We start from the raw sequence: 144,179 nt of genomic DNA, 5'->3' as shown, positions 1-144,179 counted from the left end.
TCAATTATTGCTTGCATGGAAAGTTCAGTGGTACCAAATTATTGTACGTAGACAATTGTGTGTCCTGTTACATGACAAGGAACAAGAACTGCTTCAGAAAACTGTCAGAGCAGGACATGTGGTTCCATATTGAGACAGGAGATGATGGGAAGCACTGAGTCGAGGGAACTGGTACAATCAATTTGAGAGGGAGTTGAGATACCCTCTATTTCTCAAACATGTCCTTTAAATTGCAAGGCTCAATAGGAACCTCATTTCAGTTTCAAAATTGGAGGATAAGGGGTATGAGGGGACCTTCAAATAAAAGGTGGCCAACTAGATTGGGGCCAGACATAAAATCATGTACATATTGCAGTTTGAGACAACCACAACATTAACCAATAGAGGGATTGTTTACTCAGGAAAGGAGGTTGGGAATTTATGGCATAGGCACATGGGGCATCTACACCATGGCGCACTAAAAATTCTCAAGGAAATAGTGACAACACTGCCATAGTGCAGCGTGGACCAGCCTAAGGTGTATGAGTGCTACACACTTGGAAAGTATGCCAAAACCTCTTTTCCTATCAGAGACAACAGGGCCATAACACATATGTCATTAAAATTGGAAAAATTGTATTACAAGAACATTACTAGAATTGATTTTTATGGGCACTTTAGCCCGCGAGGCTTTGGATTGACGGTGAATGGATGCATTGTTAAGGAACTCCTTGTGATAGGTCATCAGTTCAAATCCCCCGTGGGTCTAGCCTACAAAAAAAGAGTTTTATAGGTGCTTTGAAATTATAGATCCACTATTTACTTCCAAATTTAATGAAATATGTATTCCATGGATATTTTGGACCTTGGTCATTCATATTTTTATGGTTCCTTCTCTTCAATATCCCTCACGGGATACAAATATTATGATCACTCAAAAAAGACTTAGATATTATTCATGAAGAAGAAGGACAAATTATTCTTGCATTTTCATGAGTTTAATGCCTTGGTTGAGAACCAGTGTGACAAGAAAATCAAGGCACTAAGGTTAGATAAGGGTGGGGAGTATACCACAAATGCATGCAAGGATTTTTGTGCCAAGGAGGGAATTAGGAGGGAGTTGAACAAACCATATAACCCTCAGAAAAATAGGGTGGAAGAGCGAAAAAATAGGGCCACAACTGGAGTGGCCAAAGCCATTTTGCATAACTAAGGGCTACCTAAGTTTCTTTAAGTTGAGGCATGCAATACAACAATTTTCTTTCAGAATCAAAACCCATAGAGAGTGTTGGGTAGAGTTACACTAGAGGGTTGATTTACAAGCAAGAGACCAGATGTTTCACATTTCTGTATATTTGGAAACCTAGTGTATGGCCATGTACCAACAAGGAAAAGGTTGAAGTTGGATCCCACAGTGGAGAAGGTCATCTTTGTGGGTTGCAACAAGAAAACCAAGGTGTAAAAGTTATATATACCAACACTTGGGAAGCCAATCATTAGGAGAGATGTGAATCTTGAGGAAGAAAATGCTTTAAGGAATTCCTTAGAGCATGAGCAAGCTATAGTGTAGGAGGAGGAGTTGTAGGCTCCCAAATAGGAGGCTTAGCCAATGCCTCAGACTACAACTATACACATTGATGGGAAAGTTGAGCAACATGAGGAAAAGGAGAACATGCAGGTGGAAGAGAGTGTGGAGCCCACTTAGGTCGTGACTCCATAATAGGGAGAAGGAGAGCAAGATGGGAAGAGCTGTTGATCTGGGAGGCACGAGATTGATTTGGTCCTCCTATTATATTATTTTGACAAAGAAAAGAACCACAGAGGTGCACATGGTATATGGAACTCATGACAGAGTTATTAGATGTTGAGCCTTCCAACTATGAGGAGGAAACCACTCAGTAGGTGTGGAGAGATGTTATGGTGGAGGAGTATGCCTCAAGCATGAAAAATGTTGTTTGGGAGGTGGTACTGAGGCCTGAGGGAATATTTTTGGTGGGATCTCATTGGGTCTACAACATCAAGCATGGGGTTGGTTGGGAGCATCAAAAAATACAAGGAAAGATTTGTGGCCAAGGGTTTATTCCAAATATATGGCATTGACTATGACGAGACATTTACCCTGTGGCCATGTATTCATTTTTCAGGACCATTATAGCCATTGTAGCTCAGATGGGGTGGAAGATCCACCATATGGGCATTAAGGCAATGTTCCTCAATGGGGTTATTGAGGAGGAGATTTATATTGAGCAGATGGAGGGGTTTGAGACATGTGATAGGGATACTCACGTATGCAAACCCAAGAGAGCCTTGTATGGGCTCAAACAAGCTCCATGGGCATGGTATGTTCGTATTAATAGTTACCTTCATGGACTAAGATTCACAAAGAGTGAAGAAGTCCCCAAACTCTACTACATTATTACTCGAGGTGAGCCACTCATTCTGGTGTTTTACATGGACAATACGATTTTGACCAGAGAAAATATCATCTAGGAGTGCAAGAAAGATCTTGCAAGAGAATTTGAGACGAAGGATATGGGGTTTATGCATTATTTCCTTGATTTGGAGGTTTGGTAGGGAGATGAGGAGATATTCTTGGGACAAGTATTCCCTAAATATTCTAAGGAGATTCCACATGTAGGATTATAATCCCATGACCACACCTATAGTCACAAACTGGAAGAAGGTAGACACATCCATAACAGAGTGAGGAGACCTGCACTTTACCAGCAGTTGATTGGGTCACTAATGTATTTGATGAACACACGACCAAACGTATGTTTTGCAGTTAACTCTTTGAGCCAGTTCATGGTTGAACCCACCAAGGTACATTGAGTTGTTTCCAAGCATGTATTGAGGTATCTCAGGGGGACAATAGAGTATGGATTGTGGTATAGACAAGTCCATGGGGTGAATATTGAGGGCTTCATTAATGTAGATTGGGCAGGAGGATCCACAGACATGAAAAGCACATCAGGTTGCACTTTCATTGTTGGATCAACAATTTTTTCCTGGTTCAGTTGGAAGCAGAGATCAATTGCATTGAGCTCACTAGAGTCTGAGTACATGGCTACCATCCTAGCAACGTGCGAGGAAATCTGGTTGAGGAAGTTTCTTGTGACCTTGTTTGGATGGGAGCAAGAGCCCATTGTGATCTACTGTGACAATTAGAGTAGCATCAATCTCTTTGAGAATGCAGTGTTTCATGATTGCTCAAAGCACATTGGGGTACACTATCACCACATTAGGGACATTTTTCAGAGAGGTATAGTTACACTCCAATACATACCAATAGAGGAGTAGACAATACACATCCTAACCAAGACTTTTCCAAGGGGTATATTTTTTTACCTTAGAGACGGGTTGGGTTTTATGCAAAACATGTTCCTCTCTTAGAGGGAGTATTGATTTGATTAGAGAATAAAGGGTTTTTCTTACCTAGGTGCCAAGGCTAGCAGAGGAACCCATAAGACAACCACTTAAAAATTATTAATTTACTTAACTATTTCCTAATGTTAGACTTAGGAAAAATTAAAAAGGCCAAATTCAACATACAATTAAATCTATGCCCTTCATCGAGATTTAATCTCAACCATTAAGAGTGATGGAGGGGCCCATGTCAAATTATAAGAGGGAATAGGGTGTAGAAGTGGTCAGTTCAATTGGCATAGTATGTGTGTTAGCTCAACAAGGAGGAGATTAGGGTTTCAATAGTTAGTAGGAAGATCAATGACCAAGAGGGAGAAAGAGAGAGGGACAAACAACTCAAAATGAACCCACCTTTAGCATGGTTGTACAGTCCACAAAGAAAGGGAATATTGCATGTGTGTACAATTCATACAAGTGCGCACATAGGCCATGCTACATGGACGTGTTGTTACGACTTTTCTTGGTTCAACTATTTAGAGGGTTTTTTTGTAGAAGGGAAGTGTTCCCTTCTTGTTTTAATTTTTGATATTATTATTTTGCTGAGCTAATAGAAAAACACACACAATTTGTAGTTTTTTCTAAGTTGGTGTTTCCTGGGTATATTTGGTGTCATATGTGTTGAATGTGCTTGTCTTCATATTTATTTATTTCCACTATGCATGTTATAGTTAGAAAACTCAGTGTATTTGTAATTTAAGTTTCAAAACAACAGTTTAAAATATATTTTTGATCTCTTGCTTAGAGAATTACAAATTAGTTACTGGGTTTTAATGGAAACTAACATGATTTAACTTCATAGTGTAAATATCACCTTGATATGGCTTGATGTCAACCTTCACTTCCATCTTGAGTAGGGATTGTGAATGGTTCATGGCACTTGAACTAGGTTATTCTTTTTTAGGTTCTTTCTTAGACTCCCTCTTTGGTTCTTCCTGATCTCCCGATTTCCCCCTTGATCTAACCTCTACATCAAAACTTCCATATTCTTTTAATATCCCAAGCTTATTGGTCAGAGCCGCCATGAGGAGGCTCACATTATGGTTTATGTATGTGAATTTTGCTTCCAGATGCACAAACCTCTCATCTTTGGGATCTTGAGGGTTATTAACATATTTTTCGGTCATGGCTAGGGTTTTATGACTTTCAGCTTAACTAATATGGATCCCTTGCAACTCCCCACAACATACCCAAAGAAACCTTCTATAATACCAATACGATCCATACAATACTGTGGATGTTCCATTGGATACTTCATCACAACAAATCTACTAAAGTATATTTGAAATTTTGAAAGTTACACTATGAGGGTTAATTTCTCCTGAGATTTCTAGATGTGTTAATAATTGCTTATTGTGTATGCATCCAAATTACAATTATGTAGAAAATGAAAAAAAAAATAGAAAAACCACTCACAAACCACAATAACACAAGATATGACTTAAGAAAACCCTTTTGGGAGCTGGAAGTTGAGTTGTCTCTTCTCTCTCTTTCTTTGAATGGAAATGGATGCAATTATAAAGGAGTGAGACTTATGGCCCATGTGTTGCTACAATATACAAATCCTATTTATTTGATTTCACTCTATTTACTCTCAAATAGTATGCTCATCTATGGAACAAAATGCACTCGAATAGAATGGAGCCCATTTTTCGTCCTAGTGGCCCATTTATAACATAGCCCCATAGCCTACTAGTGGTTAATTTTTACTCCTTTAATTCTTAACTAGAGTTAAAATATCAAGTCTTCTAGAAAATTCTTCACCATGATCATGTGGCTAACCCCTTTTCCATGAATAATGGATGTTAACATGGCATTCTCTTGAATCATGTTGGGCAAAACAACAAGGTCAACTTCTAGGTGGCATAACTTTTACATAAAAACTCCAATTGAGGAAATTCTTGCACCATTGAAAATTTATATGTGTATAATACCACTAGGGGATGACACACTTAATTATCAAATTATCCCCCCCCCCCACAAAAAAACTTTTGTTTTCCAAATACTACTTCCAAAAGGTTTTAGACCACAATTCGCCAAACTAGGATCCACCAATAAAAATGATCATGTGAGCTAATTCCTCCCAATTTTTCCACTTTTAAAGCATCAATATGGATGAAAAATAATAAGAAGACCCAATTTTGATCAAATTCTTTAAAGTGATAAATCTAAGAGCATGAAAAAATTACTCAAAACGAGATACCATGTTGTAATTATGTAATTGTGCTCACCAAATGCTCAAACAACTATATCCTTTTCTCTAGTGGATCTCCAAAATGTTATCCACAATCATTCCAAGGTATTTAGATAAATTCCTAATTGTCTTCTACCTACTCGAAATCATGACCATGATATTCATTTGCAACCAAGAAGTGTACCACCTATCATTAAGCCTTATAGGTATCCACATGCATAAAAAAAGTGAAATTGGGCTTATGATTCAAGAAATGTTAGAGGAAAAAATCGTTCAACCTAGCCAAAGTGATTTCTCTTTGCTAATGGTGATGGTCACGAAAACGAATGATTAATGGCATATTGGTCTAGATTATAGACAAGTCAACAAAATGATCATCAAAGATAAGTTTCCTATTCTTGTCATTAATAAATTATTATATGAATTGCATGGATAAGTTATCTTTACTTAGTTGGATCTCCATTTGGGATATAATCAAATTAAAATGAAGCAAGAATACATTCCCAAAATAACCTTAAGAACACATGAAGGTCAATATGATTTTTTGGTTATGTCATTTGGACTTATGAATGCACCTTAAACATTTCAAAGCTTAATGAATTCTATTTTCAAACCTTTCGTTAGAGAATTGGTGTTAGTATTTTTTTATCACATACTAATGTATATAAAATCTTGGGAATAAAATGTACAACGTGATGACGGACTCTTAAAACTATTCGAAGAGAACAAATATGTGCAAATTTTTCCAAATGTGCCTTTTGGGTTGAAGAAGTGGAATCCTTGGGTCATATTGTATGACACAAAGGTGTGAAAGTGGACCCTAACAAAGTTAACATTATGATGGAATTGCCAAACCAAAAATCCATGAAGAAACATAGAGGATTATTAAGATTGACATGTTATTACTACAATTTTGTTAACAATTATGGTCAAATAACAACGCCTCTAATAATATTGTTAGGGAATAAATCATTTTATTGGACTCGTCAAGGCCAACCAAATTCTTTGAAAAACTTAAGGAGGCAATGTGTTTAACTCTTGTCCTAACAACATTTGACTTCACAAAAACCTTTGTTTTGGAGTGTGATGCTTCATTTCATGGCATTGGTGTAGTTTCAATGCAAGAAGGAAGGCCCCTTTCCTTTGAAAACAACCAACTTAAAACTTGCTCAAATCCATTTATGAAAAAAATATTGGCCAAATGACACTCTTACCTAATGCATAAACACTTCAAAATAAAAATATATCATGATAGTTAGAAGTATTTCTTAGAGAATTGATTATCTTCATAAGAGAAACAAAAATGGGTTACAAATATGCTAGGTTATTACTTTGAAATTATCTACTAAAAAATGAAAACATAATATGGTGGAAAATGCACTTTCAAGAAAATAAGAAGAAACGAAGGGTTTACAATGTGCTATTTCTACTCCACAATCTAATTGGGTGGAAGAAGAAAGGAAAGAATTGATCAAAGAATATAAGGTATGTAAGGTCATTCAAAAACTACATGAGGAACAAATTGAATCATATATATTTGTGTGGAAGAATGATCTATTATGGTATAAATATTGCCTATATTTATAATAATTCCCATCTCATACAAAATTTCCTTTTGGAATTGCACACGTCTCCTATAGGAGGATATTTAGGGTCCTTGAAAACTTACCGCAAGATCAAGAAGGTATTTTTTTTGGGAAGGTCATAAAACATATGTTCAAAAGTTTATGGTTGAATGTTTGGTTTGCCAACAAAATAAGGGAGAGACAATCAAGATCCCAGGTCTCCTATAACCATTAGCTATACTAGTTGAATGTTTGGAAGAGGTTTCAATGTATTTTATTACAAATTTTACCCAAATATAAAGGACATAATGCCATTATGGTAGTATTATATCAATTGAAAAACTATTCCCATATTATTTCTCTTTCTCATTATTTTAAAGCGAGTATAGTCGCGACAAAATTCATGGAAGCAATTCAAGAGCTACATGGAAACCCAAAGATTGTTGTAAGTGATAGAGATGCAATTTTGAAATAAATTATTTTCTTGGTTGGGTACTTAATTGGCTCACAACTCATTTTACCATCTTCAGTCTGAAGGGATAACTAATATTTTGAATAAATGTTTAGAATAATATCTTCATTTCTTTGCATATAATAAATAGACATAATGAGTTAAATATTTGCCCTTGCTAGAATGATCATACAAAACATCCTTCCATACTTCACCAACAATGTCCCATTTAGTGGAACATTATGTATATCATGATCCATCCATCACATTACTTATGAATGGTACTAAAAAGTGTCAAGCAGTGGAGGATGACATAGGGTACCAACAAGAGGTTTTGAAACTATTTAAGGACAACTTAGTTATAGCATAAAATAGAATGAAACAACAAGCATATCAACGTCATAGCGAAAGGGAATTTGAAGTAGGGTATTTGCAATTTTTTAGGATAGAACCATATAAATAGATGTCCCTTGAGCAATAAAATAAGGATAATAAATCAACACCTAGGTAATTATGGCCCTCAGAAGGTGTTGTATAGGATTAGAAGTATGACTTACAAATTGTTTTTGCCTCCATCTTCGTGTGTACATCCAATATTCCATGTTTCTTACTTAAATAAGGTAATCAATGACAAGACTTTGGTCCAAACTATTTTGTCAATTATTAATGAAGAATGGAAGATCATACGAGAGCCAAAAATAATCCTTAAAACAAAGACTACACAATCATGGAATTGAGCATTGAGTACCTCATTGTTAAGCACATAAAATCCCTTATTAAGCCCTAGATATTGAATTATTACATATCTATTGTTATATTATTATGTAGGCTAGAAAATTTCATTGTACCCTTTCATTATAAATGTACTCTTTGTCTCCTATATATAAATCAAGGACACCTAGTCATAGGATCATCTCATCTTGTATTTTGTATTGGATTCATTGTAAAAGGAGGCTTCCCCCCTTGACATGGATTATATTCATTAACTTCTTATTATTTTTAAGGTGCTTCCATTTGTTGGAACCTTTGGGTCCTTGTACCCTATTCTTGTCGGAAATTTAATTTAATTGTTTCCACATAAGGTTTATTAGATCCATTTTTTATGGACAATTACAACAAATGGTCCTATGGTTGTTTTATTTGTTTCATGTCCAAATTTATTTATAGATGGTCCCTTGAATTTTTCTATCACCATCAAATCATGAAGATCATTTGTTCTTCAATGTAATAGTGTCTTTGTGACACCACCACTATTTTTGGACCATTGTTTTCCTTTGCAATAAGTTACATGTCCCAACATGGTATCGAAGTGCATGGAATTATGATCTAAGGTTCACAAGAGAACATGAATAATATTGAGATAGTGGTGAAGTCACTCATGATCTAGTTTTTCCAAAGGATGTGACAATGATTTTATATGGGATTGACTTCATGAAGTTTTTGCCTGTCATGGATTACTATGTCGCCAAAACCCTTTTTCCTTTTTTTTCTGTAGTCTAGGTGTCATTTAGAAAATTATTGTCTAGGTCATTTGATTTTTTTCCCTAATCTTTTAACATTAATATCACATTGATCCATTGAACATTGCTTGCCCAAGCTTGATTTGACTAAAAATTGATTTTGTTGACCAAGCCATCTTCGACTAGATGCCAAATGTTTCTATTAGATTGGACATTGACTTAAACACTATAATTGACTTAAAACTCAACCATATATTGCAACTCACTCGTCAACCTTTGATTCAACCATCAACTAGGCTCACTTTTTGACCCTCAACCAAACTCACTTATTAACCCTCGACTGGATGTCGAGCATGATTACTTATGAGTTTTACCTCTCAAATTAACGACATTTGATCGAATTAATTCATAGCCTGCATGGTAGACCAAACATGGATAAAACTCAACTAATAGGGAATATTTAATGTCTAGAAATAACATTAGACTTTTTCAAGATTCAACCATATGCCTCTATACTGTGTAAAGTGCACGCATGCACTTTCTATCATGCATCAACTGTTTTGAACACTATCAATAGTTGATGTAAGATGTTTGATGAAGTTTTTCGTAGTTGGAGTTATTCCATAAAAAGGCTTCAATGTAAGTATGAGGCTTAAAACAAATATTGAATATTGCATTGCTCTCGACTTGAAACCTTATGTATCTCAGTTGAGATAGAACAACATAACCCAGTTGATTATATTGAACCTATGGGTTGGTCCTAGATATTTTTCCTTGTGTGTATTTCTAACTAGTTGCACAATGAACAATTCATTCATATGGGTAGGTGATTACAAGACCTTCCATAATGAATTCATCCCTTTAAAATATGTCATCTCCTTGTTGTAGATAGTGAACGTAAACTTGAAAAATTAGCTAGAAAATGAAGACTTTGTTCTAGACTGCCATGATTAAGAAAATAAAGAAGATTTTTGTTTTAGAGAACACCATGGAAACTTTTTTCCATAACCTTGTTGATGAATTTGAAGATCAAAACGACCTAATTTGATATCTAAAAGAGGAAGCTAAAACTATTTCACATACTAGAATTGATGACTTTAAGACCACCATCATCAACTAGGAGTGACCAATTTGGAAAGAAATGATGAGATTGCCCATTTTCAAGCCACCATTGATGAGCTTCATGAATAATTTGCTCCATGTAGAAAATATAACAACCTCCTATTTGATGCATATTAAGCCTTGAAGGAAGTTCACAATTCCTTGTTGTTGGATCTCATAGAGAAGGATGACACCATGCATCAACTATTGTGTGCTATGAAGAAGGATGTTGATGAGATGTCAAACTCACATATTTTGGCTTCTAATTATAGTACAATTTTTTTTTGAGACACCTAATATCTTACTAGTCAATAATGATGTTTCTCCTAGTTTTTTATAAATACACAACATGTATTGGATCCTGACTTTGGAATATAATGGGATAAACTGGTGACATACTTGGAAAGAATGGATAGGGAATTTATTCTCCCATTACTCTTGAGATACAAACATCTAGAGTAGGACTTGGTTATAATATTGTTGCTCCCCCATTTTTTACATTTTTCCTTTTGAAGCGATCAAGGAGGTTTCAAAACTATAGTAATCTACATTTTCTTAGATCTCCAACCAAATTTTTGACACTTACTTCTTCATCCAAGGGTCCACTCTATGGACTCATTTATCCTACCAAATGTCAATTTGAGCCCTTCTCGTTACAAAAAATAATAAATATGGATAGAACAAATTTCAACCATACTTTTATTATGAGGTTAAACATCTTGGACCCTATGTTAATGAAATGATTTATATACAAAAAAATAGAAAAAGTTTAAAATACTTTCTTCTAGTCACTTTATAATAAAGTTAGTGAATGAAATCAAAGAAGTGTCATATAGTATTTGCTCCCTTAATTTTTGTGAGGTAAATAGGATCTCTAATGTCCATCACCCCGTTTGCACTTACGCACATATCATTTTCGAATTCATCAGAGTAAAATTTTGAGCTTGCCTCCCATGGCAAGCACATAGATAATCTAAGAATAATTTCACTAGGGTCTTACAAATCATTTAGGTGTAGATGAAGACACATAGTCATTTAACATAAATATCAACTTGAGGTGAATTGTGACTTCAAAACAAGAAATCTAAACTGAAAACCCCATATTTTGAATAAATAAAATAAAATTAATCCCCAAAGCATATTGTGGGGCTTATAACAACAACTTTTTCAAGGTTAAAATTACAACCTTTTTTAAATGACCTTAAAAATCTATAATTTTACGAAAAAATCAAACCTTCGATTGAGAAGTAGTGCTACAAGTAATGCCATTTTGGGAGAAAGGGGGTTAAAATTACAACATTTTGCAACCATAGCTTTAAATACCTATATCTTGTGAAAAATAAACAAATAAATAAACTCTTAAAATCAACTTTTAAATTGAAAAATGGCGCTATTAAACCATTTTTTTCTTGATCTAAAAATGAAACATTTTTCCGAAATGGCATTAAAAACCTATAACTTTGCAATAAATAAATAAAATACTAAAATCAACTCTTGAATTAAAAATTTGCACTATTAGAAACACCCATTTTTCACTTTTTCTTGGCATTAAAATTACTTCTTTTTTAAATCATGTCTTTAAAACCAACATTGCTTCATAAAAAACCTTAAAATCAACATTCAATTGAAAAAGGATTACTATTTTTTTGAAATCAAAGCCTTTGAGAACAACCAATGTTGCAAATGAAACTTTGACATCAAACCCTAAATCAAAAGGTGGTATTACTAGTAACACCACCTTTGAAAGGTGGAGTTAAAACTATTAGATTTTTGTAAAAATGGCCTGAAAAATCAATTGCTAGATCTATTGCCAAAAACAAAAATTGTGTTATGAGTAGTACAACTTTTTTACAAAATTGAAATTTAACTATTTTTAAAACTATTTTGATAAAGCTTCATGCACATCAATTGACCTATAATAATCATGTATAGTGGGTAATTAAAGAAATATAGAAGACAAATAATACAAGTAAAGAGAATAAACAAAATGAATATGAGCAACAAGATTTATGAATAATGAATATTTCGAGGAATATAATTTTCAACCAAGCATGTTGGGGAACTTTGAACCTACACTTTCATGTAGGGGCAAACAGAGGAGCCAATGGAAGAACCTGAGTATCCTAACTTCTCTATGGAGCATGATAGGTCTCCTCTTAGAACAGTCCAACAGGTTAAAAAGAGCAAAGGTGCATTTATAGGATCTAAACCCTTTCACATTTATAGTCCAAGCTATCAAGCATTAAAAAGACAAAATAAAATACTGTTGTTACAAAATAGAAACTTAGGGATAAGCCAAAAATGAGTAATTTAGACACTATTCAATGCTATAGACAAATATGAGGGCCCTCACCTTAGTGCTTATAACTATTCAGAGGAATGTGTTAAAGAGACCCAACAAATTATCAAGGACATCTTGGATGACATAATTATCAACACCTATACCTTTATCGAGCTTAAGCCTGACTTACTTTACCTGGATGAGCTCTTTGACCACAAAATTTTCAATAAAGAAAGTCAAAGAAAAATCATAGAAAATATGGGACAAATTTGGTTTAGTTTACCATGTACCTTACCTAGAAGGACAAGTGGAAAACAAAAATTAAAGAATGCAAGGAAGGAATGTTTGGCACAAGCACATGAGCAAAAACGAGTTGCTTGTGAAATGGGTTTAGATGAAATATCATGCAAAACACCCTCTAGGGTGTATCTTATTTTACTACATGAAGAGTGGACCATTGTAGGTTGAAGCAGTGTCATCAAGGCAACCTCGCAATATAAAACCATCACAAGACTCCATAAATGTTTTCTTTTCAGCTAACTCACCAGATCATAACTTATTGTGTGAATTTCACTTATCTAATTTTCTTCTTCCAGATAATTCTCGTTGGAGCCCTAATACTTATGTTGGGGACATCCATCTTAGATATTTTACATCTTACGCTCTCAATTTAATATAATGGAAAAAGAAAGAAGAATTTTACACCAGATCAAAATAGAGGCTAGACTCATGGTAAGCGATGAATATATAATCCCAAGGATCATCATGGATGACTATCAAAGGCTCAGATAGGACCCTAGAGATTTAGCAAACTATTTGACATCATCAAAGGTATGCAGTTACAGAATATCAAGATTTCGTCAGAACTCATTCTTTGGAGGCTTTCTTGGTTGCTTATGACCTTTAGGGAATGTAACCAAACTACCTTGAGAAAAGAAACCCTATGGATTATCCTTATTTCAGTTTGGCACTCAATAGGGCAGCCTACTATGCAAACTCATTTTCCTATCATTTGGTACCCTACACAGTTTTCTAAGGCACGCATAGTGTGGGAGGTACAAGAGGAAAGGACTCAACGGGTCCAACTTGATAGGACTTTGGGGTATTATAATCCCAGAGTATATGGATGCCTAGCCTTTGACTAGGGAGAACTACATATAGTTGTCCCTAAGCTAAAGTAGTTGGGATTTGCATGAGGAAATGTGATGGGACCAAGTAGGGGGAGATGTTGAGTCCCTTTCTTTCCATCTTTTCATCATACAGAATACCCTATCCTACTTTGATATGGACATAATACTCACTCTTCATATAAAATACCTACCCGTTATAGCTCTTATTATGGTTTTGGCTTGATGTTATTCCCTTCGCTGTATTTTATGGTTAAAAGCTAAGAATGTATTGAACAAAGTTCCATGCTATTTAATATTGGGTTAATCTTATTTAATGCTATGTTTTAATCCTAATAACTCTAATGCTCGAAGATGACTATCCTAGGCTTGCATGACTCTAGATTAGACAATAAATACTACAATGGGCATCATACAATTATGAAAGTGTTGACTCAGAAAAACAAATATGTCAACATAGTGCCAGAACAAAGTCTCCGCAACAACCCTTCCACTTGTTTAATTACCTAATATTCTAGCAACAATTTAGGCATGAGGAAGTCCTCTAAATTGGTATCAATGTTTAGAGGGTATAAATTCCACCAAATCGACTACTCGCACAGCCAATGAGTCATACCCATCTCCTTGCAAATTAATGACCAACAACAGGCTAAGTTTCCTTGAGATTGTATGTAGAATGCATGTTACAAATGAAGAGAGATCCCCAACTACATGAGATGCCTTACAAATGATTGAGAAATGCAAGCCACGAATAGATTTCGGTTCGACCAAACACATTACAGGACCATCAAACCATCTGTTCGACCCAAATCTCGACCAAGTGTCATATGTTTGTTCGAGCATTCATCTTCTGAGATGTTTATTGTTATGTAAATAGTTAAATTGCAATTTTGTTGTCTTGTAATTGTTTCTACATTTGTATGAATTACTCCAAGGACTGCAGGATCCTATTGTTTCCTCAATGATGTCGATAGGCCAAGCCTCCCCTATCACTTATATATATATATATATATATATATATATATATATATATATATATATATATCCTCACAAACGGTGAATAGAAAAGTGTTTGAGTACTAGTTTGAAGTATCATTCACTTATTTTAATACAAACTTTGTTATCGACGTTCCTGATTTAATTAATGAGTGGTATGTAATAATTGCTTTCGTGTTTGTGATCTCACAAGTGTTTTGCACAGACCAAGCAAGGTATTGTGTTACTAATTATTTTTTGTTGTAGCGGCTACAAGCACCCTCCGAAAATTTTCCTTAGCTTCGTTTTGGAGCCTCCCTACCAACCTTTCATAGCAGTGTGTCTTGTCTTGTCAAGTACACAAGATTCAGTAATTTTCTTGCAGAATGACAGCCTGTCCATCAAATCTTGTTGCATCCCCCTCACAGGTTGTTTTACTAGACTTTGTCCAGTTGCAGGCTGAGAAGTTCCCTCAAGAAATTGCACAATTCTCGAGGGAAACCAGCCTTCCCTCCAGAAATTGCACAATTCTATCTGGTAGCCTGTTGGGCTCTAGAATTGCGCAAATCTGCCTATCACTGTTCACTGGAAAAACTACGCAATTCCTCCCAGTAGGGTTTTTCAGCCCAGAAATTGTGCAATTTAGGGCAGTAGTCAGTTTCTTTGCCCAGAAATTGTGCAAACCCTCTGGGCAGCCAGCCCAGCTCCCTCCCACAAATGCGCATTGTTTCCTCTCAGCTGAGCAGACTGTTGCATGTGTAGTTGAGTTGACCGATTCCCTCCGGGACCGACCAAAATTGTTCTGCATGCATGGGCTACTCCTCCCAAGGTAGCATATAAAGGCAACCCTTGTTCCAGACATCTATTTTTAGCAGTTGGAGGTTACATGCAAAGAGAGATCCCCAACTACATGAGATACCCTACAAATGATCAAGAAATGCAAGCCACTAATAGATTTTGGTTCGACCAAACACATTATAGGACCATCAAACCTTCTGGTCGACTCAAATCTCGACCAAGTGTCATATGTTTGTTCGAGCATTCAACTTGTGAAATGTTTATTGTTATGTAAATAGTTAATTGCAATTTTGTTGTCCTGTAATTGTTTCTATATTTGTATGAATTACTCCAAGGACTGCAGGATCCTATTTTTTCCTCAATGATGTTGATAGGCCAAGCCTCCCCTATCACTTATATATATATATATATATATATATATATATATATATATATATATATATATATATATATATATATATATATATATATATATATATATTCGTAAAGGGTGAATAGAAAAGTGTTTGAGTACTAGTTTGAAGCATCACTGACTTATTTTGATATAAACTTTGTTATCAACATTCCTGATTTAATTAATGGGTGATCTGTAATAATTTCTTTCGTGTTGTTGATCTCAGAAGTGTTTGGCATATACCAAGCAAGGTATTGTGTTACTAATTCTGTGTTGTTTTAGCGGCTACAAGCACCCCCCAAAATTTTGCCTTAGCTTCATTTTGGAGCCTCCCTACCAACCTTTCACAACAACATGTCTTGTCTTGTCAAGTACACAAGATTCAGTGATTTTCTTGCAGAATGACAGCCTGTCCATCAAATCTTGTTGCATCCCCCTCACAGGTTGTTTCACCAGACTTGGTCCAGCTGCAGGCTAAGTAGTTCCCTCAAGAAATTGCGCAATTATCAAGGGAAACCAGCCTTCCCTCCAGAAATTGTGCAATTCTGTTTGGAAGCCTATCGGGCTCCAGAATTGTGCAAATCTTCCTATCGTTGTTCACTAGAAAAATTGAGCAATTCCTCCCAGCACGGCTGCTCAGCCCAGAAATTGTGCAATTCTGGGAAAAGTCAGTTGCTTTGCCCATAAATTGTGCAATCCCTCTAGGAAACCAGCCTAAGCCCCTCCCAGAAATGCCCATTTTTTCCTCCCAGCTGAGCAAACTGTTGCATGTGTAGTTGAGTTGACCGGTTCCCTCTGGGACCGACCAAAATTGTTCGCATGCATGGGTTTCTTCTCCCAAGGTAGCATATAAGGCATCCCTTGTTTCAGGGATCTATTTTTAGCAGCTGAAGGTTACATGCAAAGATCATTTCAGAAACCTCCCACCAAGTGTCGCTTTCCCTAGATTTGTGGCATGCGTGTTGCAACCTCGATTTTATCAAAACTCATCAACCGGGCACTGCAGAGCTCATTCCTCACATCGATTTTGCAGCTCTGACATCCCACATTGCATCTAGGAGTCTTCAGCACATTCAGCTTAGTTGTTTTTGGGTAAGCCCGCTTTTCATGACTTGCACCGCGTTTCTGTCGCTTTTTGTGTTTCACTCTGTGTGAGTGTTGTCTGCCTGATTTCAGTGAGCGCTTGCTGTCGTTTTCATGTATACTAGCTTGTACTAGCACCATTTCAGTTTTTGTTTGCATCTCATCATTGTCGCATGCATGACACTGTTTTGCACGAACGGTCACCGTTGCGACGACTCACTTCACACACATGCATGCTTTCCCGTTTTCTGAGCCCCGCACTTTTTGTTTGCATGAATGATCATTCAATCTCATTCGCACTCATATCACCATGCATTCATACTTCTCATGTTTTCAGTCGCCCTTCGGCCGGGCTGGGCTGCCTTCGCCCAGACCGTGCGTTTCCCGGATAGCACTACGCATTTCTGGAAAAGAAGGCTCTGCCTTCTCTCCAAAAATTGAAAAATTCTATCCAGGCACTAAACTCTAGGATTCCGTTATGTAATTCTTGGAGGCAGTGTCCCGCTGCCCCAGAAATTGCGCAAAGAAGTTTGTTGGTTGCATGTCACTGCTGACTGAAATTGCACATTGCGCAATTTCAATCCTCAGCAGCCCAAGATGGACTGTTCATTTGCAGTTCCAGCTGTTAGTCAGCCTCCTGACTGCTCGGACTGTGCCTTGCGCATTTTTGGCAGTTAGTCTCCCGACCTCCCAACGGAAATTATGCAACCTTCATGATCAGTCACACAGGTATGTTGCAATTCAGTTCTCAAGTTCGTTTTCATTTTCAACTGAGAGATTTATTGCCATGAGTGTTTCCATGTCTCCAGGTATCGCAGGTGTTCATCTACCTCTCAGCAACACAAGTACAATGACCTTCAGGAGAGCAGAGTCAAAGGACGTCGTTGAGAGCACAACGTGGGTTGCAGCCAAGCAAGTGTTTATGAGCTTACCTACCTGTGAAGAAATCAACTTGTTCATAGACAAGGACATCAAGATAAGATGGGAGCAACATCACAGCGATTAGCATCAAAATGAGTAGCACCATCAGTAGCAGCACACCCACATGCGATGAATGCAAGAGTAAGGTTGTTGACAACACAAAGGCGAAAAAAGGTTACAAACTTGAGAAGATCCACTTGTGATGAAAGCAACTTTGGAGATTGAGGCAATGAGGTCACGGCACGACAAGACGATTGCGCGAGAGAAGATAAAGGAACAGAGAAGGAGTTGCAAGTGATGAAGCAGCAACTTAAGGAAGAATAGGAGCTTCACAGAAGATAGAATGAGTTGCAGTAGGAACAGTTACAGCAGGGGGTGCAACATGCATAGACGGATGAAATTTCGCCCGTACAAGTGATAGATCCATCCCGGCAGTGGGCACGAAGCAAACATGGTGAGTGGCATTGTTGACCACATGCAAGGGAATTCAACAACATGCATGTCATTGTGTGCATGCATGAGATCTAACCCTTTTGGCACACTTGTCAAGGCAAAGAGAAGAAGCAAGTCCGATTGGAGCAGAACATGCAGTTGATAGTTGATGCGCATGACCACCAGCACACACTGGAAGATCAGCATAGACACTATGCATCAGTGTGTTGTCGGTTCGGAAACACCCAAGAATACCATGACAGACGAGTTGGATGGAGAAGCCATATTAATGCACCCGGATGCAATGGAGGCAAGAGTTTGCTTCAGCAAGATGTCACCATGGAGCGCATGCACACCATCATGGATGACCAATATTGGCATCAGCTCACCACCTTCACCATCACAAGCATGTCAAAGAGTTGGTCTCACTTATTCTATGTTATCTGGTTTACTCTAAATGATATATGTATTTGTTTGCTTACGCATGCATGTATGGACTTTTTTGTGTATGTATGTATGAATGTTCCTGAAACGTGTTGTTGATTTAACCATCACTTTGGATTTTTATCTAACTTGCCTACCATGTTGTATTGTATTCTATGTTATCTAGTTTACTCTAAATGATATATGTATATCTCTTTGGAGTAGTAGACGGTTGTGACTGTAACGTTCTGTTATCGAAACTAGTGGTTAGACATGGATGTATTGTATGATTGGAACTTACACTTATTAATATAACAGAGCCAGCACGTTTCATGCATATGTTGGGCATGGAATCCCCCCACAGCATGTTTTGGGGCTCAAAGCCCACATTTTGAGTACTATTGTTGTAAAGACTTCGCAAATTGTGGGCGTGGAGTGCAAATTGTATGTTAGAGTCATAGGGCTATCCGCCCTAAGTTTTGGATCTAGTGTCAGCCTACCCATGGTCCACGAACCATGGAATTTTATAAATAGAGCAAGGCTCTAAGTTGTAAAGTAGTAAGAATGAAGTAAAAAGAAAAACCGAATGGAGTCTAGAAGACAGTGAGCATGGAGTAAAGGTCTAAGTGCTTTAGGTCATAGTAGTAGGAAGTGGCTCTGCATTTGTGTGCGCAGAGGCCTAGTAGAGTCTGCAGCTGAGTGCGCAGACCCCTACAGCTGAGTGCGCGGAGCGGAATCGAGTCTGTAACTTAGGAATAAGAATAATAAAGAGAATTTTTATTTGAATTTTGTGTATCCGTTCTTATGTTATTACATGTTTGATATCAAGTGCAATTATATTGTTTATTCACTGCGCACTTTTGTATGAATGATCAATATTGTTAAGTATAAATGACAGCATACAGATAAGCTATGTAATCAACTAATATCGGGTTTCTAGTAAGGGTTTGGATAATAACATTGTTTGGGCCCCGAGTAGGGCTACACGAAGGCAGCATTACCAACTGCGAGGTACCGCTAAGTGCGCATAGCGACATGTGCGTAGGGCCAAACCGCGGACCTCTAGAACCCATCAAACATCCCTAGGGTGGGGAAACCTAGTTCTAACACCCTCCCATACTACATCGGGTGAGACCTCAGTCCGCGCTACGAGGATTGTTATCAAAAGGGCCAGTAGTACTTGGATTTGTTTGGCTAAATCATCTCCGAACCTGGGTCAGGCCCCAACAAGCCAACAAATGGTTCTGTTGTCGGGACCGGGATCTGCATAAGGGATGTCTGATGTCGTGTCACTAGAATCCAACAAAGAAAGAAATTGAAGGGTGGTTGGACAAGAAGATTCACGAGTTCGCAGCGCAGGAAAATAGGAATCCGCAAGTATCTAAGGAACAGTGGTTGGAGCACTACTTATATACGGAAATCCATGAAATTTTCTTTGCATCCTTTCCTTCTGAGCTATATGAGTGGATTGTGAAGCTACCAGACAGTCAGGGAAGGTGTAGGTTCGACAAACCAATCATGTGGACTCCGGAATTAGTACGCAGACTAGAATGGACCATTGGCTTGAATGAATTATAGGAGGATTTATAACTGAGTTCACGGTAGATACGACCGTTACCTACAGTGAGGCGGAACGACGCTTCCTCAAAGGACCGCAAGGTAAGTATATTAAATCTTTAAACACTTGGATTAAGATGCTATTGTGTGAAAAGCAGGTTATGTGAATAAATTAATGTTTGGGACTATGCGAAGTGGGAAGATATAAATAAACGGAAGTAGTGAAGAATTAGAAACTATTCCCTTAATTTCACCATCGCGAGAAAGCGAGGAAGAGCTCACGAAAGTTTCTCCAAGAAGCGCGGTCAGTCTGATAAGGTAGCAAATTCCGCGCTTACCACCTCCACCTACACTGCCACCACTATCACCATCTTCACCTCCATCTCCACCCACCCCACCTCAGCCACCACCAAATTTCAGTATGGCGAGTATGATCAAACTACCAGTATTTAGAGGAGTAGGGAACGAAGATCCGGACCAATTTTGGTTCATTGTAAGGGCAGTATGGGAAGCACAAGAAGTCGTGGATGACAAAATAAAAAAGGCTACGCTGGTAAGCGCATTGCAGGATCGCACGTTGACATGGTACATTAAGCATTCTAATGACCATCCAAACGCAGGAATCGCAGAAATCCATGTCGTGCTTAACAGGGAATTTAGTAGGCCAAATTCGGAGACACGATCAATTATCGGGTTTAAGGAGATCGCGATGCTTCCAAGAAAGACCCCCTAGGATCTGGACCAGAGACTAAAGAGTATGATTCACGAAGCCAACATGACTTTAACGTGGCAGCACCGCGCATGGTTTGTAGCATCATTAACACCGCATTTAAGGACGGCGTTGTCACAGCAAAAGCTTTCCACCCAGGCTGAAGCTTTGGAGATGGAAATGAGATTGCATGAGACCCCTATACAAGATCCTGGTCTGGGAGTCCAACAAATCCACGCGCAACTGCAAAATTTGTGTCTAGAAATGTAAAGTTTGAAACAGGACAGGACAACTCACCCAGAAGCGCGCGAGGAGGTATGGTGCATAAAATGCAAAGGCCAAGGGCATGACAAGGACCACTATCTAGTTTTCGCGAATTACTTGGCGGGACGACGGCCGATGCCACTAAGACCTGAGGCACAAGCAGGACCGAGCGTGGCACCTGCACTGTGGTGCGCGATCTGTCAGATAGGAGGAAAACACTCTATGGATAATTGTCATCTATTGCAGAAGTATACACAAACGTCCCATCAATTTTTTTGTAATTTCTGCAGGTCGGTAGGCCATGATGAACACACCTGTAGAAGCTATGAACTAATGATGGATCAGACTCCTGCCTATAGAGTACAAACCGAGACGCAAGCTCTCGACCCAAATGCAGGAATGACGCGCGCTGGATTTCAGGGGCACAAGCGAGGTTTAGGTGGAATGAGACCAGGAAGGGGTCGCGGAAAACTAATTTGTCACAATTGCGTAGGGCCGAGACACTATGCCTGCAATTGTACGAACCAGAAGAGAACATCATGTTTGTATTGTACTCATTTTGATCATTAGGCAGAAGACTGCCATACATTGATAGTGAGGTTGCGCAAAAAAGGGGTACTCCAACATCCCCCGACTCATAATTTTCAAATGATGAGATCTGAGCCGCGCGAAGAAGACCCGAATGTAAACATAGTGCTCAGAAGTGGTATCACCACTGGCGATGATAAAGTTAAGCAGTCAGAAGAAAGTGTGAGGGTTCGCAAGGCTCCTACAAAGGAACCTGAATTTTATTTGGAGCGCACGAAGGAGACATTCATGGAAGCTAAGAAGAGCTTCACAGAGGCCTCCACTTCAGGTAGTAAGGATCAACTAGAACCAAGCATGGATCCTTCAATGCTCACTACCTCTCTGGAGACATGCATGAAACTACTACGTGACAGAAAAGTTGTAAAAGGACCAAAAGAACTTATCACTAGGTGTGTGAGGGCAAGAGAACCACGCGTGGTCCGGAAACTTGGAAAGCATGCATTGCACACAGGAAGGGAAATGAGATTGATTGCGCAAAGTGGAGAGAATGAGATGGATCAGGTAATTCTGGATCTCGGATCGAACACGAATGTACTGTCGAAACAAACATGGGAACGCATGGGCAGACCCACACTACAATGGTCTCCTATCCAATTACGAATGGCAAACCAACAGAAGATCTTACCCATGGGAAGATTGCAAGGAGTAACGGTGGATATTGAAGGTGCGAGCGCGCTAGCGGATTTCGAAGTAATAGAGATTGTCAATGATAGCAATCCCTATCCCGCACTACTGGGCATAGACTGGGCCACTGATATGAACGGAGTCATAAATCTAAAGAAGCGCAAAATGATTTTTGAGAAAAAGTCACTACGCGTAGTAGTACCGCTAGATCCGGCCGAAGGAGCGTGATACACTGAACTGGTGCGTGACGATGATAGTGATGACGATCTTGATTGCATCTACAAGATAACCGCACGAGAATAGGATTGGGTGAATCCGACTACAGATTGTAGGATTTCGTGGGAGCGCGAAAGCTAATGCACTTCGGATTCAGATAAAGAAATAAAACAATGGCAGAATCGGTTGCACGAAGTAACAACGCTCAATTGCAACATGACGATAATATAACTACGTTGTGTGACAACGAAGATAAGGGATCTGCCTAGGTATGACCGGGTTGACAGCGGTGGATGAATTCCTAACCAAATTCGAGAGCGAAGTACTGGAACAGCAGCGTTTTGACGCTCTGAAATGGGCATTGTGCGCTACGCCCGCAAGATGGTGGGGTACATACCAGCAGAGTTTCAAGGATTGGCGTGAATGCACAAGGATGATGCGCCTATGATTTGGAAAACCCCAGCTACGTGAGAGCCAGTTACGATAGGCAAAACAACTTGTGCACCCACCTTTCCCAATGGGTACAGACATATGACATGCAGCCGCCCAAGCGCGCCACTCCCAGAATAGAGAATCAAAACACAACACAGCGGCAGGAAAGGCAAAGCGCGCCAAAGATTATCCACGGAGAAGCATTCGACAGGGTGTGCGAAGTGCTAAACAAGGTTCACCAGGTGAGACGCACTAACTAGGACCTGCACATCCCAACGGTTTGATGGGCCTATAGGACCATGTGCAACAACCTGACCGCGAAAACAATTCCAAGGTTTTGAAATGAAGTAGGGACCATAATCTCTTAGGAGCGTGCAAAAATGAATCCACACGTAATAGCACCCGTAGGTACGACAGTGCACGAAGCCCAGGACGAAGAAATCACACAACTATGTGAAGTAGAACACATAAGACTTCAGGAAGCCATTCGGCAAGGGAACCTTAGACTTTTCGAACTTGAAAAGGATCGGGTACAGATAAGGACGAAAAGCATTTTGATGGATGCAGAGGTCAAGAGGCTGGAAAACGAGATCAAGGGAGCATGTCTCGTCAATAAACCAAGGATGGCAAGGCAAGGTACGAGTGATCATACTAATGAATTAGAAGACTATCGCTGAGAATTAATTAGTCTGTTGCATTGGCTAGGATTGCATATCACCAAACGCAGTAACCAGGGGAGCACACTGAAAATAGTAGAGCGCGTGGCGCTGATCGCCACGATGACAGATGTGGATTTTCCGTGGACTGTACTGGAGGGCGAGATGGAGCCTCGCACAGGTGGTGCGACCACCTGACTAGCTGAAGGAAGAACAATCTTAGCACTCCAGGTAGCTAAAAGGGAGCGCGGTACTATAAACATACACAGCAGATGTCGGTACAAATGTAAGAACACAATTCGGACATGGAGGAACGAATGCAACAGGTTCAGCAAGCAGCATCTCAATGCACTACAGACATCAAAACCATTCGGGACCAACTGGAAGGACTTCGCACCGAGATTGTCGCACCGACAAAGTGACTCAAGGGAAAGTCACAATAATTGTGTTGGGGGCTTGTTGGGCATGGAATCCCCCCACAGCATGTTTTGGGGCTCAAAGCCCAAGTTTTGAGTACTATTGTTGTAAAGACTTCACCAATTGCGGGCGCAAAGCGCGAATTGTATGTTAGAGTCGTAGGGTTGTCTGCCCTAAGTTTTGAATGTAGTGGCAGCCTACCCGTGGTCTGCGGACCATGGGATTGTATAAATAGAGCGAGGCTCTAAGTTGTAAAGTTGTGAGGATGAAGTAAGAAGAAACACTGAATGGAGTCTAGAAGATAGCGAGCATGGAGTAATGGTCTAAGTGCTTTAGGTCGTAGTAGTAGGAAGAGGCTTTGCAGCGGAGTGCGCAGAGGCCCAGTATAGTCCGCAGCTGAGTGTGTGGACCCTTGCAGCTGAGTGCGCAGGACGGAGTCGAGTCTGTAACCAAGGAAGAAGAATAATAAAGAGAAGTTTTATCTGAATTCCGTGTATCCGTTCTTATGTTATTACATGTTTGATATCAAGTGCAATTATATTGTTTATTTACTACGCGCTTTTGTATGAATGGTGAATATTGTTAAGTATAAATGACAGCATACAGATAAGCTAGGTAATCAACTAATATTGGGTTTCTAGTAAGGGTTTGGATAATAACACTATTCGGGCCCCGAGTAGGGCTACAGGAAGGCAGCATCACCGGTTGCAAGGTACCGATAAGTGCGTGTAGCGACGTCCGCGCAAGGTTAAACCGCGAATCTCTAGAACCCATCAAACATCCCTAGGGTGTGGAAACCTGGTTCTAGCACCCTCCCATACTACTTCAGGTGAGACCTCAGTCCATGCTCCGCGGATTGTTGCCAAAAGGGCCAACAGTACCGGGATTTGTTTGGCTAAATCATCTCCGAACCTGGGTCAGGCCCCAACAAGCCAACAGCTAGTATATCTCTTTGGAGTAGGCAGTTGTGGCTGGTCTAATGTCGAAACTAGTGATTAGACATGGATGTATTGTATGACTGGAACTTACACTTATTAATATAACAGAGCCAACACGTTTCATGCATATGTTGTATTGTATTCTATGTTATCTGGTTTACTTTAAATGATATATGTATTTGTTTGCTTACATATGCGTGTATGGAATTTTCTTTGTATGTATGTATGTATATTTTTGAAATATGGTGTTGGTTTAACCATCACTTTGGATTGCTAGCTAACTTGCCTACCATGTTGTGATGCATCTTTTCTCGTGTGTTCCCTTCTTAACTCTGTGCTATCACAGGTTTTCGAGGGGCGCACTCATCTCAACCCCCGTGTGTTTGAACCTCTCATGCACCTTCCTTGGCTTGCTGCAGTTGTCACACCCTTGCTACCAACAGAGACATCTTACTTGCCTATGTGTGAAATCACGGTCAAGGCATTACCGTACGACCCACTGCTAGGACTCCTACACCAAACGGTCTGAGGTCTAATTGGGACTTCTTACCGGGGAGATCCCCTTACATGTTGGCGGGTCCAACACCATCAACATTTTGGCGCTAGAAGGAGGGCCAGATGATAAGTTGAGTCCTCACATCTGTTTTGAATCTCTACATATCTATCATGACTAACTACAAAGTTGCTCTTCCGGAGTGTATGTCTTATGGAAACGACTTCATTATCTCGGAAAAGCTCTCGGATAACTTGTCACATAAAACATTTGATGGTGGAGGCCACGTAGCCTTGGTTAGGCACGCAGTCGACGTTGTAGGCTCATGAGAAAGACATGGAATCTTTCAAGAGTACATGACCTGCGTGGTGTTCGTATACACGCTTCGATGACACCCCATGCACTAGTGTGCCACGCTGCCCAAAAAATATTTTCATTCTCTTTCTCATCTGCTCGCAGAGATAGATGGTGCTTTCAATCATTTTAACCATAAAGCACTCAATCAAGAAATTCTGAAATTATGAAAAGCACCCAATGAATCCATTGATCAGTTTTACACATGCTTTTGTAATCTTGCACACTGATTTCCCGAACATGAAATTGATTGGGAATTTCCTTATGGAATATTTGAGTATCTTCTTCGCATATCTGAACCGCACTCAGCACACTTCGATGATAGAGTTGCGCAATCATAGGCAGGCACAGTTGTTGTCACAAATGACTGTTCGCCTTCACCTCATCAAACATCTCCACCACCACAAAGTGATGTGGGAGATCATGCACACACATCTGTTGAACTGTCACATCCTCCCACCCCACCTGCTCTTGATATCTGCGCAGATTTGGCTTGTAGTCCTGTTGGTTGTCACGTGGATTCGTTCCCTCAACCTCCGTCCCTGCGTTCTGTTGATCCTCCAGATTGTATTGTATTGTGTTTTCCCATTCCGGACTCCTCATCTATTGTGAACAAGGATCAATTTTTCGACGGATTTGGTGTTATGCAGCCAACCTGCGCCATCATTCATGATGAGTATGTGCGGGAATCTAAAGAAGAACCCGCGGTGAAGGATGACTCCCTTCCAGCCATGCCTCATCCGCTTTATCTTGAAATCCCTTGTGATTCTGCCACTACTAATTTCCCTTGTGAAAACCCATTTCCGGATGTTTCTACTTCTGATCATTCACAGGACACGTCGAATGTCAATTTGTCATCACAGTGCGGAGAGGACACATCTTCCTCTGAAATTTCGTCCAATTTGTCATCAGTCATTTCTGTAAACACAGAGGGTGAATATCTTTGCCTCTCATCTACCCCTCTACCCGATTCATCAAATCATGAGGATGCTGACAAACATCCTGAATTTTCTGATCTTGGTTGTCGTGATCTCTCTACTTCTTCATCTAATCATGATGTTGATTCAATCATTGTTAATCTATCTAAGACACTGGTCTACGATGATCTATCTGTCAACGAAGTCGAAACCCCGCAGACTATCGAGGCACTTTAGCCCAAGTTGATGGTTATGTCAAGCCCTCGCTGTCCTAAGGTTGGTTTCACTTCTGATCAGGAAATTGTTGAAACACTCAAGGCTCCTCATCACTCTCTGCTTTGCATTGAAGATCAACCAAACACCCAGATTTCGCTTCCTCCACTCGAACTACACAATCCCATTGCTCATGCATTGGAGGAATCTTACACAGCAAGCACACATGCACAACGTAAGTGGTCTACCTTTCTCACGTTTTCTTGCATGTCACAGTGAAGAGAATGCATACACTTGACATCTGCACGTAGTGTAGCATAGCACCATGGCAACTCCACAGAGTGCATGTCATGCGCTTTCACTCATCTTTGTTATGTGGTCGCTTGTAAGCTCAGAGTGTGTCCGTCTTCATCGTTATATCTTTCATGCTTGCTGATTTGCGCAACTGCAATGTTCGCAAATTGTGCCTTCACCAACATGGGTCAACCAATGCGCCGGTGGATGCATTGGAAGTATCACTTCACGTGAGGTGACCCATGCACTGTTAGCTTCGGAGTAGGAGTAGTGTTTGTTTTTGAGTTGTTTGGTTGCATGCATGTTTTCTTCTTTCTTTGTGTGCTTGTTTTCTTGCTTGTTTATTTGCTTACTCACTTTGCTTTCACATTTGCTTCTGCTTCTTGCTTTGATTTTTGGTTTGTTTGTTTGTTTTTGTTCGTACATTAGTTTCGCATGAAACCATGTATGACTCTTAAAACAAGTTGGGTAAAGTACAAGAGGACTTGTACAACTATCAACATTTCGTTAGTTGTTGTCCGCTCTCTTATGTAATAAATTGTTGTCTTCAATCCATGATACATCAAGGGAAAATATATACTATTCGAATTGAACCTTGGTGGAAACACAACACTTGCACGCTAACTAGTATCACCTACCCTAGTCGGTTGTTTTTGGGTTAATCCTTGTCAGCTCAGTCAAGTAGAATAAGGTGAGGGGGAAAACCTTAACAAACACGTTAGAGGTATACATAAACTACTTCTCTAAACAAACAACCTCTTTTGCTCTCAATAAGTCGAGATCCTTCTTCCACCTCTGAAATGAACAAGTATTATGCACAGTTATGAAGATGAAAAATGAAAAAATGAAAAAGTGAAAAAGGTTTGAAAAATGAAAAATGAATAAGGCGAAAGAAGATAAAGGCTTCCTGCATAGATAGGTGATGCAAGTAACTTCACCGTGGTACTGACCAGGCTCGCTGGCAGCCTAGCCATGCTTGCATTCATGCGTGACTTCGTCGAGGTACTGTCCAGGCTTGCTGGTAGCGGAGCAACACCAGAGATGAAACTAAGACTCTGACGACTATATTGCTTGTGCATAATATACTCCTCAACCCCAATTGAAACAAATATGTTGGCTTAGCTTGGAATGTGTATCGACCAACATAGGGCTTGGCAGATGCTACATCTTACAATCAAGCAGTGTAGAAATCAAGATGAACTGAGCACTGAACAATACTTCCAGAGGTGTTAGACTTGCTTTTCATGAACAAGGTCCATTTAGAGAGCTGGAGTTTTACCAATGTATCGCCAAGTGTTGTAGCGGCTACAAGCACCCTCCAAAATTTTGCCTTAGCTTTTTTTTGGAGCCTCCCTACTAACCTTTCATAGCAACATGTCTCGTCTTGTTAAGTATGCAAGCTTCAGTGATTTTCTTGCAGAATGACAACCTGTCCATCAAAGCATGTTGCATCCCCCTCACAGGTTGTTTCACCAGCCATGGTCCTGTTAGCGCTCGAATTTGGCCTCAGGTTGAAGAAGGCAAAATCCAAGGCAACATCAAACCACTTGGCCTCGCAGCTAGCCCTACGAGGACAGGAGAGGGCTCTCTCCGGGTCTATCTCGGCAAAAGGTCTTCAAAGGGCTGAGATGACCAATAAAGAACACTGATTTTAGGCTAGTAAACTAATAAGGAAAATTTGATTTCAAATTTTTAGGGTTTTGTTGGAAAACTGAGCATGGCAATTTTGGGTGCGGGGATAAGACACAGTTTTTGCAGAGGTCTTTTTGGGGCAAGGTAGGAGATTGTCTTGATGCCTTTGAAGGAAGTGAATGGATAGGTATGACTGGTGAGGAGCTAAGGAGAGCAAGAAACCATCAGGAGTTCTCCTTAAACAGATGAAAACATAGATATTAAGCAAACTTAAAGGCAGAGCACAGAAACCATGAATTCTACCTTAACACTTCATTTACTTAATTTGCATAAGAGAAGAGTAGGAAAATGATACACATAACAAACTTAAAAGTACGTGAGAGAAACACACCATCAACACAAATCACCACAGGAATCCCAAATAGTGCTGCAAAACCCTCGTCTTTCCTTTGCCAAAATTGCAGAGATACAAAGAGTAATACAGTCTAAGCTTATCCCTCAAGAGTCCAACCATGAAAATGACTAAGAAAATACATAATATAGGCAAGCTAACACATTCCCTTGCCTCTAGGGGTCGAGCTCATCATCCTAGGAGCTGTTTCAACCAATTCTAAACTGAGCACCACAATCTAGGCAATCAAAAAAACTTGCCTCTATAAGTTAGGAAACCAATTCATTCATTAATTTTTTGCTATTTTATGAATGAATCTTCTAGAATAGATAAAAAAGTGCCATGTCATCATGTAAATACATTAGTTACATCAAAGAGGGTGAAAAATCCCATGAAAAGTCAAAACTAGTCAAAAGTTGCGTTGTCCTGAGTTGTAGATGAAAACCTGGCAAATTTCCCTCATGCGTAGCGCGCCATTTCTCAACGCGTAGCGCGCCTTTGAGCCCACTTTTGGGGCACTTACCGGCATCCAAATAAGGCTCAAGTGGGCTTGTTGGAAAGTTCTGGATGTCTACTCTCCATCCCAAGCAGAATTTCTCAATTTGGTGCCCATTTGCCCCTCCAAAAATGCAATCTCCCAAGACTGCTTCCTGTGTGTCCAAAAAGTGGCAGAAGGTCATTTTTTGCTTGTTTTTTGACCTTTTGGGGGCCCAAACCTCAATGAAATGTCTTGGCAGTGGCTGAGCAAGTGTAATTTTTCATGACAAATCCAAAAATGCAGATTTTTTGTGAAATGGACCTCCCCATCTTCAGGGTATCGCGCGGCACGCTACGCGTTGAGAGCAAAAACCTGTTTTTAGCAAAAAAAATTCAAAATTGACCAAAATTGCTCCAAATTTTCTGAATTTTGAGCTGGGGGTGTATCATTGAGCACCATGCTCCTTCAAGGAGGCTTCAGCCAAAATCTAAAGTGGATCGGGCCTTTTCCTCCGTTTTAGTGCCTTGGCCAATCGTCCTTTGAGTACCTTCATTTTCGCTTTTCACACATGCATGTGGGCCCAATAATGATTCTTCATGTGGCGGAGCATATCTTTATCCCTGTATGCCTTGGCTAGCAACTTCTCTAAATGAGTGTTCACCTGAATGAGCATAGACCCTTGCTCAATAGGTGTCAAATCACCGGGTCTCTTGCGAGCCAAGCTCCGGTCTTCTCGGATCCTCCGCAACTCATCAAGAGTGTGTTCATCCTCTAACTGTTTGTTGCGCTGCCCTAAGTAGTTGATTGTCCAATTTGCCATTTCCAACTTCTGCTGCAACAAGTGATTTTCAGCCTTTTGTTGCTGAATGATCTCCTTTAGCTCCGAGCTAGGAGAACTGATGTCAAGGTCAATAATGTCTATGTCCGGATCACCTGATGGTCCCTCATCAATCATGGGCTGCTTGCCTCTCTCCTGTACCTATGTTGTTGTCGAAAGCGAGGCCCCTTCCACCTAATGTAGAGATAACACTCGTTGTGTTGATGAAGAAGGCGAGACCCCTTCCACCTGGTGTGGAGATAATACTCGTCGTGCAGATGAAAATAAGGCCCTGTGGCCTCTCTGATATGTAACACATGCTGGAGTGTTGACATGCTCGGGCTCTGGAATGTGAAACTGATGTGAAGGCCCTCCCTCATCATGGACAATCTCAGGGGGTGGTTGTGGCACCATGAAGAAGTCGCGAGAGATGAAATCCTCCCAAGCAATACCCTGTTGTGCCAACTAATGCATCACTATGATCTCGATTAATGCATAATGATATATACTCTTGTGTTGTTGTGCGGGGTTCTTCCTTTGCACTAAGGGCACCATCCTCTCTATATTTCGGCACATGAAAAATGGGATGTTCATCATTCGTACCCGAGTGAAATGCATCAACAAACAGATATGGTACGAATATAAACGTGAAAATCTGCCCTCACAAGTGAAATAGCGCATAATGAGCCTCATCAAGGGTGCATACTCATCCCTTAGGAATCTGAAGGGAAAAACAGCAGTTAGGTGTCTCATACACCCGGGTTTGATATATGGTTGATAATGAAATCTGTCTAGCTGTTGGCGCTTGTTCCACTCCTCCCCAACACTTGGTATCCCGGTGGCTTGAGCAACAATTTCGGGTGATAGGGTGAAGTCTACTCCTGCAAGGTTCACATGACCATTGTGTAAATGTAGGACAAACAAGCGGACTAGTTCTCTGTGATGTTGAATTTGTGAGATCCACTCACAATATCCAAAGCATGATTGATACTGAAAACATGTCATTGCAAGTGGACAAGCTTGCAAATGAGCCAAAGAAGTGGGCTCCTCCCTGACATGCCGACCACCTTTACCACCCTTGTGATGCCTCCTTGGCACTTCTACCTCCGGTGTTGAAACACTGTCATAACTCTGCTCATAATCTGATTCGGTTTCTGACATGGTTTTGAAGGCAAGATGACTGAAATGTATTGCTGACTTTGCACCCAATTAACAGTTGTTTGACTTTTTCAAATGTTGTCACCAAGGGGACATAAATACAAGGGGATTGTTAGGGATAGGGGAACATGAGGGAATTAGGGACAATAAACAAAAATAAGGAATTTAGGGAAGGCAACATGGGAAATCATAATATTGTGGGACTTTAAGGTGGAAGTAGGGTTTGGGAATTTAGTAGGTTTTAAGGATTTTAGAGAGGAAGATTATAAAATTTTATGGGAAATTTTGAAGGAGAATGTTGGTGAAGATGAGGGAAAAGAGGGATCAAAAATGGGCAACCTTGGACAGCAAAATACTTTGAAACCCTAGCACCACTAAGTCTTTAAATTTTCCACAGCAATGTAGGGTTTTAACTTCTCATTTTCATGGCATTTTAACATATTAATTTCTCATTTATCTTGCAAAACCAAAACTAGCCATGGAGGAGAGGCCTACCTGAAATTTGCTTAAGGAAAAAGAGAATTTGGTAGCTTGCTGGCAGTTTATTGGGCGAAAAACCCAACGCGTAGCGCGCCTTGCCCAACGCGTAGCGCCCCTCTGGTGCGTAGCGCCTGAACAAAATTACACTGAGAAAATCGCGCTGATGCGTAGCGCGCCCCTGAAACTGCCCAATTTGCTCAATGACTCTTGAAATCGCCTTTGCAAGGATTCACTTGGCTTGTGAGAGGCAAATGAGTTGCTAATGAAGAGTGATGTGCTTTTATAGGCTCCCTTTTGATTTTTATTTGCCCAAAACCCACTTTATAATGTTTGAGTGTTGACACTTTTTGAATTAATTGGCTCTGACTTCTGGTTTCCTTTTTTTGAAAAAAATTGGTTGAAATGATGATTTCTTCTGAAAATTTTTGCAGGGATAGCTTCTAAGATGCTTTGGCAAAGGAGACCAAGGCTGCGCTTCAACATTTGGAGAATTTGAAATTTTTACAATTTTTACAAAAACGAGATAATGACCTTTGTTTTTCAAAAACAGAGTTTTGAAAACAAGGTGAAAATTTCGTTGTACAATAGTGAGAATTATTGAAATGATGTTTTATGAAGGACATCCCTCTGGCCTGCTGGTCCTTTATGACCTCTCAAGACAAAAATTGACTCAACCCTAGACCTAAGACCTTGAAATTTAAAACAAGATGAATGACCCTATGAAGATTTTATTTACTTAAGCAAACCTGAACCAGCAGTGCCAAACAGGAGGGGAATAAAAGACACAAACTTCCTCCACCAGGGTTATGGCATGCCTAACAGAATGCAACATGATCACGCTGATGAGACACCTAATCATGGAATGCAAAGAGCTTTGATCTCTGGTGGAGGGCTACTAGACCGACTCTAACAGGTCCAACTGCAGGCTGAGCAATTCCCTCAAGAAATTGTGCAATTCTGAAGGGAAACCAACCTTCCCTCTAGAAATTGCGCAATTCTGTTTGGAAGCCTACTGGGCTCCAGAATTTTGCAAATTTGCCTGTCACTGTTCACTGGAAAAATTGCGCAATTCCTCCCAGTAGGGCTGCTTAGCCTAGAAATTGTGCAATTTTGGGCAGCAGTCAGATGCTCTACCCAGAAATTGTGTAATCCCTCAGGGCAGCCAGCCCAGCGCCCTCCCAAAAATGCGCATTTTTTCCTCCAAACTGAGTATACTGTTGCATGTGCAGTTGAGTTGACCAATTCCCTCCGAGACCAAGCAAAATTGTTTTGCATGCATGGGTTGCTCCTCCCAAGGCAACATGCAAAGGCATCCCTTGTTTCAGGGATCTAATTTAACAGTTGGAGGTTACATGCAAAGATCATTTCAGAAACCTCCCACCAAGTGTCGCTTTCCCTATATTTGTGACATGCGCGTCGCAACCTCAATTTTATCAAAACTCATCAACCGGACACTGCAGATCTCATTCCTCACATCGATTTTGCAGCTCTGACATCCCACATTGCATCTAGGAGTCGTCGGCACATTCAGCTCAGTGGTTTTGGGGTAAGCCCACTTTTCATGACTTGCGTCGCGTTTCTGTCACTTTTTGTGTTTCTCTTTGTGTGAGTGTTGTATGCTTGATTTCAGTGAGCACTTCTTGTTGTTTGCATGCATACAATCTTATACTAGCACAGTTTCAGTTTTCGTTCGCATCTCACTGTTGTCACATGCATGACACTGTTTTACACGGACGGTCATCGTTGTGGCGACTCGCTTCACACACATGCATGCTTTCCTATTTTCTGAGCCTTGCACTTGTTGTTTGCATGAATAATCATTCACTCTCGTTTGCACTCATCTCAACATGCATTCAGACATCTCATGTTTTCAGTCGCCTGTCGATCGAACTACGTTTTCTTGCCAGCTAGCACTACGGATTTCCGGAAGCAAAGGCTCTGCCTTCCCTCCAAAAATTGCGCAAATCTAGCCATGCACTAACCTCCATTTTCATTGTGCAATTCTTGGAGGCAATGTCCCGCTGGCCCCAGAAACTGCGCAATGCAGTTTGCTGGTTGCATGTCACTGCTAATTGAAATTGCGCATTGTGCAATTTCAGTTCTCAGCAGGCCAGGCTGGATTGTGCATTCGCAGTTCCAGCAGTCAGACAACCCCTTGACAGCCCAGACTGTGCCTTGCGCATTTTTGGCAGTGAGTCTCCCAACCTCCTAGCAGAAATTACGCAACCTTCATGATTAGTCACACAAGTATGTTGCAAGTCAGTTCTCAAGTTCGTTTTGGTTTTCGACTAACAGATTGCTTGCCATGAGTGTTGCCATGTCTCCAAGTATCGCAGGTGTTCATCTGCCTCTCAATAGCACAAGTACAATGGCCTTCAAGAGAGCAGAGTCAAAGGACACCGTTGAGAGCACAACGTGGGTTGTAGCCAAGCAAGTGTTTATGAGCTTGCCTGCCTATGAAAATATCAATTTGTTTGTATACAAGGACATCAAGACAAGATGGCAGCAACATCACAACGAGCAGCACCATCAACAGCAGCAGAAGGTAACGCACTCGCATGCGGCGAATGCAAGAGTAAGGTTGTTGACAACACAAAGGCGGAAAAAAGTTGCAAGCTTGAGAAGATCCACTTGTGATGAAAGCAATTTTGGAGATTGAGGCTATGAGGTCACGGCGCAACAAGACCATCGTGCGAGAGTAGAGAAAGGAACAGAAAAGGAGTTGCAAGTGATGAAGCAGTAACTCAAGGAAGAACAAGAACTTCACAGAGGAGAGAATGAGTTGCAGTAGGAACAGGTACATCAGGGAGCACAACATGCATAGACAGATAAAACTACGCCCGTACAAGAGACAAATCTATCCCGGCAGCTGGCATGAAGCAGACATGGTGAGTGGTGTTGTTGATCGCATGCAACGGAATTCAGTAGCATGCATGTCATTATGCGCATGCATGTGATATAACCCATTTGGCACACTCACCGAAGCAAAAAGAAGAAGCAAGTCCGACAAGAGCAGAACATGCAGTTTATAGTCAATGCGCATGACCACCAACACACACTGGAAGATCAGCACAGACACTATGCATCAGTGTGTTTCCGATTCGGCCGCACCCAAGAAGACCATGCACATGCTAGCAGACGAGTTGGATGGAGGAGCCATACCAATGCACCCAGATGCAATGGAGGAAAGAGTTCACTTCAGCAAAATGTCACCATGGAGCGCATGCACACCATCATGGATGACCAAGCTTGGCATCAGCTCACCACCTTCACCATCACAAGCATGTCAAAGAGTTGGTCTCACCATAACAGACCGAGTGTCAGTGATGTCTTGCATGGCTTGCTCAAGCCATTTTGTCTCACATGGGCACATGTGCATTGTAATGTAACATCTTGTCAAGTGGAAGTTCAAGCATCGATAGTTGGATGTAACAGTGATAGAGTAGATGAAGAGTCATGAGAGTAGATGAACTATCACAAAGGGGAATGTCAAGGGTCACCCCACCCTTTGCTATAAATAGAACCTCATAACTCATTGTAAATACTTTTGGTCAACCAAGCTTCCGATAGGACTATCTTAGAGAGAGCTTGGACAGTATTGTAACGAGCCTTAGCTTCTCCATTGCGTAGAGCTAGTATATCTCTTTGGAGGAGCAAGCGGTTGTAGCTGTAACGTTTCGTTGTCGGAACTAGTGGTTAGACATGGATGTATTGTATGACTAGAACTTACACTTATTAATATAACAGAGCCAACATGTTTCATGCATATGTTGTATTGTATTCTATGTTATCTGGTTTACTCTAACTGATATATGTATTTGTTTGCTTACGCATGCATGTATGGACTTTTTTGTGTATGTATGTATGAATATTTCTGAAACGTGTTGTTAGTATAACCATCACTTTGGATTGCTAGCTAACTTGCCTTCCATGTTGTGATGCATCTTTGCTCGTGTATTCCCTTCTTAACTTCGTGCTATCACAGGTTTCCAAAGGGCGCACTCATCTCAACCCCCGTGTGTTTGAACCTCTCAAGCATCTTCCTTGGCTTGTTGCAACAGTCACACTCTTGCTACCAACAGAGACATCTTACTTGCCTCTGTGAGAAATCGCAGTCGAGGCATTACCATATGACCCACTGTTGGGACTCCTACACCAAATGCTCTGAGGTCTAATTAGGACTTCTTACCGGGGAGATACCCTTACATGTTGGCAAGTCCAGCACCGTCAACATGTGTATATATTTTTCTAGTTTAGTTACGTAATTTCTAAGTGAATATTATAGTTCCTTTATCTTCTTCAAGTTTTGTGTGTTATTTCCTTTCGAGTATTGCATGTAGCTTGTGCCTTTAAGTTTGCCACAAAATTGGTGTGCGGCCAAATTTATTTTAAGTTTGCTTTAGAATATGTGTGCTACCGAATCACATTGCTCCTTCACATTCTACTTGGGAACAAAGTTAAATGATGAAGAGCCATGAGCCAATTCTCAAGGGCTCCATCATGTTGGGTGCCAACAACCAAGTAGCAAATCTAGGACTGTGTTTATTTGTTTATTTACAGTGACATGCGTGATTTAAATTTGCTACCTTATTTCATTCCTTCACCATAGATTATATTGTGCAAGGTGTATCTAGAGTAGGTTCTCCTTCTGTGTATTTTGCACTAGGTGTCTCCCAAGATGTGCAAAGACTCTTGGTTGACAATTAAATGACGAAACAATTGTAAATTGGCCTAACCTTTATTAGTAACCATATATTTGCACCATCACTACCCATAGGATTTTAACCCCATTACCATTTCTATTTGTCAAGAAGCCCCTTCCTTATGTCAACCTCCATAAGACTTTTATAATTATTATGTGTGTGCTTGACTTGTATGAATTGTCAGATTTTTCCCAAAACTAACACCAGTACTTGAGAGGATTTTAATAGTAGTAACCCATGTAACTTAAACAAGATGTTTCGTTATGGACTATGAAATCGAACCAAAGTAAGGGTACAATTTCATCAATGCCGAGGTAGTTGAATCACAATGCCACTACTTCCTCGTATTTTTTCCCATATCTTCTTTATCCTCATGATCAACCATAACCAACCCCTTGGCATCATATGAAACCTAGCAAAATAACCTAGAAGTGGAATTTGTTATACCCTCATCCAATCGACTAAGGTTCCTCCTACCATCTATCAACTATGAAATATGTCACTTGGGGCTAAATCTTGGTACTACATAGTCTACCCAAAGAGGATATCCTCCCTATAACCATCTTCATTATTTCCTTCTTCTTTTTTATGCACCACCTAGATATCTTTCCCAAACTCGTTTTTCCTCCTACATATCCACTACATTTTTGTCTCCCCTAATCCACTTAAACATTCAATATCCAAGCTTCTTCCAACAAACCTTAAACCCTTGAACACATCATTTGTACATTTTCTGGTAGGACACCACTAGAATGTGAAACCTAGTTTGATTCTTCTCTATTTTCATTAACCTCAACATTATTCTCCTTTGCTTCATTCCCCTAATGTGAGAAAATACCCCTCTTTAACTCTTATATTCTTGGGCAAGCTCCCCTTAACATTAGCATGGCACCTTTCATTTAGAGATTTGATCTAAGTTGTTATACATTTATTGCCCTTGACATTTCTATGTGACCATACTCCCAAGCACTTTGTGCTCAAATTTTGAAAGTCCTCCAACACTGAATCCCTTGGATCACTCACCTCCAAGGTTTACAGCGTTCCTCTCATTTGTAAAGAGCTAGATGGAGCAAAAACCTCTAGCCTTTCATGTGGATAGATTAAGAAGTCTAGGAGTTGTTCCTCCTCAACTCCATCCTTTGACACCCAACCTTTCTTTTCACTATGCAACCTATTATTTTCTTATAAAAGTGACATCTTACTTATAGACTAGAGTATTTTAATATTTAATGTACAAGTTAAATAAGATGTGATAATAAGAACAAATATTAACACTTAATCATTTTTAATTATTTTTAATATAAAATAATCTGGTTACATCAATACCATTTTAATCGTTCAAAGTTATCCCATATTTTTAGAGGAAAGTTGCACATCTTATACATATCATATATAAAATATTGGCTTGGTAACTATTTTTTTTAAAGAGAACTCATACTTCATGTTAAAAAAAAGTTGCTTTCGTAAGCACTTATTTGCAACTTTCAGAGCAGAGCCAGCAGATGAGCAAAGCAGAGCAGAGCCAGCAAAGCCAGAGATGAGCAAAGCAGAGCAGAGCCAGCAACGCTGAGCAGAGCAGAGCTAGCAGGGCCAGCAACGCTGAGCAGAGCAGAGTCGAGCCAGTAGAGCCGAGCCAGCAGAGCTGAGCTTAGCAGAGCAGAGCCAGTAGAGCTGAGCAGAGCAGAGCCAGCAGAGCCAGCAGAGCTGAGTAGAGCCAGCGGAGCTAGGCAGAGTAGTGCAAGGCACTAATGGCAGAGATAGTACAGTGGTACATATGGATTAGCGGATGGAGTTCTCCCTAGTTGAGAGGGAGTGTTAAATTGGAAACTAGGGCAAAACTCCATGTGGGTCAGCTTATTTATGGCAGCTGATAATTTTATTGGATCCCTCTCGTCGAGAGGTGTAGGATTGATCCAAAGATCATCCGATTCCGATAAGTATTTATGGAGATATTAATTTATTTTGTTTATATAATTATTATCAAGCCGACCAGCTCTTATGTAGGCTCTAGAAGCCAAAACGTCATGTCTATTCAACCTTACGCTTTTAGTATAAATAAGAGAGGATGTGAAGTCTTTTAGACACACTCTTCATGTAGTCTCCTCCTCTCCACGTCTGGGTTTTTGGTGAAGGAGAGAGACACCATGAGTGATACGCTGGTCATCAAAGTGATGCCCTAGTGGCTATATGTTGCCCTAGCCATAGAGATCTGGCATCCGAGACTCTAACACGCTGTGCTAGAAACCCTTATACGCAGACCCTAATACGCTGTCCAAAGAAGTATTTACACGCTGTTCATGGAGATATTTACATGCTGTTCGTAAAGATATTTACACGCAGCCCATGGAAATAATTATGCGTTGTTCAAATTGATGCACATGCCAAGCCATAGTAAGGGTAAAGATGAAACCACAGTCAAAATCCCTCGCAGCCAATAAAGAAGTTGTTGTCATAACCGCAGTCCAATATGGAAGAGGAGCCGTAGGCTTATGAAGATCTAAACACAGTGAATGGGTCAAGTCAACAAGACTTGTTCACGCATCTGAACCTCGTATTCCTGTCTGCCATTCCACGTGAAGTTTGAGTATACACTGTACATGTTTAAGTATACGCTATACAGGTATCCACGTGAAGTTTAAGTATACGCTATACAGGTATCCACGTGAAGTTTGGGTATATGTTATACAGGTTTAAGTATACGTTATACAGGTACGACAAGAACTCACTTATAACCGTAGAAGCCACAGTGAATGAAGAAGCTGCAGTCAGGCCGCAGTCAAGACATGGGAAACCGCAGTCAAGGAGAGGGCAGCCGCAGTGATAAAGGTAATTAGATTGCAGGAAGGAACTACTATAGCCGTAATCTTGGTGGTATCCCTGTGGCAGTTTAGATGTAATAAACAACAGTAACTCAGATTGCACAACAAAATTACGTTGGGTGTCATCTCAGTCTCTCATATGTATATGTCACTGTCTCGGCAAAATCACACTAACGAAAGGCTTCAGTGTTGATCCAGAGCTTCTCATAAATAAGTATCTTTGAGGCAGTCAAGATGATAAGGATCATAACATGATGAAAGAAGCAATGATCACCAAGTCAAGAAGAGCGAGCCTTGGCTAGGATTAATGTCTAAGATCATGGTCTCACAAATGATCTCATCATATATATGTATATGAACATAATTAGTAATGGGACTGCATGATGAAGTAAAGGGCAGCATGATTGACAATGAGACTACATGCTGATGTATGAGGGCAGCATGATGATGGATAAGATCATGGACATGGGCAGCATGAGATCATGGAAATGAAGGGCAGCATGATGATGGATAAGATCATGGACATGAGCAACGTGATTAGTGAAGTATGGTGCAGTATGAGTGGTACAGCAAGAGAACCAGATGCAGCACGATCAGTTGAAGCAGAATGTCTTCAACTGATCTCATTGTTATAGAAGATGATCTATGCTTAGATCTAGACAAGTCAAAGTGCTGACTTCTGTTGTAATTGTACTCTCTCTCTCTCTTTCTCTGCTGAACTTTGAAGATAAAAGAAGATTCGATCAAAGGGTTTCCCCACACATTGTGGGGTTTGTCCCTGGCTTGCGCCACATCTTGTGTCCTCTTGTCTTGGCTTGTCTTCTGTGATTTATATTTATGTTCTATCTGCAGTTTATCTTAATGCTGATATGATTGCTAACTGTGAAAATTTAAATAAATTGCTCTAGCATAGAAAATACCTAATCTTAACAGGTTGAGACCCCCAACAATCGTTTTTAAGTGGTTTTAGAGGAAAACCAGGGTTGTTTCTCTCCCAAAATAGTCCTCCTTGGTCTATAAAACCAACCCTCCCCCCTCCTAGACCCTTAACCTAAACAAAAAGTGTAACTCAACCCTCAGAACGCTAACAATCAATTAAATGTTTTAAAATGTTTGAGTGGTTCTAACCTTATTAGACTTCAATAGACTTGCACGTTTCAAGATTATAGGATTGGTAAGATTGCAACATTTTCATTGAATTATATGGGATTGGCATTTAATGAAGAGCATGAAGCCCTTTGTGTACCTTGATGTTGGTGGGATTGATTGTCAAACTCCTCTGACATGGCCTTAACAAAAATGTACCCTTCATTCAAACCAAAGTAATTGGTTAGGCATGTCAAGCATTCTCTACTATAATATAAGGTTGAGGAGATTAACCCTTCACTCAAAGCAAAATTATTAGTTGGGCTTCCTAAGCTTTTTCAATTCTACCATATTATAAGTTTGAGGAATCTAAGTTGGAAGACTTTGAACTAGATCTTTATGTAACTCTTTTTGGTGATCCCATTTCTGTTAGTGGTCAATCAGTGATGAGTTTGATGAGTAATCATATTGATCAATGACTTGTAGTAGGCCAATGGCTCAGTGGCTTGTAGCATTGTTTTTGGATTCTAAATGTCATTTAGACCCTGATTGATTCTGTATTTTGTTGATATGTATTGCACCCGGTGCCATTTTTATATATTCACTCTTACATTGTATATAGATGAGCAAACTTTGCATCTTTTGCGTCTCATGGTTTGAAATCTTAAAAAATAATTGTTTCATTAAAAATTAATTACTTTAGGTATTTTTTTCAAATCTAATTCAATCAGGTTTGATTCCGGTTCCAGTTTTTAAAACTATGCAATACACCTAGCTGTTACTATGAGAACACGGCATACAGCTGCAAGATCTGCAAGATACAGGTCACATAATAGCAACTTGCTCACAAAGCTGTACAACAGAAGGAAGCAGAAATGGAACCACGAAGAATGGAATCCCCATTTGAATTCCTTACTTGTGGACCAGAGTCGAGAATAAGGAAAAAGTACAGCTGGACCAAAAATCAATCAAGGTAACAGACTCTGCCGATAAGAAAGAAATAAACTACCAATGGAAACGACCTTCAATGTCAAAAGAATTTTTTTCCTAAATGTTCTCAAATGTTCACAACACAGAGACAAACTCTATTAAAAAATGATTTTTTTTATTTCTTCTCCCAAATAAAGCTACGACAGTTTGTATTTTTAAGTCATTAAAACATTTTCTTCTTTCTGTTAGGAAAAATGAAAAGCTCAGAATCTAGTTCTTACAGCGTCAATGCCTCATCAAAAAATGTAATAAGATAGATTTTTTCTTCTTTCAAGGCGATGCAAATACAATAGTAGCATTACTGCAAACATTTCCTTTAATAGAAGTTCAGAAATAACAATATTAAGTAACAACTCAACTAAGAATGAATTCGAGATAGATTACAAAGGAAATGAAATTAAAGTTACAAATTGTGAAACTGCCCAATTTCTGATCAGAATTTCAAGCATATCCTCAATGATCAACAAAAATTCACAACTTTTGTTGTGCTTTTATTTGAATGCGTCATGTTGTGTTTCTTATTGCTTTCTCTCACTTTTGGTTGTTTTTCAATATCTCTCAGCTTCAGAGGCACTGTCTCAACTTTAGTCGATAATTCGTCCCCTATTAAATGGCCATCTCCATCTGTCCAAGTATTCCCATCATTTAAGATAAAATCATCTTCCAAATCATCCCCACTGGGAAATACAATCCGTTTCCCTTGCTCACCAGGTTTGCCTGCTGTTGCAGGTTCTCTTGCTGGTTGACATAATTAAAAACAAAAACAAAAAACAAATGATTTATGTTAGTCTTTAGATATACAGTTAAATCGGTAATAATTAAGTCAAGTTCCTTGGTTATCACTGCAAATGCTGATATTTCACAAACAGATATTTTCACCAAAATATTGAAGAGAAGATTCCATTACATTACTTGTAAAAGAAACTTGTTTTTTAGGTAGAGATGAAGCATCAGAAAGGGAAAGAACCAATGCACGCATCGATGTTTTTCAACTTCCACAGTACAACTTACATATTTGAAGTTTTGTTTGGCCTCTACCACTTGCAAGCTTCTTAGTATTCTTTTCTGGACAGTCTTTTGCTAGGTGTGTCAGACCACCACAGATCTTGCATGATCCTCCCTGTTCCACATAAAATTGCAGTTTACAATCCTACCCCATTTTCACTCATCGCAGGAAAAGAAATAAACGAAAAAGCATTCAAGCAATCAACATATACATGATATTAGGGCCAAGATACATGATTGCAAACTCAAGAATAGGTCTTCAAAAATTTAACTGCAGAATTTCAGTGCAGTAAGATAACGATAAAATTTTAAAAAATAATAATAATAATGCTTAAAATAGGATCTATTCTTCATGAACTTCGTAACAATTCACAACTTTTCTACTAGGGAAATGTTCCAATGTTTTTTTTATCCTTGAAAAATACATCCCCAGCAAATCCCCACGCACTTCCCTTCATTCTCAGGATGGTACCCAGTATAAAGCGGGCCACATAGACTATTGTACACTGATCCGGGAAGGACATCAAGTGAGGCCAACATAGGCAGAGACAGCCAGCCCAGGGACTTGACCCAGAGACCTCCTTTTTGCTATTCAAAACTCAACCACTCAATCTAACCCCAAGGCTAAATTTTCATCTCTTTACCATGCAGGAAGATAGAATTTGGAGCAGAACTGTTGGAAATTGTAACTAGGTTCAGTCTTCATAATGACCTTTTATAAACATGATATTGTATATTTTGTTAAAAAAAGAAAAAGAATGTATTTTATTCAAGCATGGGTTTCATGCTCAAGTCTAGGTCAAAAGCATGTTCTTCATGCTTATAGGTCTTTCTAGGACAAAGAAGAATTTGTGTCATGTATTATAGTCCCATTTGGACTCTTTGTAACAAAAGAAAATATTTATTTTGAGTCAAGAAAAGCCATTTATTCCTCCAAGACCAAGTCAGCCTATGAGAGGGCTATTTGACCCCTCAAGAAGGCTATAAATCGAAGGAGCTCGACTTATTTGAAGCACCATCTCATCTCAAGTTCGATCTGCAATAGCGAAGAAGGAGAGAGCAAAGAGGACAAAGAAAAAAAAAAATAAGAAGTCGAAGTCTCTTGGGGATCATCTTTTTCTGTCCACGTGTGTGAAGTTGCTAGGGTTTCTGTGAAGTTGTGAAGATGCAGGAGGCCGAAATTCTAAAGTGGGGCTGCAGGGCCGAAATTCTAGATGTATGCAGGATCGCAACAAAATACAGATATACACATAAACACAAAGATGCAGTAGAAATAAAACTTCATTTCATTAATATCAAAGAACTAATATATGCTTACATACATAAATGGAAATAAACTAGCTCGGGTGATGGTAGCTTATCTCTGCGAAGAGATGTGGTGGCTGCATGAAGCTGGAGGATTGAAGTTTTGAAGTTGCCTTGAAGATCTTGTTGGTGGGCTAACTTGGTGCTTGGGAGGATTTCGGACTTTGGTCTTCAGGTCTTGGAAATCTCATTGTAAGAAGATTCTATAAGACGAGAAGCTTCCTTTCTGGGTTTTCCCTTTGGAGGGATTTTGCCCTGGCTTGGGGCCTATATCTTGTGTACTTTGTCTTCTTGTGATCTTCATTGTTTTAATAACAGCTTGATGAACAAGATATAATAAATAATAAAAGGCCAACAAATATCACAAGTAATTATCAAATTAAGGAAAATCATCTATAATCTACAAGTCTCTTGATTTTCCAACAAAAACAACAATGATGATTATATATATACCTTGGGTACAAGGAAGTAATTATCAAATTAAGGAAAATCATCTATAATCTACAAGTCTCTTGATTTTCCAACAAAAACAACAATGATGATTATATATACCTTGGGTACAAGGAAGGTGATAACGAAGAAAACAAAATTTGTGGTGGCCTTAAAGCTTGTGTTATTTGTTTCCTTTCATGAGCAACAATGTCAAATTCAGAAAAACATCTTCATTACTTATCCAGTATATTTTTCTTCTCCTGTACTCCCAATAATAGCAATGGAAGAGGAAAGAAGGACACAGTCTTGTCACAATAATTGGCTGTCTTTTTGACATTCTTGGGTCAAAGAACTAACAATCAAGTGGAACTGAGGTATTGAAGTTGAAGCTATGCTCTGTATAGATTAAAACGTCAAAAACTAATCTTTGAAGGGGCTCTAAATTAATAATAGATTTCCTCTTAAAGAAGAACAAAAACTCAGCTTGGTATTTGGGGGGATTGTTGGAATAGATAGAGGAAGCAATTAAATCCTTTAAGGAAGTCCAATTCCAACATGTAAGAAGGCAGGCCAAACAAGTACCTGATTTCGTGGCCAATTTGGCCAAAGAAGAAGGATCCTCAAGGATAATATGGATGGCCCTAGGATCGCCCTCCCTTACATACAAGGCACTATGGTTAAAATACCTGAGACTTTAAAGATGTGTATTAAGGGTCCCTTCTCCCTTCAACTCCTCAAGACATGCTTGACTTGGCTAACAATCCAATAAAACCAAGGCAACATAAGGATGTCCGTGCTATTCCTTCTTAAATAAAAAAGTACATTGAAATAACAGGTACTGATATAATATTAGACTAAAAGAACATCGTACTGATATCATGCATAATCATATTGAAAAGTCCACATTGGCAAAACACCAGCATAGCACCAAGAACTAATTTCCTTCAGCATATTAAAGTGATTGCAAAGATAGATTACCACTCAAAAAGGAGAATTATGTCGGAAGTATTGACGTAATCTGTACATGTAGCCACAGCACATTCATTAGTGTACTAGTAACAATGGCTAATGCCATACTTTATTCTTTGTTGTACTATGAAGTGTGGCTTAAGGCCAACTTAGTCAACCTTTCTTTTCTTTTCTTTTTTCTTTTTTTTAAACCATGGTGATCGGTTACTCATTGGAGTAATCTGGGAGAGGCTCAAGATCAAACCTAGCAGCTGCCACTATAACATCAAGAGTATATCCAACATCCCGTAAGCCAAATATACCAGGAATTTATGACTTAGCAAGAGCTGACACTCCACGAGGTTGGGAGAGCCTACTCCATGAGCCTTATCACAACTGGCCAAAGATGTCCCACCATGGGATTTGAAACTAGGTGGGGGGGATAACATCATATTGTGCCAACCACTCAATCGTCCCATGAGAGGACAACTTAGTCAACTTAGATATGTAGTTCAACAACCATTTTGGGGAGTATGCCCCCACTTATGTGGGCCCATAACCATGTTGGATGACACTACGTACTTGAGTAGTAATAAATACACCATTATTAGCTATGACTCTCTAATATGAAGTATTTAATCCTATGGGCATTGCAACCTTATGTTGCATGCTCTTGTTCCTCAGTTGGCTATTCTTTCACTTGTGCACTTGATCCTTCTCTCTCTAGCACTTAATGGACAGCTCCAACACAATGTTTTAGGACTATTTTCCTGTTTTTATTGCAAGATTTTGGGCTAGCATTTTCATTCCTTTCGATCCTCTCATCATTTTGTGATCACAACTATGAAACTAGGGTTTCCAAATCTGATTTCCCAGGACCTGCCATGTGTGTCACTTTCAGGAGCCAGAAACGGAGATGCACCTTATCTTTTGGTGTCCGCTGAACTCATAGTTTTAAAATCCGGAACTGGGTTTTGAATCAGGCCACCTATCAAACCGGGGTTCGAACTAGAACCAGATCAAACCAGATTCAGTAAACCAGAAAAAAACTATGTAAAATAATTACTTTTTAATGGAAAAAAAAATATTTTTAAGATTTCAAACCATGTTTCCAAACCATTAGAAACAAAACATGCAAAGTTTGTTCATCTATATACTATGTAAGGGTGCATATATGAAAATGACACAGAGTGATATACATATCATCAACAAAAGACATAATGAATGAGGCTCTAAAAGGCCTCTAGAGTCCAAAACAATTCTACAACTCAAGCTACTAGGGCACTAGACTACTACAAAATTCAAATCACTGGTCAACATGATCACTCATCAAACCTCTGCTTGTATATCCATTTCCCTAGACTTTGCCTCCTCAAACTTCTCAAATTTTTCAAGGTATTTTTCCCTAATAGGACCTATCAATTATCCAGTGCATCACATGGGGTTACATGACCTCTTATACCAGCCACCTCAAGATTCCCGACAATTGATCCAGCAAAACAAGAATGACACCAAGGCGAGTAGGATCATTCTTGAGGGGTCAAAGGACCATATTATCCCTCATCTCCATGGGAAGAAGACAGCATATGAGATGTGGAAAGCTGTCTTAGATTTGTATTAGGGTTACAATGATGCTAGAAAGCTTGCTCTTAAGGACAAGCTAAGAAATATCAGGATGAGCAAAGGAGAGCCCATCGTTACGTACCTTTCCAAATTCACCCAAGTTCGGGATGAGCTAGTTGGAGTGGGCGACACTGTAGCAATTAGTGACCTTGTGAGTCTTGCACTTTTGGGACTTCATAAGTCTTGGGAGAATTTCTAGGATGCAGTCAATGGCAGAGAGAATAGTCTCAATTGGGAAAGGTTGTGGTCAGATTGCGTCCAAGAAGAAATCCGGAGAGGGAAGAGAGCTGGGATATCAGCTAAGACAAAGGACGAGGATAATTTTCCCTGGCAGGCAAAGGTAGCAAAGCCAAGGTCAAGAAGGGCCAAGGAGAGGTCAAGTCCAGTCAGAAGGGCAAGAAGAGGAAGAAGGATTTGAGCAAGATCAAGTGCTTCCATTGCCATGAATTTGGGCACTATGCCACTGAGTGTCCTAATCGGAAGGAGTCCAGTAAGGATCATGTGGCTGCATCAACTGAGGTAGATGCAATTTCTTCTCAGTTCAAGAAAGATTTCTGATTGATAGTTTGCATGCCAAGCTCAGCAGGCAATAGTGTATGGTAAATTGATTTTGGAGCATCCTTCCATATGACCAGGAACAAGGAATATTTCAGCAAGCTAAAGCAGAAGGACATGCAGTTTCACATTGAGCTAGGAGATGATGGCAAGTACTCAACTTGGGGAGTTGACACTATTAGTTTTGCGAGGGAATTAGGTAACTCTCTTCATCTCAGGGATGACCTCTATGTTCTAGGCCTAAAGAAGAATCTTGTTTTGTTGCTACCCTAGAGGATAAGGGTTATGATGTCATCTTCAGCAAAGGTAAGGCTTACCTCAAGCACTTAGCTTCTCGATTTATGAAGCAAATAGGTGTGAGGATGAAGAATTTGTACTTGTTGCAAATTGATACAAGCGCAGCCTTAACCAGCAAGGCAAGAAATGCGCAGAGTAGAGACGTGAGGTTTGACAAGGGCATAGATCTGAGGGAATCCTTAGATCTAGAGCAGGTTACCATACCTGAGGAAGAGCTACTCTCTCCTAGGCAAGAACCTCAACTGATACCACAGATTGAGTCTCAGTCAGGTGGCAAGAGAGTTGCACAGCAGGAAGACCAAGAGTCAACACAGCATCACGAGAAGAGACCCGAACAAGTGGAGTCAACCACTCAATTAGTGACTTCCAGCACAGGGAGAAGGAGAGCCAAGTGGGTCGATCATGAGGCCCAAAAGCGAGTTGAGACTCCTAGCTCTATGTTCAGGCAGAGCAAGCAGCCACAGAGGTACACTAGGTATATGGCACTGATGACTGAGTTGATAGACTCAACGCTTCTTCTTTTGAGAAGGAAACCTCTCAACAGGTTTGGTGGGATGCCATGCTGGAGAAATATTCCTCCATCATGAAGAACAATGTCTAGGAGATTGTGCCACAACTAGAGGGAAAATCAGTAGTAGGCTCACGAGGGGTGTAAAAGGTGAAGCATTAAGCAAGTGGGAGTGTGAAGTACAAGACCAGGTTTGTGTGCGAAGGGCTTCTCACAGGTTAAGGGCATCGACTATGACAATACATTTGTCGTAGTGGCTTGTTATTCATCCATCAAGACGATTCTAGCACTTGCAGCACAAATGGCGTGGAAGATCCACCAAATGGATGTGAAGACAACATTCCTCAATGGGGTGGTTGAGGAGATTTATATGGAGCAGCTAGAGGGGTTTGAGACTTAAGATTGGCTCAAGCAGGCTCAGAGAGCATGGTACACTCAAATTAATAGCTACCTTCAGGGATTGGGCCTCACTAAGAGCGAGGTGAATACCAACTTGTACTACATCACTGTTGGAGGGCTTTTGCTCATTCTAGTGCTCTATGTTGACAATCTTATATTGACTGGAGCAGAGAGCTTGATCCAAGATTGCAAGGCATACCTTGCAAGGGAGTTTGAGATGAAGGATATAGGGCTAATGCACTATTTCCTCGATCTGGAGGTATGGCAGGGTGATGAGGAAATCATCTTGGGACAGGGGAAGTACACTACAGAGATCCTCAGGAGGTTTCCTATGTAGGATTGTAGGCCCATGACAATGCCTCTAGTCACAAACTAGAGGAAGGTGGATGCTAGTAGAGCAGAGCGAGGAGATGACTATGTACATAAAGAGATAGTGAAGCTACCATACATTCCAACATAAGAGGCGACAATAGATATCTTGACCAAGGCATTGGCAAGACGCAATTACGTCTATATCAGGTTTAAGTTGGGAGTTGTACAGAATCCCTTTCTCGCTAAGAGGGAGTATTGACGAGTGAAGGTATTTTGGCTTGTGCCATAGCCAGTGAAGACCTTGATTTGTCTTTCTCTACCCATGAGTGCGAGCTCATGAGATAAACATCAGTTAGGATGAGTTTTTCTCCAATTTACTAGAATGTCATCAAGATGGCATGTGTAGAGTTGGACCTTCAGTTACGTGGAGTCTTCTTTAGTTTGATTATGGAACGAGGTGGCAGTTACAAGTTCAGTTAGAGCGAGTTATGTTGAAAACACTGAGAGGGGGGTGAATCAATATTTCTTAGCAATTAGTAACTTATTAATCTTTTCAGTGCATTAATTAATCTTCAATAGTAATTCAAAACATAAATAAATTGTAGACAGTAAACATAATAAATTTTTAGGTGGAAAACCCCCTCTAGGTGAAAAACCACCTCATGCTTTTATAATAAGTTCTTTTAATCTTCAACTCCAACTAAAAAGAAAGCCCCAACTCCCTAGATCTCTAGAAAAGCATTCATTCTCCAACTCCCACTAAAAGGATGCCCCAACACCCTAGTTTTATCAGCAGTCAGCGGAAAGGATGCTTCGACACCCTAGCAAGCTCCAACTTGCCCTAGCACCACCCTACCACCCTGAAGTGTTTTCAGGCTCCAACTTGAAGGTGACTTCAACCACCTCCCTAGCACCACCCTACCACCCTAAAAATGACAAAAATTTAATACAATATTGTGGAATCCTGTACCAAGGATAATGGTCCACTTACAATGATATACGACTTTACTTCAACTAACCAAAACCCTAAGACCTAAACCCTTGTCCCAACAACAACCACTAAGACCAAATGACTCCTACAATTCCCTGTACAATAATGCCTTTACAAAATTTTCACAAGACTTTGAATTTACATACCACAATTGTACAATGAAAATGTCTCTGAAGTGAGGATGTTGTTGATGATGAAACCTTGAGTGCTTTTTTGCCATTATTGCTGTAGAGAATGATGAAATTGATCTGTAAAAATTGCTTGTAGATGAATGATAACTGTGGTCAATTAATCCACCACCACTAAGATTATTTATGTACTAGATGTGAAGGCCCTTACTACCTAAACAAGTTGCTCATCCCAAACTGATGACTGTAAAGGATATATATGTATACATAATATACTTCAAATTATGCTTTCAAACTGGAAGCATAACACTGTGATTATGGAAACATCAAATGTTGAGCATATGTACCCTAATTGGTGAGATTTCTGAAACAACTGCAATTTTCTAGTGACATTGTGTCTTTTCCTTCTATGTCTGATCAACGTGCTCGTCACTGCTCCAAGGTGAAGGCTACAATAGATATTGCAATGAAACACAAGCCCTTGTTGTTGTGCAAAAGACCTTGATACTACCATCAAACTCTCTTCACTATGAAGACCTTTATTTGATCAATGCTCTTACAATACTTATGGCTTAGATACGTATACAGTCACTGTGTTGAGCCAAATTTTGAACGGGTGCTTGAATGGTCGGCTTCAATTAGTTGACAAACATTAAACAAGTTTTAACTTAGATCAATAATTAGGGCATATATTATGTTTGAGACCCATCATAAGTAATTTACGACTTGTGCAAACCTTCAGTGCACATAATGGATGTAGCCTTAAATGTCATGTAATATTCAAAAGAATGCCCTAAGAAGGGCAAAAAAAGCCAACAAGATAGATTCAAATTTTCATCATCAATTCCCTACTATCCAAGTTCAAGAAACCATCACCAAATGAAACAAACCTTTTTGTCCTTCGTTGTTCTGTAGTAATTGTGTTCTGAACAAGTGCCCTAGATAAGGGGGTCGAATAAAAAAACACCTTATTACTTTGCTTCTGCAGAGATGCCCTAATGAGGGCCGAAACAATGGAGCATAGAGCCTTCACTTTGATTCTTTGATAAAAAAAAGATACCGATGTACGAACAGGATTCTTCGTTGGTTCAGTTGCACATGTGTTGCTCTAACGATGATCGAGTAGAGGATTTGTCATCGAACTGTGCAATAAAACTTCCACAGAGATACCATCAAAGGTCTTGAATGATGTATGCCCTAAAGGGTCGAATCTCATAGAGGATTACAATTTCATTGTTTCAGGAAGAGAAGACTTTAATTTGTTGCTTGAGTCTTGGAACCAGAACATAAGCCTTTACCTGCAATAGAAATTGACCAAGAGAATCCCAAACCAAAACGCAAACAAAAATAATTCCCAAACCCTATTTTTTGATCTGTCACTTCCTGCACAAGGGTCAAATCAATTTCAAAGTTTGTTCACTTATAATTTTTCATTTGAAGTGCACACCTTGGAGGTGAGGTTTAGGCCTCCTTTTATAGTTTATCTTTTGGATAGAAGGGGAGATGTTCTTGGAGGAAGTTTAGGGAGGGATTTCCTTTTTATATTTAAACTTTATTTAGATTAAGGCCCAAGAGTAGGTCGTCCATATTTTAAGGATGAGAGATTTGCCTCTTTTTATTAATATAATCTAATGTCCTTCAAACCCTTGTGCAGATTTGACCTTTGACTTGCCCAATTATCCTCTGGGCTTTTTTTTGCTTTAGCTATAAGATTGGAACTCAACAAAAAAATATTAAGTCCCTATCATGATTTTGACCTTTTGACTTTTAAGGATTTTGTCCATATGATGGGGGCATTATATTCAAATGAGGATATCTCACAAATTGTGAGGCCTCTCGTGGTGTGCTACATAACATCGAAAACAGTTCGACTAGGAGAATCCAATAGGGATGATTTAGACATAAAAAACCATGAATTGCCATGTCATATTAGTTGACAAAATGCGGGGCATCTCCAGGTGCTTCTTGGGTTGACATCAATAACAACCACCTATCAACAATCTCCCCCATTGGCATTGATGGCAACACATGTACTCCGCCTACTATCACTACTCCCCCTCACAGCATGATGCCTTTGCCCTGCTTTCTCTCCCCCTTTGACATCAATGACAAAGGGTGACTCCTCCTGACAATTTGCCTGCTCCTGTGGACCTATAACCTATCTCTGCCCCCCCTGTTTGCTTAGTTGGCTAAAGAACATTTTAATGTGAACTTGGGAGAATCCCAAGTTTTTGTTGAAGATACTCAAATGTCTCACGCGACAATGGTTTAGTGAAGATGTCAACTATTTGTTCTTTTGTCCCAATATATTCCACTTTTATGTTCCTCTCTGCAACCTGTTCTCTGACAAAGTGGTATTTGATCGGAATGTGTTTGGTTTTTGAATGCATGACAGGATTCTTGGAAATGCTAATGGCGTTGGTGTTATCACAGAACATCGGAATGAGCTCATCAAATTTCACTTGAAGATCCTACAAAGTTTGTTTCATCTAGATGACCTGAGTACAACAAGTTGTTGTTAGTATATATTTTGCTTATGTTGTGGATAAGGAGACTGAAGATTGTTTCTTACACAACCATGATACAATACAACCACCTAGGTAGAAAGCTACTCTATTAGTGCTTTTACGATCATCAATGCTACCTACCCAATCTACATTTGTATAAGCTGTGATGGATAAGTCATTTCCTTTTGGATACCATAAGCCAAAATATGTTGTTCCCTTGAGGTATCAAAAGATTCCCTTCAATGCAACAACATGGGATTCTTTTGGCGCTGCTTGGAAACGTGCTACCTATCCAACTACCTGCATCACATCCGGTCTAGAAGTTGGTACATATAGGAGACTACCAATCATTGATTGGCGCATCCTCTAGTCCACATCTTTAATGCCCTAGATTTTTTTGTTGTTAAGCAGACAGTGAGTTTTAATTTAATGCTCTTATACCAAATCTAAAGCCCAAAATTTTAGGATTTACCAAACAATTATCACAACGCAATATCCAGATTCTACAATTAACCAGACAGACAATTTTAACCTAATTTTACCAATTAAATTGCAGATACATACCTGGATGAAGGCGATTCTAGATTGTCGTTGTTGTTGCTCTTGTTACCAACTGACCTTTTCCTCCTAGCCTATCCTGGATCAACCTATTTAGTTCCCAGATCCAGAAGACAATCGAAATTGAGGTCTTCTAGCCCCAAGAACAATTGCTCAAGCTTCCTTTCTGTCTATGACTCTCTCGGTATTTCCTCCTCTGTCTTCACTTCCTCGAAAAGACAAAATAAAGCTCCCCTCTTATGCCCTACTCGTTCTCCTTATATCCCCAAACCATCCACTGCCTCCCATCCTACACCGTCTCAACAGATTTTTATTACAATATGGTTCCCTTGCCCTGTCGGTCACTAGGAAATCCCGAAATGGTCTTTAATCATTTTTTTGAGGCGTCATCCTTTTATGTTTATATAACAATATTTGTGACTAAATGTGCTTTGACTGAGTCAGTTCACCCAATTTAAAAGATATATATATTTTAAAAAGGGTTTATTCAATAGGTTTTATTGAAGAGGGTTATAATTTATTCAAATGTTTAAGTCATGCGTCCTTTTGAACATATTTATTTAGTTCCTTTTTGTTAATATAATATATATATATATATATATATATATATATATATATATATATATATATATATATATATATATATATATAGATATATATATATATAAAACTCATATTTCTTTTTAGTTAATATAAAATATATAATTTCTTTTGATTACTATAATTATAATTCCCTGTTATTTTGTATAATCCATGGTATTTACTTCTTCTTTCTTTTAGTAATATATTAATTATATATTATTATGGTGGTATACATATCAAGTACCCCACTCGATATATTCATTATATTCTAGTGAGTTAGGTATTTACTTTAATAATTAATTCATTACCCTATACTTGGACATTTTTCATAATTAACTAGCATGTATACTAGTGCAGTGCTTGCGATGCATGCATATGTAGCTATCATATGCATGCTAATATTGCTATGCTCCCTGTACTTCGAGATGGGTCATTATAACATCCTTGGATAAGTCATCCATGCTCAACTTGCAACCTATCACCATTGGGGTGCTCACGGGCATAGTCACCAGGTTCGAGTTCGAGTTCGAGTTCGAGGACCATGAAATTCGAATAAAGTTCGGCAACTCAAATTTTGTCGATAAAATTCGACATATAGAAATTCGAAAAAAAAAATGTATATTAAAGATAGATATATCATATGCATATGAGAAATGGTATGGAGTGAATTTTATCATGATTATCCTTATAATCAGACTATTAAATGCTTAATATCAAATTTTATATCAGAATAGATCAATTTTTCAATAGCTGCACTCACCAATTGTTAGCTCAAAACCAAATATCAGACCTTTATGACTGCTGCAACCACAGTTTGTTAGCCCACATACACATGCCAATAACAGATCAGCCTTATAGAGAAATAACTAGCAGAGCTAGGGAATGAAAATTTGGAGATTTGACCACAAAAAAGTGATGTTTAATGCTTGATACTTGGTGACCAACCCTTGCAAGGTCTGAAAAACGCCGAATTTCCCTTGAAAAATGCCGAATATGTTCGTTTTCCCTTGAAAAACGCCGAATTTCGAATTTAATGCTTCAAATTTGGCGTATCTGGTGACTAAGCTCACGGGTTTGCAATCTTCCATCTAAAACCTTTTCAACATTTCTTTGATATACTTGGTTTGACAGATGAATATGCCCTTGTCTTTGTGAGATATATGAAGTCCCCAGAAGAATGTCAACTCACTAACTAATGACATCTCAAACTCACTTTGCATATCTATTGCAAACTTTTTGCTTAATTTGTCATCATCACTGTCAAAGATAATGTCATCTTCATATACTTCAGTAATGTTCAAGTTATCGTGTTCAACCTTTACATAAAGGTTACTATCTGCATTTCCTCTTTTGAAACCTTATTTCTGTAGATATCTGTCAAGACAAGCATATCAAGCTCTAGGAGCCTATTTGAGACCATATAATTCCTTCTTCAACCTACAAACATAATCTTTCTTTTCAGTGAGAAAAAATCCCTCAAGTTGTTCTATGTATACCTCTTCTTCTAATTCTCCATTCAAAAAGGTTGATTTTACATCCATTTGATACACTTTGATCTTCCTTGAACATGCATAGGCCAAGAACATTCTGATGGCTTCCATTCTGGCAACGCAAACAAATGTTTCTTCGAAATCTATTCCTTCAACTTGTGCATATTCTTTTCAAACCAAAATTTCCTTTCTCCTGGTAACCTGTCCATCCTCATTCAACTTGTTCCTGAAAACCCATTTTGTGCCAATGACATTTTTATCCTTCGGTCGTGGAACCAATTCCCAAGTATCATTCTTTTCAATTTGATCCAACTCTTCATTCATAGCCGCTATCCAAAGTTCATCGTGACTAGCTTCTTCAAAACTGTTATGATCAAATGTGGCCAAGAGTGCAAGATGTCCTTGTTCTGGCGTTCATAACTACCGATTTCTTCTGGTTCCAATGCCTTCATGGATGTCCCCAATGATTTGATCTGAAGGATGATTCTTTTCATACCATTTCTTGGGAATCTTCGAAGGTGCATGTTGTTCATATCTTGTTTCTTCTTGGTTGGTTGTTGTTCCCTCATTTGGCTTCACTTGCTTCGGGGCTTCCTCTTTGACTTGTTCTAGTTTTGCCTTTTGCATCTCTGGTTCACCTGAACATAAGCTTCCTTGTTCAATTTTTGGTCTACGAGCTTCACCAAACATTGCATTATAGCTTTCAACTATCTGATTAAGTCTTTGATTATAACATATGTATGCTTTCCTTTTGCGTGAATAACCAACAAAGATGCTTTCATCTACCCAAGTCAAATTTTCCTTTTTTTGGTCTTCCCTTTTAATGTAGCATTTGCTTCCAAAGACTCAAAAATGTTTGACATTTGTTGGTCTTCCCTCCATAGTTCTTATGAAATCTTATCACAGTTGCTTCGAAGCAATCCTTTGTTTAAAATGTACACAATTGTATCAACTGCCTGAACCCAAAATTTGTTGTCCAATTTTGAGTCATTGACCATTGTTTTGGCCATCTCTTCCACAGTTCTATCTTTCCTTTCGACAAATCGATTTTGTTGTGATGTCCTAGCTGTTGAGAACTGTCTCTTTATTCCATGTTCCTCACAATAGTGCATAAATGCTTTGGATGTGAATTATCCATTGTTATCCAATCTCAAACATTTGATCCTCAAATCAGTTTCATTTTCAACCATTTCCTTGTAGAGTCTTAAACATTCAAATGCTTCAAACTTTTTCTTCAAAAAGTTGATTGTTGTCATCCTAGTATAATCATCAATCTCTAACATGAAGTATTGTTCACCATCTAGTCCTTTAGTCTTCATCGGTCCACATAGATCAGTGTGTATCAATTCCAATGGTTTTGATGTGGAATGTTCTTTCGTCTTGAATTCAACCCTTGTCTGTTTTCCATGCTTGCAATGTTTACATTTAGCGCTAGTAGGTTTCGAAATCAACAGCATTTCTCTTATAGCTTCCTTTTTGCTAATTTTGATGAGAATATCAAAGTTTATGTGTCCCATTCGCCTGTTCCAAAGCCAACTTTCGTCTTCTTTTGCCAAGAAACAACCTTTAATAGTCTCATCCAAAGTGTATATGTCATTTGGAGTTCTAGTTGCAGTAGCCACCAGTTGGTCGGATTTCTCTCTTCTTATTTCACATTTCTTTGAGTCAAAGAGCAACATGTGTCCTTGATCACACATTTGACTTACGCTCAACAGACTAGGATTCATATTTTCAATGAGAAGCACATCCTCTATTGTAGCATCCTTGCTTCCAAGCTTGACTATACATGTTCCTATAACATTTGCAGATCTGTCATTTCCAAAGGACATTCCATCATTCCTTCTTTTAGAGATATGAATTTATTCTTGTCTTCGGTCATATGCATTGAGCAACCACTATCAACATACCATACATTCTTCTTACTTTGAGCTTTTATGACAAGAGCACATCTTTCAGTTTTCTTCTTCCATACATGAGCATTTTGATTCTATTGTGATTCCCTTGGGGGAACGGTTAACCTGCAATCTTTAGCCAAATGTCCAAAATTGTTGCACTTATAGCATTCTACTTCATTGCTTAAATAACCAAACTTGTTGTAATTTTGCCTATAATCCTCCTGCGAGTTTCTAGGATAATCATTCCTGAAAGACCTTCCAAGGTTGCTTTTGTTCCTACCATAGGCCTGACAATTTACAACTTTATGTCCAAAATTTCCACATGAATAACAAACACCAAGAAAGATATTTTGATACCTGAGAGGAGGAGACCTTCTTCGTGATACTATTCTCCATGATCCTTCTTGTTGATCTTGAACCTTCTGTTCTGCTGGGAATCCTCTTTCCTTCTCAATAGATTCTCTAGCAATTGTTGCATAAGATTTTTGTCCATCTTCCTTTTCTGTCGTGGAAGAGTTTGAACCTTTTACGAACGTTTCCTTTTAGCCCAATCATATCTTGTCATTGTGCGACCTTTCACTGCTGATGAGCTCATCTAATGCTTTGGAGTTGTTTGCAATTTTTTGTTGAACATTTCTTCTTTTCTCTACTTCCTTTCGTAGACAGACCATCTTTGTTTCTAAATCTTCCCTTGTCTTGTTGCTTTTCTCAAGTTCTCTTTTGATAGAATTCCAATTGTACTTTAAGTTTGATAATGGCTTCCTTTGATTCTTCATTCTTCTTGTTGGAAAATGCAAAGTGACATCTTATTAATTCTTATTTTCCTTTTACCTCAATATTTGCTTATGTACTTAATTAATCTTCTTTATGTTCTTTAGTTAGATCAAGAACGAAACAACAATAGAGGACACAGAAACTAGGCTCTCGACTAGGGCAAAACCCTTCTAGGAGGAAAACTCGGAAAACTCTTCTCTTCTTATAGAATATGCTTCAATTGAGACACAAAGACCCAAACCTTATACCAAGTCCTTCTCCAAGTACCAAGTTAGCCTTCCAACAAGACTTTTCTTGGTCCTGCAACAACTAGCTTCAATACTATAGCTTCGACCTACTAGCTTCAATACTACAACTTGTATTGCTATTTTGATCCTGCAATTTCGGCCTTGCAGCCACTAAGGAAACCCTAATTTATCCTCCTCCTAAGACCTTCCTAGAGCAACACAGTTCCTCCCAAGGTCAACGAGGTCAAGGTAGGGTATTCTTCCTTCCAGCGACAAGATATTGCACTTCATCCTCCTATAACTCGGACTTGCAACTTCAGCCTCCTTTCTGCAGCAACAAAACCATAGAATTTTGCATGTGTGAGAGATAGAGCACAAAAACAAGAATGTTCGTCCTTTCTTCTTCTAAACCTTCGCTCTTCATTTCTCTGCTTCCTGACTACAGAACAAAATCTTTCTTGAAGGATCAAACTTCTTGAGTGAGTGAGTGCCAAATGAGGTCGAATTGCTTCTTTATATAGCCTTCTCAAGGGGTCGAGTTCCCTCCTTTAGGCCGACTTGTAACTGTTAGGGACGACTTGTACTTTTGGAGTTTCCAGAACTTTCTAGACTCAAAAATAATTATTTTCACAATTACATTTTGCTCCAAAGGGTCTTATAAACATGATGTTGACTCCTTTGACTCATGACAATAAATCCTAAGACCTGAAAAACCCTAGAAGCACGAAGAACATGCTTTTACCTAGAAGACCATCAATAATGAGCATGAAGCCCATGCTCTAATAATAATAATATTTTATTTTCTTCTCTTGTTTGTTACATAGGATACATCTTGAATTGAATGCAACAACAATTATGAAGACCGAAACTAGTTACATTTTCAACAATTCTTATTGAGGCTTTTGGCATGTTCTTTTGCTAACTTCAATTTGGCTTCAAGAGATTTGACATTTTCATTTTCAACCTTAAAATCCTTTATAACTCTGATCATCTCGTTTTGAAATTGAATTTCGTCCATCTCTTCTTCTTCTTCTTCTTAAGGCGCTTCCTTCCTGTTGTCCCTAGCCATGAATAGTACTCTTCCCATGTCATTTTCTTCGCCACTGCCACCTTCTTCTTCAAACGATGAGTTGTCTTCTTTGGAGAAAAAGCTTTTCTTAAAGCCCTTCTTTTTACCTTGTTTATTGAATCTTCTTTAACCATTCTTCCCTCCTGGATGCTTCTTCATTCTTATGAGGACATTTAGCTGCAAAGTGACCAATCTCACCACAATTGAAACATATTAGTAGAAATTTACCTTTGAACTTACATGTTCCTTTGTTCAGCTTTCTCACAAAGTTAGCAATTTCTTCATCTGAGTATTCTTCTTCTTCTTCGCAGCAACTGGAGCTTGGTTTTGATTCCTATTTATCCTTTCTGCTCTTCTTGGATGTTGTGAATGTTGCTTCTCAGTTAGATGGACCATCTTCCTATTCAATCCTCATTTCATGACCTGTAAGAATCCCTTGTAGCTCACCCATGCTAAGGTTGTTCAAATCTGATCTATCTTCTAAGACAAAAACTTTAGGATTAAATCTTGCTCGAAGAGATCTCAAGACCTTTCATACAACAACCTTTTTATCAGTTGGTTCTCCCAGTCCTTCCAAGGCATTTGTTACTTCATCCACTTGTAGAAAGAAAGCCGCAATGTTCTCATCTTCCTTCATCTTCAATTGTTCAAACTAAGCTCTGCAAATTTGATGTTTTGTTTCTTTAACCTTTGAGTCTCCTTCATATATGTTTTGAAGCTTGCCCCAAAGTTCCTTAGTTGTTTTACAACCCAACACCTTAACATAAACAGATTGAGTGAGTCCACTCATAATCGCATTCTTGGCTTTGGCATCATATTCGGCAAGTTTCCTACCTTTTTCATCTATTGGACAAGAGGCTTTTGCATCATAGCCATGTTCGATTGCTTCCCAAATATCAAATGATAGATCCTTGTGCAAGTATATACACCTGCATCCTTCCAATCCATAGTGCATAGTTTTTCCCATCAAACAGAGGAACTCCATTATTGGTGTACTCCATGACCTCCCTCCAGAAGTTAAACTGATTTTACAAGGACCAGCTCTAATACCAATTGTTGGAAATACTAAGAGGGGGGTGAATCAATATTTGTTAGAAATTACTAACTTATTAATATTTTCAGAGCATCGATTAATATTCAGTAGTAATTCAAAACATAAATAAACAATAGACAGTTGACACAACAATTTTTTGGTGGAAAACCCCCCGTGTCAAAAACCACCGAACCCTTGTCTAATAAATTCTTTTAATCTTCAGCTCCAACTAAAAAGAAAGCCCCAAGTCCCTAAAACTCTAGAAAAGCATTCATACTCCAACTCCCACTGGAAGGACGCCCAACGCCCTAGTTTTATTAGCAGTTCGCTGAAACAATGTTGCAACACCATAGCAAGCTCCAACGTGCCCTAGCACCACCTTACCACCCTGAAAAGTTTTCAGGCTCCAACCTGAAGGTGACTTCAACCACCTCCTTTGCACTAACTTGCCACCCTAAAAATGACAAAAATTTAATACAACAACCTTTTTATCAGTTGGTTCTCCCAATCCTTCCAATGCATTTGTTACTTCATCCACTTGTAGAAAGAAAGCCACAATGTTCTCATCTTCCTTCATCTTCAATTGTTCAAACTGAGCTCTGCAAATTTGATGTTTTGCTTCTTTGACCTTTGAGTCTCCTTCATATATGTTTTGAAGCTTGCCCCAAAGTTCCTTAGTTGTTTTACAACCCAACACCTTAACATAAACAGATTGAGTGAGTCCACTCATAATGGCATTCTTGGCTTTGGCATCATATTCGGCAAGTTTCCTACCTTTTTCATCTATTGGACAAGAGGTTTTTGCATCATAGCCCTATTCGATTGTTTCCCAAATATCATATCCTTGTGCAACTATATACACCTACATCCTTGCAATCCATAGTGCATAGTTTTTCCCATCAAACAGAGGAACTCCATTATTGGTGTACTCCATGACCTCCCTCCGACGGTTAAACTGATTTTACAAGGACCGGCTCTAATACCAATTGTTGGAAATACTAAGAGGGGGCTAAATCAATATTTGTTAGAAATTACTAACTTATTAATATTTTCAGAGAATCGATTAATATTCAGCAGTAATTCAAAACATAAATAAACAATAGGCAGTTGACACAAGAATTTTTTGGAGAGACCACCCCAAGTCAAAAACCATTGAATGTTTTCCTAATAAGTTCTTTTAATCTTTAGCTCCAACTGAAAAGAAAGTCCCAAGTCACTAAAACTCTAGAAAAGCATTCATTCTCCAACTCCCACTGGAATGATGCCCAACGCCCGGGTTTTATCAGCAGTCAGCTGAAAGGATGTTGCAGCACCCTAGCAAGCTCCAACTTTCCCTAGCACCACCTTACCACCCTGAAAAGTTTTTAGGCTCCAACCTGAAGGTGACTTCAACCACCTCCCTTGCACCACCTTGCTACCCTAAAAATGACAAAAATTTAATACAATATTGTAGACTCCCGTACTAGGGATAATGGTCCACTTCCAATGATACACAGTGACTTTACTTCCACTGACCAAAACCCTAAGACCTAAACCCTTGTCCCAAGAACAACCACTAAGACCAAATGACTCCTACAATTCCCTCTCCAATAATGCCTTCACAAAATTTTCACACGACTTTGGATTTACAAACCACAACTATACAATGAAAATGTGTCTAAAGTGAGGATGTTGCTGATGATGAACCCTTGAGTGCTTTCTTGACTTTACTATATGAAATTGCTCTGTAAAAACCACTTCTAGATGAATGATAATTGTTGCCAATTAAACCACCACCACTGAGATTACTGATGTACTAGATGTGAAAGCCCTTACTGCCTAAACAAGTTGCCCATCCCAAACTAGTGACTATAAAGGATATATATGTATACATAATGTACTTCAAAAGTTGCTTTCAAACCGGACGCATAAGACTGTGATTATGGAAACATCAACTGCTGAGCAGATTTACCCTTACTAGAGAGATTTCTTTAATCACTCCAATTTTCTAGTGACACTGTGCCTATGCTTTCTGTCTCTGATCAATGTGCTCTTCACTGCTCCAAGGTGTAGGCCACAAGAGATATTGCAATGAAACACAAGCCCTTGTTGTTGTGCAATAAGACCTTGATACTACCATCAAACTCTCTTCACTGTGAAGGCCTTTATTTGATCAATGCTCTTACAATACTTACGGCTTAGATACGTATACAATCACTGTGATGAGCCAAATTTTGAACGGATGCTTGAATGGTCGGCTTCAATTAGTTGACAAACGTTAAACAAGTATTAACTCATATCAATAATTAGGACTGATATTATGTTTGAGACCCATCATAAGTAATTTGTGACTTGTGCAAACCTTCGATGCTCATAATGGATGTAGCCTTAAATGTCATGTACTATTTAGAGGAATGCCCTAAGGAGGGCCGAAAAATCCAACAGGATTGCTTCGTATTTTCATCATCAATTCCCTACTATCCAAACTCAAGAAACCATCACCAAAATAAGTGAAACAAACCCTTTTGTCCTTTGTTGTTTTGTAGTAATTGTGTTCTAAACAAGTGCCCTAGATAAGGGTTGAATCACAAAAAAATGCCTTATTAATTTGCACCTGCAGAGATGCCCTAATGAGGGTCGAAATAATGGAGCACAAAGCCTTCACTTTGATTCCTTGATAAGAAAAAGATAGTGATGTATGAACAGAATTCTTCGTTGGTTCTATTGCACATGTGTTGCTCTAACAATGATCTAGTAGAGGATATGTCATCGAATTGTGCAATAAAACTTCCACAGAGATATCACCATAGGTCTTGAATGATGTATGCCCTAAAGTGTTGAATCTCAGAGAGGATTAGAGTTTCAAAAAGAGGAGCATTTAATTTGCTACTTGAGTCTTGGAATCCAGAACATAAGGCTTTACCTGCAATAGAAATTGACCAAGCGAATCCCAAACCAAAATGCAAACAAAATAATTCCCAAACCCTATTTTTTTTATCTCTCTTCCGAAACAGGGGTCGAATCAATTTCAGAGCTTGTTCACTTAGGATTTTTCATTTGAAGTGCATACCTTGGAGGTGAGGTTTAGGCCTTGTTGACCATTCTACATCAACTACCCTATAGCAATATACATTTTAGCAAGAAGATTCCATAATGATTGAACAGTGAGATCGTTCAGATTTCATCATCATTTTCATCCATCATTGTTTAGAAGTTGTAAACCCATTCTGCAAGTTTATAATGATCCTAGTAAGGTCGTCTATGTATGTAACAACCTAGGTAAGCCTACTTTTTTGGTGACGATATTTATCCTAGGAGGTTTTTCGTCTCACCGATTCATGTGTGTTTCTAAACACGGTTGATCAACAGAGTTTTTCCTCCAACCTCACCCCAAAGCTAAGGTGGATTTTGTCATCAAGATATTAAGTAAGTCCTAGTGTTCTAGTCGAGTCTTTTGTAAAGTGATTTGGGAATAATTTTAATTAATTGGCTAAATTATTTTATTACAAATCACTAGGTATCCTAGATCATATTTGAATCGTAACATTGGGTAAATCACTGAGGGTTTATAACGAACGGGTGTTCCCCCTTCATGTATTAAATTGTAATATCTTAATGTAAAAAAATATGTTAGTGCATGGTCCCTCATATGTAGACAACACGGCTAAATTATTTGAGGGTTGGAAAAATTATTAATCCCCTCATGAGTCGATTAATTAAATTTTCTGGCAAAAATAAATTAAAATTATAAGCCAAAAATTTAATTAATTTGTGTCCTAGAAAAAATTAATTCTCCAAAAGGTAAAATTCGTGGGTCTCAGAGAAATTAATTTTTGGAGGTCCCCGGCCAAGGGAATATTGAAAATTTCAAGAGATTTTGGACCCTTGGGCCTTGGTAGTTAAGTCAAAGTCAATTTTTTGAGGAAATCAACTCAAAATAATTAATTTTGAGTTGATTAAAATTCAATTAAATGAAAATTTCGAATTTCTTCAAAAAATAAAATAATTTCGACGGAGGAGATTAAAAGATAATTAAATATTTTTCAACGATCGAGATTACTTTGACAAGGATCAAGCCAACTAGCCATTGGAGAATTAATCTATAAATTAGAGGTCATTTGTCATTCAATTCATCCGATCTTTTAGATCGTGTACTAGCTCTCGAAGTTGTCTTGTAATATTTCTGAAATAATAAATGCAAAGTCTTTGGGGTTTTATTGATCGCAGTGTTCCTCTCCGATATTTTATGGTAATATTTTTTTTTTAATCTTCTATTGAATATTATTTATAAATCGTCAATTAATAGCTCTCGTGGAATAATCTATTGCACAATTATCTTGCTTAGTTTATTAGATCTAAGGTAGCAATTTTAATTTGATAGAATTAGCAGGTATCTCTTATTCTTCAAGATTATATTGTTATTTCATATCTCTATCAATCTGACAATTTGATCTAGTGTTTGCAAAAATCATTTGTACTTAAAAATTTGACGTTTGGGGAAGTCCTCGATTGGACCAGCTGACTCCCGAGACATAAGACCTAAGGAGCCTTCCTATTTCAAATCCTAAGATTATATGACGAACTTCTTCTTGCATGGATTTTCTAGGCTAGTACCTAAATTAAACATTTTACTTATCTCTTAAAAATTGCGCTAAATAGCTAGATCTGGCTAGAAAGAGCCTTAGATCTACAGATCTGGCAGCGGAGTCGGACTCATACTCAGATCTGATAGATCTGTAAATTATTTGTATAGATTTGTAGTCTTGTAACATAATTTTTAATTTCTAACACTTGGGATTTGGATTTTCAATTTAATTTTTGTATATATGTGGGATCTGGGGTTTTATTTTTTGTTTTGTGTAGGTTCAGATCTGAAGATTTTCAAAGAAAATTTGGGGTTTTGAGGCAGATCTAGGCCCTGGAGGGCAAGATCTAGCCTCAAACTTTTGTTTGCAGGGATAAAAAACGACGAAATCAGTCATTTGAAGGTTCAGATCTGAGGTTTCTCATAGTAAATTCTAAAGGAAAATCTATTATATCAGTTTCAAAATTTTGATTTTGGGCAATTTTATTTTTAATACAATTTTGGGCAATCCTTGGCTTCTTCTCTACATTTCCCTTACATTCCTAATAGCCTTCTCCTCTACGTTTTTGCTCTCTGCTCCCATGCATTTTGAAACCCTTTTCTCCCTTCGCGTCCCCTCAACTCTTTGCTCGTTTTTTCTTTTTTCTCCACTTTACCCTCACACAGTTCTTTCTCCTCTACTTTCATTCCCTAAACCTTGTCTACTCAACCCTCGTTCTGCCTGCGTCTTTCATCTTCAACCTAACCCTTCTCCCTCAGCATGCAGCCATTTCTCCTCAGCTCGCAGTTCCTTCTCTCTCCCGCATCCCTTATCCCTCTACAGCTCCCTCTCTACCTGCATTAAACGCCTCTGCTGCCTTGTCGCAGCTCTTCCTTATTTCCTCCTTCGCCTTTATCCTCAACTCGCAGCTCCTTTCCCTTGACTTCGAAACCGTATTCGCTGCTACCTCCCTCCTCTTCGAAAACCTTTCTCTCTGTTGCTTCTCTAGCCTCAGCGCTCCTCGCAGCCTCCTCCCATCCTCTTCTTCTCCTGCGCGTGAGCTCCTCTCCCTCGCTGCCCGTCCGTCGACCTACGTACAAAGCTCCTCACGTTAACTCATTCAATCCTAAAAAATAAGTTTTTCGATTTAATTTTTTTAAGTGGCCTTTGGCCCTTTAAAAAAAATTAAAATTGATTTCTTCATAAACATTTACCACAGTAAAAAAAAATTATGCGTTGGCCCCTTTAAAAAATCAATCTTTTTTACTTTATAACCATTATCATAATTAAACTTTAAAAGAATTTTAAGTGTGACACAAATTTTTAATCTAAGTTATTTCTTGAGTTTATGTGTTAAGGGTTTCTATGGTCAAGGCAACATATAATTTTCTAAATTTCTCCAAGTTTGACTATAGGAGGAGATATATTTTTCTCGATATGAAACATTAGAAAAATTAAGAATTTCCAGAATTATTTAAAGAGGTGTTTAGCATTAATTATCATCTAAATTTCATTGTTATCTTGGATATTAAATTGTGGAAATTTAAATGCTTAGGCCTTCATTATTTGCATGCTTCAGCTAAGTCTTGTGATTATTGGTTTTAATGCTTCATAATTATTGAGATCGCTCACTGTCTAAGAAGGAAATTAACTCAAGTCTGGATCTATTTACTTGGATTACTAGATATTTCTTGAATAATTAGTTTTGAGAATTTTCAAGTATTTGTGATCAGTTTTTTTATTTGAGTATTCTATCATGGACTTGTGGAAAATTGTAAATTTTGAGCATTTGCATAATTGGTATTGAGAAATCATTGGCATTATCTTAGAAAAATCCCAAGGAGATTGTTGATCTTGAAGAATTGTCATTTAGGTTGGGTAAATGATTTAATTCTCTAATTCTCTTGACATTAATATCATTGGTTTATGGTTAACCTTGGCATATTAGTGATCTTTTTTTAAGAGGCGTTATTTACTTGAACGATTACATCTTTGGCATCTTGGTATCCTATTTGCATTAGTCTTGTGTAAGATTGTCTTCATTAAGTGCTCTTGTCCTAAGGCAAATCAATATTAAGTACTTGAACCATAAACGATCTTACCTCAGAGACTATTCACTCTTCCCTTTGCTAATCGCATCTTGCATCTCATCTCATAATAATATTTTCCTTAGTAGCAGTCGTTCATCCTGTACTTCGTCCTAAATTTCTTAGCAAGATAGTTGACTCCACAAGGCACTGGTATCAATTGTCTAAATCAAATCATTTAAGTCTTGCTAAATCTAAACAAGTATTTGGTCGCTCAAATGTGTCTCCCGAATTGTTTGGTTCCCAACAAGTCCTTCTTCATTCCATCTCAGTAGGGTCTACCCCCCTTAGTCTATTGTAGGGAGACAGCGTAAACGGAGAGATTGGGGGTCAGAGTGACAACCCCCGATCTAAGTTCTTGTCGCGGTGCCTAGACATTTTGTGCGACAACAAGCCTCCTTTTATAGTTTATCATTTTGATAGAAGGGGCTTCAAAGAGATGAACATTGGAGAAAGTTCAGGGAGGGATTTTCCCTTTGATATTTAAACTTTGTTTAGATTAAGGCCCAAGAGTAGGTTGTCCATCTTTTGAGGATGAGAGATTTACCTCTTTTTATTAATAAAATCCAATGCCCTTCAAACCCTTGTCTAGATTTAACCTTTGACTTGCCCAATTATCCTTTGGTTTCTTTTTTTCACTTGAGCTTTAAGATTGGGACTCAACAAAAAACATTAAGTCCCTGTCATGATTTTGACCTTTTGACTTTGGGGTTATTGTTCACATGATGGGGGCATTATTTTGAAATGAGAATATCTTACAAACTATGAGGCCTTGTAGCATGCTACATACCACCAGAAACAACTCAATGAGGAGAATCCAATAGGGATGATCTGGACACAAAAAACCATGAATTGCCATGTCATATTAGTTGACAAAAGGCAAGGCACCTCCAGGTGCTTCTTGGTTTGACATCAATGACAACCACCTATCAACAAGTTAGTCTTCAGTCTTGATTGAAGTGAGAACGAGTTAATACTCCAAGTGTTGATTGGAGAAAGAATCAGTTGAACTCTCAATTAACTCACTATTAGAACTCGACTACTAAAATTGAACTATGCCTTCCTTGCATGCTCAAATTGGGTCTATAAAGAGGAGGACGAAGGCACATAATTTACACAAGCTTGTGAGATCATCTTTGATTGTGGAGAGCGCAAAATTGAGCATCAATTGTGCGCAAGGCTTTAGGAGATTGTGTGCGCAGATTTGAGGATCTTATGTCCTAAGAATTAGGAGATCACAAGTGTGCAATGAAATAGTGATTTGAACTAAAGAAGAGGGCCTCTTGTGCATTATGAAATAGGAGGCCTAGTGCACAAGGAAATTGGGGCTAGGATCAGGCAAGAAGCAGGGCAAGTCAAGGCCATTCAACAGGGGAACAATTGTGTGGCTAGAGGGCCAAGATCAAGCAGTGATCAAGGCAGGCCGAGATCAATTGCATCAGCCAAGATTAGTGAGAAGAAGCAGAACACTTTCTCAAAAACAGATTGCTTTGTAATAAGTCCAATTACTCAAGAACAATCAATAAAATACCACAACAAAGAAAGTAGGTTTTCCCATTTGGGTCTCTTGGGTAAACAAGTGTGTCAATTTGTGTCTGTGTGTTTTTTATCTCTGTTGTTTTTCCGTTGTTTATAGATTGTTAAGAAACTTTGTATCTTGGTGAAAGTAAATCTGGTTTCAATTTTTAGTTGCCTTGTTTTCAATAATTCATAAGTAGTTGCAGAGTTTCAAGGAAATTTTAACAAAAAGGTGTTGTTTGGAGTTTATTTGAGACTTTATTATGAAGCATTCTTCCCTTCAACATAGTCTCAAAGGCATTTATGATTATTTTATTGATAGAGAGGTTGGCACATTCTTCTAGGGCACACTCTCTCTTGTGTGCATGGTCAGGGGATTTGTTGATGGTATTATGAAACAACACATAGGTTTGACCTGGATATTGATCTTAAGTTTTCTTCTTTTAACCTTGAATGTTAGGAGAGATCGATCTAGTGGACCAAGACCCAATCCCTAGATCCTTTCCTTCTTTACAACTCCCTCCCATTGTGGCCACCTACGCTTAGATTCAAGTGTTTTTCCATGTTCTAGCATATAGATTGCATGGTTTTATGTTACTTGTTGCTCTTTATATAGGAAACATTTTAGTTCTCATGCGTTGTATTGAAATCATTGTACTCAGCGATCCTATCAACCTACTTTTGTGGTCATTCATTGGACATTAATATAATTATCTTATCTTATCTATCCAACTTGGCACTTCTTCATTGGGTGCACTTATTGAAATATTATATCATTTGTTGGCTAGTTAAGGTAGTTATAATGCACACTTTTCTAGAGAACACCTCACCTAGGTGCTCTCTCATATTTATTCTATGGACATTTTAGCGACACTTGTCATCATTTGACCTTCATTGGAGAGTGCCCTCACCTCTTTGAATTGGCGTATATGCTATTTTATTGGAGGTGGTTCTAGAGGATTTTATTGAGAGACGTGTAGCATACTTGGATTATTACACGTAACACATTACATGCATTTACTTGGTCTTCTTGCTATAGTTAAATGTATGCTTGTAGGGCACACTTGTGGAGACAACTCTTGGTATCTATGGAGGTATATATTTTATTATTTCATAGCATTTTTGCAAGGTCAAAACCCTAATTCTCTCTTATATCCTTGGATCTGTCTTCTGGAGATGGTCCACTTGCAATTTTGGGGTTGGACCACTTCCTTTCTTCTAGAGTGCTCCATCTATTTTGCATCATGCATATCTCTTGGTATTCACACCTGTGGATTGGTTACATGCATCTTCTCGACCACTTACTATTTTGGGAGGTTTGTTATAGAGCATTCTCCTAAAAGGATTATTTTATTGTTTTATTTTTCTCCTTCACCTTCATCGTGGAGATCCAGAGGGTTCTCATCTCCAGTCTACAAATGATTCTTTGTAGGGCCAAAATGAATCGCTATGGCTTGAAGAAATCATGTTGCAGCGAGATGGGTGAATGAAGTAAGGAGTTTCCTTTGAGATCGCCATTTCCAAAGTTTCTGATAATGTCTAGGGGCAGTGAGAAGAGAAAGCACGTGAGCAAGAGGGGTAGCTCTTCTACAACAACCCTGGCAAAGTTAAGGAACAAGGGCTTCAATAGGGAACTTAAGAGTATAAGTCTTGTTGACCACTCAAATTGCATTTGAAGCTTTGTCAACATGCCATGATCAAAGCACATGTCAAAGCATTCCAGCATTGTCAGATCATGCCAAAATTCCAGACTTCATCAGATTTCATCTACTTCTTCTCTTCAATCAGTTGTACAAATTTTGCAACCCTGCAAGGATAATGTAAAAAAGATTCTCATACGATGAAAATGAGTCATGTAAAAGGCCTAGGTAGCCTAGGACTATGCTGACAAGTGAGTTCACTCTAGGGAGTTTTTTTCCTTAGCTCATTATTTGTGTTTTTCAACACTTATAATCGGTTAAGTTTTTCTCCCAAATATAACCCAAAGCTAGAGTGTGGCTTGGTAGTAGCCTTAGGTGAGTCCTAGTGTCTATAATTAATGTATATTACCGTACTAGATCATCTATAAAATTTCACAGAATTTGGTTATGTCTAAGTGTCAATTTTAAATGGTCAAAATTCCCATCTCAATGGGTTTTTCATGTAAATCTTGATGTAAAATGTAATAAGAGATGTATAGAGAAGTTGTAGGGGGTATGAGTAATCAAAATTAGACCTCTACACCTCAACTTTCTATCTAGACACACTTTGAGGGTGGAAAAATATGGCTTTACCCCTCAAAAACCCATTTTTCTAATTCTTGGCAAAAAATGGGAAATAATTAGCCAAAAATTAGCCAGAAAAATAAAATGGGAAGAAAATATAAATTTCTCTCCAAGCAAAAATGATAAAAAAAATATGAGATGGAAATTCCCAAATATTAAAGTCAAGTCAAAAAAAGATGGGAATTCCATTTGCCAAGAAAAGATGGCCTATGGAAAAATTCGATGGTCTAGAAAAGAAGCCCATGTCCCAGCAAATTGAATTTTTAAAAGGAGATGGTCCAAGATGGTGATTTTGAATGAGATTTTTTGAGAAAAAAAAGATGGGAAATATTTTTAGTGGTCCAAACCAATTAGGTAGTTTGATCAAAATTGGGCAATGTTGACTAATATCCCTAGACAATCGAGGTAGAGGCAAAGGCTAGACAATCTAGATTCTAGATGGTTGATGCATCTAAATGGTTGATGCTTGAATAATTAATCATTAATGTACAATGGATGCTATATCTATCTTGATTTATGCAAAAATATGCATGTTTTCATGTCTTCTACAACTAATTTGGTATTTGGGATGTTTGTTTTGAGTATAAATGCAAAAAAAATATAAATATATATATAGCAGACGCTTCCGCAGACACTTCGCTTCCTAGATTTTTGGAAAATGACGCTTCCGTGTCCCCGCTTCCAAAAAACGTCCCCGCTTCATGCAACATTGGTCCAAACCACTTCAAGGGCATTGTTCTCTCCACCAAGCATCTCCTTCAAGGCAAACGAATTTCCTCCTCAAAATCTGCACAGCTCATCAAGGAACATGGTTTTTTGGCCTTGGATCTAGATGTTTACTCCTTGGTTCTAGCCGTTTTCACTTGGAGAGGGGTCTCTCTCTCATTTTTCTATTTAAGGAAGCTCTAAGCTCCTCATTGAACAATCAACATCAATTGTAATCAAGCTCTTGGCTATCGAAGCTCTGCTTTGTACTGAAATTTTTTCTGAGCTAATAAAAAGAAAGTCTTTGGGGTTAAATCTTTGTGGTGTTTAACTTCTACATCTATGGTAATATTTTTCCGATTCATTTGTTCTTTTTTTGTTGACTAGCGGAATCGACAACGGCGGTGGTATCATACTCTTGTTAAATGGGGTCGAATCCCACTTGCTGCCACTATAACTTCTAGGAGGAACCGCCTAGCCCGCAAGGAACGGCCCTCAATTAAGACGAGACTTGAACTCGTGACCTGCACAGCGGCACGAACGACTTAGCAGACCGTCCGCTAGCCACGAGACCAAACCCCTGCGGGCCTGATTCATTTGTTCTTAATGCTCTACTGGTAAATAATTAAATTGTTATTTCCAATTTCCATAGTTTGGATCTATTGATGTACAATTATTTGGCATTGATATTTGGAATAGAGAAACACTTTGGATCTAGAACCGCTAGTGGGTTTTCGGTTGAACCCATAGTCTTCTTTTTCATTGTGTTATTTAATCCCTTCTGGATCTAACATTATCTTTCAAAAGTGTGTAGAGATTTTATTTTCTGAATCATATCTTGGGCGTTTGGGGAAGTTTTCGGTTGAACCAACCAACTCTCAAGGCAAGTGGAAGAACCCACTTAGATCTCTCTCAAAGGCTTATCATATGTTCTATTTTGAAGGGAGTTTCCTTCCCATAGCTTGTGAATATTATCATTAAATCTTCAAATCCATTTATTTATGTGCTTTATTTGTCAAATCTAACTATTTTAGAGCTTGTTTCTTACTACCCAAGATTGGAGGTGTCCTCGTACTCTTTGGGCTAGAAGATCTGTAATTTTTTGTATATATTATACCCCCATTTGTATATAATTTACATTTATTTTGTATATATTTGGATCTCCTCTCTGTGTTTGCGCAAATTTGAAGAAAGGATCAAGGGTTTGGCTTGAAGAATTTTCATAAAAAAAAATTATTGCAGGTGGAAGCTTGAGGATGAAAGAGACAATTAATTTTTTGAAGCTAACACTTGTTCGTTGATCAAACCCTCTCCTCTCTCCTACGTAGATCCTATATGGCTAGGGTTTTAAGGGTTTTTCAAGTTCGATTTTTTAAGAGATCCATCATTTGAAGCTTGGAAAATCATATCGAAATTTTTTTGGAGAGGTTGTCCTCATTTTCGAAGCCTCCTTCCTTGGCCGCAAGCATAAGAGAGGTTTCTCCTTTCCTCTTGAGCAAAAATCCTCTGAAGCGTTTAAGCAATTTTTTTCTTTTTTTGAGGAGAAATTCAAGTTCGATTTTGGAAAGAAGCACCACTTGAGGCTTGGAAAAATTAAGATAGCTTTTTTGTGGAAGTCGTCTTCACTTTTAGCCATTTTTCCCTTGGTCGCAAGCCTAAAGAGGATCTCTTCCTCTTGTGTGAAATTCCTCCTAGATGTCTAGCAGCTTGAGCGAAATAATTTTTTTTGGAAGGGAAAGTGAAATCTTCTTGGAAGCTTATCAATTTTGCTTGGAGGAATTTCCTTCGTGATTTTATCATAAAAATAAAAAAATTAAAAAAAAAAATAGTAAAAAAAAATCTCCTAAATTTCTTGGCTCTTTGAGGAAGGGTATTAGATCATTGAAGCTCATCTTTGTAAACCCCCCTCTAGATCTAAGCCCTCATTCTTGTCTAAGAGGGCTTCACCTTGTAATATTAATAAAAAAGAAATTTTTCTTCCATGTCTCCTCATTTGGTAGGAGGACCTCTTGGGTAGCTAGTCTCTAACTAGTTTCATTTCTTTTTGTTAGCTTAGTCATTAGATCTAATCTCTAACTTTGTTCATTTTGCATTGCTAGTATAGTTTAGAATTGTTTTCTTGCTCATTTCATTATCTAGTCGCATTAGCATTTCTAGATCTAATATCATTTTGCAAGTAGTTTGATCACTCAACATTAGCTTGAAATAATTTTATTCGGGTTTCATTAAAGAGTTTGGTTAACTACTTGTCTCTTGATCTAATTGGCATATCCATTGCAGTTGCTCTATCTCATTGTCATTGATCATATTTGCTTTTCTTCATTGGGTAATTTTCGCTTGCTTCACTGGTCATTGGGGTTTCTTGGGGTTTCTTCCCCTTGGTATCCCTATCTCCTCATTTGGTAGGAGGACCTCTTGGGTAGCTAGTCTCGACTCTCTAACTAGCTTCATTTCTTTTGGTTAGCTTAGTCATTAGATCTAATCTCAACTTTGTTCATTTTGCATTGCTAGTTTAGTTTAGAATAGTTTTCTTGCTCATTTCATTATCTAGTCACATTAGCATTTCTAGATCTAATATCATTTTGCAAGTAGTTTGATCACTCAACATTAGCTTGAAATAATTTTCTTTGGATTTCATTAAAGAGTTTCGTTAACTACCCGTCCCTTGATCTAATTGGCATCTCCATTGAAGTTGCTCTATCTCATTGTCATTGATCTTATTTGCTTTGCTTCATTGGGTAATTTTCGCTTGCTTCATTGGTCATTGGCATAAGCTAATCTCATATTAATATCATAATTTGTGCTCAAAGTGTTAATTGTTAATTTCATCATATAAGTGGAATGGTATTTTGCTATTGGTAAATCTTAAGATATTTCACTCTTGAAGCATTTCATTCTAATTGTATCTCACTTTAAGAAATTAACTAATTTCCATTTTAGATCTAATTTGCATATTGCATTTTCTAAATTTTACCTAGAAGCATAAGCTTGGTTGATAGACATCTTCGACAACCTTCCCTAACTTTCCCTAATTGTCATTCAATTTCCTAAATTTGAGTTTGGGTCAAAGGCTAAAACGTGTGACCTCACGGTTCTCTTGTGGCCGAGTCCCTTGTAGGAACGAAGGCACACGGCTTGTATTGAAGTCCTAAGAAGGTATCGTTAATGAGGCCTTAGCCTTCTCACTTAGCCTTCTTGCAAGTACCCGCTAGTCCTTACCAAGTTGAAGGAGTTGAGGGGAAGTCGTACTTAGATTAGGCATATAATAAAATTTACCAAAACCACTTGATTCACACATTCACTGATAACATTTTCTCATTTTGCACTGGTTATTGTGCAATTTGGATTATGAACTTATAATTTACTTGCAAGCTTTCATTGCATATTCTTGTACTTGCCTATTTCATTTTCATGTGCTCATGTTAATTGTCTATCATGAGCATCTCTTTTGAAGTACAAGCTTTATTCTCTCGCAAATCTTGTTGCTCATATCTCTAAGTTGTATATAATCTTCTTTCACTAACACGTGTTTTGCAGCTTCTCATTCTTGTAGCTTGAAGATCACTTTTCATTTGCAAGTATCATAATTTACCTTTGAGCATATATTTCTTGCAAGCATACATTTAGCACTGGTCTAATCATAATTTGTCTTGCAGGATATCTAGTGATAATAATTGATTTTTATCTAAATTGTTGATTCTTGTATGCTCATAAACATCCATACTTGCTAATTACCTCTAAATTCAAGTTATATTGAATGGTGATTGCCTTGCCTATTAACTCCTAGGCCTTGTTATCCTTAACAAGTTTTCCTTTAGTGTTATCTTTAGGGACCACCCCTCTTGGTTTAACTAGGAGAGAACCTAAACGGAGAGAGTTGGGAATAAGTAGCAGCCCCTTCTCCGAGCATTTCACCTTTAAGGCCACACCTAGTGGGATTAGGGACTTTTCCCACATTAATCTAGGTGTGCATCCTAGGCGACAACAAGTCTTTTACAAGCAGATGCAGAAAGCCAGAAGGCAATCATGCAGGAACAGGATCTTCTTACGTAAGATCCCAAGCAGCCTCATCCCCACCAAAGTATCTACATGGTAGCCACAGCCATGAAACAGGAGGTCCACCAGTCCATTGCTCGATGGAGACTTTATTTGAAGAAAGACAGGTATAATAAAGGGAATCTGAAGGAGCTGCCAGAAGAAAGAGATGCCATGGACATCAAAGTGAGAGTTGGACTTGGCTATTGCAGACCAACTCGGGGCATCAAGGACAAACAGGACTTATTTGAGGAGATGGCTAAGTGTCTGTATCTGAGACTGAATATGCTGTTCAATGAGATCATGTTCAAACTGGTTTACATTGAAAAGGAGGATCATAACCCTCCTGCAACCACTCCAGGTGCATAAATTTGCTTCCTTAACTCTCAAGTGTTTACAGAGTGTGCACTGCTCTAGTTTCTATTGTCTTTTTAAGTATGACAGTTTCAAATTTATCTCAATCAGTAACCCACTTGCCTGGGTTTTTTGCTGTCAGAGATCCATAACAGTCCTTAAATAAGAGAAAGATGAGTACTTCTGTCAGTAAATGTAGTACAAAAAGTTATGACAGATATTTTGGAGTCATGGGAGCTCCATTGTTTATAAGGAACACACTGCATTTTTTGTATGTGTGTCTGCATGCGCAGTCTAGACCATCTCAAGCAGAGTTATTAAAAATCAAAAAATGTTATTTTATTCTTGCAAAAAAAAAAAGTAAACAACCAAATTACATTTTAAATGAAATAAAATATGTATATACACACACACAATGGATTACCGAAAAACAGAAAATTACATCCACAATATTTGTGCTAGACTGTAAGTGTGTGTTGGCACAATTGACAGAAAAAAAAAGAATATTACAAACCTAAATTCTTTCAATTGTAGCAGAAATACTAATATGTCAACCCTATATATTTCTTGAGAAATTTGATGCTGCAGCAAAAAAATCTCAGAGCCCTACTATTGCTGAAATTCAATGCTTTGAAAATTTAAATCTTAAGTAGTAACCTGATGATTTACACACATGCTCAAAGTCAATGGAGTAAATTTTGAATGCCAGACTGAACAAGTTTAAATTTACTAATGGCACCATCAGCAGTACCCAGTGTAGCATAAAAAGCAAGCAAGATATGCACAACAGATACGTACATAAAGTAGTTGTAAATAATAACGTAATAGACATTAAATTGATGAATAAATACACTTTCGAAGGAATAAGCATGTTAAAATAATGTCTTCTGGCAGAGAGCCAACTTGATAACATTATTTTATTAAGGCTATTATATGCCTTAGATATGTTATTGTAATATACATATTACACCCGCTGTGTATATGGATCTGTAAAACTCTATATGGTATTGTATATACTGCTTAAATTCACACTTATGACCTGGTCCTGAAAAAACCCTTTTCCCGCTTTTCGTGTCACTATAATGCTGATCAGTGTAAGGCTAAGGAATTTCATCATCATGGAGATGGTCAATTGCAATTGCCTTCCACATGCACTCTAAATGATGACCTCTCATTCATACATTTATAATTTGTTGCTTAAGAATCAGTCCCTCAGTAGTGTCGAGTATATCATGAAACATCATAATATTTCTAGGCCCCGGCAGATAGTTATGGAATCCATAACAGAATCTCCCACGATTTGCATGTGCATTCTGCTAGCTTAGATAGGCATGTCCTTTTTTCCAAGGAAAACCTTGCAGGGAAACTCAAGGGATGCTTCCCCATATTTATGGATGGCATCCCTAGTAAAGCTGTCAGCATAGATAGTGCACCTCACCCATGGGTTTTCAAACCGGGCACACGCTATCACAGAACTAACCAAATTCCCACGAACATTGGCATCAATCATTTGAGCTAACCCCCTGGGCTCTCAAATAGGCACACGTGTGCCTATTCCCTAAAATCACTGGAACAAACAAACGCCCTGAAAATTTGCAGAAACGACAACCTTACTTGAGCTTTATTTATGAAAGCATATTGCCCTTTTCAATTGATAAGTTAATCGAGGCTTCTCACACTAAGAAAGTCTAACTCTCAGTTAACACATCATTTAACAAAATTCCCAATTTGGAAGGAGTGACATGATCCTAGGACCTATAATAAGGACCTCACCTCACAATGGGAGATTTTTCTGAAGAGCAGACATACTATCATAGCATTGTGCCGCAAACCAGTGATATATGAAGCAAACATCGTTAAAAACATTATAGTAACAAAACTTAGATAGGACAGAGTAGCATAGTTTATGACTCTTCCACAAGGGCATATCCCCAATTTTCTTCCATTTAGTATCATTTAATTCTCTGAGTTCATTGAGTAAAATTGGTTGTAATGAAAATTGGCAGGTCTCCAAAATTTTGCCAATTTTCTTGCTATGGATATCCTCTAATCTCTTATGTGGTTCTATTCTGCAATCTCTCCTCCCTCAGGACAAGGAGCAGCCCTTTTATGTGTTTATTAGCGTATAGGAAGGAATGAGCAGGAGTTCTTGGGAGAGCTCTCCTATCTCATAGGTAATACATTTCCCTCTCTCCCTCCCTGCACCCCATTTATTTTAAATTCCCCTTTTCCTCACCAAGACAGTGGGACAGACGTTGCAGGTCACAGCACTGATAAAAAACTTGTATTTCTGTTGTCATAAATTCTAAATGTAGATTCTAATTAAACTGTTACTTCGACATTTTAAATTCCATACTTCAAGAGTCTCCACCCTTCACAATCAACATTATTGTCATATTCCATTGTAAATGGAGTGACTGACATATAGGATTTAACAGATTAAGAAAAAAGCCTTGTACCTTAGGATATATTCCATGCGTGTTTGTTGGGCAATTTTTGCTCAAATGCCCACGTTCCTTGCAGAGGAAACATTCTGCAAATGCTGTTCCTCCTGTATTTCCGATCAACTTTTAGTCTCATACGCCAAGGATCAAACATGGAAAACAGGAATTAAATACAGTAAATATAAAGAATTGAAGGCTCTTTCTCCCTTGGAAAATAAATTCAAGACTATAAGATTTTGTAAAAAGAAAAGACAGACATTTCTGACATCGTTATTTGGACAAGCAGGGTGGCATCTTCTCAATCAAGCTTGTCTACATGCATACAAAAGTGTCGGACAATGCATTTAAAGGATCCTCCCTGATATAAGGGCTTAGGGTCCAATTCAGTGGAAACTGCAAAAGTACAAGAATGCTGAGGGGCCATTTCACTGTGATATGATAATCCGAGCAAGGAATACCATCCTACTATGTACCTTGATTTATTTTCTATTGATTTATTACAACTAAAATCTTGATTTAGTTTGAAATTTGAGTTTTTCAACTAATATTACTATTGATATATTTTCTTATTCATATCATAGCATATACTAGGTATAGTACATGATAACTTTGGTAGCCATACACCTGCACCTATCTTAAAGTTGAGCCAAACCTCAGTGCTTTTGGTTGTGCACAGACCTGGAGAATCTTCAGCAGGTGCACCACAAGAAAGAACGAATTACATAAACACAGATCGTTGACTTAGTGTTTATGCACTACAAGAAAGACAATCAGTTAGCACAAACACATATGGTTGACTGTGTTTATGCAATACAAACTTCAACTCCCTAAGCTAGAAGGTGGGATTTTTTAAATTATAATATATCTAATATTTTCAAATCATTCTTGATTTCCCTTTTTTCCTGTTTATCAAAAAAATCAAAGCTTAAACTTCGAAGTTATTTTAAATCACATCAAAATTCTTCATAACTGAACTGGACGAGGTTGATACAACATATGATTAGATCATTCTAAGATGAGAAACCAAGTTGGCTAACCACCAACTTACTAAGACCTTCAGAGGCACATATAGGGGCTTTTGCTTCCAACTCATGAGCACAACTACACGATGCAGTGCTGCATAAGAGACTGCAGTTACCAATTGGCATTGACAGTGGACATTGCCAGCTCATTTTTTCTGTCATGTCCCTTCTCAAACACATTTATAACAGGGTGTTGCTACACAATTTTGCACAATTTTGGCTAAGGAAGAGAACCCATAATTTTCAACTTTAGGGACTTAGGAGGCAATTTGACTTTATTTGGTTGCTAGTGGAATGTGGGGCCCACCCACATGGGAGTTGGAATTGACCCATTCGAATAGCTTGGAGAGAAAGTCGAATAGGTGGATGGAGGGGCCCACATGAGGCTAGGGAGGCCCAAGGAGTTATAAGGAGAGAGCAGCTCTCATTTTGGATTCATTTCTTACACCTTGCAATCAAAATTACTTGATTGTTCGCTCTGTTGTTTCGCTGAGTCAACCAGCTGTTTAGCCACAAATCTCTCAAGCGGGAGATTCAACCTCTAATTCGGGGGACCATCCGTGCCCGCCCTAGAGAGGTAGTTCCATAAGTATATCAGGAGTTCCGGGAGTGTGTTACAGCACTACCATTCAGCCACAACAGGGAGTGCGTATTTGGCTAGCTGGAGAATACGCAAGAGAAGTTTGGAGCTATCAGTGATCAAGTATTTGCCGGGAGAGTTAGGGGATTGGGAGAGCAGCAAAGGGCCAGCGTTTCTTGCGAGTTTGGAGTCAGCATCCCAGCAGTCAAATTTACAGTTACTTGGGCCTGCACAGAGAGTCATCACTAGGCTCACGTGGGAGTTGGAGGAAGGAATTGTAGAGCTGGAGCTTGCTGGGAGAAATAGAAGATCACTTGGAGGGCCATTTGAAGAGGATTGTTGGAGTTGGGAGAGCAGAGATTGACAGGATCAATCACAGCAACAAAATTCGAAATTGGAGGAGGGCCAAGCTGTGAAGGGTCAATTTTTGAAGGTTGGAACCAAGGGAAACTCTTTCTAGGTTTTTCTGGGTTTTGGGCAAGGATCACACTCCTAAATTTATAGAATTTTCTGGGCAGATCTAAGGGGTCAAACAGGGGTCCCAACTCAGCCAGCAGCTAGAGGAGCTAAGGGGAATTTGGGCCAAAATTTCGAGGTCAACATTTGGCCAATTCCTTCGTGGGTTTTTCTAGGTTTAGGCCAAGGAGCAAGGAGCTGAAATCTCATAATTTTCTGAGCACAAGAAGCAGTGATTCCAGCCCTTCGAAGTCAGCAGACAGAGCAGTTTTTTGGGGCAGCGCAGTTCAGTTTGGTGCAGCAGTTGTAGCAGCCTTTAGTTCGGCATTTTCTCACCTGGGTTTTGTCATGCTTGTCCATTGAGTCAAGACCAGGTGCACCATTCTATTTTACTATTGTATTTGCTGCTAAAGAAGTAATAAAATGGCTTAGCAGTTCTCTATTTCCAGTGTTTCCATGGGTGCTTAATGTATATTTTGTTTTTCTGATTGCTGGATTGTTTGCATGCTTTGCATATCACTTACATTCCTGTTTAGGAACATCACATTTTCTGACAATTGTTTATTATTTGTGCAATGGTCCATCATCCACGGTATTTAGAGGTTGTGCTCAATGCATGAAAATTTTGATTATGTTATATAGTAAACTATTTGAAATATATGTGACAGTAGATCTCAAATTTGATTATTTAATAATAATAATCTACATGCTTTTACGTTTATTTTGATGTCTATGATGTAAATTTTTATGGAATGAAGAATCTCACAATCTTTTGTAAAATGTTTAGTATTTATCACCATTTTCTCTTTATTGAGTTTTATGTTGAGTTCTTTCCAACTTTTTTCTAAATCACTGTCATATTTTTGCTCTTCAACTTTGCTGAGTCATTCCCAAATTGGAGTCCTATGACTACAGCTCTCAAGAGATAGGACTAGCAGCTAAGTGGTTGATAAGGGCTCTTAGTGACAATGCAGCTTAGCTGATTATCATTAGCAATAGAATTGAGACAGCTAGACAGAAAAATGGGCTAGTGGTCTGTTCACTATGACAAATGTTGTTTGCGATAGACCCTTTGGCTTTGGGGCAAATTTGGAAAGGATGGGAGGAAGTTTGAAGCCATATTGCACTGAAACATCCAGACCTACTCAAAGTTGGAACCTAAGTAATAACACTTGGGGCTACAAAACAGTGTTGCAAAACTCATACTTGCCAACAAATTGGCAAGTGTCTAAAATTGAAATTGGGAAAAGAAAAAATAGAAAAAGAGCAGCAAAAAAATGCATGACTGTCATATTCTTCTCAACTCATTAAAAATATTAGCTTACAAATATGTTATCATATCGTCACATAAATATTAACAGGAGATACTTCATTATCATATATAAGATGTTCAATTAACAATTATGAACATTATAACTGTTAATAGCTGCCAAGCGTCAAGAGTCAAAATTAATGAGTCCTGGAAGTCTCGCTGCCTGGAGCAGCCTCAGGAAGGTTCAAAAGACTGTTTTTCTGCCCGAACAGCTTCAGGAGGGTACATCAACCACAGACAATGCCCTAATTGCTAGGCCGCAACCTTGAATTGTCCTTGGGAAAATGAACTGGCCACAGATGTGCCCTAATGTTCTTTGCTGCTTGGGCTTAGGTGGGATACTCTTTTCTGCCTTCATGGTTTGCCACAGAATCCCCTTAATCAACTTCAGTGACCAGACATACCACAGAAAGACCTTAATCATTCTTGAACAGAGCTTGTTGACCCAATGAATAACCACAGAGAAATTATTTCTTTGCTAGCCAGAACAGGCCCAAGTTGCTCCAGCAGATTATGCTGTAACAGAACAGAGGAAAGAGGAAACTAGCTAGGGTGGGATCACCTCCACTGAAACTAGTCAAGAGAAAAAGGGGTCTTAAAACCCTCAGAGCCGCAGCTCAAAAGAAACAGAGATATTCCAATCCAAATCAATGATGAGAAAATGATTCCATCTCTCCTTTATTTATAGATTCCTCATGGGGGTTTCTCTTCCTTAATCTAATGTGAGGGGTTACAAGTGTAGCCTCCAATTTGGGCTTTTTGCCCCAGCTACCCCAAAATTTACCCAATGTTGCCCCAAAACATTGGATAATGGGTTTCCCCCTTTATCAATGACTATAGCCTACGGGGTTGGATAGGCTACTTCATCCTCCCTTGGGCAACTAATCCATAGGGGACATTACATGTTCATCGCCAGAAGCTATCTTGCTAAGTTATTAGAGTGGCATATCCCTATGATTGGATTTTGTTCCACGATAATACTCTCCTATAATAATCTACAGCAAAGCATTTTTGCACCATGTCTTGTAATATACTACTTGGCTTCTCTGAATTGCAATCCCATTGAATTCAACCAAAACATTCGAAAGGTCCCTTATTATTATTTTTACAGTTTGATTTTTCAAAATAACAAGTCTAGCCAACTATATATGTCAAAATTGTATAAATATGAACACGCGAACATGGCCTCACCCGACATTTTTCATTTAGTATATTATATACAATAACATATACAAGGGTAGTTCGCTGCATGAATAAGAATCTTTAATATAAATATAAAAGGAAAACAATTGTATGTTGTATCCTCATCAATAACGCATCAAACAAGTTATGCCTTTGGCAACAATTTTCTAGCCTAAGATGTGGTACTTGTTTCAAAGTGCACTACCATATCCAAAATAATAGAAAAGGTCCAAGTAGGTAGGAAAAGGAGGCATAGCGGGCTTGCTATATTGATACATAACATATCCTGGAGTATAAAGTTTTAACATTTCTCAAGTATAGACCTGTTAAAATCAAAGTTGCGCTTGTATAAAGTAAATAGTTTACTTTTATGCACAGCCATTTTTTAAATAACCATTTCATAACAATAAAGAAAAAAAAAACAAAAAACAAAAATTTAATTTCCGATGTTAAAAATTTTGGTACTGGTGGACTTTTTATATATGGCCCATTGGATTTTTTTTTAAACTTAAAAGTAACCAAAAAAAACTTGTTTCGCAATTAAAAAAAAATCCAAAAAAGATGAAATAGTACATACAAAAAGAAAACTTTAGACAACAATGTGATTCAAAGAGTGTTAAGATTTTGTATTGGTTCATAGCATCCAGAGAGTTGATCCCTGTTTGTCTGCGATTCTGAAAATACGTGGTTTCCCAAGTTGGAAGAAGAACTAAATGTCTACGCTACAAACTGAGTTGTGGAACTTGTTTCCCGCTCCAAAGAAACAATGGAGGAAATCGAAAGGAAAGCAGTGAATGGTTCACTTATTATATTGACAGATCTAAGCCTGGAATATGAAAAGTTGCAACATTCCCCAAAGTGTAGAATCTACGCATGATAGTGTCAAAGTTGCCCTGGGTAAAGCAGACAGTTTCCATAAGTCACAGTTACTTCGGTATATAAAAACATCAAATATCATTACTATGGTTTCAGGATGGAAGGATTTTAAATTTTTATATAGATTATATGATATTTTTAATCTTGATGCAATACCTTATTTGTTAAAAAAGATTAAAAAGAGAAGTCCAGAAAGTTGAAACACTTGATACAAATGGAATAGTTAAGATGCCCATATGATTCAAAGGGTGATACCATTTTGTATTGGTTCGGGACACTCAGAGAGTCGATGCCCTGTCTGCCCACAATTATAGCAATACTTGGTGTCATGATTCTGTTGATTGTTGTAACAATGCTTCATAGTGTGGCCACGCTCTCGACAAAGAAGACAGATCTGTCAATAACATAAATTATGTATCATCAAAATGTGTAACAAGATTGTTGTATCACTTCAGCTAAAAACTACTATTTCTAACTTCTACGAGCAGGATACCATAATATCAAGCAACCAAAGAATCAAACCATACCATGGCCTAGAAGCTGATCCACAAATAACAAAGAAGAGCTTGGCATCTAGGCTAAATATCCATTACAAAGTTTTAAAAGTCCACAGATGAGGTTAAATTAATTAAACAACTAAAACACAATTTAAATGAAAATTTCAAGGAAGCAAAAAGGCTAGATGAAATTAAGGGCCCATTAAAGAGAAAAACTATAAAAACTTGCAATATTGAAAGAAATCAACAAAGCCAATTGAATATTCACAAACGACCACAAAAGAACAGAAGCATAAACAGTTCAAAGGCAAATCCTGGCAAATAAGATCCTCAATCAATACAATGTGTATAAACCACTTTAACACTTATTGTTTGTATAACTTATTTACAGTGGGCTAGGATGAACTAGCTGTAACAACGAGTTGTAATTTGGGCCCAAAAAAGATTTGAGATGCTAACAATAACCAAGCATGTGCTATTATAAGGGTAAAAGCTAGTCGTAGACTTGGGATTGAATCTAGATTGGATTCTTGACAGGAATTACTTGGGATTGAATCTAGATTGGGTTCTTGACAGGAATTGGTTCAGATAGTGTTGGACAGTAAATGTCCAACCTTAGTTTGTATCTTAAACAGCTTAGCAACAAAGATAACAGCACACATATTACAGAAATTTATCATTAATATTGTCCATTATCATCATATCAGCTCATATATTAAGAGAAGAATAGTGACCTAGTAAAAATCATAACAGCAACAAAACCCTTTATTGTTGCCATTAACAAGTCCAACCCATAAGCCTAACAATAGAACAGCAAACAATCAGAATCCAAAAACGAACAGACTTGTGGTGAAAAACTCCCAAGGACCACTCTGAAACATATACCTTCATTGTCCACAACAACAGTACACACGTGGTGTTTTGCCCAACATTTCCATTCTGAGAGGATCACGTTTCTAGCCATACTCGATTCGGAGACTTCCAGGCATTTCCACGTTTCCTGACTTACTTAGGTACCCAAAGAGGATAAGTGTTAATGATGGGTGATTTTGGAGGATAATTTAAATATTGTGAGCTAGGACCAACTAGTTATGATAGTAGTGTGACTTACTTTGGGCCCACCAAAGCTTTAAGATGCTAACAACTTATGTTCCTCGAAGGGTATAATTTAATCACAGACTCAACATAAAAGCTAGATTGGGTTCTAGACAGGAACAGGTTCAAAAAGTTGTAAATAACTCCAAGATGGATTTGACAGGGAGTTCTATTAGATGTTTGTAATAAACCTTGATAGATGTATGAGAGAAGATATCCCTTAACTTCAGAAATAAACAGTTAAACTTCATAAAAAACCAAATGCATTCCAACAAAAACAGCACAAGAATATAGAGAACCCTTAATGTAGGGTAACACCATCAATCACTCCTTATGGAAGGAATCACTCTACAAGCCACTCTTACTACAATACAATACATCCCACATATCTACCGTATAGTTATAGCTTTTCATGAGTATGCCTAGGGGACTACGCCAACTATCCCATATTATTATATTATTTCCTCTTAACTACCTGGTGGGCCTATTTATTACCCATCAACTACAAAATGGGCCTATTTCATGAATATGGCCACATTAAATTTATTATCCCCTTGAGTATCTCAATATATTACATCTCATCCCCTTTCACATGTTTGATACCCAAAACATGAAAGGAAGCCATTTAATATGACCTAAAAACTCAGCATAAAAGCTAGATTGGGTTCTAGACAAGAACAGGTTCAAAAATTTCTAAATAACCCCAAGATGGATTTGACAAAGAGTTCTATTATATGTTTGTAGTAAACCTTGATAGATATATGCCAACTACCACTTATTATTATATTATTTCCTCTTAACTACCTAGTGGGCCTATTTATTACCCATCAACTACAAAATGGGCCTATTTCATGAATATGGCCACATTAAATTTATTATCACCTTGATTACCTCAAGATATTACATCCCATCTCCTTTCACATGTTTCATACCCAAAACATGAGAGGAAGCCATTTAATATGACCTACTAAGCAAAGTAGTCAACCGGTACCATTAAGGAACACTATCCATTCTAATGAAATTTGGACATAGGGTCCAACTATGGACTTTCCTCGAACTTGATTCTAGATTCTCTTTCGGTTCCTTGTTTTCGTTGTGCTTACATGCATTGCTTTTAGTCCTCCATGTGCCTCCATATCGGTTGCCTTTCTAGTTCCATGTTGATCCATAGTAAGTTTTCCAACATCATTCCCTTAACTTGACAACCTGTGTTTCTCCATGTGAGAATTTCGAGCCCTAGGTGACCAATGTCGTTATGTTCTCAATCAAACAAGTAGATTGTTGAATATAAGTAGTGCTGAAATTATATTTCAGAATGTAGCATCAAACACACAGGCTGAACCATGATATCATCATTTGATCCCAAGCTGAAGCAGCACCCTAATGTGCTCTCCCTGTCTATCGCACTAGTTTCCCAATTGGGGTCTAAATAGCCCTGCAACTTCACTTCAATATCTTTAATATATCTAAGACCATACTCCATTGTGCCCCCACTCAAATACCTAATCACATGTTTGGTTGCTACCTTTTACTCTTGCATTGGGTCCACCATGAACTGACTCAAGTTGTTCACTGCGAAACATATATCTGACCTAGTGTTGACCAAATACATCCAGGAACCTATCAATTGTCTATACATCATGGGATCCACCAACTCTGAATCTCAAGTTGTCCCCTTCTTCATGTTAGTGATCATGAGTGTGGTCATAGGTTTCCAATCCTCCATCTAAAAACTCTTCAAGACCTGAACTAAATACGTACCCTACCTACATAAAATCTCCATTTGTCTCTGCCAAAACTGAAAACCCCAAGAAGAAATGCATCAAGTCGATGTCCTTTATCTCAAACTCAATTATCATGTCTGCTTTGCACCCTGTAATGTGTTTTTCTACACTCCTCAAAAAACAAATAATCTACATACATCCCCAAAATATGCAGATCTGTCTGAAAAAAATAGATAAATATAAGTTAGAATTTGCTTAGCTTTTGATGAAGCCCATACTTTGCAAATATCAAACAATCCTAGAATACCATGCTCTAGGATTTACATGAAAAGCCTAAGGTTGTGCTATGTACACTTCTTCCTCAATGATCTTGTTAAGGAAAGTTGTCCCTACATCCATCTAATGTATCCTCCATCTAATAAATGAAACCAAAGACATGACAAATTTAATTGGAGTATACCTAGTGATGGTTGAAGAATGTAACTAGGTTTGGTCTTCATAAATGTATTTAAGTTCCAATATAATGTATCTGTCAAAAGAAATAAAATAAAATTTTATTATTATTAAAATTGACTTATTAAAGCATGGGTTTCAATCTTGGGTCAATTATTCTTGGTCAAAGCCTCCATTGCAAGCTTCTAGGGTTTGTGTCCTAGTCCATATCATAATGTAAAAAACCCTTCTTGGGAATTATTTGTCAAGAAGGAAATTTATTTTATATTAAAATTAGTCTTCTAGACCTCCTCCACCAAGTCGGCCTCAAAACTGGACAAGTCGACCTAAAACTGGGCAGCATAATCACTATATAAAGGTAGCAACTGTTAGTTTTTGGTAGCATCGGAAGTGCTCTAGCCTTGAAAATTGGTGGAGAGGCTAAGGCACATGAGTTCTAAAGAACCCAGACATTGTTTGGTGAAATTCCACCCAGATTGTATTTTATTAAAATAATTAATATTTTTAATGGAGTTCCTAAGTCTAAACTTGGGGAAATTAAAATATTAATGGGTATTAATCAAAATATGGGTGAGAATGATCTAGAAGGCTTATCAAGTCATGTTTTAATCTTAGTCGTTGATTAAAGACTTAATCTCAGTCGTTGAAAACTCAACAGGAAAAGTATAAGATGGAGGCTTGGGGTTCACTTGAAGACACACAGAGAGTTGATCAGTCAATTCGATTTTCCTAGGGCAGGGTTTGCTAAGGAATTCGAACCAGTGATCAAGCAAAGAGGATCAGAGGCAGCACTGGAAGGAAGTGATTTCCAGTTCCAGTGAATACGCAGAGAGGGATACCAGAGTCAGTGTTGGTCCAAGAAGGGACAGCGCAGCAGCTGAAGGAGATTGACGCAGAGGGTTAGCGCAGCAGCTGGAGGAGGTTGATGCAGAAGTGTTGGGGATGAGCAGAGTTCAGTGTCAGGAATCACAGTAGATGATTGGCAGAGAAATCTCAATTGCTCAGCAACGGGTTGACAAAGTCAAAGGGAGCCTCCACATAGAAATCACACAGAGCCTGCGTAGGCTCACGCAGGGACTGTGCAGTGGGCTAGGGACAGAGCAAAATCTCCGGAATTAGTGTGAGAGAATTCTCAGTTATCTTCTCTAAGTGGATTGTCGTTTTTCTCTAGGGCATCCAAATTGCATTCAAATATTTACTGCCAATAATAAGAATCCTCATATTTGTTGCACCGCTTTTCCCACATTGGGTTTTTCTGAGGGCAATTGTCCAAAAACAAGTGTATCAATGTGATTGTTCATATGCTGATGTTTCTCTTGCCTCCTAATTTTTAGTTCCTATTTTTGTGAAGTCTGCAACTGAATTCATTTTGGTGTTTACTGAAACTTTGGTGAATAACTTATTATAAATAAGTAGGAGAAATAAATCAATTATTGCAACAAGACCTCATTTGTCACTCACGCTCAAAAAGTTCGATTTGCAACTTCTAGGACCAGAAAAAGTGTGAATTTCAAGGAAGAAGAGGAAGAAGGATAGCTAAGAAGAAGGTCTCTCACCAGCATAAGAAGTCGAAATTTTCTCTCTTTCCCACACGTGTGAAGTTGTGCAGCTGCTAGAAGGGGATCGAAATTATACTGGTGGGGGTCAAAATTATGCAACTGGCAAGTTGAATTTCTAGATTGTTGTTGGGTTGGAGCTGTTGGATAAGAAGAGACTAGTACATCATCTTGGAAGGCTGACTTGGTGGAGGAGGAAAGTATGTTGGTCTAGGGTCTTGGTCCATCTCAATCTGAATTACTGAAGGAAGAGTTCTTGACTGGGTTTTCCCCTATATAGGGGTTTTAGCCCTAGTTGTCCGCCTACATCTGGCATCCCTGATCTTCATGATTTGCTTTTGATAATTGCTGGATGAAACAAAGAAAGAAAAACATAAGAAAGTTAATAAGAACATACTATAGTAGATATAAGTCTTTCGGATTAATCACATCGTTAGGATTTGGTTATCTACATTATGGATCACAAAAGTCTTAGATCTAACAAAAACATACTAATATCACAAAAAATTATCAACATAAGAAAATCTTTCTATCTTTCTGATTTTCTAATAGTGGCTGGAGCAAAAGTCTCCTCATAGTCCACTCCCTCTTTCTAAGATAACCCAATAACCCTCTCGCCACAGATCTCACTTTGAAATTCTCAACGCTACCATTTGTAGCATGCTTGATCCTGTAAAGCCACCTGGAACTCGCAACTTACTTCCCCTCCAGTCTTGGCACTATGTCCCAAACATCATTCTACATGATGGAGGTGTACTCTTCCACCATGGCATCCTGTCATACAAGTTGGTATGTTGCCTCCTAAAAACTAGAAGGCTCAAAATCTAGAATGTTGCTCAATAATGCCATGTAGTCCAAAAACTTATATCCAGTCCCTTATTTCTATTGCTGCAGAAATGGGTTGGTTATAGAGGATGAGGTGTATGTTGAGCAACCACAGGGCTTTGAGGTACTTGGGTGGGAGACCCATGTATGTCAGTTGAGGCGAGCACTCTACGAACTTAAGCAAGCTCCAAGAGCTTGGTATTCAAGGATTGATACTTACTTGCAGCAAATGGGTTTCACGAAGAGTGATGCAAATCCGAACCTATATTACATTGTTGTAGGGGATGATCCGCTCATTCTTGTGTTGTATGTTGATGACTTGTTCATTACTAGGGCAAAGAGATTGATTAGTGTGGTTGCAAGGAGGAACTTGCTATGGAGTTCGAGATGAAGGACATTGTGCTAATGTATTACTTTTTGGGTCTTGAGGTGTGGCAAGAGGAGGGGCATATCTTTCTGGGGCCGGGGTAGTATGTTGTGGATGTGCTGAGCAGATTTCACATAGTAGACTGTAGACCCATGTCTACACCTATGATCACCAACTAGAAGAAGCTTCATGCTTCAATAGTTTGGTCAATCCCACATCGTAGAGGTAGCTTTTTGGGTCCTTGATGTATCTAGTCAATACTAGGCCAGATATATGCTTTGCAGTGAACACACTTAGCGAGTTCATGGTTGAGCCCAGGAGGGTGCACTGGGTAGCTGCAAAGCACATTCTTCGCTACATGCAGGGGACTGTTGATTATGGTCTACACTATAGGCAGGGAGATGAAGTGAGGTTGGCAGGTTACACAGATTCAAATTGGACAGGTGGTGCTTCTAACAGGAAAATCACTTCAAGGTGTTGCTTCGTATTGGGTTTGGCAGTTGTGTCGTGGTTCAGTCGAAAGAAAAAGTCAGTTGCTTTGAGCTCTTCTGAAGCTGAGTATATGGCTGCTAGCCAAGCTAGTTGTGAGGCCATTTGGCTTCGCAAGTTGTTATATGGCCTATTTGATCAGGAGTTGAGACCGACGGTTATTCACTGTGATAATCAGAGTTGCATTAAACTCACAGAGAATCCAGTGTTTCATGACAGGTCAAAACACATTGACATCAGATATCATTTCATTAGGGACTATGTTCAGAAGGGGGCATTAAAGCTGGAGTATATATCAACTGATGAGCAGGTGGTCATTGTTCTCACGAAGTCCTTGCCAAGAGGCAAGCATGTCCATTTCAGGGACAAGATGGGTGTGGTGAGAAACACTTTCCTTGGTAAGAGGGAGTGTTGACTTTTAATGTTCCTTGGACAAATGGTTTCCCATGGGTTAGTCTCTACCTAGGGAAAAGTGTCCAAAATAATTCTTTTCCTAAGTGTGACTTTATAAAGTGAAAGTGACTTTATAAGCGGTAAAGTCAATGTTAAATTATAAAGTGAAAAGTGACTTTAGACAAAGTACAATGTGGGTACTTTATTTAATGGGTGAGTTAAAAAATAGAAAGTGAGAATTAAATGCACATTTATTCTCATCCCTTGACCTAAATGAATCTGAGCCATTAGATCTTAGGGTTGCCCAAAAGTCATTTAGGGAAACAAAAGGGGAAAAAGAAAAGAGAGACTACATTCATTCTTCATGAGCAGATTGGAGAAAGGAAGTTGAAAGTTGGAGAAAAATTCTGAAGGAGAAATTTGTTGCAGCAAGTTGAAGGAGTGATTTCTGGGCAAAGCTGGGAATGGAAATCAAGGCATAGAAGACAGCAGAAGGTACAGTACAAACAACATTTAATGTTGTGGGCTGCACGTCGTTCGATAGAAGTTTTTGAAGAAGAAAATGAAAAAAAAAATCGTACAACCTGTACAGTGTTACAGAAATCTATAGAGTCCATACGGAATCCGTACAGTACAGTCAGTATCCGTACAATACACATTTTCAGCTTCAAGTGGGCACGGAAATTGAGGCAAAGTGGGCACGATTTTCAAGGATTTTGGGGCTAAAGAGATAAGTTGTATTTTGTTGTTTTGTTTTGTCTACAAATGCAATTTTCCTGAACTTGAAAGATAAATAAATTTGAAGAGCTCTCTAACAGGTTTTCCACGGAGAAGATTGAAGGGGTTTTGCCTAGGTCTAAGTTGACCAAAAATCTGTGGGTATTTTTATGTGTGTTGCTGGTCTGTTTATGTCCATATTTATTTTCAGCATGTGTTCACAGTCCCATGTGTTTTAATTTGAAAATTTCATTTCCATAATTATATATGTTGAATGTATGTTTATGGGAAAGGGCATTTAACTAAATGGGAGTGATGAGGTGAAATTAAAATCGGGGTGGGATTGCAGGAAACGTTTTAGTCATCAAAATTCGACAAAATGTAGACCTTATAAGCCTTTGAAGTCTTATTGTGGCCCACAGATAAACCCTTCATGCTATGGGCTCTAACTTGGTCCTCTTCTCTACTGATATATGGATATAAACTAGACAACCAAAGATGTGGAAATGACTCGCCTCTAGCTTCACACCAATGAATGCCTTCTTTGGTGTCTTGTCCTCCAAGATCTTGTGCATACACCGATTTTGGATGTAGGTTGTTGTGTTGCATGCCTCAACCCAAAGAAACATCAACATGTGGTAGTCATGTTATGCCTTTAATAGCCCCTATGATGGATCAATTCTTCTGCTTAGCCACATTATTCATTTGTATGTTCTATGAAAGTATTAACTCCCTCTTAATTCCTACTTCCTTGCAAAAACCCTCAAACTCCTTTGAGGTATACTCTCTCACATTGCCCGATCTCAAGACTTTGATGTTATTCATTATCTGATTTTCAACTAGAGCTTTTAATTCTTGAAACCTGCTAAAGACCTCCTCTTTGCTCTTTAAGAAGTAGATCCAAGTCTTGCAAGAAAAATCATCAGTAAATGAAACATAATCCATGCTTCTTGATAATGATGTTGTTGACATTGGTCCGAAAACCTTCAAATGTACTAGGTTTGGAATCCCCTTAGACCTATACTTGTTATTTAGGAAATTAGCCTTGGCATGTTTTCCAAGTGTGCACCCTCTACATACATCATGTTGCTCAATATCAAATTATGGAAGACATGTGCTTATCTCCCTCAAAATAGACAATGCCTTGTGATGTAGCTGCCCCATTCTCTTGTGCCATAATTTGCACAAGTTGTCATTGTTATGCAACAAAGCTCAAATGACTTCACCCTGCAACCACTACAATTACCTTCTCTAAACCTTATTACTTAAGTTGTATCCATACTAGAATCCTTCAACCTAAAGAGGACTTGATGGTTGTTAAACTCCACTAAAAATCCCTTACCCTCCACGACAAAACTTAATGCAAATTCTTTCTAGGACCTAGAACACACATGACATTGTCAAAATCTAAAAAATTACTTGACTCGAGTTGGAAGGGAATGTTGAAGAAAATGTAACTAGATTTGGTCTTCATAATGACATGATCTTTGTAAATGATGTAATAAATTATTTTTGTATATCTTGCTTCATGGGTTTCATGAGCAAGAAGTGTAATTAGGTCAAAGACTTCTTCTTGATGCCTCTAGGATTTATCTATATGTCAAAGAGTCATATGCCATATGTATAGAAACTCTTCATGAATTCATGTAAATGTATACAAGTCTTCAACAGTGTGTATCAGCCCTCCAAGACCAAGAACAATTCTCCAAAAGCAAGCACACCAATGTTTGCAAGAAAAACAATGAAGAGGTCTTCATGTAGGCTCCAAATATGAATTAAATACATAGATAAATGATCCGGTTGTAAAATCCACCCATGGTACTCATCCACCCATATTATTCATCGGAATTTACCCATGGTATTATAAATGGCATCTGCCCGTGGTATTGTAAAATCCACCCATGGTATTCATTCACCCATGGAATTGACCCATGGTATTGTAACTGAAAAATAGTATAAGTAACAAGTCACATTTTGTAAAAGGATAGATTGTCCACCACAATGTAGTCTTTACAGTTCAGAGGCATGTAGCCATCACATCTCTTCTCAGAGATAAGCTACCATCGCCCTAGCTAGTTTATTTCCATTTCTGTCTGTAAGCATATTTCAGTGTTTTCCATTAATGAAATGAAGTATTATTTCCGCTGCATCTTTGTGTATATGGTTATCTCTGTAATTTGTTGCATTCCTGTTTAAATCTGGATCAATAAAAGTCAGGTAGGCTCAAGGGAATAGACACATCCGTTCAAACTCAAGTTAGTTCAATATAGGTGGCTCACCACTATAAATAACCCGTCAAGGTATCCTCCAAAAGGCAGATCAGATCTTCCCATTCCTCTCTGAAATTTCGTATAAGAATTGGGTGCAGGTATCCACAATCAAGGAGGAACAGATCTCGCATAAGGTATCCGCAATCAAGAAGGAGATATCGCATTCCTCTCTCTGAAATCTCGCATGAAGGAGCAGATCCGAATCAAGGCTTCGCTGCACCTCGGTTAGGTATTAGGTGCAGTCACGACCAAATCTCGGAGGTATGATAAGGACGCAGCATTGATCTAAGTTCTGGGCTAAATACACTCTCGACATACGTGTGAATTGAAGCAGAGAAGATCTCGGATGGATGAAGCAGAGGAGATCTTGGATGAGGATACAGTATTGGTATGACGTCTGAGCTAGACACCTTCTCGGCATAGACATAATCCTTATGATGACAATCTCGAAATATATCTCAAATAGATTGATCTTGCATGACAGTCCTCGCATATAAATCTCGATGGCATCCTTGTAGCAGCTAAACATAATGAACAGCAATGGCTCGGATTACAAGATATAGATCTACTCACTCAGCATACTGTCTCATTAGGAAATCTAACTTTTGAAATTCATGAGATGACGATCTGAGGACTTGAGAAATGAAGCAGATCAAGGGATTGAAGATCTTTTCAATCAAGGAAGTTGCTGAAAGATGTCTGAGGGAAAATGAGGTATGTATGCTTCTATTTCTATTTAATAGTGTAATATCATGACATATGGTTGCAGGTATCATCGATGAAGCATGATCCAGAAGGAAAGGATTGTTGGGATGGGGTCCCCTAGGTCAGTTTTGGGGTTAAAAACCCAAGTTTCAATATAAATTTTGATAAAATGATGTAAAGCCTCCACAAATTGTGGATGCGGAGCACATAGATAGTTAGAAGTCAAAAGAGGTTTTAGCCCCTTATCCATGTAAGGTAGAGTCGGTTTTGAGATCCACCCATGGTCCGCAGACCAATGGGATTGTATGTAAAAAGCTATAAATAGGTGTGCCTTAGAAAGTCTAAGGCATAGATAGAGATGGATGCTTATGTCTACGTCTGAGGAAAAGGGCAAGTAACAATAGGTAGATAGAAGGGAAAAAGTTCCGCAGCTGAGTGCGCAGACCCCTGCAGCTGAGTGCACAGGGCAGTTTTGAGTCTGTAACCTAATATTAAAGATCAATAAAGAAGACTGTTGAAGAAATACATGTGTTTATCTATTTACTTATGTTATTTATGTTTGCAATATATGCTATGACGGAATAATGTCTTTATGAAATAATGATGTATTGATGCGCGACTCTAGTGGATAAGGCTTGCTAACTGTACACAATGCATGTTAAGTATTTACGCGAAGATCATAATACATTTTGTTATGTTTATTGAATACTTAAGTAGATCTGTGCGAACTCAGATCTAGGGTTGCTTTATGGTGCACATAAGTGGATGATTCATCTGTTAAGGGTTCGCAAAAACCTATCATAGACCTTTGCGAAGGTCTAAAGGCTGTTTAAGTGAAGTTGTAGTACCAAGCCTTAGGGGCTTATAGATCTGCGTGAAGGCAGATCTAGGGCAATAAAAGACATCACACTGATCTCTGGATGCGGAAACTTGGTTCCAACATCCCCCCATACTGCTTCAGGTGAGACTTCAGCCTGCGCTATGCGGGTTGATGCCAAAAGGGCCAGTAGTGTAGGGTTTTGTTTGGCGCAATTAACTTTGAACCTGGGTCAGGACCCACTAAGCCAACAAATGGTTTTGTTGTCGGGACCGGGATCTACATAAGGAGATGTGTGATGTCGCATCACTGGAATCCGACCAAGAAGGAAATTGAGAAGTGGTTGGATAGGAAGATTCACGAATTCGCAGCGCAAGAGAACAGGAATCCGCGCCTGTCAAAGGAGCAGTGGTTGGACAGATATTTGTACACAGAAATACATGAAATTTTCTTCTGCACCTTCCCAATCGAACTATACGAGTGGATAGCTAAGTTGGCAGACAGCCAAGGAAGGTGGAGGCTTGATGGTCCAATAGTGTGGACTCCGGAGCTAGTGCGAAGGTTGGAAGCTTCTGAAGACAAGATCGCATGCATTGTTGACCACTGGCTCAATCAAATTATAGGAGGATTTGTTACAGAGTTCGCGGTTGATACCTCAGTCAGCTACAGCGAAGCAGAGCGATGCTTCTTCAAGGGACCACGAGGTAAGTATCTGAGATCTTTGAATACCTAGATTAAGATGCTCTTGTGTGAGAAAAGGGTTATGTCGCTACCTTGATGTCCGGATCTACGCGAAGCAGACGGATCTTCAGAAATCGAGAGAAAGCAGGCCCTGAATATAGACCGTTGATTGGACCTCCTTCGAGCGACGATGAGGGAACGGCACAAGCCTCAACGTAGAGTGCAATTCAGCTGATAAGACAGGGTTTCCCGCGGATACATCATTCGTCCACTCCACCTCCACCTTCACCTCCACAGCATACACCTTCGCCAACACCACCACCACCGTCGTTTAACGTCATACTCAATAAAGCTACCGATTTACAAGGGTATAGGGAGCAAAGATACAGATCAGTTCTGGTTTGTTGCGAATGTTGTATGGACCGCGCAGCAGATCACTAATGACAAGATAAAGAAGGTGCATTTAGTTACTGCTCTATAGGATCGCGCGCTAACATGGTATATTAAGTATTGTGTTGATCATCCTTTAGTAACGCTAGCAGATACTAAGGATGCTTTAAACAAGGAGTTTAGTAAGCCTAAGTCTGACTTGCAGTCAGTTGTTGGATTTAAGGAAATCACGATAAGGATCAGTGAGACGCCTTGGGAGTTAGATCAATGACTAAAAAGCGTAATCCGCGAAGCTGATATGCAGCTCACAGACGGTCAGCACCGCGAGTGGTTTATAGCCTCACTTCTGCCCCACTTGAGGATTGCTTTGTCACAATAGAAGATAGGAACTTAGGTAGAAGCCCTGGAAATCGCGATGAGATTGCATGAGACACCTATTCAGGACGCGACTTTGGGAGTCCAGCAGATTCACTCGCAATTGCAGAACCTCTGCTTGGAATTGCAGAGCTTGAAAAAAGAGAAGGAGGCTAGGCCAAAGGTGCGTGAGGAAGTCTGGTGCCTCAAGTGTAAGAGCTAGGGGCATGATAAAGACCACTGCCCTATCTTCGCAAATTATATTATAGAAGGGGGACCGATTCCCTAAGGCAGGAAGCTCCAGCAGGACCAAGTGCAGGGCCCGCACTATGGTGTGCTATTTGTCAGATGGTTGGAAAGCACGTCAAAGACAATTGCCATTTGCTGCAAAAGTTCGTTCAAACACCACAACAATTGTTCTATGATTTCTGCAAATCGGTGGGCCACGATGAGCGCCATTGTTGTAGCTACGAGTTGATGATGGAAAGAACGCCTACCTACCGAATGCAAGTAGAAATTCGACCTCTAGATCAGGGTGCAGGAGGAGCGCGCAGAGGTTATCAAGGAAGAGGACGGGGCCGAGGAGGAGGAGGACCTGGTAGAGGTCGCAGTCAGGTTATTTGCTATAATTGTGGGACACCAGGGCACTACGCACAGGAGTGTCAGAATCAGACACGCCCATCCTGTCAATATTGTAGCCAGTTTGACCACACTATAAAAGAATGCCTTGTGTTGATAGCTAAGATGCAAGAGAAGAAGGCGCAACCTCAGCAACCTACGCAGAACTTACAAATGATGAGAGTTGAGCCCTGCGAGGAAGATCCAAATGTGAATATCGTGTTGAGAAGCGGAGTAACAACTGGGGATGATAAGGGAAAACAACCTGAAGAAGATGGATGGGTTCACAAGGCCCCAGAGAAGGAAGTTGGTTTTGATCTGGCGCGCGCAAAGGAAACATTTATGGAGGCCAAGAAAAGCTTCCCTGAGGCATCTACTTTAGGAAGTCAGACAAAGTACCAGAAACCAGCATGCCTACAGAGGTTGATCCCTCTGTACTTACCACGTTCTTGGAAACTTGCATGAAACTTTTGCACGATAGCAAGGCTGTGAAAGGCCTGCAGGAATTAATAAACAAGTGTGCTGGTAAAGAAAATGCTCCTAATGGACACCGCGTAGTAAGAAAAATTGGCAAACATAAGGCAAGAACAGGGCGCAAGATGAGGCTCACCACGCAGATAGGAGATTATGAGATGGACCAGGTTATTCTGGATTTGGGGTCTGACGCGAACGTTTTGCCTAAACAGACATGGGAGAGAATGGGGAGACCTGCGCTGCAGTGGTCTCCGATCCAACTGAGGATGGCGAACCAGCAGAAGATCATCCCTATGGGATGACTACATGGAGTCACCGTAGATATAGAAGGTGCGAGCGCTAGTGTTTTAAAAAACGGTCAGTCTGAACTGGTAACCGGTCAAACCGGCCGGTTAGCAAGCGCACTGGGTCAAACCGGCTTAAAAACCCGGTTTACCCCCTCATTTCGCCTTTCTTTTTCCCTAACTTGCCGGTTTTGTCCTAAACCGGCCGTTTATTGCCAAGGCAACTATAACCCCCACAAAATGCATTTTTGTGAGTTTTGAAGCTATTTTGAGGGAAATTTGGAGTTGTTTTCCTCCAAAAATAGTCCCTCCAAGAAAAACATGCCTACCCTCTCAGTTTCCTGACACATCTCAACCCTAACAATGTTGGCAATTAATGGTAATGTTAAATTCTTAAAGTAAAAGTGACATTTCCTTTAATTTTCATTTTCATCCTTTTACTTAAATTTTTAACATTACCATGAAATGACTCAGGATGTTTGAGAGTGGTTTCGACCTCATTGGATTTCATATGGAGAAACTAGAATTTTAGATTTCACTCAAAATTCAGCAGATTTCATGGTTTGGGGGTTTGCAATGTTTCCATTTGATTCTATATCATGTGTGAGGGTATGAGATTGGCATTTGATCAAGAGCATGAAGCCCTTTAAGAACCTTGATCGTGGTGGCATTGATTGTTGAACTTTGTTGATGTTGGTGGTACTGATTGTTGAACTCCTCTACCATGGCCTTAACAAGAATGCACCCTTCACTCAAAGGAAAACAACTGGTTAGGCATGCTAATCTTTTTCTACCACATTATAAGGTTGAGGAGATGAACACTTCACTCACACCAAAATCATTGGTTGGGCATGTTAAACCTTTTCAATTTCTATCATGTTATAAGGTTGAGCAATCCAAGTCTGAAGACTTTGAGCTAGATAATGTTCATGTATCTCTTGTTGATGATGTTTATGTATTTCTAGTAGCGTTAAATCAATGATGAGTTTCATGAGTGACCATGTTGATCAATGATTTGTAGTTTTGATGTCTATTTTTGCTACTACTACTAAAGTTGTAGAGGAGCTTTAGGAGTCCTCAAACTCGGAGGCATATTATTTATGTAGCTCATGCTGACAATCTCTTGTCTAGTAGTGGTGATGAGTTTGATCATGATGAGCAGTGATCATGTTGTTGATCATTGATATGTAGAATTGTAGTAGTTCAGTGACCCCATAGCTTAGAGCATTGTTTTCGAACTCTATAGCCCATTTAGAGCCTCATTGATTATGTATTTTGTTGTGGATATGTATTGCACTCGATGCCATTTTGATACATTCACCTTTACAAGGTATATAGATGAGCAAACCTTGCATATTTTGTTTCTATTGGCTTGGAATCGTGGTTTTAAATCTTAAAAATAGTTTTTTTCATTAAAAATTAATTACTTAATGTATTTTTTTAAACAGGTTCGTTTAGACCTGACCAGTCCCGGTTCGACTGGTTCCGGTTCATTAGGTGGACCGGTCCAGTCACCGATTCCGGTTTTTAAAACATTAGCGAGTGCGCTAGCTGATTTTGAAGTAATAGAAATTGTGGGCGACAGCAATCCATACCCTGCGCTCCTTGGAATTGATTGGGCCATTTATTATGAACGAAGTCATCAACTTGAAGAAAAGAACAATGTCGTTCAAGAGGAAATTGCTTCGGGTTGTAGTACCATTGGACCCTGCAGAAGGATCACGCTATACTGAACCAGTCCATGACTACGAAGAGAGTGATGATGATTTGGATCAGATCTACAAAATAACTGCACGAGATCAAGATTGGATTAACCCAACAGCTGATGGAAGGATTGCATGGGACCAGGAAAGTTCCTGTACCTCGGATTCAGATGAAGAACTAGAGCATTGGCAGAATAGGTTGCATGAAGTATCTACGTTGCGCTGCAACATGATGACTAAATCGTTGCGTTGTGTGTCATCGGAGGTAAGAAATTTACCCTATTATGATGGTTTAACTGACGTAGATAAGTTTTTGGATGCCTTTGAACAAGAAGTCCCTAAGGATCATCGCTTCCAAGCACTGGATTTGGCACTGCGTGCTACACCCGCACGATGGTGGGGTACGCACAAGGACAACTTTGATGAATGGCGAGATTACAGAAGGATGATGAGGTTGCGATTTGGTCGTCCTAAAATTCGACTAACTAAGAAGTACGATGGGAGAAATGATCCGCACGATCATTTAGCGAAGTGGACTAAAGTTTATGGAATGAAGCCGCAACCGGAGTGGGTGCACTTATTCTGTCATACTTTCGATACAATCCCTATGAATTGGTACTTGGAAACGGAGCTCCGCCATGGCACCGCGGAGTAGGATATATTAAGGGAAGGATCCTTAATGACCTTCAGTTTTGAAGATAGGTTCAACTGTATTGATGACGCTCTGCAAGTGGTTAAGGCAGTGATCTTCAGAATTTTGCAGGATCCTTTGGAGTTGGTTCAGCGCAATTGGAGCACCCAGTTGCGCCATGCACTGGAATGCTATAATGTGACCAATGAAGGCGGGGATGAAGACCCAAGAAATATGAATATTCCAGAAGAGGCAGAAGGCCATCGTGAAGTTGAAGGCTCGCAAATAGAGAACTCATACATCACTGCGCCATTGAAAACCAAGCAAGTAAACATTGGTACTGAAGCAGAGCCAAAATTTGCGAAGATCGGGGACTACTGGGATGATGCCACAGTGGATAAAGTTGTTGAGTTACTCCGCGAGTACCAAGATCTTTTTCCTACCAAGTTTTCAGACCTGAAAGGCATCATAGGTGACTTGGGTGTGATGAAAATCACTTTGAAACCGGACGTGAAGCCTATTAAGCAGAGGTCGTATCGCCTTAATCCCAAATACAAGGAAAAGGTCCGCTTGGAGTTGGATAAGATGCTTGAGGTAGGCATTATCGAACCTGTGGAGGAATCTGATTAGGTGAGCCCGATGGTGGTTCAAGAGAAGAAACAGAAGGGAGAAATAAGGATTTGCGTCCTAAGGAAACTTAATGATCCCTGCGTCCATGATCCTTTTCCGACATTGTTTATTGATGAGGTATTGGATAACGTTGGAGGGCAGGAGGCCTACTCATTCACTAATGGATTTTCGGGGTACCATCAGATCAAGATCGCGCCAAAGGATAGGAGCAAAACTACCTTCACGACTAAATGGGGTTGTTTTCAGTATACTATCATGCCGTTTGGACTCAAGAATGCGCCCGCAATATTCTTTCACGCAATTATAGCAGCGTTTAAGGATTTCATCCATAAGTTCTTGGAGGTGTATTTTGATGACTGGATGATGTTTGGCTTAGTGAAGCGTCATGTAGCAAGTTTGCACCTAATGCTGGATACGTGCCGCAGATGCTAGATCACGCTGAACCTGAAGAAGTGTCTATTCTGTGTCCCGTTTGGGATCCTGCTGGGTCATGTGGTGTGCAAGCAAGGGTTGATGGTGGACCCTACCAAGATCGCGGTGATAGTAAATTTGGAGGCCCCAAAAAGTGTCAAACAGCTACGCGCAACGCTCAGACACAGGTAATTACAAAAAGTTTATCAAGGCCTATGCTCAGATTACCGCACCCATGGAAAAACTATTGAAGAAGGACGCTACATTCTTTTGGGATGAAGAATGTCAGCGCAGTTTGGATGTATTGAAGGAAAAGATGGTCACCGCGCCAATTTTGGTCTTCCCGGATTGGGAATTCCATGTACATGTCGATGCCTTGTACATTGCATTGGGAGCAGTGCTAACATTGGCCAGTGAAGGAGAGATGGACCACCCTATAGCCTTCATGACCAAGAAATTATCAAAGGTCGATAAAAATTACTCAACGACAGAGCGCGAAGGATTGGCTATGCTGTACGTGTTTCAAAAGTTCAGGCACTACTTGTCGGGTAGACATTTCAAAATGTACACAAATCATTATGCCTTGAAAAACCTGGTCAATAAGCCTGTGTTTGGGGGGGGGGGATCTACCCATGGTTGTTGCTATTCCAAGAGTATGACTGAGGTTATTGTGAAGCCAGGTAGGTTGAATGCAGGGCCTGACCATCTGTCGCAGATCGAAACAGGAGAGGAGCCTACCAATTTGGAGGAAGGGTTGCCCGATGCGCAGCTCTTCGCGATGCGCGTAGCAGATAACCACTTTACAGATATTATCCACTTTTTGAATACAGGAATGGCACCATAAGGATACACCAGTCAACAAAAGGAGTAAGTAGTGCACGCGGCAGATTTCTCGGTGATTGCAGGATATTTGTATAAGATGGGTGCAGACGAGATATTGCAACGATATGTGCCAGATTTTGAACAAAACAGCATCCTCGCTGAAGCTCATGGAGGGGTTGCAGGAGGACATTATGCAAGAAAAGCGACTGCGCATAAGATTTTGCGCACAGGGATGTGGTGGCCTACGCTGCATAAAGATTCTAAAGAAAACTGTAGGGCATGCAATGCATGTCAACGAACGAGCAGACCATCGCGGAGGGACGAGTTGCCATTGAATCCTCAAGTATTGTTGCAGCCATTTGAAAAATGGGCAATTGATTTCATTGGACCAATTCAGCCCCCAGGAAAGAAGACATGTGCGCGTTATATCATCACCGCAACGGAGTATCTAACCAGATGGGCAGAGGCACAACCGATGAAGGATTGTACAGGGGCTATAGCAGCGAAGTTCTTGTTTGAGTATGTGTTATCTAGATTTGGCTGCCCGAAAGTGTTGATGAGTGATCAGGGTACGCACTTCCTAAACGAAACGATCAGCGCGTTGACTGAAGAGTTCCACATTTATCATCAAAAGAACACACTGTATCATCCTCAAGGTAATGAAATAGTTGAGGCCTTTAATAAAATCTTGGAGAACGCACTGACGAAGATTTACAATGCACAGCGGAATGATTGGGATGTGCGCGTCCCTGCAATACTATGGGCGTACAGAACTACTTGAAAAAAGCTGACAGGTCAGACACCTTTTAGATTGGTCTATGGCGTAGAAGTTGTGATGCTTATGGAATATATCGTGCCTAGTCTACATATAGCAATTTTCACGGGTATGGCATATCGCGAAGCCTTGAAAGAACGGCTCACGTCGCTGATGGAGCTTGAAGAAGACATATTCTTGGCTGAATTCCATCAGCAAGTACAGAAGGAGCGCGAAAAAGCATGGCACAATCGACACATCAAGCTGCACACGTTCAAGGTAAAATGATTTGGTCTTATTGTATCATAGCAAGTTCACTAAGTTTCCGGGAAATTTCAGATGCACTGGCTTATGCCCTATATTATCAAAGAGATTACAAATGGAGGCGCAGTTCAGCTCGCGAAGCTGAATGGAGAACCTTTTCCCGGAAGGGTGAATGGAAACCGATTGAAGCCATATACAGGGGATCCGGCTCAATGACTATATGACAGCAGGACAGCCTTAGTGCTCCAGGCAGTTGCAAGGGAGCGTGGGAGTCGAGACTATAAACTACATTTCCCGGGTTGGAGGACTACGCGGCAGGCGAGCTGCACAAAAAATGGTGACATCACAGTATAAGCAGCTGCGCGAAGGGAGTTGCGCTACGAAGGGAGGTAATGTGCTGCACAGCAGGAAAGTGACAGATTCTTGGTTGGATTCCATCAGCAAGTACAGAAGGAGCGCAAAAAAGCATGGCACAATCGACACATAAAGCTGCACACGTTCAAGGTAAATGATTTGGTCTTATTGTATGATAGCAAGTTCACTAAGTTTCCAAGGAAATTTCAGATGCACTGGCTTGGGCCCTATGTTATCAAAGAGATTACAGATGGAGGCGCAGTTCAGCTCGCGAAGTTGAATGGAGAACCTTTTCCGGGAAGGGTGAATGGCAGCTAATTGAAGCCATATACAGGGGATCCGGCTCAATGACTATATGACAGCAGGACAGTCTTAGTGCTCCAAGCAGTTGCAAGGGAGCGCGAGACTATAAACTACATTGCCCTGGTTGGAGGACTATGCGGCAGGCGGGCTGCGCAAAAAATGGTGATGTCACAGTATAAGAAGCTGCACAAAGGGAGCTGCGCTACGAAGGGAGGTAACGTGCTGCACAGCAGGAAATGTCCGTTGGGGTCATTGTTCATGATTTGACAGCCAGAAGACGGTTAAGAGAAGCGTGTTGGCGGCATTTAAGGCTAAAATCTTTGAAGATCTATGGCCAAAACAACATTAAAGATCGAATTTTTGGGGGGAACAGTCGGATTTGAATTCAAAAACCCCTATAAATTACGCGTGTCGGCCCAACAAAGAACACTTTGCACACTTAGAGTTTTTGAGCTGTGTTGTTTGTTGCTTATGAACCGCTCGTTCTTTGAGGATTTGGTCGTGAGCCCAGCATTTGCCAATTTACCAAAGTTGAACCAAAATTTTATCCTTGACACCATGTTAGGTCCAAGCCCTGCTGAGACTGTGAGCACTGGGGGAGATATCGCGTCTGAAGGAGCTGCTCCGGAGGTAGTGAGTATGGAGGCTCTGGCTCCTGTGCCTATGGCGCCGAGGTCGCCTAGGCCGAAGCCCACCCCTATTAGAGAAACCCAGAAGCCGAAGAAGGATAAGTAGAAGTCGATGTCAGTGCGCGAGTCACCCAGAAAACATTCTGCCACTCAAAAGCAGAAGAAGGACAAGCAGCCCGAGAGGGTTGTCGATTTGGAGGCTGAGGAGGGACAGGGCACCGAGGACATAGACGCTAAGGGAGTGGAGCCCTTTACCAAGTTACTTGATTACATCCCTCTGCGCAAAGGGAAGGCAAAGGTCACCAACGACCCGAATTCTGACAAATTCGTCATCTCTACGCCCCCGCTGTCGCAGCAGGGTCCCTTTGAAGGTCTGCGCCTCACGCGGATCCCCCTGCTGAACATGGAAGTTTGGGATCTGGCGAACCATGAACAGTTCCCTCACCTTGCAACAGCAAATTATATGAAGCGTGTTTACTACCCGGAGTCAGGTGTCACCGAGTTAGAGACGGTGGAATGGATCCACGGAGTGGAGAATTCCGGGTTGTTGAACCTGTTGTGGGTGCCCCACTATCACGGCACTACTATTAATACCAATTGTGTGGGGCAATTACTTACTCTCGTGCATGATGCGTGCTTATGGCTAGGAGGGCCTATACCCATCATGGACATGTGCATCCACAGGATCACACGCCCACCGCATGAGGGCTTGAATCCGGCCAAGGAGTTTGGCGGAAAGGCAAGAGAAAAAGACTTGGTGAACAAAATGAAAAGGGAGTTTACACTTGTGAAAAAGTCGTGCGGCTATTCAATCACATCTATCAACGATCCCGCATGCAGATTGCCACCCAAATACTGGCCGGAAAGGTAATGAGGAAGTGTCGCGCAGACAAGGTTTCGACGCCTGTGGTATCATTAGCTGCACAATGCGCGAAGGGTGTGCAGTGTAACTGGTCATGGTACTTATGCAACGAATTCCTTGTGAATTGTCACGAGATCCAAGATGAGACCAAACCATTCCACTATGTGTGGTTGCTACTATCAATCGTATTGGTCGCATGGGAGCTGCCGGAGGACAGCCAGTTTCCTCTGTTGAAGGAAGGGTTGTCAGAGGCCGCGTAGTTCGCCTCCTTGTGGGCCACGAAGGACCCTGCGCAGGTCACTGAGACAAAGATATTCTAGGTGTTGATGGAATCCAGCCTTCGCATGGCCATCAACCAGTGCCCAAGGTTGTCCCCAACCTTGTATGAGCAGTTGTCAGCATATGCCGCGTTTAAAGTTGACTTCCACCGCGTCTACATTCAGGCGCGCAAGGACCCGTAGCAAAAATGGTACGATTTACCATACTTGGTCACAGATCATGATATTTAGGAGGTGATCAAGCGCTGGCCGAAAAATGGCGTGCGCCGTCAGATTTGGAGGCAGGAACTAATAAGGGTGCGGGCAGCTCAATTGAGAAGAAGATGAAGGATGCAGCAAAGTAGGTTGCGCAAAAGTTGGCCGCGCAGCAGAAGAATGAAGTCGTCAAGAAGGCTCGGATGGAAAAGGACAGCACTGGTAAGGAGCAAGTTGAGCACGAGCAGCGCAACTCACAGGGAAGCGGTAAGTCCCCTTCACCCACGACGGAGGAGGAAGAACAATTTGAACAGGCCGGCGGAGCAGATGAGGGGCAGAGCACCCCCTTTTGGCTAAGAAAGCGCGGATAGGAGCAGCGGGAGGGTCCCCGCAAAAAGCAAAAGTCGGACAAAACGCAGGTTGATCCCATGATCTTGACAGGGGGCGATCTCGATGAGATCAGCAACAAAGTCCGGGATACTACAACCGAACTGATGCAACAATTCAAGCAATAGTACATGCAGACGTTGGGCAGCATCGAGAAGGATTTGCACGAGCTGCAGATCCAGACTAGTAGGATACAGGTGGGTGCAGTTCAAACGAGCGTCGCACAAGTGAACCTGGCACTGGGGACGAGTCAGGCTGCAGAGTTGGTCAGGACATTGGACCTTCGCACGGTTGCTCTACTGGAAGGGTCCCTATGCGCGGAGTCGGCTGATGACCGAGTCATATTAAGTACCCTTAAGGACATCGCACTAAACATTGCAGCGCTGCCCAGTGAATTTCTTCATGTGCTACAGGTAAGGGTAATGGAGGAATTGAGAGCTTGGGAGCAGCGCGCTCTCAACTTGATAAGTGAATATCGTGTGAACAATGAACAAATGTTCGCCGAGAAAACGCAGGCTTTGAAGGAGAAAGATACTATCCAAGCTTAGAGCTCTCGATTGGAGGTTGCGGTTGCAGAAGTGTGCAGAACAGTGCCAGAGTTGCACATCCCAGAGGACACACAGCAGGAAGCCAAGATCCGGAAATTAGCTGCAAGAGTGCACGAGGCCAAGGCGGAAGTTGGGCGAGTTCAATTCAAACTCAATATGAAGATCACAAAGCTGTAGCTTAAGTTATAGCCTACGACTCCGCCTGAAGTTAGAGAGCAGCGCAGAGCCGCCATCAAGGAAGGGATGACCACTTTAGATGGCGTAGTCGCTGACTGCACGGCCTTGTTTGAACAGGCGATGGAGTTGGTAACGACTCTGCAGGAAGACCCAAACCTGCAAATCTTGAATACAGAGATTCGCGAGCTCCAAAGGCAGTACGATGAGGTCAGGGCGACGGCACACTCCATTGCTATAGTGCAGCGCCTTGCCAAGTTGCAGGAGGGGAAGCAGCTCCCCGCACAAGTGGAAGCAGCTCAGAAAAAGGAGGAAGTCCTTAAGGCCAAGTTGGGACCTTAGTTAGAAGAAGCTTATCAAGTATCAACCAACATTCAGGAGAAGTTGACTGGCTTGTAGCAAACACAGCAAAAGATCAAGCTGGCCGCAGAAGGACCAGCTACAGGGCAGCTCGTAGAAAAAGTCAAGAAGGCGGCTACGCAAAGCGCTGCTGAGGTTGCAGTTGTGCAGGTGGAGCTGGGGGATCTTCGCAGCAAGATCAAAGCACCAGTCGAGCGACTCGAGGGCAAGTCACGACCTTTGTGTTGGGGGCATGTTGGGATGGGGTCCCCTAGGTCAGTTTTGCAGTTAAAAACCCAAGTTTCGATGTAAATTTTGATAAAAAGATGTAAAGTCTCCGCAAATTGTGGATGCGGAGCGCGTAGATAGTTAGAAGTCAAAAGGGGTTTTAACCCCTTATCCATGTAAGGTTGAGTCGGTTTTGAGATCCACCCATGGTCCACGGACCATGGGATTGTATGTAAAAAGCTATAAATAGGTGTGTCTTAGAGTGTCTAAGGCATAGATAGAGATGGATGCTTATGTCTACGTCTGAGGAAAAGGGCAAGTAACAGCGGGTAGATAGAAGGGAAAAGGCTCCGCAGCTGAGCGTGCAGAGGCCTAGAGTAGAGTCTGCCACTGAGTGCGCAGGGCAGTTTTTTGAGTCTGTAACCTCATATTAAAGATCAATAAAGAAGATTGTTGAAGAAATACATGTGTTTGTCCGTTTACTTCTGTTATTTATGTTTGCGATATATGCTATGATGGAATAGTGTCTTTATGAAATAATGATGTATTGATGCGCGACTCTAGTGGATAAGTCTTGCTAACTGTACGCAATGCATGTTAAGTATTTACACGAAGATCACAATACATTATGTTATGTTTATTGAATACTTAAGTAGATCTATGTGAATTCAGAGCTAGGGTTGCTTTATGGTGCACGAAAGTGGATGATTCATATATTAAGGGTCCACAAAAACCTATCGTAGACCTTCGCAAAGGTTTAAAGGTTGTTTAAGTGAAGTTGCAGTACCGAGCCTTAGGGGCTTATAGATCTGCGCGAAGGTAGATCTAGGGCAATAAAAGACATCACACTGATCTCTGGATGCGGAAACTTGGTTCCAACATCCCCCCATACTGCTTCGGCTGAGACTCAGCCTGCGCTACGCGGGTTGATGTCGAAAGGGCCAGTAGTGTAGGGTTTTGTTTGGCGCAATTAACTTTGAACCTAGGTCAGGACCCACTAAGCCAACAAGGATCTCCTTCTCTGAAAGGATGTTGAAAGACTTAAGTCACACTAGATGAAATCAACATAATATGTCCTCGTATAAAGTATGAGGTAGTTGACTACAATTGAAGAACTCTGAGAGCTCCTAGGAATGAAAGATGTGAGGATGGAAGAGATCGTGAAGTATGCAACCTTGATCAAGGCAATCAACATCCAAAAGATCAAGAAGACTTGACCAGGAAATCTCCCGAAAAGATGTGAAGACTCTGATAGAAGTCTGAAAAGATGAAGACCCTTGACAATAGATATCATTGGGAGATGCGTCAACACGTATGCAGTATGTTGATTCCTACAAGAAGATGTCATTGATAGAAGGCCATCACCAAAAGGTAATATGTTATTTGTTTTGGTGTCTGACCTCTTCGAAAATTCTAGGTATGTGTGCAGGACCAAGGTAAGGAGAATTGTGAAGGATATCACAACTATGTACCTTGTGAAATCACCATTGAAGAAAAGGTGAAGATAGATGGCCCTGTGAAGGAAGCCCCAGATGTAAAGCCAAGGAGGATACTTTCTGGGATGACATGATGGAGGAAAGTAATGGATGGTTGAACCCTACATGTGAAGAAACTGATGACATTGAAGTCTTGAATCATCAGTCAACTAGAAGACCCTATAAAGCACTGATGATAGAGTCCCTGGGTGAGAGGGAGCTCTGGGAGGTTCCTATGGGTAAAGGAACTCGAGCAAGTTTCTGAGTGAAGAGAAACTTGGAACTCATCCCTGATTAAGAGGGAGAGTTAGACACGACATTCTTGTCTTCAATATGGATGAAAGAATGGGGGATTGCGGAATCATCTGGCATCTGACACTCTTTGAGGATGTGGTAGGGCATCCAAGACAAGAGTGGGCAAGAGGACCGATATTCTTGAGGGCTCGAAACACAAGATGAGAATAGTCCTAATAGGGCATACTCGGAGAACACCCGGGTGGGTATGACCCTAAGAGAGACAATGATGATATGTGTCTATCAGTCATTGGTCTCACCAACATTGTGCTCTGATCTAAGAGAGAGATGGAGTTGTTAGTTAAGGCCTTGCTAAATGAAACAATGTTGGTTGAAATGATGTTATAACAGATGGATTGCAAATCCGATTCTTCTTATGAGAAATTCTTCAGATTGAGAATGACCAAGTACCATTATGAATACCTCCCTAGTTAAGAGGGAGTGTTGAAGAAAATGTAACTAGATTCGGTCTTCATAATGACATGATCTTTGTAAATGATGTAATAAGTTATTTTTGTATATCTTGTTTCATGGGTTTCATGAGCAAGAAGTGTAATTAGGTCAAAGACTTCTTGATGTCTCTAGGATTTATCTATATGTCAAAGAGTCATATGTCATATGTATAGATACTCTTCATGAGTTCATGTAAATGTATACAAGTCTTCGACAGTGTGTAATAGCCCTCCAAGGCCAAGAACAATCCTCCAAAATCAAGCACACCGAAGTCTGCAAGCAAAACAACGAAGAGGTCTTCATGACGGCTCCAAATATGAATTAAATACATAGATAAAAGTCATGTCGGCTGGGGAATAGACACATTCGTTCACACTCAAGTCGGCTCAATATAGGTGGCTCACCACTATAAATACCCCGTCAAGGTATCCTCCAAAAGGCAGATCAGATCTTCACATTCCTCTCTGAAATTTCTTATAAGAATTGGGTGCAGGTATCCATAATCAAGGAAGGACAGATCTCGCATAAGGTATCCGCAATCAAGAAGGAGATCTCGCGTTCCTCTCTTTGAAATCTCGCATGAAGGAGCAGATCCGAATCAGGGCTTGACTGCACCTCGGTTGGTTATTAGGTGCAGTCATGACCAGATCTCGGAGGTATGATAAGGACGCAGCATTGATCTAAGTTCTAGGCTAATACACTCTCAACAAACTTGTGAATTGAAGTAGAGAAGATCTCAGATGGATGAAGCGGAGAAGATCTCGGATGAGGGTACAGTATTGGTATGATGTCTGAGCTAGACACCTTCTCAGCATAGACATAATCCTTATGATGACAATCTCGAAATATATCTCAGATAGATTGATCTCGCACGACAGTCCTGGCATATAGATCTCGATGGCATCCCTGTAGCAGCCTAAACATAATGAACAGTAGTGGCTCGGATTACAAGATGTAGATCTACTCACTCGGCGTACTGTCTGGCATTATGTTGATGAAATGAGTCTCGGTAATGACAGTAATGCTCGACATACTTGTGAAAGGTGATGCACAGTCTCAATGATATCACAGTATTCGGATCTGCCTTCCAATGATGTCAACATGAACATATATCTTAGATGCAGTCACAATATGTAGTAATGAAAGAAACAGTGATCACCATATTAAGGAGGGTCAGTCTCGACAGAGATAAGCGACAAGGATCATGATCTCACAGTACAATGAGGTGCAGTCATGATCTCAAGGAAGGTGCAGAGATCATCTCAATCTCAAGGTGCAGTGATGATGTAGCAATGATGCTCTCAACAACCTTGCAGCGGTAATGAAGTTCTTGGAGATGCAATAGTGATGATCTCAGAGGTGCAACAAGGATGATGATCCCAGTAGCGAAGAAGAAGAGGATTTATGTCTTGGTCTTGGAGTGGCGGAATGTGTCAAGGGTCATGGTCTTGGTATTTGTCAATAAAATCCTCTATAAGAAGAATTTTGCGTGGGTTTTCCTCTCCAAGAGGGAGAGGTTTTGGCCCTGGCAGAAAGCCAAACATTTGTGTTCTTGTCTCTTTTGTTTTTGATAGCAGTTTGATGAAGCTAACATATACACACTAATAATGAAGGAAACATTAAGCTAAGATAAATTGTATAAATACTTCACAAATTGTTATCATGTAACAAAGAATCAACTTAATTATGTGTGCCCTAGATTTTTCAACAGGAAATAGTTTCAATTGTTGCTAATAGGTACTTTTCATCATCACCAAGTTCAACCTGTAATCCCGATTCCTACTTTTTCAGACTACAAAACAACTACCAAGCTAATGTCACATATCAAGATGCCCCACTATCCACATACCATTGGAATCAAATTGGCGGAAAGGAAAGATATCATCGACAAATCTTTCTTGACCTTGGTAGCAAACTCATCCAACTAAGGATTTGTAGAGACTATTGCTTACTTCTATTCTTACTTCCCTTTACCCTTCTTCTCTATACATAGTGATGCATAATGACCATGCTTATGACAAATGAAACACTTGATTTTACTCAAGTGTTTCTTTCTTAGTTGCGAGGTTGACTCCTCACTCTTTCCATTAGCCTTGTCGAGTCCTTTACCTCTGCCCTTATTTGATTGACCAAATAGAACTAAATTCTCATCACCACCCTTATCGTTGGCCTTTAAATCCATCCAAATCTCCTCTTGGATATAGTCATCCAAAAGCCTTTGCAAGTCAAGAAGGTTTTCCCAAGCGCAAATACCTTTAAAAATAGGTACCTATCAAGTCGGGAAACCATTCAATGCCATGTTCACTAGCTCTATATCTACAATCTTCTCCCCCGCTACTACAAGCTAATCATGAATCTATGCAATCTTCATAATGTAGTTGGTGATTATGTCTAATTTGGTCATCTACATGGATACGAGTTCGTTTTGCAATATCAGCTTCCTGTTTATGTCTTGGATCTAGAAAAGAATAATTAGGGCATCAATAGGAGACTTGGATGACTATATCCAAGAGAAGACTTGGATGGAGTTAAAGGCCAACGATAAGGGTGGTGATGAGAACTTAGTTCTATTTGGTCAATCAAATAAGGGCAGAGGTAAAGAACCCAACTGTTAATTTGCCATCTCAATGACAAATTCCAACCATGGGACGAGAATCCTCTTTTTGAGAGGACCGTTTTTTACTATTGAGGCGCTCAATTTGGACAAGGGAAAGTGTATTTTTGAATTAAAGCCTACATTTGATCAAGTTAGCCCTAAAGCAATTCGACACCCTTGGAAGGCTATAAATACAAGTGACCTCAACCTCATTTGGACATTATCATGGAGCATTCTTCTATTCTCTTCTTTGGTTTGGCTCACACGGATCTGAGGCAAGTTCACGGAGATTATTTGGCACAGGTCTAAAATTTCAGGGTTCGAAGCTCACATCTTTGATTTTAGGGTTTTGGGTCTTAGTCGTAGGCATGTCATGGAAAAATTTCAAACGCAGTCGCACGCATATTATGGAGAAATTGTGACCGAAGCCTTTCAACCACATGGATGACACATCTTCCCTGCAAGTAGAACCTAAAGGTTGAATTCTTTAGTTGACCGAAGATTTCGCCAATTGACCATAGAGTTTGGCAATTGACCTCAGTCAGTAATACTTGATCATAGGCTTCTGAATCAGGGTTTTGAATTATTGGCATGGTTGGGTCCATCTCATGGATATTGTCTAGTTGATTTTGCTGGATAGGTTTATGATGAAAGATATGGATCATTGTACTCTCTCTTTGTTAAATCATTCAATGACAATCTAATAAGAAGAAGAATTTTAAAGGGTTTTCCCTGTAGTAGGTTTTGCCTTGGTCTCCGACCAACCCTAGTGTCTCTATGTTATGAATATAATTCATAACAATTAGATAAATAAAATAAATATAAATATTAAATAATTAAATATTATTTAGGTTAAATAGTCATTAAATTAAGTGAAAATGCATGTCTAAAAGACATGCCCATTCACGAAAGGTCACCTGTTGAGGTATAAAAGCAGGGCCTCATTGTACATTCAAATCATCTTATATGATCTTATGCAACTTTATATATATTAATAAAATATTATTTAAATACTTCCTGTATTTTTATATTCAAGTCTACAAGCTATCAGTTTTTTGTGTTTCAGCATAAATTTTTATGCTACAGTGGTATCAGAGCCATGGCACACGATATAATCATGCAGGCCTTTGAACGTAGTTCGCCGCACAATGTGCCATTACGTTCACATCTTGATTACGTTGAACAGTTTAATATTCAAGAAGCATTACAGCGTTTGGAAAAATCATTTGCAGAAGTTAAAGAATTTCCAAAAGAAATCAATAATAAGAAAGATGAAAGAAATGATGGGGATACTAATTCTGTTTATGAAGATCAATATGAAGCTACGAAGGACGATCAATCACTCCCCCGACAACGATATCAAACCACTTCATCAATTCATCAACCCTACTTTGCCCTCCGCAGGAGAGCACACACCAGGTCATCGAATGAACAAGCAGATTACCAATCCAATCGGTGGTGAAATGCGGTGGTCAACAGTTGTGACCAGGACAAAGAAAGGCTATTGCTTGCATATTGCAGCTAAAGCAGCACCGCCAACACCGTAATTTCCTTCGAATAAACGGAGGGTTGACATTGAAGATGAAGAATACCGGAAGTATAAGGTTCTCAAGAAGAATCAATGCGGCCCTCAAACGAAAGCGAGCATATCGGATCTGGAGATTCATGTTCTTTCGGAAAGACGGGGACGCAGCAACATGAATCAATTGTTCTCCAAAATCCATTCTTTGCCTGTCGTTTCACCAGCTCTTCTGGTTCAGGTAACACGTCTAAAATGTGGAGGCTTCATATTAGGTTTGCATTTCAGCCATTGCATCGCTGATGGCGCTGGAATCGCCCAGTTTGTGATGGGTTTGAGTGAAATAGCCAGAGGAGCAGCGACACCCACGGTTCCTCCCGTTTGGAAAAGAGAAATCCTTCGACCCAGAGCGCAGCCTACCGTGAAATCCCCTGCTATCGGCCGTTTATATTATGATTTTGTAGACAAATATCGAAAATCGGTGGTGCCAGTGCGTGCAGGAGAGGGAATGAGCTCAAAATGGTTCTATTTTGGTCCAGAAGAAATTGGAGCTTTGAAACGGCAGGCAAAGGAGGTGAGGCACTGCACCACATTCGAAGTAATAGCGGGTTGCTTGTGGCAATCGAGAGTAAAGGCTCTCAATATCCCTGCCCACCAAGACTCGGCATTATTGTTTTCCGTGAACGCCCGTTCTCGATTTCGACCGCGTCTTCCCACGGGGTACTATGGAAATGTAGTAGCATGCGGCCACGCTATAGCAAGAGCCGGAGATCTGATTGACCAGCCATTGTCTTTCGCTGTGAAATTGATTAACGAAGGCAAGAAAATGGTGGACGAAGAATACGTGCGATCCACGGTTGATTTGGCGGAGGTGAATGGGCGTCCACTCAGCCCACCGCGCGGTTGTTACATCATTTCGGATATTTCCGAGATTGTAGTGGCTTGCGCAAATGCCGACTTCGGGTGGGGAAAAGCAGTGTATGTGTGTCCTGCTTCTTCCCCGGTACCCAACCTTTCGTCTTTGATGAGGCCCTCAAAGAACGACTGTGAAGGAATCAGCGGCTATAATTCTGCTGTTTGGATGAGGATCTTCAATCCAAAGACGTTCTACTTCAAGAGTTGACACAACGGTTTCGAGAATTGACAGAACGTCAACATCAACCTTTGCAGGTGTTACAAAATGGAAAAGCATTCGATGTGCAAGAAGCAGTGGCGTTGTTTCAACTTGCACTCGCTACCCAAATATCTGCATATCAGCAGTCTATTCAACCTGGTCTACCGAACTATTACCAATGCAATTTCGGCCTGTAAAACCCCCAGAAATATGTTGTCGGTTTCTGCTAGTGGAAGACGCTGCGGGGTAACCGGAAACCATGGTGTTGAGGTGACGTAGCCAGAATCGACAGTGTTAAAACACCGCAATCCGGGTGGGGTCAACGGGTGTGATCAATAGACTTGACCACACCATTTCGAGAAACTTCCGCTCAAATCAGTGTTAAAAAATAAATAAAAATAAAATTATTATGTCATTTACAAAGAAACAAACAAACAAAAATTTACGGGAATATATATATATATATATATATATATATATATATATATTATTAATAAATATATATATATATATATAATTAAAATAATAATAATAATAATAAATCAAAAAAATAATTAAAAAAAAAAAAAATCCAAGGAAATAGAACTGATAAGCTACATGACAAATCGATGACCAAGTTGTATACATCGAAACAACAGCCACTAAGTGAAGAAAACCCCCAACGTTAAAGCTTTGAGGACAAAGCTTCCTAAAGGAGAGGCTATGTTATGAATAATTCATAACAATTAGATAAATATAAATATTAAATAATTAAATATTATTTAGGTTAAATAGTCATTAAATTAAGTGAAAAGGCATGTCTAAAAGACATGCCCATTCACAAAAGGTCACCTTCTGAGGTATAAAAGCAGGGCCTCATTATACATTCAAATCATCTTATATCATCTTATACAACTTTCTATATATTAATAAAATATTATTTAAATACTTCCTGTATTTTTATATTCAAGTCTACAAGCTATCAGTTTTTTGTGTTTCAGCATAAATTTTTATGCTACACTCTATGTGTGAATACTTTTCTTCTATTGTTCCTTTATGTTCCTTTGCACTAATGATGATGTTGTTCTTTCTATATAATTGCATATGTTGTTGAATAATGTTGTAAATCTGAATAATGACATGATCCTATGGGGTGAATTTAATATGCAAATGTTGAAATGCAATTATCAAAGCAAAGAACAATATAGCCCTAAGAAAAATTAGCATGGTTTCAAAGTTAGGCTAAAGAAAAGTCATTGAAGATTACCCCTATGAAGACATCATTAATGGAAGCAAGAGAAGACGACGGAGACCTAAAAGAATGTTAGGGTTTGAAGGTAACCCTAGGCTATTTGTGCATTAGGGTTTGATGGATATTATGAGGTTAGGGGTTGGAAGAAACCCTGGTTTATGGCAAAGATTTGAGATATGCAATCTAGAAACCCTAGCATGATCAATGTAAAGATGTTCAAGCACTTGTGACAGATTTGATGAAGCCCTAGATGGGATAGTCTCAATTAGGCCTTGGTTATTGATGAAGTTGATGAATATATTGAAGGCAACAATGTTATATGGATGATGGATAGTCACGTCTCTTGAAGGTTGGTTCAAGAGGGAGATGATCACCTCTCATTGAAGATAAGTACTTTCTCGATTTATGTTACTCCTTTATGTCTTTACGTTTGTTTAGATCATTGATTATACTTCCTGCTATAGAAATGTAACTAGTGTCGGTCTTCATAATTGTATCATGACTTGATGTAATCTTTGTACTTGTCAAAAGAAAGAAAAAGAAAATATATCTTTGTAAAAGAAAACTTTATTTATTTATAAATGGGTTTCTTGCCCATGGTTATTTGTCCTAGGTTTTAAAAAAGCACCCATTGAGTGCTCTAGGGGTTATGAAGAAAAAGTCAAAAAGAGTCAAGGTCAAGTTGTAAAGTCCTGAAAATTGGTATTTTGTATATTAGAAATATCTAAATGCTCCAATAAATCAAGTCGACTAGCAAGTTAGGAAGTCTCCCTTATGAGAGCTTGAAGGCCTCATGTAAAGGCTATATAAAGCTACCAATTCGACCTTCATTTGGCAGAAAAGAAACTTGCATAATAAAGAGTTTGGGTCTGCGACTAGAACAAGGCGCGAAGGTGGAAAAAGGTCTTTAAGGCATGCAAAGGAGGAAGGTTCTGCTCTACATATGTATTACCTAGGATTACCTCTGGTTTGAGGATAAGGAGGTACTACAATTCGTTCTTTTGAAAAGCCCTAATTTCGTTGTCCTTAGAGAACTTGTGGAGGAAATTTGGCTGATTGATTGATGAAAGCAAAGGTCTAGGGTTTGGTCTTGGAAGTCTCCTTTGATTTAATTCTATAAGAAGAATTTCTTGTGGCTTTCCCCTTCTGGAGGGAAGAGGAGGCCAAAGTGGCTTCAAGACACCTTGAAGGAAGCGGAGTCCGTTGGTCATCTGAATAGGGTGAACAGGGAGAGTATGCCACCTGAGCAATTTTGCAGTTATGTAGCCAAGGCTACCAGCGTTGTTGACTCTGAGCCTACTAGCTACGAGGAGGCTGCCAGCCAGGAGCTATGGAGAGAGGCTATGGTGGAGGAGTATGCCTCTATCATTAAGAACAATGTCTGGGAATTGGTGCCTAGGCCTGAGGGCAAGTCAGTTGTGACTTCCAGGTGGCTCTACAAGAACAAGCATGTTGCGGATGGCAGCATTGAGAAGTTCAAGGCAAGGTTTGTGGCTAGAGGGTTCTCACAGATAGAGGGAGATGACTATGATGAGAAATTCGTTCCCGTATTTCGGTACACTTCTATCAATGCTTTATTTCTATTGCTGCAGAAATGGGTTGGCAGATTCGTTAGATGGATGTGAAGACCGCATATCTGAACGGAGTTATAGGAGTCTCCACATGCTCCTTTGCATCTCTCAAAGTCTGCTTGGCCCATCTCAACCTCCTCCTGGTACAGCTAGAAGGCACATCTCGCTCCTCCTTTTGAATTGAAAGTTATGTCCTTGTTGTTGGTGTTGTTGGTCCCTCCTCAACCTTCGGAGCCTCTCACTCCTGCTCCTCTACCACCATTGGCTCAATATCATGCAACCTCCTAAAGGTCCTACCCTCCTCAAATCTAACATCCTTGTTGCCTCAAAATCTAGCAAGTCTTGTGAGATACCTCACAAGGCAAAGTCCAGACTAAGACAAAACAACGAAGTGGAAGCCACTATCACCTTAGCAATCAACCTCCTACTCTTTGGTGGAATTTCACCACATGAGAGGCTTCCCAGTTTAGGTCACCTAAGGGTTATTCTAGGTCTAGGGTTCAACGACGATGCTTCAATAAGCTGACCCAAGGTACTCAAGCTAAGAACAAGTCTCAAATCTATCGGATAAGGAGTAGCGTACCTATGAAGTAGCCTATAAAGATGGACTTGTAGCCTAGTGTTTTCGATGTATACTTCAAGATTAGCCCAATTAGGCATACAAGAGGGAAAAAATGTTTGCTTAATAATACGGTTAACAACAGTAGAGGAAAATCTTCAAAATGATCCCAAGTTGAAGCCTTAGTGCAGAATTAGGGTTTTCCAAGCACTATAATTACCTAGAGTTGATGATGTCATCCCTAAGGAAGGACTTCCAACTATGAAAATTGCTAGATTTTGATATTTTAAGGCTCGACAAAGTAGAATAACCTCCAACCAGGTCAACGTTTATGCTATAGTTGAATTCAGCGTCAAAACCTAACCCTGACAGCTTGCCTTGAAGGGAAAAAAAAAATTAGGAGGGAAAGAAAAAGTTCTATGACTTTTTACCATCAATATGGATACCAATGGCTTCTATCTACTTGGGTGATGGAGCCTTAAGGGAATTTAACCATGAAAATATCAAATCCTTGAAGGGAATAAAGGGAAAACCCTAGGTTTTCACTTACTAACCTAGCTATCACTTTATGCGGAGATAAATTTACTAGAGAAAAGCTCTCTAGGAGGTTCTTTAGGGAAGTTCAAGGATACAAACCAAAGCATGTAAAAATTGACCAAGTATTTCATGTAAAGATAAGCATTCAGGCATGGAACATAGAAAACCTAGCAACATTCATTGCATGCAAGAAACAATATATCCAAGAAACAACCCTTCTTTATCCCAAAATGACATCTCCATAACAAGCACTAGTTTCCAATAGCCAGATATCCACAAAAGATCACATCTCCACAAAGTAGTGAAGTACAAAAGGCTAGGTCAAAATCTCTAAGAGAGGCCAAGTTTTCTACAAATGATGATGAACTAATGAATGAGGTGATTGTATTTATAGGAAGTTTACCTCTCTTAATTCTAAAGTAAAAACCCCTACACAAGTTTGATTTTTGAGTGGACAAAAAGTAAATTTGGGTTGCAAGCCAACCCACTAGCATTACAACATAATGTGCCAAGATAAACCCAAACATGTGAGTTGTAGACCTAAATATATGGTGACCCCATGCCCTTTCAAGACTCCAAATGCTCCACCAAGGCAAAAATAACGTTGATAATACCTCCAAGCATCACAATCATCTCCCATTTGAGGAAAATCCCCAAACCATGCATCAAAGTTGCTCCAAGGGTCCGAAATCCAGTTGTGGGTATGCAGGTCATCTCTTTGGGTGTCATATGAACAACGTAGTGCCTCCTCCCCCTATGAAATTTCCTTGAAATTGCAGCAACTAGAGTTTATTCTTCTAACTAATTATTAGTTTAGTTGTTGACGACAATTAATGAATAAATCACATTGCAATTCTTCACAACACATAAATACGCTGAAGAAGTAAAATTAGGAACTAAGAAATAGATGCACACAAAATAAAAATGACACCAATATTTTTGGACTAAACATCCCCAAAAAAACCCTGACGATGCAGTAGATGAGGGTTTATTTTATTATGCAGCAAAATAGAGAATTACAACTACTGGCCTCCTTGGCTCAACTCCAAAAATTATATCTCAATTGAAAAAATTATTTTTCCCTCAATCCTACTCAATATAGCCCTCCTTGGGCAACTCGCACTTCCTTGGCAATTCGCACTGCGAAATTAGGAGCATTGTTGCCTCTGCATAAATTGATCTGCTTTGGAAACCCTTCCAGGTGAGTCATCCTGCCTATTTCTGCCTATGGAAACAATTAGCTCAACCTCCTGGTGCTAGATGCGGGCACTAGCAACTGAATCGAACCTCTTTGGGCAACTCACTAGCAATTGGGCAACTCACACTACAAAACTCAGCCTCTCTGTTGGGTCATTCGACCTCCCTTCCCTGATGCTGGAAACTAGAAAACCACTAGAGAATTTCTCTAGAAATTCTCTCTGCTATTCTATGGCTCGAATTCTTCCCTCGTTGAATATTGCGCACTAGGAAACTCACACTGCCTTGGCTAACTCACTCTCCCTCTTGCGTCTTTCTCCATCCCATCGATTTGCTCGTGTAATCTCTAGCTGGAGCATGAACGACCAAGATCTAATCGTGATCAATGGCTAAGATCATCTTAGACTTGATCCAAGTCACTTTCTAAAAGTCTTTTAGAGCATAAGTCGATCTCCTTAATTAATTCCCATTATTTAAACAATTTTCCTAAATCAGAATTAGGCATTTTTTAATTGTTGATCAATTAACTTAATTGAGTGGTCTTTAGGTGTTTTCTCCTTAAACCTTTTCTAGGTTTTGGAGATCATGTGTTCCTTAGCCTCTTAGACACAATTTGAGACTAGAACACTTGTCTGATGCTACCAAAAATATCACTCCCTAACATTAGGGCTCCATCAAGCACAACAAGCCCTCCTCAATCATCCTAAGGATGACCATCTTCATCTAGGCGTTGGATGATGGCATGCCCATCAAGTATTGTCAAGGTTAGCCTAGGGACATGTTAGGTCCACTGGTACATCATTAAGAATCATCCATGCTAGGCAAGAGAAGCCCAACGTTCTAGCTCCTGGGGGTGCTCTGGGAAATATATCAACTGCTCAAGTCATCAAAAGGCCTAACACTCTACCAAAGTTGGGCAACGTTGCATCTATTGAGTCACCATGCTCTCTAGAATGTAGTATATTGCCTCGGGATCATGTGGAATGAAGTGCCCTCAAGTCCTCTACTACTCTGGAACACCTAGCAAAACCAACTCAAACTCAAGCAAAAGCAACCATTCATCAGAGACTAAGATCAAAAATGCATCTAAGTGGACCATACTTAAGAGTTAAGGGCATATTAATACTTCAAACTAGGATCATTGTTGGAGTTCCCACACACTTTAGGTCTGGTCTATGACTTATCTAAGCACATAAACACATTAGAGATGCCCAACTATAAAGCACTTTGCACAGCAGAATATAATAGCAGTGAAACCAATAACAGTACACAAGAATATATGGCCCAAACTTATTCCTTATCAGTCCATGAATAAGAAAATCATAGGTCTCTCGTATAAGGCATCATGGCCAAACCCCAGTATAATGCTAATATACACAGTCAGTCCTTTGACCAATACAACAAGGCTAAGGCCAGTTCCTTTAGGTCCTCATCCACCCAAATACAAATACAATCAATTGTCCTTTGCCTACAAAACAACAGCTTACTTGGGCAGTTTGTTGTCCTTTACAGTCAACCTCCTTGAGCTTACTATTGATAGTGACCAACTCCTTTAGGCCCTCTGCCACCAAACTTCACCTATTGTTCAACCAACTACTTGATCTACCTCTTCAAGGCCTCGGATGCCCTCTTAAGCCTACCCCTATCCTTAGCGTGTCGATGTACCTTGATTGTGGCAAACCTCTTGTAGCCTCAGCCTCCATGATCTTACAAGCAAATACTTATGTTGCTTTGTGGGTTGCTCCAGCATCCCTAAACCTCCCTTAATCAGCCTCCTTAGGAGACCTAAACCCTTTGCCTCTTATCAGTAGCCCTCTATGGCCCTAACCAAGCCTTCTTGTGCCCTCAGCCAGCCCTAAACAAGTCTCGACCTCCTCTACTCCACTTCGACTAGGCCTATTCCAGACCCTCAATCCATTAGCCTGCCTTGTGTAGGCCTCGACCCCTCCTAATCCAGCTTCGACTAGGCCCTAACGACATAACCTCAATTCAAACTTCGGTCAGGGCCTCTCCTTGTCTGTGATAGGCCCTAGGCCTTTCCTGCTACAGAACAGACCCACGGCTTACTCTTTCTAGACCTTCATTACCTATCAACCCTCAAACTAGGGGTTGACCTCTATCTCAAAGTGTAGCCATCTTGTCCAAGAGTTCCCTCCTTAGGCCTGTGGCTCTCTTCCTTAGAACTGCGGCCTACTCGGCTCCTTGTTACGGCTCCTCTAGGTTGCCTTGGCTAAGTCCTTTTAGCCTCACCACAACCAAGTGAAATCCTTCTCACTTGTGATGAACTCTTTTAGACTGACTTATATTTACATCTCTCCAATAGGTGTCTTAGGAGTCCTCTTTATCTTTCAAAAGACCCCACTACACCAAATTAGAATATTTTATTTAATTTTCTTGGGTTCTAAGCCCACTCCTTTCGGTCAAAACCCAAACTTTTGGTATTTTTCCCACAAGCTCTCTTTTTGTGGGTTTTTCCACTTAGAAATACCTTTTGAGCTACCCAAATTTCAACAATCACCTTCAAATATCTAACTAGACCAACACCAGTAAAGGTGTTCCCTACCTTTGTAGGGGTGGCTATGTAGTTAGCCCTATTAGGTGCTTCCAGCACCCACGAAGAGGTAACATTTCCAAGGTTAACCCTTCAATCAATAGGTGTTGATGTAAGTGAGTGGCAATGGAGAGGAAAAAACCTCATGGTCAAGTGCTATGGTCAAGGGACCAACTAATGAGAATCCACATCCCAAGTGTATAAATGTAATGGAGGGAGCAATCGTGGATGCATGAGTTACCTTGCCCGGCTTGCTTTTTCCACCCCTCTAATGTGCCTTTTACTTCTTTATGATAATGCTTTGTATTTTGGTGCAAAGCACAAGGATTAAACCCTGCTCTTTATGGTATATCATTTAATTTTCCCCTTACTATGGGGTAGTTTATCACTCATTAGGGTTGGGAAATGCAAGGGTTCCTTTTAATGAGATAGAGCATCAAGTGCTCAGGAATTGGATGATGGCTAATGAGGAGGGTAGAGCTCATGCTAGGCTTTTTCCCACGCGTGAACTTATGTCCCAGCCATCTTTTGCATTTTTATTTTTATTTTTTAAATTCATTGTGGCCATGTTATGCTTTTCCATTCTTTTCGTTGCATCAACCTCCAAGGCAATGTTTTCCGACCCTATTTAAAGGTGTGGATAAGAGAGTACCAAATCCCAATGAACCAATGATAGTTGAACCCGAAGAATGGAGATGGTATCAAGGGCTTATAATGTGGCATGGAAAGTGTTATGGTAAAAAGGAGAATGAACACGTTATTACAATCCAGGTCTTCCAAGTAGTGCCCCTCCTATAACCTTCAGGCCTTGGGGGAGGTCCCATTGGACTAGAGCTAAAACAATTTACAGTCAATATCAATCAATCATTCAAATCACCATTCATCCATACTAAATGCCCAAAACATTAAGTAAAAGCACTTGATTGCAAAATTATCAAAGTAACTATTGAGTGGTAGCCCACTTTCATCGGACATCCAAGAGGAATGTCGAATGGTGAGAGGCCTAAGGACTAGTGAAGATGGTGGAGGAGTTGGCATCATCATCAAGCTAATGTGTAGGGCTATTGGTTGGCTAGATGTCCAAAATAGGAAAAAAGTTCTCTTAGGGGGTTACCCATTTTGGTGGATAACAATCCTTACTAATGATGACTCTCCTTGTGCTAGAATATAGACTCTTCCTCTCTGCAAGCCCATTCTACTAAGAGCTCCTCGAAGAGCACTGTGAATTCTCTCTTGATTCCTGCCTCTCTATAGAAACCTTTGAACTTGCTGGAGGTATACTCACCCCCGTTGTCTGATCTCAACACCGTGATCTTCTTCCCAGTATGGTTCTCCACGAGAATTGTAAACCCTTGGAACAGACTAAAGACCTCATTTTGGCCTTCAGGAGGTAGATCCATTTCCTCCTGGAATAGTCATCTATAAATGTCACAAAATAACTAAACCTTGTGATCGAATCCACTGACATAGGACCACATACATCCAAATGCACCAAGTCCAATACTCCCTTAGACCTAGTCTCACTATGAGGAAAGGTTGCCTTGGCATGCTTGCTAAGCAGACATCCTTTACACACCCTCTTGCTCCACCCTGATCTCTACAAAACCAATGACCATATATACTGCAACAGTGACAAGCCCTGTAGTGTAGATCTCCCATCCTCCTGTGCCACAACTCACTTTTTTTGTCACTGTCATGCACCAAGGCCTTCACAAGCTGTCCTCTCAATAGATATAGATTCATCTCCCTAACCCCCATCACATGCTTCACGTTGGGTTTTACTCCTCTAAGCCTCACAAAAACTTCATCTCCCATGAATTTGACCTCAAGTCCCCCCATCCACCATGGCCGATACAAAAAGCAAGTTCTTCTCCAATCCAACTACATATAAAACCTCCTCAACCTCCATAAGATTCCCTGAGTCCAGTTGGAACTGTATGTTGCCAACACCCTGTGAAATTTCCTTGAAATTGCAGCAACTGGAATTTATTCTTCTAACTCATTAGCAGTTTATTTATTTTACGGCAAATAACGAATAAATCACACTACAACTCTTCACAATAAAAAATATGTTGCAGAAGTAAAATCAAGAACCGAGAAATAGATACGCACACATAAAATTGACACAATTATTTTGGATTGAAAAGTACCTAGAAAAACCCCAAAGGGAAAACCAGTGCAGAAATGAGGGTTTATTTTATTATTATGCAGCAAATTGGAAAGTACAATAATATGGATGCCCAACTGGCAATTCTCTGACAAATATACTGGCAAAATTATTTAAAGAAGCTTTTCTCCCTCTACAATCCACTAAAGCCTCTCCTGGCCTACTCAAACCCCACATTGGCAAACTTGCTCTACCTGGAACTCACACTGTTGGCTTTGGGCAATACGCACAACCTCGTTTATGCCTCCAATTGGGCCAACTAGCCTCCCTCTGCCTCTAGAAAAATTTCAATCTACCTTTTGAACTCAGATCTAACATCCAGCAACTAAAACGAACCCTTCCCAGCTACTCGCACTGTTGGACTGCCTAACCTGCACTGCCTGTATGGCTCTCTCCGCAAAAGAATTCGGCCTCCCTTTTCCTGCCTCTCTGGAACTGGAAAACTACTGAGAAATTCTCTGAAATCCTCCTCTTTGATTTATTGTTGCTCCCTCTCACTAAGATAATTGATGCTCACACAATTGTATCTCTCTCCATCCCTTTGAGCTACTCTTATAATCTCTCATTGAGACCGTTAATTTTTCATAGGGCTATATTGTTCTTTGTTTTGATAATTGCATTTCTTCATTAACACATTAAGTTCACCCCACAACATCATAACATTATTCAGATTTACATCATTATTCATCATCATATGCAACTATGTAGAAAGAACAATATCACCATCATCAATGCAGCGGAACATAAAGGAACAATAGAAGAAAAGCATGCACACACAGAGACACTAGGATAGGTCGGAGACCAAGGCAAAACCCACTATGGGAAAAAACCTTGCAAATTCTTCTTCTTAGATTGTCATCAAATAATTCAGCAAAAGAGAGTACAATGATCCATACTTCATCGATGCAACTAACCAGCAAAACAACTACAACATCCATGAAATGAACCCAAGAATGTAAATGCTCAAAACTTTGATTTTGAAGACTGTAATGAACTGTCACTGTCTGCAGTCAACTGTCGAACCCTGCAGTCACTATGCGAAATCTTCGAAAGCCTGAGATTTCATCTTTTAGATCCTGATCGCACGGAGGAGGTGTCATGCGAGCAACTACAGTTGTCCCAGTTGCTCCCTTAAGCCTAGCATGAGAGCATCTGGGGTCAGATCTAGACTGCAAAAACCATAAACCTCTAGTTGCATGGATGGAGAGTTGTTTGCGCAACTAGAAAGCTCTAGTTACACAAATGAGCTTCTATGCACGTGACTATAGTCGAATCCTTCTTGTTCTGTGCCTATGACTGGGACCCAAAAACCCTAAGTCAAAGATGCGAGCTTCGAACCCTGCAATTTCACCACATAGTGAACCTGATCCTCCACAAACGAGCCTCGGACTTGTGCGAGCCAAAAATAAGATAGAAGAGTGTCTCATCATTGTGTCCAAATGAGGTACAGGGCACTTGTATTTATAGCCTTTCAAGGTGGTCCACTTTGCTTTAGGGTCGACCTTATCAAATATGCACATATGGGCTTTTCTTCATAATTACACTTTCCCTTATCCGATTTGAGTGATCAAGTGGAATTTGACCGCAGTTGCATATTTTTAACAGGGACTTCAATGGCCAAGATTACATCCTCATCAACAGCTAAGATCAATTACACTTCATGAATAGAAGTCTCTAGAGCAATCTCAAACATCCTTAATTAATTAATTTTAATTAACCAACTTTCCTAAGTTAGACTTAGGAAATAATTTAATTATTGGCTAATTAATTTAATTAATGTGTTTCGGAGCCATGTCGTGTGAAACCAATTCTAGGTTATGGAGATCATGTGTTCCTTAGCCTCTTAGTACCATCTGAGACTAGAACACATGTTCGATGCTACCACCAAAATCAAAATCTAACACACCCTCCACTACATATCTCACATTATCTCCAAGTTCTACATGGAGATGTCAATACTCCTTGGCGAAGCTAGTAAAGAGGTCTCGAGATGCGTCATATGACGACAAGCTCCACTGTCCACAAACCACACACCATGAGTGATGGCACCAAAAAAGCAAGAAACCAAGGCAAACTCCTTTTCAAACTTCTCGAAAAGCTCATCCATCTGCATTGTTGCTACTATAGAAGTTTTCCCTTTGCCTTTCTTTTCGTTGGGACACTGTCCAGCATAATGACCAAACTTGTGACATGCAAAGCATTTAACTTTGCTCGTGTCCTTTTTCCTTGTGAAGGAGCTCTTCCACCTTGGTTTTACTTGGCTTTGCCCTTGCCCTTCTTGGCTTACCCAACAAGAGCAAGGTTCTTCTCATCTCCACCCTCACACGCTACCCACAAGTTATCAAAACTTCCTAGATCTCCTTCCACATAAAGTCATTCCATAGTTAGTTCCAATCTGAAAGCTCCTGCCTAGCAAGGATCCCCTCTACAAAGGGGGTCCATTGCTTGGTACAAAACTTAAAAGCTATTTTTACAAGCTTTAATAATTCACGATTTCCCCCACAGCTATTAGTTCATCACGAACCTACTAAATCCTAGTGATATAAGAAGTCATAGTCTCATATATATTTAGGCGAATGGTGTTTAGCTTCTCCCTTAGCACCATCTAACTACTCTGGTACAGGCCGATCAAGGCCATCCACAACTTATGTGAGGGATCTCGTGATCCTTCATACCATCGAAAATAATTTCTTTTGCTCTTATATATTTTATCTTATGTTCAGCTGCTTGGGTAGAATCTTGAGGAACTCGAATCTCTTGACTTGCAATTTCCCACAAACCATTTTCCATTAAAACAAGGGTGATTCGCTCCTTCCATGGAAGTTTATAGACCCCTCCAACCTGTCTTCATAACTCATATTTAATAATGCCATATTACCATGTCAACTTTAGCCACAAAACCCTCGCTGCAAAATTAAAATTTGGTTTCCATAAAAAAAACCTTTGATATCTTATCTCTCCCACAGTTTATATAGCCCTGATACCATGTTAAATTATCTTATACAAGATTTGATTTACTTTACTTCAACAATTTATTAAAAACCCAAAAAATATTTATCTCAAATATTTCTTAAATTGCTGATAAAATAAATACATAGATATTCTAGCCCAATAAATTATTTTGCAACAGAAAATAATTGCGGGAAATCAAACACACAGCAACAGAAACTTCAACCACACAAATCTCAGTCACTTTTATTAAAATTTGGAAAATATGGGTTAGACCCACAGAGAAAATTTTACAAAGAGAAATTTTATTGCTGCAAGGAAACCTATATCTCGATCTCCTCTTGCAATTGACCTCACAAATTCACTGTCAGCTGGAAGAAATCAACCTGTAATACAACTGTTATACGGCACTCTTGTTGTCACACATGTGGGCTCGACCTGCTATGTCGAACGTGCGGGCTCAACCTGCTATTGTCGCACATGTGGACTCAACCTATTGTTGTCACATGTGTGGACTTGACCTACAGTACTCGACCTCGTCTTAACAAACACGCCTTCCTTCTTTTGTTGTACTCAACCCTCTCTCTCTCCAACTCAGCTCTTCTGAATTTCTCCCAAAATCTCCTCAGCAAATTTCTCCTCTTCCTCCTCAATCAAGTCGAGCCTCTCTCTTGAGAAAATTTCTTGCTCAAATGTTGAACAATAATAACATGTCTTCATCACTTTCTTAGGATGATTTAATGATTTCATTAGGCCAAATCTCTAACCCTAATCTCCTGAGTGATTAATGGCTATGATTAAATCCTAAGATCACTTCATATCAATGGTTAAGATTATATCATCTAAGTCACTTAATTAAAGCAACTTACTTAACATTAGACTTCGGCCTAATAGTTCTCAATAATTATTATTGAACTTTTCCTAAGTTAAACATAGGAAAGAAATCAAAAATCACATACACCCTGCATGCAAGCACCCAAAGAGGCTAATCATCATCTAAGTCACCTAATATAAGTCACTTAAATAATGCAACTTACTTATCATTAGACTTAGGCCTAATAGTCCTCAATAATTATTATTGAACTTTTCCTAAGTTTAAATCAAAAATCACTTACACCCTGCATGTAAGCACCCAAAGAGGCAAATCAAAGTCTTCTCCATGCTAAGACACAAAGTTAGAAGAAGGCCTTCCACAGCTACAAAACTCAACACATAGTAAGGTTTATTGACACTTTCTAATATTTCTTTCGGAAACGATATAAGATAATTTAAACATTTGTAACATTAATGCAAGGTTTCCATAACAGTCCAAGCTTTGGGCGTCCTCCTCTTTATGTTTAACAAAGCCCTCAGAGAATTTTTTAATGTTGGCTTTCATTTTATATTGTGTATGAAACATTCCTTCTTTAGGTTGGTTCATACATTCTAATGGGCTTGGTCATTTTTCAGCTTTAAGATTGTTACAAGTATGTTGTTTAACTTGCAAGCAATTTACAATGTTTGGGCTTGGTATTTAAGGAAAATCCTCTCATGATCTTAAAAATGTTTGGGGTTTATTAAGGCAAATTAGCATCAATGAAGAGAAAAAATTAATAACATGTTTGCAAATAAAGAAAGTCATAATAAACTGTTAAATTTCCATGAAACTCTGTAGATGAATAACTGAAAACAAGATAACCAAATACTGAAACCAAATTTACTTTCGCCAAGATAAGGAGTTTCTTAACAAATTAGAAGCAGCGGAATAAAACACAAACAAAAAAACACATCACACAAATTGACACGCTTGTTTACTCAGGAAACCCAAAAGGGTAAACCTGTTTTCTTTGTTGTGGAATTTTATTGATAGTTCTTGAGAAATTGGCTCTATTACAAAGCAATTTGTCTCTCTGAGAACATTTGTTCTCATGTTGAACTAGCCTCGACTTGCCCTGCAAAACCCTGATCCTATTGATCCTTGCGCACTAACAGCCCCCTATTTCCTTGCGCACCAATTCTCCTATTTTCTAGCACACTTGGCCCCTATTTCTATGTGCACTTGGGATCCTATTCTTTTGCGCAATTGCTCCTATTCTCTTGCGCAGAATTGGTCCTCAATTTTGCTCGCACACACAACAAAGATGCTCTCACAAAAAATTTCAATGAATTGTGCCTTCGTCTTTCTCTTTATAGGTAAACTTCAATCCATGCAAGGAGGCCCAGCTTAATTTAGAAGTCGAGTTCGGATTGCGAGTTAACTGAGAGTGTTTCTTGTTGAAAAATGTAACTAGGTTCGGTCTTCATAATGACATGTGTAATCATGATTTTATGTAATTGATGTAAAGAAGAAAATAAAATTATTTTGTAATGCTTGAGTCATGGGTTTCATGCTCAAGGAATTTTATTTTATAGTTAAGGCTCCCATTGTGAGCCTTTAGGGTTGGTCATCAAGTCATAAAGTCTAGGGAGTCAATGTCATGTATTGAAGACATGTTACATATTGTAAAAAGTAATTTTGTTTGAGTCATTAACACTCCAATACCTCTTCACAAGCACTCCTTCATGTTGGCCCTCAAAAAAAGATGGAGATCTTTCTAGAATGACAAGTCGGCCTATGCCATGGCACAAGTCAACTTATTCTTGTTGAAAAGTGTAACTAGGTCCGGTCTTCATAATGACATGTGTAATTGTGATTTTATGAAATTGATGTAAAGAAAAATAAAAGTATTTTTGTGATGCTTATGGGTTACATGAGCGAGGAATTTTATTTTAGTTAAGGCTCCCATTGTGAGCCTTTAGGAGTTGTCGTCAAGTCATAAAGTCTAGGGAGTCAATGTCATGTGTTGAAGACATGTTACATATTGTAAGAGGTAAATTTGAATGTGTCAATAACCCTCCAAGACCTTGTCACAAGCTATTCATCATGTCGGCCTAAGGATGTTTCCAGAATGATATGTCGGCCTAGGCTCCAGTTCAAGTCAGCTTATTATGGATGCACAAACCACTATAAATAGGGCAGCTCCGCCTCATTTGAAGGATAGAATTTCGGTCAAGGTCTGAAGTAAGAAAGAAGTGCGAAAAGCTCAAGAAGAAAGCCACATCTCCAAGCGAAGAAGGACTAGAAGTCGTGGTAATTTTGGATTTGTTTTAGGATTATTTTCTGTCACACGTGCGAAGAGGAAAGGCATCATCTACTGCAGGAGAAGACGAGAATATTGCAAGTCATCTAAGGTAACCGAATTAGAAGACAAGTCTAGAAGGAAGTCGAGTTGAAGTAGAAGAAGCCTCCAAGTATAGTGAAGGAAGGAAGGCATCTCCAAGCTCGTTCTCTCTCCTCCCACATGTGAAATTGCAGAAGTACGGACTGCAGGTCTGTGGTCAAAGGACCGGAAATTTCAGATAGACAAGAAGTGTAGTGCATGAACACAGTTTGACTTGCGTTGATCTGAACAAGGAAGAGATGCAAAAAAGAAGGAACTTGTGACTTGGTCTTGGAGAGGTTGTTATGTCAAGAGTGTAGGTCATGGTATTCGTCAATTGAAGTTTCTATAAGAAGAACAATTCGTTTGGGTTTTTCTCTCAAGTTGGAAACGTTTTGGCCCTGGCTGATCGCCTATATTCTGTGTCTCTTGTCCCTTTATTGTTTATGCTTTGGTAGTTGTTTGATGATGAAGAACACTATAATAATCTAACTAAAGAGAAGATCCAAATCTATTGAAGTAAAAAGCATTCACAAGTAGTTATCATTAATAGAGAAATAACCTAATCCTGATGCCCTAGATTTCTCAACAATTCTTGATGGACAGACCACTATATATAGGGCAACTCGGCCTCACCTAGGACAGAATTTGGTCAGGCATCTGAAGCAAGAAAAGAAGTGTGAGAATCACATAAGAATAGGTTCTCTCCAAGCGAAGAAGGAAGAACTAGAAGCCGAGTTGTTTTGGGTTTGTTTTAGGGATAATATCTATGACATGTGCAAGGAGGAGTAGTATCATTTGCTGCAGGAGAAGCCAAGATTATCACAGTCATCTTAGGAGGTCGAATTAAGGAAGAAGACAAGTCAAGAATGCAAGTCGAGTTGAAGTAGAAGAAGTCTGCATCCTAAGCGAAGGGAACAAGGGTACAAAATTGGTAGTGATACTTCCCACGTGTTGCAACTAGGGTTTTTGAAGAAGCCAAGAGCTATAGGTCTGAAACAAGAGACCGAAAATCTGAAGGATAACCAAGATCCAAAGGAAAGCAAGCAGTTTGACTAGTGTTGACTTGGTCAAGAAGAAGAAGCAGGGAAGAAGGGTTTTGTGACTTAATCTTGGAGAGGTTGATAGGTTAAGGGTCTTGGTCTTGGTATTTGTCAATTGAAGTTTCTATAAAAAGAAGAATTTGTTTGGGTTTTCCTCTCAAGTTGGAGAGGTTTTGGCCCTGGTTGATCGCCTATATCTTGTGTCTCTTGTCTCATTATTGTTTATGGTTTGGTAGTTGTTTGATGAAGAAGAACAATATAATAATCTAAGTAAAAGAAGAACCTAATCTAAAGAAGTAAAAATCATTCACAAGTAGTTATCATTACAAGAGAAATCACCTCATTTCTCTGCCCTAGATTTCTCAACATGGTTTCAGAGCTAAGGTAAAAAATCAAGGAAGGGCATCTCAACAAGGGACACTCAAGCATTCAAGGACCGAAACTTTAGAAGGGCACCATAACAAATATAGAAGATCATCTCATCTTAAAAAGCGTTTTGAAGTCAAGATCTAGAAGGAAGTGTCCAAACCCTAGATCAAAGAAGAAGTCTACACCAGAAGAAGTCTTGGGATCCTCAAAAGACCACAAAGACCCTACTTAAGTTGAAGAGACCTACAAATCAAAGTATCTTGAAGACTTCATCCAAGAAAAGCAAGATCAAGGACATTTCATCATCTTCAAAACAAAAAGTTCTAAGGCAATCTCCCTCTCATTGAAGCAAGGTCCTTACCCTTGAAGAAGATCATCCAAGAAGCATCAACACATCATCAAGAATTCATCATTGATCATCATCAACGAGGACATCATCATCAAAAGATCTAAGGTGATCTCCCCCTCTATGGAGCCAAGGATCACTCTTGAAGAGAACTACCTTCATCAAGAAGACATTTTCTAGTATATATATCTTCATCAAAATTCAAGAAAGCAGCAAATGGAAGAAGCATCTTCACAAGTAAGTATACTTATGTCTACATCTGAATCTGTCAAAATGTCTTTTTGCAAGGAAAGCAACAAATTGGTTGGGGCTTCAAACTTTCTTGCATGGAAGAAAAGGACAGATTTGAATCTCATTGAGAATGAGATCATGGAACATGTTAAGGGCTCAATCACCAAACCTCCAAAAGAAGATGCTCAAGCACTTGCAAGGTTTATGAAAGGGAAAGTAAGGGCTCAAAGGATTCTCATAGAATCCATCAAGGACCCCCTCATCCCATATGTATCTAAACTCAAAACTTCAAACGAAATATATGACAAACTAGTAGAGTTGTTTTCCATAAGCACTGCAAGAGAATTTATCTCATTAAGGCAAGAACTCTGCAAGCTAAGGATATCAAAAGAAGAAGGAATAGCCTCATACTTTATGAGGATATTTGAAATAAGGGATCAACTTCAAGATCTGGGAGAAATAATGTCTGACAAGGAGATGACCACCATAGTACTGAATGCACTACCAGAGGAATGGGGTAACTTACTTCAAGCATCTATGGGAAGAAAGAAGTTACTCCATTCAAGGATCTAAGGTCACTATGCTAAGATTGAAGAAACGAGGTTGAAGGCAAAAACTAATGTGGGATCAAGTGAGCAAAATCAAGCATATGACTAAGAGAAAGGGAAAATTTGGAAATTTTGGTCCTCAGGAAAGGAAGAAGAATATGGTCAAGGTGCAATGCTATGGATGTTAAGAACTCAACAAGGACAATAACAAAAGGGGAAGAGAAGAAGCCCATATCACCAAAAAAGTGGAGGAAGTTGAAAAGAAGAAGTCCAAGAAAGAGGAAGTAAAAGATCTCTACTATGATTGAGATAGTCTTCCTCACCTAGTTCTTTTCAAGTTTTCTGTTGTAAGATATGGCCATCATAAGTCTCCAAGGAGTATGATAGGATGCATCATAGCATCATAGAAGCATTGAAAACAAGAGCTCGTGACATCATCATAGAGAAGCATGAAGGATAGTTGGAATAAAAGTCTATGGCAGTCACCTATGGAAGGATATAGCTCTTGGTAACCTCATTAGAAGCATAAGTGGTACTTATGAGAAGAGGAAAAAGTCATCTAGTACAAAGTTCATCATACATCAGTCAAAAGGAAACATTTGTTGAATAAGGATACTCAAGATCCTCTATTGGAATCTTCATTGAAAGATTCATTGTTTAAATGAAAGCAAGGGTTTCATCAAGAACTCCAACTTGTAAGGAATTCATGGGATGATGGTATGATGTCGAAAGAAGTAAAGCAAGTCAAGGAATTGAAGTTCTTTCAATCAAGGAAGTTGTTGAAGGAAGTCTAGATGACCTAAAGGAAAATGAGGTATGTATGCTTGTATTTGATAATCTAGAGTCATGTCATATGGTTGCAGGTAACATGGATAAATGCTCTATCTCGAGAGCATGATCAAAAGGAAGGATCTCTTCCTTCGAAAGAATGCAGGAAGGCATGAGTCACACATTGATTAGATGAAATCAACATAATATGTCCTCATATGAAATATGAGGTGGTTGACTAAAATTGGAGGAACTCTGACTGGAAGTTCTTGGAAAAGAAATGTGTGAAGAAAGAAAGGAAGTGATCATGAAATATGCAAATATGGAAGAGGCAATCAACATCCAAGGACTGGAAGATTTGACTATGATATCTCCATGAAAGATATGAAGACCCTGATGAAGTTTGAAAAAGAAAGAGACCCTTTACAGCATATATCTTTTGGAGATGTGTCAATATGTATGCAAGATGTTGATGCTCACATAAACATGTCATGATGAAAGACCATCACAAAGATAATTTTGATTTAATGTTCATTTCTTATTTTTGAACAATATCTGGATGGGCTTATGCATGGCTACCAAGGGAAGAATTGTGGATGTCTTCCACAACTGATGCCCATGTAGCAGGATGAAAGATAATTAAGGAAACTTGGCATGAAGAAGGCAACATGACATGAAGGAAGACTAGATATGGACTAATGGATCACTTTCCAATGAAAGAAATGATGACATGACTCGTGGATGAAAGTGATGGATGGTCTGTGCCCTACGAAGAAGTCCCACAAGATGTACATTCTATGACAAAAAAGAAATTCATGACATCAAAGGACGAAGTTCTACAAGCAGTTGGTTGTCCCATGATCTCCACCTGAAGAGCTGTTGAAAGCAAGTCCTTGGTCAAGTCCCTAGTTAAGAGGTAGCTTGGGTACATTCCTGTTTATAGGAATGGGTACATTCCTTTAGTAGAATGGGTATGACCACCCTAAGTTGAGAGGGAGAGGTAGACACATCATTCTTGTCTTCACTCGGGAATACAGAATGGAGAATTGTGTAAACTTTGGCATCGGATACTCTTTGAGGATGAGTTAGGGCATCCAAGATAAGAGTAGTCGTAGAGGACCAATATTCTTTGAGGACTAGGAATCCAATATAAGAATAGTCCTGACAGAACACACTCTGAGAACCCGGGTAGGGTATGTTCTGAGAGAAACAATGATGAGGGTGTCTATACATCATTAGTCTCACCAGCATTAAGCTCTAATCTTGTGCAGAGATAGAGTTGTTAGTCAAGGCCTTGCTATGTGACAATGTTGGATGATATGATGATATACAAATGGGTTAACAATTCGACTCTTCTTATGAGAATTCTTCAGATTGAGAATGTCCAAGCACCTTGTATGAATTATGAATACCTCCTTCGTTAAGAGGGAATGTTGAAAAATGTAACTAGGTTCGGTCTTCATAATGACATGTGTAATCATGATTTTATGTAATTAATGTGAAGAAGAAAATAAAATTATTTTGTAATGCTTGAGTCATGGGTTTCATGCTCAAGGAATTTTATTTTATAGTTAAGGCTCCCATTGTGAACCTTTAGGGTTGGTCATCAAGTCATAAAGTCTGGGGAGTCAATGTCATGTATTGAATACATGTTACATATTGTAAAAAAATATTTGTGTTTGAGTCATTAACTGTTAAATTTGGACAACTAGGTCCAAACTCCATGTTCTGATGCTCAGATTAAGAGGCTAATATTTTTGTTGGATTCCTCTTTCTGAGAGGTGTAAAATCCATATAAAAATAGTCTTAATCCGATGAGCAGAACTTATATTTTGAATTTATTATTCTTAATAAATTATATGTGCAAGGTCAGCCAGTTTTGTAATGTAGGCTCACATGCCCAACAGATGTGTCACACACCCTCATTGATGGATATATATACAGGAAAAGTTGGAGAGAATTTGATCACAACACAACTCACATCTTCCTCTCTCATCCTAAAAGTACGAGCTACCTGGAGGACGAATTTCAGCCACACGTGGGAAGGACGAAGAGGATTTTTCTGCTGCTAGGGTTTCTGCTGCTAGGGTTTCGCAGAAGTTTGACCAGCGTTGACTTTGGTCGACGCTTGGTCCAAACAAGCTTAAAACTTGTGGGAGGTTCGATTTTTGAAGGCCGTACTACCTGGCACAAAAATCGAGGTCAAAGGGTTGACCGTTTAGCTACTACGTTGACTTTTAGCTTGTTGCCCCTGCGTTGACTTTTCAGGACAGCGTTGACTTTTGTAGAACTGACTTGGGTTGACTCATCTACTGGTTGGAGGGTTGTTGTGACACATGCTGGGCTGGCTGACCAAAGGAGACTTTGCTGGTTGAAGCATCCTGTTGACTGCCGAAACGAACACATACATTTTTCTTGTTTCTGATTTGTCTTCTGTAAGATCTGCTTATATGTTCTATCTGCATTTTGCTTATCTACTTGTATGATTGTTGTGAGAAAAGTGAAATTGCTCTTAGCATAGAACATCTACAAAACTTTACATTAACACTCCAAGACCTCTTCACAAGCACTCCTTCATGTCAGCCCTCAAAAGAAGATGGAGATCTTTCTAGAATGGCAAGTCGACCTAACCCATGGCACAAGTCGGCTTATTCTTGATGGACAGACCACTATATATAGGGCAGCTCGACCTCACCTAGGATAGGAATTTGGTCAAGCATATGAAGAAAGAAAATAAGTGCGAGAATCACATAAGAAGAGCCTCTCTCCAAGCGAAGAAGGAAGAACTAGAAGCCGAATTGTTTTGGGTTTCTTTTAGGGCTAATATCTATCACACGTGCGAGGAGGAGTAGTATCATCTGCTGCAGGAGAAGCTGAGATTATCACAGTCATCTTAGGAGGCCGAATTAAGGAAGAAGACAAGTCAAGAATGCAAGCCAAATTGAAGTAGAAGAAGTCTCCATCCTAAGCGAAGGGAACAAGGGTACAAAATTGGTAGTGATACTTCCCACGTGCTGCAACTAGGGTTTCTGAAGAGGCCAAGAGTTGCAAGTCTAAAACAAGAGGCCGAAAATCTGAAGGATAACCGAGATCCAAAGGAAAGCAAGCAGCTTGACTAGTGTTGACTTGGTCAAGAAGAAGAAGCAGTGAAGAAGGGTTTTGTGACTTGGTCTTGGAGAGGTTGATAGGTCAAGGGTCTTGGTCTTGGTATTCGTCAATTGAAGTTTCTATAAGAAGAAGAATTCGTTTGGGTTTTCCTCTCAAGTTGGAGAGGTTTTGACCCTGGCTAATCACCTATATCTTGTATCTCTTGTCTCATTATTGTTTATGGTTTGGTAGTTGTTTGGTGAAGAAGAACAATATAATAATCTAAGTAAAAGAAGAACCTAATCTAAAGAAGCAAAAAGCATTCACAAGCAATTATCATTAGAATAGAAATCACCTCATTTCTCTCCCCTAGATTTCTCAACATTGCTCACTCCCCTTCCAATCATCACTGGAGTTGTTAACTCGTTCCTTCTCCAATCTACACTAGAGACTAAATCGTTCTAACTCAACCTGTAACTGCCACCTCGTCCTGTAATCAAACTAATGAAGACTCCACTTAACTGAAGCTCCAATTCTATGCATGTAATCTTGATGATTATTCCAATAAACTGGAAATAACTCATCATAACTGAAGTCTAACTCATGAGCTCGCACTCATGCCAAGAGAATGACAAACTCATGGTCTTTCTAGCTAAGGCACAAGCCAAAAGACCTTCCACACTACATTGTCAATGTAAACAATCTAATTCCAAAATGTAAATAAGAGGGCAACTTAAACAAATTGAACTGATTAAGTTATGCATTTGGAAGCATGAATAAAGATGAAGCAGATAAATGAATAAAAAGTGCAGAAAGCAATTCAGAATGTACTAATGTTTGTATTATTGTGTAAATATTTTGTGCAATGGTTTATGTGTGAGAGATAGAGAGATCCTCTATCGCCATGCTTTGTGTCATACATAGTATACAACAAACCAGAAGACCTTCCACACTACATTGTCAATGTAAACAATCTAATTCCAAAATGTAAATAAGAGGGCAACTTAAACAAATTGGACTGATTGAATTATGCATTTGGAAGCATGAATAAAGATAAAGCAGATAAATGAATAAAAAGTGCAGAAAGCAATTCAGAATGTACTAATGTTTGTATTATTGTGTAAATATTTTGTGCAATGGTTTCTGTGTGAGAGATAGAGAGATCCTCTATCGCCATGCTTTGTGTCATACATAGCATACAATTCAGTTACAAGATCAAGATTCAGTGGCTGAAGACATTTTAGTTCTGTGATTGTCAATCATAGTTTGTCTTCTTAGCACAACATGTGTTGTTATCGGCACGCATGTGTAATGGTCCCAATGATATCCAACAAGCTCGACACATGTGCAAATCTTGAACTTGGAAAGTAAGATATTGAAAAAAGTGCATGCAGATTTGGAACTTGGCATGTAAGATAATGAAGTGTACATACACAGATCTAGGACTTGGCATGCAAGATGTTGAAGAATGCACACAAGTGCCAATTGTTTGCAGGGTATATTGATTGTGCCCAAGAGTTGAAGTGTGTGTGCAAATGCTGAAGCATGCACACAGAGGCTCTAGAAGTAGGTAGTGTGTGTTGTCTGCACCACATGAAATTGATGTTTCAGGGCACTGCCCCTCAATCCCACCCGTCAACAACAGTGACAGGTCACTAGGGAACCCCATCATAGGCACAACCAAGCAAATGTCCCAGAGCTTATCAAGCAAGTAGCAAAATATAGAGCAAAGCAAAGAAAGGCACCTAAACTAAAAGTCTAAGTACAAAGAGGAACACAAATACAGAAAGAATCCAAAATATACACTATTGAATCTACTGAGTGATTAATAAAAAGCTTACTAACCTCAAGGCTATTGATGAAGAACTAAGAAAATATCAATACGACAAAGACAATCAGTACAAACTGCCTGCACCCTAAAGGATCTAATCAGATTTTCAAATAAAGCATTCAAAACGTATGACAATGACAGACCATGCCAGCTGAACTAGTTTGATTGATAGGTGGGTATGAACCTGTAACATTAATTAAGACAGAAATATCAGTCATGCCCTTCTCTTTAATGGGGCAATGTTTGAGGTTGACATAATACACATTATCTCAAGAAATAAATGAAACTGTATACATAGTCCCTAAAACGTCTGTACCATTGCTCAATTTTCCTTCTGTTTGCAGGCAGATATTTGAGATCCCCTCCCACCACAATATTTTTTACCTATATCTCTTCCTTTCCTAGGTTAGAAGTCAGTTTTACCAGAGTATGGAAATGAAAACGCACGGTGAAGGAGAAACAATTTGGTCACCTAGTCTTGTCCCATGCCATTTAACATACTGCAGCGTCGCCTATCGGCAAAGAACGGTGAATGTTATCAAATTTTCATTATAACCTAAGTTTTCTCGAAAAGCCAAAAGGACCTTGGTTCACTGGTGAGGTCAACAAAGTATTAACCCACCCAGCAAATTCCACTCTGGCTGCGGTCTGAACCACCTAATGGCATGTTCTAAAAAGGATGAGGTCAGGTGCAACTTCAGGGTGATTTTGTCATAACAAATATCCCTCAAACAGACACCTAAGCCTGCGGAAGTCTGTGTTATGTGGTATAGCCCTCGACATCGGGGGCATGTTTCTTAAAGTAACACTTCAAAAAAAAGGCCATCTAGCAGCTCAAGCTCAAGTGTTACTGAAAGTAAAAAGCTAGGGGGAGTGTGATCGTAAAGCATGTTACTCCTACTCATGCATGACCAAGCTTGGAAGCACATAGAATTTTTGCAACGATAACTTGAACTAATTCAAGGAGTCAAAATTTGATTGACGTTAACCTGACCTTTTTACTGTCCCATCTCTCCTTGGTGGGACAAGCTTTGGCAATATGATCACTGGCGCCACAGATGAAGCATCCCTCTCCTGGTTTCGATCCGGGGACTCTGAGCGGGTGTTTGCGCAGGCTTTTAAGCTCCGACTTCTTGGAAGCCTTCACATCTCCTCCTGCATACTTGCTCTCGCCGCTCTTTCGCTTGCGCTTCTTGCTATCTCTGTCGGTTTTAGTTTTGTGGACATCTCTATCGATGGTTTGGACAGAATCTCCATGAGACTCCAAATACTTCTGGCGAGCCAAACGCTGCCTCTTGGTGACCATGTTTCTTCTGTGCCCGCTTCTGCCTTCCTCCAACAGCCAACCCGGAGCCTTGGCCAAATACTGTCTGGTTCGATCCCAATCCCCACCTTCACCGCTTGTGTATGTTCAGGTACCTTGAACTATTGTGCCGTTATAGCACATGTTAGTGTATAGAGGAGATTGTCTGATGGTATACTGCCGCAAAAGTTTTTTGAAAATGTGTTGAAGGTTGTGTTTTACTCCTCGAGGCAATGTAGAGGCTCCTTTTTCAAGTTGATCTAATGGCGTTATTTATTTTAGACACAATGATTTGAAAGATTTCCAAATATTGCTAAAGGCTATTAATTGTCCAGGTTTTTAAATAGAGTTTAAGGGTTTGGTTTTACTTGGATTCAATCATGTTAGGAATAAATAGAGTTTAAGGGTTTGGTTTTATTGGGATCCAGTGGTGTTAGGAATAAATAGAGTTTAAGGATTTGGTTTTATTTGGATTCAGTGGTGTTAGGAATAAATAGAGTTTTAGGGTTTGGTTTTACTTGGATTCAATGGTGTTAGGAATTTTGTTGATTTTATGTTATTATGTTTTTTATTTAAATTATAAATAGGAAATTAAAAAAAAATTAAATATGATTTTAAAAAATCATGAGTATTATATTGTTCATGCATATTATTATTTATTTTTGCTATTATGTATAATTTACTAATTTTAAATTATAATATTACTATTTCCGATAACATGTAGATTATTTTTAACTTAGACCATAAAGTGGGTTTACTACATGTAAAAGAGTATGGGAGAAATTTTCAAATCCCATTATAAATGTTATATGTTCTCATTTTTAATGTTGGTTGTCTTAAATGCTATTGATCGAAAATGGTCACAGAAATAAACAAAATGGCATACAGAGGAGTTGGTTGTTACTCTTAGTGCCAAAACATAAGGACATAAAGAAGCACCTTAAGCATGATAGTGCACAAGGATACCTTAAGGTCATATGTTAAACCCCTAAAAACCATAACCAAAGTCAATCTTAAAGAAGACTCATCTGCAAAGACATTTTGTGAAATATAAGGGTAGAAGAGGTGAGTATACCTCAAAAGAACCACTAATCTTTAAACCATCCAACAAGTTGCTCCCAAGAATATAGTCATTTAATCATTTATCCTTGCTTTGATACCCTCTAAAAGATCTCACAATAAGATATGGAGCATTTGATCTTTCTAAGATTAAAAATACAAAATTAGGAGACATTTAGAGGGGGGCTTCCTTGAACTCCTTGAAATCATCATGTTACTTGACTAGGAAACCATAAGTGGTGTGGGGAAAAGAATCAAGAGGTTAGTTAACCAAGTTAGGAAGGAGGGACCCATGCATGTTATGATTATGGAGAAAACAATAGAAGTAAAGGCGATGGTGTCATCTCAATAAATGATGTGACCTACAACCCATGTCAATGCGTGAGTAACCATTAGAGAAGTGTCATTGGAACATTAAGAAATCTTGATTGACTGCACTCAATCATGGTAGTTTCTCTCTCCTCGACTAAAGGAATATGAAGCCACAACGAGATCAATGGTGACAAGCTTGTTGATCAAATTCTTTGGAACAATTGACCTCCCAAAAGCGACATAAAAATGCCATGAAATTCAAATCCGTGAAGGGTTTATTTGACAAAGGAAGGACACTCTCAAAGAGAAGAGTATTGGTTCCAAACATCAATTCTAACAAAGCCAACCAGAGGAAGGTTTCATCATTGTAGTGATTGAGTCACTTGTATAATGCAAATGCTCCATGGAGATAATCTAATTGCCTTGGACTCGATAAAAGAGTAAAGCAAGCCATTCAAGATTGAGTTTTCCCGCAATAGTTTATCCATGGAAAAATTTATTGTGTTTGTAGTGTAAGCATGATTGTTGCTTTATTTTGTATTGAGTTCTTTGCATTTAATGATAGTTATAATTAATTTATAATTACAAACGAAATGCAAAAGAACACACTAGTCGTATTAAGTACAAGGTATATATAAGTGAATCATGTTAACTATAAGTTGAGAAATTATGGATCATATAGGTGTTAGAACCAATTTTCTTGAAGGCAATGAGGGGATAACCACATTGAACACTAACAAGATTGGGAAAGTTCAAGAAGGTTGTAAGTTAGTTCTAAAGAATGCTAAGATGGGAATGACATGAAGAGAGAGCAATATTGATGACACAAAATATGAGACCATCAAGAAAAGAATGATTCATGGATTGGAATCACAAGTTTAAAAAGATAAAGTGATCGAAATGTCCCTCTTTGTCTTAGATATCCCTCAATATGACTATAATAAGCAAAGACAACATCTTGTTGATGACCATAGAGATGGAAAAACCAAGGAACCTACGTCATTAGTTAAGCTCAAAGAAAGAATCAAAATGATAGAAAAATTCAAAGCTACAAAAAGGACTAGCACCAAAGTCCAAACATATTGGAGAGAGGAAGCCCTATTCAGCTTAAATTGATGCCCTCAAATTAAAACAATGGTTATAACAATGGTAAGTTAATTTTAGCACATGGATGTAATTAAGAGATAGACCAAACTTGACTAATTTAGTCTTAACAAATACCATGATGCCTAGTATCCTAACATCTCCCTTTGATAACAACTTTGCATTATGATAAGGATTTATGAAATAATAGGAGAAGAACAAAGAAGGTGCTATGCATATACTCCCTCGATGCCAACTTCCTTCACTCCTCACATTGACCATAGATGAAGAATAATGGAAATAACATGATTATTTCTTTGAACAAGAAGTTCAAATCAAAGTTGTGGAACAAAGTGCCTGTGTATCTCAACATACTAAATGCATTATACCAGTGAATCAGATGTTTGACGAGCTAAAGAATAATAATCTTCAAAAGATGGCAATGTTGAAGTTGAAAGTGATCCAACAAAGTGGATGTAAGTGTCAAAGATTAAGAGTGCTTTGACCAAACCAAAACCCAATACTCCAAACATGACATGTGTCAATATAGTAACCCATTGTAGAAATACACATATCCAAAGGAGGTCAAGGATGTTGTCATCATAATTGGAAGTATTGGAACTGAAAACGTCATGGTAGAGGCACTAAAAACCCATAAAAATGTTGATGATCCACAATAATGGTTCAAGCAACCCAAGAATCATACAAAAGATTAAAGTTATCTCGCAAGGTTGTA

General features: G+C 39.4%; 2 protein-coding genes across 2 annotated transcripts; one reads left to right on the top strand and one right to left on the bottom strand.

The window, feature by feature from the left end:
* Positions 1-42,077: 42,077 nt before the first annotated feature.
* Positions 42,078-141,216, bottom strand: LOC149151330 (uncharacterized). Its single transcript, XM_089441409.1, has 5 exons — positions 140,681-141,216; positions 84,106-84,244; positions 78,438-78,529; positions 42,845-42,953; positions 42,078-42,571 (listed from the first exon to the last, which is right to left on the bottom strand). The coding sequence occupies exons 1-5, from the start codon at positions 140,990-140,992 to the stop codon at positions 42,294-42,296; spliced, it is 930 nt and encodes a 309-aa protein (XP_089297535.1). The 5' UTR covers positions 140,993-141,216; the 3' UTR covers positions 42,078-42,293.
* LOC149151331 (benzyl alcohol O-benzoyltransferase-like) lies at positions 114,587-115,531 on the top strand. Its single transcript, XM_089439205.1, has one exon. It carries the CDS (start codon positions 114,587-114,589, stop codon positions 115,529-115,531), a length of 945 nt encoding a protein of 314 aa, XP_089295331.1.
* Positions 141,217-144,179: the final 2,963 nt, after the last annotated feature.

This window comes from Pinus tabuliformis, chromosome 9 (genome assembly GCF_031772625.1).
Source record: "Pinus tabuliformis cultivar Carrire ecotype Pingquan chromosome 9, CPIR1, whole genome shotgun sequence".
Classification (NCBI taxonomy): Eukaryota; Viridiplantae; Streptophyta; class Pinopsida; order Pinales; family Pinaceae; genus Pinus; species Pinus tabuliformis.
This window is presented reverse-complemented; position numbering and strand designations above follow the sequence as displayed.

Coding starts and splice junctions, on each gene's coding strand:
- LOC149151331 (XM_089439205.1), top strand. CDS start 114,587: ATGAATCAATTGTTCTCCAAAATCCATTCTTTGCCTGTCGTTTCACCA.
- LOC149151330 (XM_089441409.1), bottom strand. CDS start 140,992: ATGGTCACCAAGAGGCAGCGTTTGGCTCGCCAGAAGTATTTGGAGTCT. Junction 78,530..84,105: donor TCCCGAACCAATACAAAATG/GTATCACCCTTT, acceptor TCGGAAATACAG/GAGGAACAGCATTTGCAGAA. Junction 42,572..42,844: donor CCAAACAAAACTTCAAATAT/GTAAGTTGTACT, acceptor TATGTCAACCAG/CAAGAGAACCTGCAACAGCA.